Here is a 104,855-nt window from a genome sequence, read left to right on the forward strand (position 1 = left end):
CGGCAGGCCTAATACGCGCGGAAAGAAGAATAGAAGATCGAGACGACATCTACGCCAGCGCCAAAATTATTGTTACGATTAGATTAATTCTCTGTCAACGGTGTTTTTATAATTGGTATATAAGGGGCTGAAATAGGCCTCATTAATACACACTATTTTCCACCGAGTTTCCTGTCTGGTGTCCTTTATTTCGGTATCGTATTTTGGTTGCATTTTCTCACTTGTATTGTCTGTTGCTGTTCGCCGTCTTGTTGCTGTCGTGTGGTTGCCGCCTTGCTGCCTTGCTGCCTTGCTGCCTTGTTGCCTTGCTGCCACCTTTCTCCACTCTTCAAGCCGTCTTCGATCTGCTAGCCGGCAACTCCAGGGGATCTTCCGAACGTCCGTATTTGAAGAACATCCAAGTCATTAGTAATTAATATATATATTCTCTACTTCTCTTCATCTTTGATTATTGCTGCTGTGTCGCGGCAATAAACCGCATTCCTTTTCCGTTCTTTACGGCAAACTCTTCCTTATACTGTCACCCGATAAGGTGACAGGTTGGCCAATAAATATACATATATACGCTGGCACTTCGGTGCTAGGCCTAGAAATACAAACAGAAAAAAACGCTGACACTCTGGTGTTAGGCCTAGAAAAGAAAAAAAGATTAAATATACAAAATACACTTAGATTTCTGAGTCGGCAGTCTCCGACATAAAGATTGAACGAATCTTTAAATGGTCCTTCGAGCCGGAGAACAACAGACAGGAACTTCCGATGCTAACAACCACGGGGAAAAACAACACCAAACCTTTAGTGGATTTCAGAGAGTTCTGGGCACTAGAGCATATGGGGATAACCCAGGAAGAACTGGAAGATCCCGGATTTCTAAAAACGTATCAGAATACGATTAAGAGAAATATAGACGGAAGATATGAAATCTTATTTCCGTTTAGAAACAACCGTAGATCGGTTGAGACGAACAAGAACATAGCCTCAATTAGGCTGACAAACCTTCTCAGGAAGATGACGAAAGAAGAGAAGGTTGAATACCACAAAATATTCGTCCAATACGAAAAGGATGGTTACATAGGAGAAGCAGACAATAGCTATGACGGGGCCTGCACCTATCTACCACATAGACCAGTCATTAAAACGGAAGCCAAAACTACGAAAATTAGACCCGTTTTTGACGGTTCCGCACATCAGCAGAATAAACCGAGTATCAACGACCTGCTAGAAACTGGACCAAACTTAAATCCAGAGATCCTGGCAGTATTGCTACGGTTCCGGCAGAACAAAATCGCCTGGACGGCAGATATAGCGCAAGCATTCCTACAGATAGGAATACAGGAAGAACACGAGCAGCTAATAAGGTTCCTATGGATCGAAGACCCCGATCAAGAGTCGGCCAGAGTTAAGGAGTACAGATGGAAACGAGTACCCTTTGGACTGTCATGTAGCCCCTTCATTTTAAGGGCTGTGATTTTGAAATGCCTAGACGAGCACCAGTCAGCGTTTCCAGAATTGACAAAGCAATTGGGACACCAGTTATACGTAGATGACTGGTTGGGGGAGCTGATAACATCAGCGAAGCTACCCTACTGATAAAGCAAGCGAAAGAAGTGTTCCAGTCAGCCAAGATGGAACTCAGGAAATGGACGACAAACAGCAGCGAGTTACAGAAGACTCTAGAACACGTCGTGAAATTCCAACAGGATATCGTCGGGATGGCAAACACAGACACTCCCATAAAGGCATTAGGGGTAACATGGGATCCCTTAACAGACAATCTACAATTCGATCCACAGAGAATGATGGAAGACGCTCAGAGTCTAAACAAGAGGCCAACGAAAAGGAAGCTATTTAGTCTCGCACTTAGGGTATTCGACCCACTAGGACTAATCTCACCAGTAACGCTGGTAGCATAAATCATCATGCAGAAGATCTGGATGGCGAAGACCGGATGGGATGAACCCATTCCGGCAAACATCATACCCCATTGGGAAACATTCGTTACGGGGCTATCAGAATTAACCCTAATCAAAGCGCCAAGATGGATAGGAGGAAATAGAAAACGATTACATCTATTTTGCGACGCAAGTGACGACGCATATAGTGTAGCAGCCTATATAGAACTAGGCGGAAAAGATAAAACTAGACTCCTATGTAGTAAAACAAGAGTCGCACCGGATCCGAAAAAATCCGTGTCCACACCAAGATTAGAACTGCTAAGCAACCTGCTAGCAGCCCGACTTGGAGAATACATTGAAAAAGCATTGGGGACAGAGTTTGAGAAAATTCTGTGGACAGATTCCGCCATAGCGCTATGGTGGATCAAAGGAGAAGCAGGGAGGTGGAAACAATTTGTGCAAAATCTACCAAAAACAACATCTCTTGAAATTCTCCAAAAATCACACGGAATAATCGTAATTGAACGCTGATTTAGATTTAGTAATTGGTTTACTCGTTAAACCAGCCGTTTCAAAAATTAACGAAACAGTGCTGTTAGCGCAACAACTTAATTTAGGGTTTTTAAGGATTAAATCAAAAACTATAAGACCAATAGGAAAATAAACCTGATTTCCGTGATTTTCATTCAATTTTGATTCGAATTCATGTATTTTAAGTAAAATTTGAAATTTGGCCAAAAATGAAAAAGTGGGAAGGGCCTTCCCACTTTTGTCAAAATCTACCAAAAACGACATCTCTTGAAATTCTCCAAAAATCACACGAAATAATCGAAATTGAACGCTGATTTTGATTTAGTTATTGGTTTTCTCGTTAAACCAGCCGTTTCAAAAATTAACGAAACAGTGCTGTTAGCGCAACAACTTAATTTAGGGTTTTTAAGGATTAAATCAAAAACTATAAGACCAATAGGAAAATAAACCTGATTTCCGTGATTTTCATTCAATTTTGATTCGAATTCATGTATTTTAAGCAAAATTTGAAATTTGGCCAAAAATGAAAAAGTGGGAAGGGTATAGCCTTCCCACATTTGTCAAAATCTACCAAAAACGACATCTCTTGAAATTCTCCAAAAATCACACGGAATAATCGTAATTGAACGCTGATTTCGATTTAGTAATTGGTTTACTCGTTAAACCAGCCGTTTCAAAAATTAACGAAACAGTGCTGTTAGCGCAACAACTTAATTTAGGGTTTTTAAGGATTAAATCAAAAACTATAAGACCAATAGGAAAATAAACCTGATTTTCGTGATTTTCATTCAATTTTGATTCGAATTCATGTATTTTAAGCAAAATTTGAAATTTGGCCAAAAATGAAAAAGTGGGAAGGGTATAGCCTTCCCACTTTTGTCAAAATCTACCAAAAACGACATCTCTTGAAATTCTCCAAAAATCACACGGAATAATCGAAATTGAACGCTGATTTTGATTTAGTTATTGGTTTTCTCGTTAAACCAGCCGTTTCAAAAATTAACGAAACAGTGCTGTTAGCGCAACAACTTAATTTAGGGTTTTTAAGGATTAAATCAAAAACTATAAGACCAATAGGAAAATAAACCTGATTTTCGTGATTTTCATTCAATTTTGACTTGAATTCATGTATTTTAAGCAAAATTTGAAATTTGGCCAAAAAATGAAAAAGTGGGAAGGGTATAGCCTTCCCACTTTTGTCAAAATCTACAAACCAAAAATGACATCTCTCCTGAAATTCTCCAAAAATCACACGGAATAATCGAAATTGAACGCTGATTTCGATTTAGTAATTGGTTTACTCGTTAAACCAGCCGTTTCAAAAATTAACGAAACAGTGCTGTTAGCGCAACAACTTAATTTAGGGTTTTTAAGGATTAAATCAAAAACTATAAGACCAATAGGAAAATAAACCTGATTTTCGTGATTTTCATTCAATTTTGATTCGAATTCATGTATTTTAAGCAAAATTTGAAATTTGGCCAAAAATGAAAAAGTGGGAAGGGTATAGCCTTCCCACTTTTGTCAAAATCTACCAAAAACGACATCTCTTGAAATTCTCCAAAAATCACACGGAATAATCGAAATTGAACGCTGATTTTGATTTAGTTATTGGTTTTCTCGTTAAACCAGCCGTTTCAAAAATTAACGAAACAGTGCTGTTAGCGCAACAACTTAATTTAGGGTTTTTATAGATTAAATCAAAAACTATAAGACCAATAGGAAAATAAACCTGATTTTCGTGATTTTCATTCAATTTTGATTCGAATTCATGTATTTTAAGCAAAATTTGAAATTTGGCCAAAAATGAAAAAGTGGGAATAGCCTTCCCACTTTTGTCAAAATCTACCAAAAAACGACATCCTTTGAAATTCTCCAAAAATCACACGGAATAATCGAAATTGAACGCTGATTTCGATTTAGTTATTGGTTTTCTCGTTAAACCAGCCGTTTCAAATATTAACGAAACAGTGCTGTTAGCGCAACAACTTAATTTAGGGTTTTTAAGGATTAAATCAAAAACTATAGGACCAATAGGAAAATAAACCTGATTTTCGTGATTTTCATTCAATTTTGATTCGAATTCATGTATTTTAAGCAAAATTTGAAATTTGGCCAAAAATGAAAAAGTGGGAAGGGTATTGTTAGAAATTCCAGAACCCGAACCTGATGGTTCAGGGACGGACAATTAGGAAGGAAGTCAAACGGAGAAGTAATGAGATAGATCGGCGTAACAAGAAGACAGAAGACCGTAGAAAGTAAAAGTAAGATGAAGAATAAAAGAATAAAACCATAGAAACGTTATGCAACTCTAATGCAAAAACAGGAAAAAATAGAATAGTAAGAGAAGTCGTCGTTAGATGGCGCCACACGGAACCAATCAGAGATTAGTTCCTGAAACCATCAACAGATGGCGCCACATGAGACCAGTCAGAAATTAGTTACTCTAACCATCGCTAGATGGCGCCACATGGAACTTAAGTTCAGAAATAGTTCGGAGGACTATCGTTAGATGGCGCCACTTGGAGCTGGGTATTTGGTTCAAAGATTCAGCACTAGATGGCGCCACTAACGTCCTATCTAAGTGTCTTTTAGTGTACTAAATGAGCACTAGATGGCGCCACTAGCGTCCTGCCAAAGTGCCTTTTAGTTTACTAAATGAGCGCTAGATGGCGCCACTAACGTCCTGTCAAAACACCTTTTAGTTTACTAAATGAGCGCTAGATGGCGCCACTAAGATCCTGCCGAGATGGCACATGATGTCAGAACTGACTACTAGATGGAGCTACCTCAACTAGTCCAGCAGTATCGACTAGTTGATACGTATCGACTAGTGATAGACTCATAGAGATGACCAACCTAGACTGGACCATAAGTATCGGCTAGCTGATAAGGATCGACGACAAGATAGTGGCATCTAGTTCGAGACCACCGGACTAGAATTATCGGAAGATCAGCCACAAGATGGCGTCACCAGTAATTGTTAGCAAAGAAATAGAGATCGGCAACTATGATTAACCGGTTATTCCGTTGTCATGGTTACAAGGTTAACCGGTTAACTTGTTCCTCAGTTCATTCACCTTACAAGTTCACGCGCGGAAAGAAGAATAGAAGATCGAGACGACATCTACGCCAGCGCCAAAATTATTGTTACGATTAGATTAATTCTCTGTCAACGGTGTTTTTATAATTGGTATATAAGGGGCTGAAATAGGCCTCATTAATACACACTATTTTCCACCGAGTTTCCTGTCTGGTGTCCTTTATTTCGGTATCGTATTTTGGTTGCATTTTCTCACTTGTATTGTCTGTTGCTGTTCGCCGTCTTGTTGCTGTCGTGTGGTTGCCGCCTTGCTGCCTTGCTGCCTTGCTGCCTTGTTGCCTTGCTGCCACCTTTCTCCACTCTTCAAGCCGTCTTCGATCTGCTAGCCGGCAACTCCAGGGGATCTTCCGAACGTCCGTATTTGAAGAACATCCAAGTCATTAGTAATTAATATATATATTCTCTACTTCTCTTCATCTTTGATTATTGCTGCTGTGTCGCGGCAATAAACCGCATTCCTTTTCCGTTCTTTACGGCAAACTCTTCCTTATACTGTCACCCGATAAGGTGACAGGTTGGCCAATAAATATACATATATACGCTGGCACTTCGGTGCTAGGCCTAGAAATACAAACAGAAAAAACGCTGACACTCTGGTGTTAGGCCTAGAAAAGAAAAAAGATTAAATATACAAAATACACTTAGATTTCTGAGTCGGCAGTCTCCGACATAAAGATTGAACGAATCTTTAAATGGTCCTTCGAGCCGGAGAACAACAGACAGGAACTTCCGTGCTAACAACCACGGGGAAAAACAACACCAAACCTTTAGTGGATTTCAGAGAGTTCTGGGCACTAGAGCATATGGGGATAACCCAGGAAGAACTGGAAGATCCCGGATTTCTAAAAACGTATCAGAATACGATTAAGAGAAATATAGACGGAAGATATGAAATCTTATTTCCGTTTAGAAACAACCGTAGATCGGTTGAGACGAACAAGAACATAGCCTCAATTAGGCTGACAAACCTTCTCAGGAAGATGACGAAAGAAGAGAAGGTTGAATACCACAAAATATTCGTCCAATACGAAAAGGATGGTTACATAGGAGAAGCAGACAATAGCTATGACGGGGTCTGCACCTATCTACCACATAGACCAGTCATTAAAACGGAAGCCAAAACTACGAAAATTAGACCCGTTTTTGACGGTTCCGCACATCAGCAGAATAAACCGAGTATCAACGACCTGCTAGAAACTGGACCAAACTTAAATCCAGAGATCCTGGCAGTATTGCTACGGTTCCGGCAGAACAAAATCGCCTGGACGGCAGATATAGCGCAAGCATTCCTACAGATAGGAATACAGGAAGAACACGAGCAGCTAATAAGGTTCCTATGGATCGAAGACCCCGATCAAGAGTCGGCCAGAGTTAAGGAGTACAGATGGAAACGAGTACCCTTTGGACTGTCATGTAGCCCCTTCATTTTAAGGGCTGTGATTTTGAAATGCCTAGACGAGCACCAGTCAGCGTTTCCAGAATTGACAAAGCAATTGGGACACCAGTTATACGTAGATGACTGGTTGGGGGAGCTGATAACATCAGCGAAGCTACCCTACTGATAAAGCAAGCGAAAGAAGTGTTCCAGTCAGCCAAGATGGAACTCAGGAAATGGACGACAAACAGCAGCGAGTTACAGAAGACTCTAGAACACGTCGTGAAATTCCAACAGGATATCGTCGGGATGGCAAACACAGACACTCCCATAAAGGCATTAGGGGTAACATGGGATCCCTTAACAGACAATCTACAATTCGATCCACAGAGAATGATGGAAGACGCTCAGAGTCTAAACAAGAGGCCAACGAAAAGGAAGCTATTTAGTCTCGCACTTAGGGTATTCGACCCACTAGGACTAATCTCACCAGTAACGCTGGTAGCATAAATCATCATGCAGAAGATCTGGATGGCGAAGACCGGATGGGATGAACCCATTCCGGCAAACATCATACCCCATTGGGAAACATTCGTTACGGGGCTATCAGAATTAACCCTAATCAAAGCGCCAAGATGGATAGGAGGAAATAGAAAACGATTACATCTATTTTGCGACGCAAGTGACGACGCATATAGTGTAGCAGCCTATATAGAACTAGGCGGAAAAGATAAAACTAGACTCCTATGTAGTAAAACAAGAGTCGCACCGGATCCGAAAAAATCCGTGTCCACACCAAGATTAGAACTGCTAAGCAACCTGCTAGCAGCCCGACTTGGAGAATACATTGAAAAAGCATTGGGGACAGAGTTTGAGAAAATTCTGTGGACAGATTCCGCCATAGCGCTATGGTGGATCAAAGGAGAAGCAGGGAGGTGGAAACAATTTGTGCAAAATCTACCAAAAACGACATCTCTTGAAATTCTCCAAAAATCACACGGAATAATCGAAATTGAACGCTGATTTCGATTTAGTAATTGGTTTACTCGTTAAACCAGCCGTTTCAAAAATTAACGAAACAGTGCTGTTAGCGCAACAACTTAATTTAGGGTTTTTAAGGATTAAATCAAAAACTATAAGACCAATAGGAAAATAAACCTGATTTTCGTGATTTTCATTCAATTTTGATTCGAATTCATGTATTTTAAGCAAAATTTGAAATTTGGCCAAAAATGAAAAAGTGGGAAGGGTATAGCCTTCCCACTTTTGTCAAAATCTACCAAAAACGACATCTCTTGAAATTCTCCAAAAATCACACGGAATAATCGAAATTGAACGCTGATTTTGATTTAGTTATTGGTTTTCTCGTTAAACCAGCCGTTTCAAAAATTAACGAAACAGTGCTGTTAGCGCAACAACTTCATTTAGGGTTTTTAAGGATTAAATCAAAAACTATAAGACCAATAGGAAAATAAGCCTGATTTCTGTGATTTTCATTCAATTTTGATTCGAATTCATGTATTTTAAGCAAAATTTGAAATTTGGCCAAAAATGAAAAAGTGGGAAGGGTATAGCCTTCCCACTTTTGTCAAAATCTACCAAAAACGACATCTCTTGAAATTCTCCAAAAATCACACGGAATAATCGAAATTGAACGCTGATTTTGATTTAGTTATTGGTTTTCTCGTTAAACCAGCCGTTTCAAAAATTAACGAAACAGTGCTGTTAGCGCAACAACTTAATTTAGGGTTTTTAAGGATTAAATCAAAAACTATAAGACCAATAGGAAAATAAACCTGATTTCCGTGATTTTCATTCAATTTTGATTCGAATTCATGTATTTTAAGCAAAATTTGAAATTTGGCCAAAAATGAAAAAGTGGGAAGGGTATAGCCTTCCCACTTTTGTCAAAATCTACCAAAAACGACATCTCTTGAAATTCTCCAAAAATCACACGGAATAATCGTAATTGAACGCTGATTTCGATTTAGTAATTGGTTTACTCGTTAAACCAGCCGTTTCAAAAATTAACGAAATAGTGCTGTTAGCGCAACAACTTAATTTAGGGTTTTTAAGGATTAAAACAAAAACTATAAGACCAATAGGAAAATAAACCTGATTTTCGTGATTTTAATTCAATTTTGATTCGAATTCATGTATTTTAAGCAAAATTTGAAATTTGGCCAAAAATGAAAAAGTGGGAAGGGTATAGCCTTCCCACTTTTGTCAAAATCTACCAAAAACGACCTCTCTTGAAATTCTCCAAAAATCACACGGAATAATCGAAATTGAACGCTGATTTTGATTTAGTTATTGGTTTTCTCGTTAAACCAGCCGTTTCAAAAATTAACGAAACAGTGCTGTTAGCGAAACAACTTAATTTAGGGTTTTTAAAGATTTAATCAAAAACTATAAGACCAATAGGAAAATAAACCTGATTTCCGTGATTTTCATTCAATTTTGATTCGAATTCATGTATTTTAAGCAAAATTTGAAATTTGGCCAAAAATGAAAAAGTGGGAAGGGTATAGCCTTCCCACTTTTGTCAAAATCTACCAAAAACGACATCTCTTGAAATTCTCCAAAAATCACACGGAATAATCGTAATTGAACGCTGATTTCGATTTAGTAATTGGTTTACTCGTTAAACCAGCCGTTTCAAAAATTAACGAAATAGTGCTGTTAGCGCAACAACTTAAATTAGGGTTTTTAAGGATTAAAACAAAAACTATAAGACCAATAGGAAAATAAACCTGATTTTCGTGATTTTAATTCAATTTTGATTCGAATTCATGTATTTTAAGCAAAATTTGAAATTTGGCCAAAAATGAAAAAGTGGGAAGGGTATAGCCTTCCCACTTTTGTCAAAATCTACCAAAAACGACATCTCTTGAAATTCTCCAAAAATCACACGGAATAATCGAAATTGAACGCTGATTTTGATTTAGTTATTGGTTTTCTCGTTAAACCAGCCGTTTCAAAAATTAACGAAACAGTGCTGTTAGCGCAACAACTTAATTTAGGGTTTTTAAGGATTAAATAAAAAACTATAAGACCAATAGGAAAATAAACCTGATTTTCGTGATTTTCATTCAATTTTGATTCGAATTCATGTATTTTAAGCAAAATTTGAAATTTGGCCAAAAATGAAAAAGTGGGAAGGGTATAGCCTTCCCGCTTTTGTCAAAATCTACCAAAAACGACATCTCTTGAAATTCTCCAAAAATCACACGGAATAATCGAAATTGAACGCTGATTTTGATTTAGTTATTGGTTTTCTCGTTAAACCAGCCGTTTCAAAAATTAACGAAACAGTGCTGTTAGCGCAACAACTTAATTTAGGGTTTTTAAGGATTAAAACAAAAACTATAAGACCAATAGGAAAATAAACCTGATTTCCGTGATTTTCATTCAATTTTGATTCGAATTCATGTATTTTAAGCAAAATTTGAAATTTGGCCAAAAATGAAAAAGTGGGAAGGGTATAGCCTTCCCACATTTGTCAAAATCTACCAAAAACGACATCTCTTGAAATTCTCCAAAAATCACACGGAATAATCGTAATTGAACGCTGATTTCGATTTAGTTATTGGTTTACTCGTTAAACCAGCCGTTTCAAAAATTAACGAAACAGTGCTGTTAGCGCAACAACTTAATTTAGGGTTTTTAAGGATTAAATCAAAAACTATAAGACCAATAGGAAAATAAACCTGATTTTCGTGATTTTCATTCAATTTTGATTCGAATTCTACATGATTCGATTTTGAAAATTAATTTTAAGCAAAATTTGAAATTTGGCAAAAATTAAAAAGTGGGAAGGGTATAGCCTTCCCACTTTTGTCAAAATCTACCAAAAACGACATCTCTTGAAATTCTCCAAAAATCACACGGAATAATCGAAATTGAACGCTGATTTTGATTTAGTTATTGGTTTTCTCGTTAAACCAGCCGTTTCAAAAATTAACGAAACAGTGCTGTTAGCGCAACAACTTAATTTAGGGTTTTTAAGGATTAAATCAAAAACTATAAGACCAATAGGAAAATAAGCCTGATTTCCGTGATTTTCATTCAATTTTGATTCGAATTCATGTATTTTAAGCAAAATTTGAAATTTGGCCAAAAATGAAAAAGTGGGAAGGGTATAGCCTTCCCACTTTTGTCAAAATCTACCAAAAACGACATCTCTTGAAATTCTCCAAAAATCACACGGAATAATCGAAATTGAACGCTGATTTTGATTTAGCTATTGGTTTTCTCGTTAAACCAGCCGTTTCAAAAATTAACGAAACAGTGCTGTTAGCGCAACAACTTAATTTAGGGTTTTTAAAAATTAAATAAAAAACTATAAGACCAATAGGAAAATAAGCCTGATTTCCGTGATTTTCATTCAATTTTGATTCGAATTCATGTATTTTAAGCAAAATTTGAAATTTGGCCAAAAATGAAAAAGTGGGAAGGGTATAGCCTTCCCACTTTTGTCAAAATCTACCAAAAACGACATCTCTTGAAATTCTCCAAAAATCACACGGAATAATCGTAATTGAACGCTGATTTCGATTTAGTTATTGGTTTACTCGTTAAACCAGCCGTTTCAAAAATTAACGAAACAGTGCTGTTAGCGCAACAACTTAATTTAGGGTTTTTAAGGATTAAATCAAAAACTATAAGACCAATAGGAAAATAAACCTGATTTTCGTGATTTTCATTCAATTTTGATTCGAATTCTACATGAATTCGAATCAAAATTGAATGAAAAATTAATTTTAAGCAAAATTTGAAATTTGGCAAAAAATGAAAAAGTGGGAAGGGTATAGCCTTCCCACTTTTGTCAAAATCTACCAAAAACGACATCTCTTGAAATTCTCCAAAAATCACACGGAATAATCGAAATTGAACGCTGATTTTGATTTAGTTATTGGTTTTCTCGTTAAACCAGCCGTTTCAAAAATTAACGAAACAGTGCTGTTAGCGCAACAACTTAATTTAGGGTTTTTAAGGATTAAATCAAAAACTATAAGACCAATAGGAAAATAAGCCTGATTTCCGTGATTTTCATTCAATTTTGATTCGAATTCATGTATTTTAAGCAAAATTTGAAATTTGGCCAAAAATGAAAAAGTGGGAAGGGTATAGCCTTCCCACTTTTGTCAAAATCTACCAAAAACGACATCTCTTGAAATTCTCCAAAAATCACACGGAATAATCGAAATTGAACGCTGATTTTGATTTAGTTATTGGTTTTCTCGTTAAACCAGCCGTTTCAAAAATTAACGAAACAGTGCTGTTAGCGCAACAACTTAATTTAGGGTTTTTAAGGATTAAATAAAAAACTATAAGACCAATAGGAAAATAAGCCTGATTTCCGTGATTTTCATTCAATTTTGATTCGAATTCATGTATTTTAAGCAAAATTTGAAATTTGGCCAAAAATGAAAAAGTGGGAAGGGTATAGCCTTCCCACTTTTGTCAAAATCTACCAAAAACGACATCTCTTGAAATTCTCCAAAAATCACACGGAATAATCGTAATTGAACGCTGATTTCGATTTAGTAATTGGTTTACTCGTTAAACCAGCCGTTTCAAAAATTAACGAAATAGTGCTGTTAGCGCAACAACTTAATTTAGGGTTTTTAAGGATTAAAACAAAAACTATAAGACCAATAGGAAAATAAACCTGATTTTCGTGATTTTCATTCAATTTTGACTTGAATTCATGTATTTTAAGCAAAATTTGAAATTTGGCCAAAAATGAAAAAGTGGGAAGGGTATAGCCTTCCCACTTTTGTCAAAATCTACCAAAAATGACATCTCTTGAAATTCTCCAAAAATCACACGGAATAATCGAAATTGAAAACTGATTTCGATTTAGTAATTGGTTTACTCGTTAAACCAGCCGTTTCAAAAATTAACGAAACAGTGCTGTTAGCGCAACAACTTAATTTAGGGTTTTTAAGGATTAAATCAAAAACTATAAGACCAATAGGAAAATAAACCTGATTTTCGTGATTTTCATTCAATTTTGATTCGAATTCATGTATTTTAAGCAAAATTTGAAATTTGGCAAAAAATGAAAAAGTGGGAAGGGTATAGCCTTCCCACATTTGTCAAAATCTACCAAAAACGACATCTCTTGAAATTCTCCAAAAATCACACGGAATAATCGTAATTGAACGCTGATTTCGATTTAGTAATTGGTTTACTCTTAAACCACCCGTTTCAAAAATTAACGAAACAGTGCTGTTAGCGCAACAACTTAATTTAGGGTTTTTAAGGATTAAATCAAAAACTATAAGACCAATAGGAAAATAAACCTGATTTCCGTGATTTTCATTCAATTTTGATTCGAATTCATGTATTTTAAGCAAAATTTGAAATTTGGCCAAAAATGAAAAAGTGGGAAGGGTATAGCCTTCCCACTTTTGTCAAAATCTACCAAAAACGACATCTCTTGAAATTCTCCAAAAATCACACGGAATAATCGAAATTGAACGCTGATTTTGATTTAGTTATTGGTTTTCTCATTAAACCAGCCATTTCAAAAATTAACGAAACAGTGCTGTTAGCGCAACAACTTAATTTAGGGTTTTTAAGGATTAAATCAAAAACTATAAGACCAATAGGAAAATAAACCTGATTTTCGTGATTTTCATTCAATTTTGATTCGAATTCATGTATTTTAAGCAAAATTTGAAATTTGGCAAAAAATGAAAAAGTGGGAAGGGTATAGCCTTCCCACTTTTGTCAAAATCTACCAAAAACGACATCTCTTGAAATTCTCCAAAAATCACACGGAATAATCTAAATTGAACGCTGATTTTGATTTAGTTATTGGTTTTCTCGTTAAACCAGCCGTTTCAAAAATTAACGAAACAGTGCTGTTAGCGCAACAACTTAATTTAGGGTTTTTAAGGATTAAATCAAAAACTATAAGACCAATAGGAAAATAAACCTGATTTTCGTGATTTTCATTCAATTTTGACTTGAATTCATGTATTTTAAGCAAAATTTGAAATTTGGTCAAAAATGAAAAAGTGGGAAGGGTATAGCCTTCCCACTTTTGTCAAAATCTACCAAAAATGACATCTCTTGAAATTCTCCAAAAATCACACGGAATAATCGAAATTGAACGCTGATTTCGATTTAGTAATTGGTTTACTCGTTAAACCAGCCGTTTCAAAAATTAACGAAACAGTGCTGTTAGCGCAACAACTTAATTTAGGGTTTTTAAGGATTAAATCAAAAACTATAAGACCAATAGGAAAATAAACCTGATTTTCGTGATTTTCATTCAATTTTGATTCGAATTCATGTATTTTAAGCAAAATTTGAAATTTGGCAAAAAATGAAAAAGTGGGAAGGGTATAGCCTTCCCACTTTTGTCAAAATCTACCAAAAACGACATCTCTTGAAATTCTCCAAAAATCACACGGAATAATCGAAATTGAACGCTGATTTTGATTTAGTTATTGGTTTTCTCGTTAAACCAGCCGTTTCAAAAATTAACGAAACAGTGCTGTTAGCGCAACAACTTAATTTAGGGTTTTTAAGGATTAAATCAAAAACTATAAGACCAATAGGAAAATAAACCTGATTTCCGTGATTTTCATTCAATTTTGATTCGAATTCATGTATTTTAAGCAAAATTTGGAATTTGGCCAAAAATGAAAAAGTGGGAAGGGTATAGCCTTCCCACATTTGTCAAAATCTACCAAAAACGACATCTCTTGAAATTCTCCAAAAATCACACGGAATAATCGTAATTGAACGCTGATTTCGATTTAGTAATTGGTAATTAACGAAACAGTGCTGTTAGCGCAACAACTTAATTTAGAATTTTTAAGGATTAAATCAAAAACTATAAGACCAATAGGAAAATAAACCTGATTTCCGTGATTTTCATTCAATTTTGATTCGAATTCATGTATTTTAAGCAAAATTTGAAATTTGGCCAAAAATGAAAAAGTGGGAAGGGTATAGCCTTCCCACTTTTGTCAAAATCTACCAAAAACGACATCTCTTGAAATTCTCCAAAAATCACACGGAATAATCGAAATTGAACGCTGATTTTGATTTAGTTATTGGTTTTCTCATTAAACCAGCCATTTCAAAAATTAACGAAACAGTGCTGTTAGCGCAACAACTTAATTTAGGGTTTTTAAGGATTAAATCAAAAACTATAAGACCAATAGGAAAATAAACCTGATTTCCGTGATTTTCATTCAATTTTGATTCGAATTCATGTATTTTAAGCAAAATTTGAAATTTGGCCAAAAATGAAAAAGTGGGAAGGGTATAGCCTTCCCACTTTTGTCAAAATCTACCAAAAACGACATCTCTTGAAATTCTCCAAAAATCACACGGAATAATCGAAATTGAACGCTGATTTTGATTTAGTTATTGGTTTTCTCGTTAAACCAGCCGTTTCAAAAATTAACGAAACAGTGCTGTTAGCGCAACAACTTAATTTAGGGTTTTTAAGGATTAAATCAAAAACTATAAGACCAATAGGAAAATAAACCTGATTTCCGTGATTTTCATTCAATTTTGATTCGAATTCATGTATTTTAAGCAAAATTTGGAATTTGGCCAAAAATGAAAAAGTGGGAAGGGTATAGCCTTCCCACATTTGTCAAAATCTACCAAAAACGACATCTCTTGAAATTCTCCAAAAATCACACGGAATAATCGTAATTGAACGCTGATTTCGATTTAGTAATTGGTTTTCAATTAAAATTAACGAAAAAGTGCTGTTAGCGCAACAACTTAATTTAGGGTTTTTAAGGATTAAATCAAAAACTATAAGACCAATAGGAAAATAAACCTGATTTCCGTGATTTTCATTCAATTTTGATTCGAATTCATGTATTTTAAGCAAAATTTGAAATTTGGCCAAAAATGAAAAAGTGGGAAGGGTATAGCCTTCCCACTTTTGTCAAAATCTACCAAAAACGACATCTCTTGAAATTCTCCAAAAATCACACGGAATAATCGAAATTGAACGCTGATTTTGATTTAGTTATTGGTTTTCTCGTTAAACCAGCCATTTCAAAAATTAACGAAACAGTGCTGTTAGCGCAACAACTTAATTTAGGGTTTTTAAGGATTAAATCAAAAACTATAAGACCAATAGGAAAATAAACCTGATTTTCGTGATTTTCATTCAATTTTGATTCGAATTCATGTATTTTAAGCAAAATTTGAAATTTGGCAAAAAATGAAAAAGTGGGAAGGGTATAGCCTTCCCACTTTTGTCAAAATCTACCAAAAACGACATCTCTTGAAATTCTCCAAAAATCACACGGAATAATCGAAATTGAACGCTGATTTTGATTTAGTTATTGGTTTTCTCGTTAAACCAGCCGTTTCAAAAATTAACGAAACAGTGCTGTTAGCGCACCAACTTAATTTAGGGTTTTTAAGGATTAAATCAAAAACTATAAGACCAATAGGAAAATAAACCTGATTTCCGTGATTTTCATTCAATTTTGATTCGAATTCATGTATTTTAAGCAAAATTTGGAATTTGGCCAAAAATGAAAAAGTGGGAAGGGTATAGCCTTCCCACATTTGTCAAAATCTACCAAAAACGACATCTCTTGAAATTCTCCAAAAATCACACGGAATAATCGTAATTGAACGCTGATTTCGATTTAGTAATTGGTAATTAACGAAACAGTGCTGTTAGCGCAACAACTTAATTTAGGGTTTTTAAGGATTAAATCAAAAACTATAAGACCAATAGGAAAATAAACCTGATTTCCGTGATTTTCATTCAATTTTGATTCGAATTCATGTATTTTAAGCAAAATTTGAAATTTGGCCAAAAATGAAAAAGTGGGAAGGGTATAGCCTTCCCACTTTTGTCAAAATCTACCAAAAACGACATCTCTTGAAATTCTCCAAAAATCACACGGAATAATCGAAATTGAACGCTGATTTTGATTTAGTTATTGGTTTTCTCGTTAAACCAGCCATTTCAAAAATTAACGAAACAGTGCTGTTAGCGCAACAACTTAATTTAGGGTTTTTAAGGATTAAATCAAAAACTATAAGACCAATAGGAAAATAAACCTGATTTTCGTGATTTTCATTCAATTTTGATTCGAATTCATGTATTTTAAGCAAAATTTGAAATTTGGCAAAAATGAAAAAGTGGGAAGGGTATAGCCTTCCCACTTTTGTCAAAATCTACCAAAAACGACATCTCTTGAAATTCTCCAAAAATCACACGGAATAATCTAAATTGAACGCTGATTTTGATTTAGTTATTGGTTTTCTCGTTAAACCAGCCATTTCAAAAATTAACGAAACAGTGCTGTTAGCGCAACAACTTAATTTAGGGTTTTTAAGGATTAAATCAAAAACTATAAGACCAATAGGAAAATAAACCTGATTTTCGTGATTTTCATTCAATTTTGACTTGAATTCATGTATTTTAAGCAAAATTTGAAATTTGGCCAAAAATGAAAAAGTGGGAAGGGTATAGCCTTCCCACTTTTGTCAAAATCTACCAAAAATGACATCTCTTGAAATTCTCCAAAAATCACACGGAATAATCGAAATTGAACGCTGATTTCGATTTAGTAATTGGTTTACTCGTTAAACCAGCCGTTTCAAAAATTAACGAAACAGTGCTGTTAGCGCAACAACTTAATTTAGGGTTTTTAAGGATTAAATCAAAAACTATAAGACCAATAGGAAAATAAACCTGATTTCCGTGATTTTCATTCAATTTTGATTCGAATTCATGTATTTTAAGCAAAATTTGGAATTTGGCCAAAAATGAAAAAGTGGGAAGGGTATAGCCTTCCCACATTTGTCAAAATCTACCAAAAACGACATCTCTTGAAATTCTCCAAAAATCACACGGAATAATCGTAATTGAACGCTGATTTCGATTTAGTAATTGGTAATTAACGAAACAGTGCTGTTAGCGCAACAACTTAATTTAGGGTTTTTAAGGATTAAATCAAAAACTATAAGACCAATAGGAAAATAAACCTGATTTCCGTGATTTTCATTCAATTTTGATTCGAATTCATGTATTTTAAGCAAAATTTGAAATTTGGCCAAAAATGAAAAAGTGGGAAGGGTATAGCCTTCCCACTTTTGTCAAAATCTACCAAAAACGACATCTCTTGAAATTCTCCAAAAATCACACGGAATAATCGAAATTGAACGCTGATTTTGATTTAGTTATTGGTTTTCTCGTTAAACCAGCCATTTCAAAAATTAACGAAACAGTGCTGTTAGCGCAACAACTTAATTTAGGGTTTTTAAGGATTAAATCAAAAACTATAAGACCAATAGGAAAATAAACCTGATTTTCGTGATTTTCATTCAATTTTGATTCGAATTCATGTATTTTAAGCAAAATTTGAAATTTGGCAAAAAATGAAAAAGTGGGAAGGGTATAGCCTTCCCACTTTTGTCAAAATCTACCAAAAACGACATCTCTTGAAATTCTCCAAAAATCACACGGAATAATCTAAATTGAACGCTGATTTTGATTTAGTTATTGGTTTTCTCGTTAAACCAGCCATTTCAAAAATTAACGAAACAGTGCTGTTAGCGCAACAACTTAATTTAGGGTTTTTAAGGATTAAATCAAAAACTATAAGACCAATAGGAAAATAAACCTGATTTTCGTGATTTTCATTCAATTTTGATTCGAATTCATGTATTTTAAGCAAAATTTGAAATTTGGCAAAAAATGAAAAAGTGGGAAGGGTATAGCCTTCCCACATTTGTCAAAATCTACCAAAAACGACATCTCTTGAAATTCTCCAAAAATCACACGGAATAATCGTAATTGAACGCTGATTTCGATTTAGTAATTGGTTTACTCGTTAAACCAGCCGTTTCAAAAATTAACGAAACAGTGCTGTTAGCGCAACAACTTAATTTAGGGTTTTTAAGGATTAAATCAAAAACTATAAGACCAATAGGAAAATAAACCTGATTTTCGTGATTTTCATTCAATTTTGATTCGAATTCATGTATTTTAAGCAAAATTTGAAATTTGGCAAAAAATGAAAAAGTGGGAAGGGCATAGCCTTCCCACTTTTGTCAAAATCTACCAAAAACGACATCTCTTGAAATTCTCCAAAAATCACACGGAATAATCGAAATTGAACGCTGATTTTGATTTAGTTATTGGTTTTCTCGTTAAACCAGCCATTTCAAAAATTAACGAAACAGTGCTGTTAGCGCAACAACTTAATTTAGGGTTTTTAAGGATTAAATCAAAAACTATAAGACCAATAGGAAAATAAACCTGATTTTCGTGATTTTCATTCAATTTTGATTCGAATTCATGTATTTTAAGCAAAATTTGAAATTTGGCAAAAAATGAAAAAGTGGGAAGGGTATTGTTAGAAATTCCAGAACCCGAACCTGATGGTTCAGGGACGGACAATTAGGAAGGAAGTCAAACGGAGAAGTAATGAGATAGATCGGCGTAACAAGAAGACAGAAGACCGTAGAAAGTAAAAGTAAGATGAAGAATAAAAGAATAAAACCATAGAAACGTTATGCAACTCTAATGCAAAAACAGAAAAAAATAGAATAGTAAGAGAAGTCGTCGTTAGATGGCGCCACACGGAACCAATCAGAGATTAGTTCCTGAAACCATCAACAGATGGCGCCACATGAGACCAGTCAGAAATTAGTTACTCTAACCATCGCTAGATGGCGCCACATGGAACTTAAGTTCAGAAATAGTTCGGAGGACTATCGCTAGATGACGCCACTTGGAGCTGGGTATTTGGTTCATAGATTCAGCACTAGATGGCGCCACTAACGTCCTGTCTAAGTGTCTTTTAGTGTACTAAATGAGCACTAGATGGCGCCACTAGCGTCCTGCCAAAGTGCCTTTTAGTTTACTAAATGAGCGCTAGATGGCGCCACTAACGTCCTGTCAAAACACCTTTTAGTTTACTAAATGAGCGCTAGATGGCGCCACTAAGATCCTGCCGAGATGGCACATGATGTCAGAACTGACTACTAGATGGAGCTACCTCAACTAGTCCAGCAGTATCGACTAGTTGATACGTATCGACTAGTGATAGACTCATAGAGATGACCAACCTAGACTGGACCATAAGTATCGGCTAGCTGATAAGGATCGACGACAAGATAGTGGCATCTAGTTCGAGACCACCGGACTAGAATTATCGGAAGATCAGCCACAAGATGGCGTCACCAGTAATTGTTAGCAAAGAAATAGAGATCGGCAACTATGATTAACCGGTTATTCCGTTGTCATGGTTACAAGGTTAACCGGTTAACTTGTTCCTCAGTTCATTCACCTTACAAGTTCACGCGCGGAAAGAAGAATAGAAGATCGAGACGACATCTACGCCAGCGCCAAAATTATTGTTACGATTAGATTAATTCTCTGTCAACGGTGTTTTTATAATTGGTATATAAGGGGCTGAAATAGGCCTCATTAATACACACTATTTTCCACCGAGTTTCCTGTCTGGTGTCCTTTATTTCGGTATCGTATTTTGGTTGCATTTTCTCACTTGTATTGTCTGTTGCTGTTCGCCGTCTTGTTGCTGTCGTGTGGTTGCCGCCTTGCTGCCTTGCTGCCTTGCTGCCTTGTTGCCTTGCTGCCACCTTTCTCCACTCTTCAAGCCGTCTTCGATCTGCTAGCCGGCAACTCCAGGGGATCTTCCGAACGTCCGTATTTGAAGAACATCCAAGTCATTAGTAATTAATATATATATTCTCTACTTCTCTTCATCTTTGATTATTGCTGCTGTGTCGCGGCAATAAACCGCATTCCTTTTCCGTTCTTTACGGCAAACTCTTCCTTATACTGTCACCCGATAAGGTGACAGGTTGGCCAATAAATATACATATATACGCTGGCACTTCGGTGCTAGGCCTAGAAATACAAACAGAAAAAACGCTGACACTCCGGTGTTAGGCCTAGAAAAGAAAAAAGATTAAATATACAAAATACACTTAGATTTCTGAGTCGGCAGTCTCCGACATAAAGATTGAACGAATCTTTAAATGGTCCTTCGAGCCGGAGAACAACAGACAGGAACTTCCGTGCTAACAACCACGGGGAAAAACAACACCAAACCTTTAGTGGATTTCAGAGAGTTCTGGGCACTAGAGCATATGGGGATAACCCAGGAAGAACTGGAAGATCCCGGATTTCTAAAAACGTATCAGAATACGATTAAGAGAAATATAGACGGAAGATATGAAATCTTATTTCCGTTTAGAAACAACCGTAGATCGGTTGAGACGAACAAGAACATAGCCTCAATTAGGCTGACAAACCTTCTCAGGAAGATGACGAAAGAAGAGAAGGTTGAATACCACAAAATATTCGTCCAATACGAAAAGGATGGTTACATAGGAGAAGCAGACAATAGCTATGACGGGGTCTGCACCTATCTACCACATAGACCAGTCATTAAAACGGAAGCCAAAACTACGAAAATTAGACCCGTTTTTGACGGTTCCGCACATCAGCAGAATAAACCGAGTATCAACGACCTGCTAGAAACTGGACCAAACTTAAATCCAGAGATCCTGGCAGTATTGCTACGGTTCCGGCAGAACAAAATCGCCTGGACGGCAGATATAGCGCAAGCATTCCTACAGATAGGAATACAGGAAGAACACGAGCAGCTAATAAGGTTCCTATGGATCGAAGACCCCGATCAAGAGTCGGCCAGAGTTAAGGAGTACAGATGGAAACGAGTACCCTTTGGACTGTCATGTAGCCCCTTCATTTTAAGGGCTGTGATTTTGAAATGCCTAGACGAGCACCAGTCAGCGTTTCCAGAATTGACAAAGCAATTGGGACACCAGTTATACGTAGATGACTGGTTGGGGGGAGCTGATAACATCAGCGAAGCTACCCTACTGATAAAGCAAGCGAAAGAAGTGTTCCAGTCAGCCAAGATGGAACTCAGGAAATGGTCGACAAACAGCAGCGAGTTACAGAAGACTCTAGAACACGTCGTGAAATTCCAACAGGATATTGTCGGGATGGCAAACACAGACACTCCCATAAAGGCATTAGGGGTAACATGGGATCCCTTAACAGACAATCTACAATTCGATCCACAGAGAATGATGGAAGACGCTCAGAGTCTAAACAAGAGGCCAACGAAAAGGAAGCTATTTAGTCTCGCACTTAGGGTATTCGACCCACTAGGACTAATCTCACCAGTAACGCTGGTAGCATAAATCATCATGCAGAAGATCTGGATGGCGAAGACCGGATGGGATGAACCCATTCCGGCAAACATCATACCCCATTGGGAAACATTCGTTACGGGGCTATCAGAATTAACCCTAATCAAAGCGCCAAGATGGATAGGAGGAAATAGAAAACGATTACATCTATTTTGCGACGCAAGTGACGACGCATATAGTGTAGCAGCCTATATAGAACTAGGCGGAAAAGATAAAACTAGACTCCTATGTAGTAAAACAAGAGTCGCACCGGATCCGAAAAAATCCGTGTCCACACCAAGATTAGAACTGCTAAGCAACCTGCTAGCAGCCCGACTTGGAGAATACATTGAAAAAGCATTGGGGACAGAGTTTGAGAAAATTCTGTGGACAGATTCCGCCATAGCGCTATGGTGGATCAAAGGAGAAGCAGGGAGGTGGAAACAATTTGTGCAAAATCTACCAAAAACGACATCTCTTGAAATTCTCCAAAAATCACACGGAATAATCGTAATTGAACGCTGATTTCGATTTAGTAATTGGTTTACTCGTTAAACCAGCCGTTTCAAAAATTAACGAAACAGTGCTGTTAGCGCAACAACTTAATTTAGGGTTTTTAAGGATTAAATCAAAAACTATAAGACCAATAGGAAAATAAACCTGATTTCCGTGATTTTCATTCAATTTTGATTCGAATTCATGTATTTTAAGCAAAATTTGAAATTTGGCCAAAAATGAAAAAGTGGGAAGGGTATAGCCTTCCCACATTTGTCAAAATCTACCAAAAACGACATCTCTTGAAATTCTCCAAAAATCACACGGAATAATCGTAATTGAACGCTGATTTCGATTTAGTAATTGGTTTACTCGTTAAACCAGCCGTTTCAAAAATTAACGAAACAGTGCTGTTAGCGCAACAACTTAATTTAGGGTTTTTAAGGATTAAATCAAAAACTATAAGACCAATAGGAAAATAAACCTGATTTTCGTGATTTTCATTCAATTTTGACTTGAATTCATGTATTTTAAGCAAAATTTGAAATTTGGCCAAAAATGAAAAAGTGGGAAGGGTATAGCCTTCCCACTTTTGTCAAAATCTACCAAAAATGACATCTCTTGAAATTCTCCAAAAATCACACGGAATAATCGAAATTGAACGCTGATTTTGATTTAGTTATTGGTTTTCTCGTTAAACCAGCCGTTTCAAAAATTAACGAAACAGTGCTGTTAGCGCAACAACTTAATTTAGGGTTTTTAAGGATTAAATCAAAAACTATAAGACCAATAGGAAAATAAACCTGATTTTCGTGATTTTCATTCAATTTTGACTTGAATTCATGTATTTTAAGCAAAATTTGAAATTTGGCCAAAAATGACATCTCTTGAAATTCTCCAAAAATCACACGGAATAATCGAAATTGAACGCTGATTTCGATTTAGTAATTGGTTTTCTTGTTAAACCAGCCGTTTCAAAAATTAACGAAACAGTGCTGTTAGCGCAACAACTTAATTTAGGGTTTTTAAGGATTAAAACAAAAACTATAAGACCAATAGGAAAATAAACCTGATTTTCGTGATTTTAATTCAATTTTGATTCGAATTCATGTATTTTAAGCAAAATTTGAAATTTGGCCAAAAATGAAAAAGTGGGAAGGGTATAGCCTTCCCGCTTTTGTCAAAATCTACCAAAAACGACATCTCTTGAAATTCTCCAAAAATCACACGGAATAATCGAAATTGAACGCTGATTTCGATTTAGTTATTGGTTTACTCGTTAAACCAGCCGTTTCAAAAATTAACGAAACAGTGCTGTTAGCGCAACAACTTAATTTAGGGTTTTTAAGGATTAAATCAAAAACTATAAGACCAATAGGAAAATAAACCTGATTTCCGTGATTTTCATTCAATTTTGATTCGAATTCATGTATTTTAAGCAAAATTTGAAATTTGGCCAAAAATGAAAAAGTGGGAAGGGTATAGCCTTCCCACTTTTGTCAAAATCTACCAAAAACGACATCTCTTGAAATTCTCCAAAAATCACACGGAATAATCGTAATTGAACGCTGATTTCGATTTAGTAATTGGTTTACTCGTTAAACCAGCCGTTTCAAAAATTAACGAAACAGTGCTGTTAGCGCAACAACTTAATTTAGGGTTTTTAAGGATTAAATCAAAAACTATAAGACCAATAGGAAAATAAACCTGATTTTCGTGATTTTCATTCAATTTTGATTCGAATTCATGTATTTTAAGCCAAATTTGAAATTTGGCCAAAAATGAAAAAGTGGGAAGGGTATAGCCTTCCCACTTTTGTCAAAATCCACCAAAAACGACATCTCTTGAAATTCTACAAAAATCACACGGAATAATCGTAATTGAACGCTGATTTCGATTTAGTCATTGGTTTTCTCTTTAGACTAGCCGTTTAAAAAATTAACGAAAACAGTTCTGTTAGCGCACTAACTTCATTTATGGTTTTTAACATGTAAATGAAAAACTACAAGACCAATAGAAAAATAAACCTGATTTACGTGATTTTCATTCAATTCTGAATCTAAATCATGTATTTTAAGCCAAATTTGAAATTTGGCCAAAAATGAAAATGTGGGAAGGGTAGGGAAGACTGGAGTAAGCCAGGAGCGTTTTCGTATTCCCCCTATATCTCCCAAACTAATCATTAAATTAATTTATTATTTTGTTTTTATGTATTCCATACGGTAATGTTTAAAGTTTACTGCAACTTTATGTTGGAGACTGCCGACTCAGGTAATTTCTCAACGTATATTTTTATCTAATTTTGTTTTCTTTTAGGCCTAACACCGGAGTGTCAGCGTTTTATGTATATTTTTTCTGGCCTAGCACCGAAGTGCCAGCGTATGTATATTTATGTATTGGCCAACCTGTCACCCTATAGGGTGACAGTATAACGAAGAAGTTTGCCGTAAAGGACGGAAAAGAATGGCGGTTATTGCCGCGACACAGCAGCAATAATTATAGATCAAGAAAAGTTTAGAATATTATTATTATTACTTTTGAAGTCTTGAATTGAAGTCTTGAATTGCAGGATCGGCGGAGGTGGCAGTGTGGAAACAAGTCGTGGATGGAGCCGGAAGAGCAGCAACGGCGTTAACGAGTGACAACAACAATGGCGATAACCACACAGCAACAGCCGGGACGAGTGCGACAAAAAACCAACAATGAAAAGACAATCAAAAACAACAATACCAATGAAGTAGACGAAACCGGGAAAATCGGTGGAAAAATAGCGTGTATTAATGAGGCCTATTTCAGCCCCTTATATACCAATTATAAAAACACCGTTGACAGAGAATTAATCTGAACGTAACAATAATTTTGGCGCTGGCGTAGATGTCGTCTCGATCTTCTATTTTTCTTTCCGCGCGTGACCTTGTGAGGTGAATGAACTGAGAAACGAATTAACCGGTTAACCTTGTAACCATGGTAACGGAATAACAGGTTAATTATAGTTGCCGATCTCTATTTATTTGTTAATAATTACTGGTGGCGCCATCTTGTGGCGGGTCTTCTGATAATTCTAGTTTGGTGGTCTTGAACTGGATGCCACTATCTTGTTGTCGAATCTTATCATCTAGCCGATACTTATGGACCAGTCCTAGTTGGTTATCTAGCTGAGTCTATCACTAGTTGATGCGTATCAACTAGTTGATACTGATGGACTAGTTGAAGCGACTCCATCAAGTAGTCAGCTCCGATACCAGGTGCCCTCTCGGAAGGATCTTAGTGGCGCCATCTAGCGCAGATTTAGTAAACTAAAAGATATTTTGGCGGGACGTTAGTGGCGCCATCTAGCGCTGGATTTCTGAATCAAATACCTAGTGGCGCCATCTACCGCTGGATTTCTGAATCAAATACCCAGCTCCTAGTGGCGCCATCTAGCGATAGCTTCCCAAAACTATTTCGTAACTTAAGTTCCGTGTGGCGCCATCTAGTGATGATTAAAGTAAGTAATTTCTGACTAGCTCCATGTGGCGCCATCTGTCGACGATTTCAGGAACTGATCGCTGATTGGTTCCGTGTGGCGCCATCTAGTGACAACTTCTCTTACTATTCTATTTTTTCCTGTTTTTGTATTTGAAACGTTGTTATGATCTTAACTCTTTTATCCCTCATCTCACATCTCATTTCTACGGTCTTTTGTCTTCTTGTTACGCCGATCTATCTCATTACTTCTCCGTTTGACTTCCTTTCTAATTGTCCGTCCCTGAACCATCAGGTTCGGGTTCTGGAATTTCTAACATAATGTACCCCCCATATTTTTTATATAATTTAATATTAAACCATTTTCCCATATAATTACTTTAAAGTTTTCTTAGATTTGTGGGAGGAGCCTATTTTGAGGGGTAAGTGAGGACACTAGGGTGGGTGGTGAGGGACGTCCTCCGTTTTCGCCTAAAAATTCATTAAAAAAATTTGTTAAAATTGAAATAGCGTCCCACTGCATAGACTCTATAAGTTAATAAATGTTTCAATTTGATTATTGTGTTAATAAAATTTTTTTCTTATATGATAAAAACCATTATTACTAGGGGCCCTCACTCCGTTCAGGAAGTTCCCGATAGGGTCCGGCCTGGTCGCCAATTCGCCATAGAATCTCGGAAACCATTTGTCCTTACGGCAAAACTGACAACGTATCCATGTAGGATGAAGACGAAGTGTGAAGTAATCATCCCCGCTTCACCCCGCCTCCCCATTTTTGTCAAAATCGGCCAAAAACGACATCTCTTGAAATTATCCAAAATCCCACGGCATAATCGAAATTGAACGCTGATTTCGAATTTGTCATTGGTTTTCTCGTTAAACAAGCCGTTTCAAAAATTAACGAAAACAGTGCTGTTAGCGCAACAACTTAATTTAGGGTTTTAACGTTTTAATAAAAAACTATAAAACCAATAGAAAAATAAACCTGATTTTCGTGATTTTCATTCAATTTTGAATCGAATTCATGTATTTTAAGCAAAATTTGAAATTTGGCCAAAAATGAAAAAGTGGGAAGGGTATAGCCCTCCCACTTTTGTCAAAATCGGCCAAAAACGACATCTCTTGAAATTATCCAAAAATCATACGGTATAATCGAAATTAAACGCTGATTTTGATTTTGTGATTGGTTTTCTCATTATACCAGCCGTTAAAAAAATTAACGAAAACAGTGCTGTTAGCGCAACAACTTCATTTATGGTTTTTAACATGTAAATGAAAAACTATAAGACTAATAGAAAAATAAACCTGATTTCCGTGATTTTCATTCAATTCTGAATCTAAATCATGTATTTTAAGCCAAATTTGAAATTTGGTCAAAAATGAAAAAGTGGGAAGGGTATAGCCTTTCCACTTTTGTCAAAATCGGCCAAAAATGACATCTCTTGAAATTCTCCAGAAATCAGACGGTATAATCGAAATTGAACGCTGATTTCGATTTAGTCATTGGTTTTCTCTTTAGACTAGCCGTTTAAAAAATTAACGAAACTGTTAGCGCACCAACTTCATTTGTGGTTTTTAACATGTAAATGAAAAACTATAAGACCAATAGAAAAATAAACCTGATTTCCGTGATTTTCATTCAATTCTGAATCTAAATCATGTATTTTAAGCCAAATTTGAAATTTGGTCAAAAATGAAAAAGTGGGAAGGGTAGGGGAGACTGGAGTAAGCCAGGACGGTTTTCGTTTTCCCCCTATATCTCCCAAACTAATCATTAAATTAATTTATTATTTTGTTTTTATGTATTCCATACGGTAATGTTTAAAGTTTACTGAAACTTTATGTTGGAGACTGCCGACTCAGGTAATTTCTCAACGTATATTTTTATCTAATTTTGTTTTCTTTTAGGCCTAACACCGGAGTGTCAGCGTTTTATGTATATTTTTTCTGGCCTAGCACCGAAGTGCCAGCGTATGTATATTTATGTATTGGCCAACCTGTCACCTTATAGGGTGACAGTATAACGAAGAAGTTTGCCGTAAAGGACGGAAAAGAATGGCGGTTATTGCCGCGACACAGCAGCAATAATTATAGATCAAGAAAAGTTTAGAATATTATTATTATTACTTTTGAAGTCTTGAATTGAAGTCTTGAATTGCAGGATCGGCGGAGGTGGCAGCGTGGAAACAAGTCGTGGATGGAGCCGGAAGAGCAGCAACGGCGTTAACGAGTGACAACAACAATGGCGATAACCACACAGAAACAGCCGGGACGAGTGCGACAAAAAACCAACAATGAAAAGACAATCAAAAACAACACTACCAATGAAGTAGACGAAGCCGGGAAAATCGGTGGAAAAATAGTGTGTATTAATGAGGCCTATTTCAGCCCCTTATATACCAATTATAAAAACACCGTTGATAGAGAATTAATCTAAACGTAACAATAATTTTGGCGCTGGCGTAGATGTCGTCTCGATCTTCTATTCTTCTTTCCGCGCGTGACCTTGTGAGGTGAATGAACTGAGAAACGAATTAACCGGTTAACCTTGTAACCATGGTAACGGAATAACCGGTTAATCATAGTTGCCGATCTCTATTTATTTGTTAACAATTACTGGTGGCGCCATCTTGTTGCGGATCTTCTGATAATTCTAGTTTGGTGGTCTTGAACTGGATGCCACTATCTTGTTGTCGAATCTTATCATCTAGCCGATACTTATGGACCAGTCCTAGTTGGTTATCTAGCTGAGTCTATCACTAGTTGATGCGTATCAACTAGTTGATACTGATGGACTAGTTGAAGCAACTCCATCTAGTAGTCAGCTCCGATACCAGGTGCCCTCTCGGCAGGCTCTTAGTGGCGCCATCTAGCGCTGATTTAGTAAACTAAAAGATATTTTGGCAGGACGTTAGTGGCGCCATCTAGCACTGGATTTCTGAATAAATACCCAGCTACTAGTGGCGCCATCTAGCGTTAGATTTCTGAATCAAATACCCAGCTCCTAGTGGCGCCATCTAGCGATAGCAACCCAAGCTATTTCTGAACTTAAGTTCCGTGTGTCGCCATCTAGTGATGATTACAGTAACTAATTTCTGGCTTTCATGTGGCGCCATCTATCGACGATTTCAGGAACTGATCGCTGATTGGTTCCGTGTGGCGCCATCTAGTGACAACTTCTCTTACTATTCTATTTTTTCCTGTTTTTGTATTTGAAACGTTGTTATGATCTCAACTCTTTTATCCCTCATCTCACATCTAATTTCTACGGTCTTTTGTCTTCTTGTTAAGCCGATCTATCTCATTACTTCTCCGTTTGACTTCCTTTCTAATTGTCCGTCCCTGAACCATCAGGTTCGGGTTCTGGAATGTCTAACATAATGTACCCCCCATATTTTTTATATAATTTAATAATAAACCATTTTCCCATATAATAACTTTAAAGTTTTCTTAGATTTGTGGGAGGAGCCTATTTTGAGGGGTAAGTGAGGACACTAGGGTGGGTGGTGAGGGACATCCTCCGTTTTCGCCTAAACATTCATTAAAAAATTTTGTAAAAATTGAAATAGCGTCCCACTGCATAGACTCTATAAGTTAATGAATGTTTCAATTTGATTATTGTGTTAATAAAATTTTTTTCTTATATGATAAAAACCCTTATTACAAGATAGGTGGGGGTTGGGCTTATTGTAATCGATTAATATGCTGAATAATCGATTGCTTGTGATCATCGTAAGCAACAGTAATGGCGTCATGAGGTCGGTGATGATTGATGAGCTTGAAGGCCAAACCCGCCCACTAAAGTCCCATATACTCAAAAACAGCTGTCCCGATTTCCCGATAAACACTATTTTTTTAAAACGTTAATATTATCTACAGTAATTGATCAAAAATTATAATTTTTGTTTTTAACAATAAAGAAATGATAAAGCTTCATTTCCATATTAAATTTACATGCCATTTAAGAATATTTTTTTCTAGAAACATTAAATGGCGGAGACAAAATTAACTAAAAAAAAACCGTTTTTTAGTTTTGTTAATAACTGATACAGTTATTGACAAAACTCAACCAAATTTCATGCCAAAGTAGATTGTATGTATCTAAATAACATACTAAAAAAATTTTTGATTTTATACAAATCTACTATTTTTCCCCCTACTGTCCCTCTTGACCCGGTGTCCCGGCATACTCCAGTCTCCCCTATAGCCTTCCCACTTTTGTCAAAATGGGCCAAAAATGACATCTCTTTAAATTCTCCAAAAATCAGACGGCATAATGGAAATTAAACGCTGATTTCAATTTAGTCATTGGTTTTCTCTTTAGACTAACCGTTTAAATCACTAGTCTAGCCATCAAAATTTACTAAAAAAAACATTTTTTTTTGTTTTGTTAATAACTGATACAGTTATTGACAAAACTCAACCAAATTTCATGCCAAAGTAGATTGTATGTATTTAAATAACATACTAAAAAATTTGTTGATTTTATACAAATCTACTATTTTTCCCCCTACTGTCCCTCTTGACCCGGTGTCCCGGCATACTCCAGTCTCCCCTATAGCCTTCCCACTTTTGTCAAAATCGGCCAAAAATGACATCTCTTGAAATTATCAAAAAATCAGACGGTATAATCGAAATTGAACGCTGATTTCGATTTAGTCATTGGTTTTCTCTTTAGACTACCCGTTTAAAAAATTAACGAAAACAGTTCTGTTAGCGCACCAACTTCATTTATGTTTTTTAACATGTAAATTAAAAACTATAAGACCAATAGAAAAATAAACCTGATTTCCGTGATTCTCATTCAATTCTGAATCTAAATCATGTATTTTAAGCTAAATTTGAAATTTGGCCAAAAATGAAAAAGTGGGAAGGGTATAGCCTTTTCACTTTTGTCAAAATCGGCCAAAAATGACATCTCTTGAAATTCTCCAAAAATCAGACGGCATAATGGAAATTGAACGCTGATTTCAATTTAGTCATTGGTTTTCTCTTTAGACTAGCCGTTAAAAAAATTAACGAAAAACAGTTTTGTTAGCGCACCAACTTCATTTATGGTTTTTAACATGTAAATGAAAAACTTTAAGAGCAATAGAAAAATAAACCTGATTTCCGTGATTTTCATTCAATTTTGAATCTAAATCATGTATTTTAAGCCAAATTTGAAATTTGGCCAAAAATGAAAAAGTGGGAAGGGTATAGCCTTCCCACTTTTTAGAATGTGTTGTTTACCGCTGACTAATTATATTGTTGCAATTGCACTGTTTGTTTGTCTCGAGTCACATGTAACTCATTCCACGGTTGGAGATGCAAGATTAATTGTTGAAGGAAAAAATACTGCTAAAATAAAACAAAATCAAATTATTGAACATGTAAAACTAAACATTAAAACTTCCATGACTTTTACCTGTATGACGATGCTCGGCGATTCCTTCTTGAGGCACTCAAGGACTTCACCTAGCTGCCAACAAAGTGAGACATTATGGCATGACTAATTGGATAATGCCTTAAATACCTTAATTAATCAATAAGCTCACCAACGGAGCTTTGTTATTGTGCAACGCTCATCGAGGTGCAAACACGCGTACACTTCCAACGTGCGTGTCAAGATCTCGTCAAGTTGTCATTCATTAACTATACAATGCTGATCGAAATCGGCCTAACAATCGATCGATAAATTCAATATGTTGTAGACTCCTCCTCCCTTGAAGGCGTCGTCTATCGAAATCGCTACATGGCAGTACAAGTTTTTTATTTATTTGCTAAATAAACGGACAACTATCGAAAAAGAGTTGTCTATTAAAAAGTGGATCAAACGGCGTTCCGTAGTTGCCCCTTTTTATGTAGACGACCATGATCGAAACAATGGAGCTCACACGGCCTGTGAATAACGCGCCATCTAGTAGTAAGACAAAGAAGCTTTTAACTCTTACGCTAGTTACGAGTCAACAAAGCAGAATAGCTTAAAAACATAGCAATCTACAGTAACGGTCAGGAATCGGGGTAGCTCTCTGCGTCAGAGTTGCCGCGATCGATGGAAATGATCGAGATCGAAGGATCGATCGATCAATTTTCCCTGATCGAGGCGATCGAATTGATCACAGCAGGTTATCGAGATCGAGATCGAAAGGGTCACATGATCGAGATATTTCTCGATCAAGACGAATTTTGCGCCACCTAGGTTGATAATTTTTTTTTAAATTTGTCTGCTTTTTCAGACGACGTGAATTTATGCAACTTCACGTGTTGCAGCTTGTAGACTTGCAGTAACATTCAGTTTATTCTAGATTCTAGACATAGCACATAGTCAAATCTTTTAATACTGCATAAGTAACGAATTTAACGATTGTGAGATGAGTGTGGACGTGGAGCCTTCAAAGTCAAAAGATGATAGACGTAGGCCTACGCCTACCATTGATTTGTAAGTAATGAAATATTGTATCCTAAAGAAAATATTGTCGCACGAGTTGTATTTGGACAGGAATAAACGAATACAACAAGTGATGACTTAAATTCTAGACAATGGATTAACTCAAACAAAAGGGATAACCATTACCAAAAGTTGGAGAAGCGTCTGAAGAACTCTAGGGAAACCAGGGAGCTCCTCTTACGGAGCCCAGCTCCGGGAGCTCACCCGATGGAGACTCATCTAACGCAGATTCGGGGCAGCGTTTTATACCGTCGCGCGAATTACTCCCCTTCCGGACTGCATATCTGCGTATCTTTCTTGGAGCGGACTTCTCCCGATAATTTCTTCACCACGATCGCAGCTTTGTCCAAGGAGCGGATGACTCATCTCTGCGAAGAGATAACCAATATCCCTTTTCACCCGCGACAGGTCCCCCTTCTTCAAGACAGGCGACCCGACTGTACTAATCTTCTGCGATCCACGAAGGTTGATGAGACTAAAAATCAGCTTGCGTCCTCTTGGCAAATAAGGGACTTTTACTCCTTCGTTTTTCTTCTTTCCGGTTGCGCTTACTTGTTTAAATGTTTCTTGTATTTCCCGGATAGTCTTAGGAATTTTCCTTTTTTTTTTTTTTTTTTTTCTTCTTTAAACCGCCTGCCTTCGGCCACGGAAGAGGCGCTGCAATCGCATATCTTCCGGCCGTTTGAGATTTACCATCCACTCGTTCGGGAGCCTTGTACACTTGAACCAGCTCCTGGCGGCATCATCAAAATACTTTTCAAAATTATTTTTTTTTTTTTTCCAATATCACCCCATCTGTTGTGGGTAGAATGTTATTCAAAGCACTCCATCCATTGGTGCGCATCTTCTTCTGAATTTTTTCAGAAGATTGGCGGGCTAATAAATTTTCTGACAATTTCCATAGCTTGTCTTTGTGGCTGCTCAATATGCCCTGGTGGCACTATAAATTGTTGTCCACTGACTGGAACAACTGGACTTGCAGCTCTCAAAACGATCTCGGTTTCTGAATCCGAGTCTGAATCTCTTCCATTCTCGACTGATTCACCCTGACTGTCAGCTTCTTCGGTCAAATGGTCCTTTGGAATAGGACCTTCAAAATTTAGGGCTTCACCAACAAAGGAAGTTCAACTCTCCAATGATGAGGTTGGGGTAGGTGAAGTTTCTACCGGAACGCTTGACAGTTCTCGAAGCGGATGTAATCGTCGGCTGGGGTCTCTTGGGCAACTAGGTAGCCGTGGGTTTGTCCTCTTCGGCATCGGGGGTAACGGGCTGCTTCTCCAACAATTGTCACTTAAAGCACGATTTTGTTACTCACGGGTAACGGACTGTATCTCCACCAATTGTCGCACGAGTTGTATTTGGACAGGAATAAACGAATACAACAAGTGATGACTTAAATTCTAGACAATGGATTAACTCAAACAAAAGGGATAACCATTACCAAAAGTTGGAGAAGCGTCTGAAGAACTCTAGGGAAACCAGGGAGCTCCTCTTACGGAGCCCAGCTCCGGGAGCTCACCCGATGGAGACTCATCTAACGCAGATTCGGGGCAGCGTTTTATACCGTCGCGCGAATTACTCCCCTTCCGGACTGCATATCTGCGTATCTTTCTTGGAGCGGACTTCTCCCGATAATTTCTTCACCACGATCGCAGCTTTGTCCAAGGAGCGGATGACTCATCTCTGCGAAGAGATAACCAATATCCCTTTTCACCCGCGACAATATATTACATTTTCAATTTCCACTTCAGAACTGAGAGTCAACCTGCACTGGCAGAAAAGAAGAAATATGTAGTATTTGTCCCACCACTAACAATGTTTCACTTTGTGTATTTGGTTTACTCTTTCATACCAAAATACAAGAGGAAAAATTCAGACGATCGATTTGATCGACGTCGATCATCAATCGATCACTTTTTCATTCACTGCTCGATGCGATCGATTGATCAGTTTTTTTAAGAGATCGAGATCGAGATCGTTCGATCACCAAATGGTGATCGAACGGCAACTCTGCTCTGCGTACTTGGGAACTTAGGTCCTCCCACCAAGTCACCAACCCACAGGCGCCTCGGGACGTTTGTCTCAATATAGTGCTGCGACTGGTCACCAATTTTCAAAACAATTTTTCCACTTTCCACAATTTCTACACAATTTTTACACAATTCTATGCCAAACAAAATCACATATAGTTTTGAACTGCTGGAGACTATGCTAAAATGCTATGCTTTCCTACTTCAAGTTCTAGCTCATTGTAAAAAAATTTAAAGATATTGTGGATAGTGGAAAAAATCGTTTTGAAAATTGGCCACCATTCGCAGAAAACGTCCAAATGTACCTAAATCCTGTCAATCAGGCGATGCTATTGGCAAAAAAAGAAGTTTTCCAAATATAAACGTTGTAATGGTTGAGTCTGATGACGAGACTGAAAAGAAGAGAAGAAAAGTGAATTTGACCCGATAATTACGCGGGACATGACCCGACCCGGGTTGTTTTTTCTGACCCACGGGTCAAGCGGGACGGGACATTTTTTTTGCATCGTTTACCCGGTTCAAAACCCTTTATGGAAAAAAACCCGTCCCATTTGGTCCGGGCCACAGCCCTAATCGGCCCTGACCCTAATCGGGGCGCATTTTGCCAATCGGGTTTCGAAATTCGGAGATCGGGGTGAAAATGTTTGAACCCCGATCTCAATCGGGGTTGTATCGGGGTGCCTAATCGGGGATGAAACCCCGATTGCAATCAATCAATCGTCGTAAAAACATAATCGATCGAGTCGAAATCCATCATTATGATGAAAATCGGGGAGTTCGCCCCGGTTGCCCCTAAAATAACCCGACCCAAATTCGAAGTTTGAATTCAGTCACCATTTTTGCAAATGGCGTCGGGGCAAGCGGGTTAACCAAGATTTTTGCCAAGCCCCGCCCTGGCTGACGAAATGGTAACAAGATTCAGCCCCGATTGACTTTTACCGGGGCGGGGCGGTTAACCCGATTATGGCTAATCGGGGCCGATCCCTATTTGTGTTCAAGTTGGTCTTAGGGCTCGGCCCCGCACCGATCGGGTAGCTTTTTTGGAAATCGGGTAGATAATTCTGACTTTCGGTGCGGATTGTGACAGATCGCAGATCGTCCATTTTCTTACCCGTGGGTGAACAGATCCAAACCGGTTCCAAACAAAAAAGGGACCCAGATCCTAGAACCAGTTCCTGGACTCGGTTCTAAAAACCCGGTTACACTGGTGTTTTACCCGTTTACCCGGACTATTTACCCGATTTCTAGCCAAAAATATGACCATTGCTATAACCTAGTTTGGCACTTATTAATTTTAAATTTTTAAAAAGTAAGAATCAAAATGGTAATGCAAAAATTCAAACTTATCTTTTAAAAAACTGTCAAATTTTTTTTAATTTGCTTTTTTAAGAATGACAGATGTAGAGAATAAAGGCTATGGTACTAGAATTCACAGCCAACGTTGCCATAACCTAAACATATTTTAATTTGTAGTTTTAAAAAATACGCGAAAAGTATTAAACTCGAATATTAAATGTTTCCTAACTTTAAAAAGGTGCAAAAATGCTAAATTCATTAATGTTAGTAGTTAATTTCATAAGTAGTTTTTAAGCCACCATCTTAAAAAATGGCGGCCAATCCAACAGATCCCACCGAAGAACCGCACCGAAACCGATCTGTTTCTGAACCCGAAATGATAGCAACAGATCATCCATTTATCGGGTAGGTAACTTAACATCCTACACCGCCATCGAACGGAACAGGAAAAAAAAGCGTTAACTAAACGATTCTTTCTTCAAAAAAGCCCTTTACCGTTCGTGCGTTTCAATTTTTTTAACAAAATAAAGTTCAGTAAGTAGGTTGATACAAGTGCTGGCAGGCGACGTAGTCAAGCAGACGACGTTATCAAGCTGACAACCAACATTCGGAGGTAGAGCTCGGAGCCTCGGACCCGGTCTACACATGGGTTTGGCCTCGGTTTACCCATGGGTCTACCCATGGGCTGCCTGCCAATCCGCATTAAGCACAGCATTTAAAAAAAGTAAAAAGGTTTTTGCGGGTTTCGAATTGGGTCATGGCTCGATGATAAGCTGCCTGCATCCATGAACCTAGGGGTCGCTTCACGCTTTCGCTATGGCGGTGTCCCTAAGCCATGGGGAGTCTTACGAACAACCTACGGGCTACCAATTCTCTACCAAGTTACCGGGTTCGATCTTTATGGTGTAGTGAACGTACTACTAGATCGAGCATCGTGTGTAAGGTGTCTAGTTGTTGTGCTAGTGTCATACGTGTAGTTTTGTTATTGCGTGGTGGTGTCGTGTAATTATAGATGGCCTTTATTTATAGGCGGCTGCTTTAAGGCATATCTTGCGCTGGAACATTTGATGCATATCTTGCGCTGGAACAATTGAAGCATATCTTGCGCTGGAACATTTGAAGCATATCTTGAGCGTTGAGTTGCGATGCGATGAATCTTGAATATAGACACATACAGTCATACATGCATTAGGAGCAATGGGGAGAGCATGGAGGGCGAGAGAGAGCGCATGGAGGGCGAGCATGGAGGGCGAGAGAGAGAGAGCATGGAGGGCGGGGGGGAGAGCATGGAGGGCAGGGAAACTTGGAGGTGGCGGGAATCGAACACGGGGAAACTACATTACAAGGGAATGGCGATAGCCACTGTGCCAGGACCGCACATCCCAACTAAAACTTTCTTCGGTGGTCACCTGTTTAAATAGCTTAGGTATTACTATTGCTTGCAGTATAGCATGGCGCCGTGCTATAGTGCGCGACTCGTACGCGATTTACGAAAGTTCGAAACTTGTCACCCGGAAAATTTTTTATCAGCAATTATTTAATCTGGATTACGCACTTGCTTTAATAACAAGGTTTTGATTTTTTTGAAGCAAAACAAATAGGATAAAAGAGCGCCACTTATTAAAATCGTTTATGTGAACGTAAACTGAATCTAGGTTATACCGGATCGAAATTGTCGGTCATTTTCAAAGGATGAGAATCATACTTTATAACTATTGAATATATTTAATGGCTAAAATTAAAATAGGATATTCATATTCAAGGTTATTCTGTTAGAATACACATAGCTCTTTGGTTAAAATGGTAGAAATGCTGCAACAAACAGATACCGAAATATAGCACTGGCGTTTTTTATGGGCGAATTTTCTTTTTTCTATTATTCAAATACCAGAGCCCGAGATGACTGACCTTTACAAATAAACTTGCCTTTGAGTTCGGAGGTGGATCTAACTCCTACTCAATCATCTTTGGCGGATATAATAAGGACATTTTATTAAAGTAATAACGCATGGTCGAAATTGAACTTTCGCGAGAGAGGAAGCCGCCGAAAAGGCGGTACAGGTGGACAGTACATGGGGAAAAAGCAATAAATTTAATCAACTAGCGCGCCAGAATATGCAAAAAACCGGATCATACTGGCGCATCAGCTGAGACCAGGTCTTTTAAAGTCTTTTTAAATGACTGGCTGAATAGAACTTGAAAATTGATAGGTCTACTAAATTTTCCCGCTTAAAATTCATCCACTAGAAAAAATGCATCTAATTTAGCTTGGAAAAGTCTCCAAAGCTTGGGCGAACTTCTGGATGGCATACTGATCCAAACCAGGGCACTTGTCGGCAAACTGGTTAATCTGCCTAGCCAATTCAACTTCCGTCGCTCCGGCTCCGGGTACAAGACGACCATCTCTCGAGAGGACTTTAAAGTTGTTGATCCCGTCGTCAATAGCTCGCTCGATGTCGTCTAGGAAGTTGTCGGTTGTTCCACGAACAATGATAGTAGCGATACGCGACTCCTTCTCATCTTGACGAAAAATGACGACCGCGGTATCTCCGAACTCATCGGTGTAAATGTTGTCAGCATACCCCATTTCCTCAGGTGACGGTGGAGTCTAATAAACGATACCCACTACGTTAACCACAAATTAAATAACGAAAGTTGAATTTAAAATTTACCAAGCGCGGAAGGGCAGTTGCATTGATGGACTTGCACAGCCGACGCAGATCAAATTTGGATTGAAGACGGACACCCATAATACCGTACTTGTTGAGGTAATGCAAGCAGAGATCACCGATCTTGCCACCAGAGACGATAACTTTTACGCCAGTGGCTGCGATAGCAGCAATTTCTTTTTCCAGCATATTCTCTTCTCCGCGTGAGAAATCAATTAGCTCCTTCGAAGACTGAATCAAAACGGTTCCCTTTGTCTCAGTTTGTACCGAATCAATGGGGCAAGTGTAGACCGCGATTTTGGCTTTCTCAGCTCGCGTGATATCACCCTCAACTTGGCGCTTAAAGACCATCCCTTGAACGACTTGCGATTGGTACAAACTGCCACCCAGAATTTTTGAAACACGTACGTTGTCGACGTTGAAGGTCGTTTTCTTGTCTGGCAAGATGGCCACTGTTTTTAAATTTCGAAAAGGTTAGAACACTTCAAGGTTTAATTTTCTGTTTTCTACGCACCACAAGCTTCTGTGATCAGAGGAGTCAAGAATGACTCATTACCATACTGCTTGGACATAATAGCAGCTTTAATGGCTTTGGTAATGACGTCCGAGTCTTGAACATCCACAACAGTTTGGCAAACCAAATTAGGCAGAATTTCAAGCGCCTTCTCCAAAGCCTTTTCATAGCCTTCGGCAATTTCATTGGGAGTTAAGCCCATTCGGATAAGAGCTTCAGCTTGCTCTAACAGAGCCCCAGCCAAAATGATGACAAAATTTGTACCATCACCAACTTTTTGCTTTGGCAGCTGGATGTTCAACCTGAACAATTGTGAAATACTTTGTAATCAAAAGAATGTCAACGAATAGGATGAGAAAGTGTATACTTCGAGTTCCCTGATGATAGTTGCAGCATCATTTGTCACAAAGAGTTTTCCCAGATGATTGATTACCATTTTGTTCATCCCAATAGGACCATATGCTGTCTGCACAGTTTCCGCTAACTGCTTGCAAGCTCCAATGTTCCTGATAACTGCTTCTTCTAAACCTTGAAACATCTATTAAGAAAAATTATGTTACTTCAACTCATTATGTTTATTACCATTAAAACATTTATAGACATTCTTGAATCTTTGATTCTTTAAGGACACATTTTTTGAATTTTTTCTAAACCTTCCCCATAATAAGGGCTCGGCAGGACAAATGAAGGCGGCAATCCGCTAAAAATTTTATGAGCAGAGCAGAAAAATGTGGGAGCGGGAAGCAGAAAGCAACGATAGGAGGACTTATGGGTAGGGAGCGAGGGGAAGCCAATAGTAAAGCAGAAACAGTCCCACTGGGATGTACGGGTGACGGTCTCGACCCTTCAAGACCGTCTCGCGGAGTCGCGGATAGGGCTCGGCCCCGTGTCCAATGGGTAGGTATTTGGGTGAATGGGTAGGTCTTCTCGGCAAAAAAATTTGATCCGGTGGGTAACGGTTCCTAAGACTTTGTGCCCACTACCTACCCGGGTACCATGTGGGTAACACAATTTCGAAAACCGTTTCCATTACCCGGGTTCAAAACCCGGTTATCCCCGATTTCCTACCCGATTACCCGAGTTTATCCCTGAAATCAAGTGACGCCCTTTGAATTTCCCGCCAAAAAAAAATTTTTTTTGCTACCCTCCCTTTTAATTTAACTTGGGGCTTTGCAAGCCGCCATTTTCCAAGATGGCGGTGGGTATACCCGGTTTGCCCATCAAATCCGCCCAGCCTACCCACTTTGGCAAATAGACTACCCGGATCGCTCATGGGCGACTTTTTTTGGCGACGAACCGCGGGTAAACCGGGTTTTCAAGAACCGGGGCCGAGCCCTAGTCGCGGAGACCAAGTTGTGTTGTTCAACATGTAGTAGACTCCTCCTTCCTTGAAGGCGTGGTCTATTCAAATCCCTTCTTCGAGCGTCATTTTCGACCGATTGCAATGCAAGTTATCTATTTATTTGCGAAAAAAACGGCCAATTACGGAACAAAAGTTGCCTATAAAAAAGTTGGTCAAGTGTCGTTTAGGCACATGGGTTTGTTTCTGTGATGGCGCTACTGTAGAGGACAACAGTGGGGGGAAAATAAGAAAATCTCTTAGGGAATTGATGGGCAATCATCAAAGGAACCTCTTCAGTTCGTGTTTCACCTCGACTAGGAAAAGAACATTAAGAGTTAGTGCAATGTATTACGAAGTAGAAAAAATCATTGACAAAAAGTAAGTTTTTTTCATATACAGTCATGCTTGCAAGTTTCTTTAGCAGGCAAATGGGTCTATATCCTTTCATTTTGTTTGGAAGGAAGGGATACTATGGTGCCTACCATACCCTCGTTTTCTTTCCATTCTTCTCTTCCTCTACGTTTCAGTCAATTTTCCTACTTTTAATTTTGCACTTCTTTCGCGGGTTGCAAAGAAAGAGAAATAGGAATAGCATAAAGGGGTACGGTAGGCACCAAAGTATCCCCTCCATCAAAAAGAAATAGAAGGATATAGACCGATTAGCCTGCTAAAGAAACTTCCAAGCATGACTGTATATATTTTTTAAATTTTCAACAACATTATATTATATTTAATCTGCATTAGATTAGTTGCTGAGAAAAAGGGACAAAAACGCGTGTGGTATTTTGTTAAATTTAAAGGTTACCCCCCCGAAGCCAACGAATGGGTTTCGGCAAAACATTCCAGAATGGAAAGATTAGTCCGGGAGTTTCATGCAGCGCAAAAAGCTGCTACAGTGCTGTAAGTAGTTTTGCCATCACTAATTAATTATTAATTAAATTATTATTTAGCAGGATTATGTTATAAATTATTACGTTTTCTTAAACACCAGACAGAATTCTCCACCCCCTTCTTCCTCACCCTTGCCTGACCCCAACCTTCCAGCGAAGAAAAATAAGAAAAAAAGGAAGAAGCCTGAAAAAAATGTGCTTAGGCGTAGCAAATGCTATGTGGTAAGTCTTATTTCAGAAAATATTACATCTTTTTATAATTTAAAATTTAGATTTTTTTTACAGTGCAAACAGAAAGGACATCGGTCCTCCAAATTTTGTAGACAAATTGTTTAATTTTATTACTTTTTATGATATTTTACTTTTTTTGTTCAACCAAGATTTTCAAAAACAGTTTCCCGGTAGGTATTCTGTCTAGATTGAGATGATATTAGTTTCCCTATAAGTATTCTGTCTAGATTGAGAGGATATTAGTTTCCCAGAGGAATCTAGGGTGAGGCAAGTAATATTGTCGCGGGTGAAAAGGGATATTGGTTATCTCTTCGCAGAGATGAGTCATCCGCTCCTTGGACAAAGCTGCGATCGTGGTGAAGAAATTATCGGGAGAAGTCCGCTCCAAGAAAGATACGCAGATATGCAGTCCGGAAGGGGAGTAATTCGCGCGACGGTATAAAACGCTGCCCTGAATCTGCGTTAGATGAGTCTCCATCGGGTGAGCTCCCGGAGCTAGGCTCCGTAGGAGTAGTTCCCTGGAGTCTTCAGACGCTCTCCGAGTTTGGTATGGTCATCCCTTATTGTTATTAGTTAAAAGTGAATAATTGTCTAGATTTAAGGTCATCACTACTTGTATTGATTTATGTTCATGTGACACAATACAAAGCCAGTGTGACAATTGGTGGAGATACAGTCCGTTACCCGTGAGTAACAAATTTGTGCTGCTTTGTGGCAATTGTTGAAGACGCAGCTCGTTGCCTGAGAGTAAACGAAGTCATGCTGCAGTCATTGTTAGCCGATGCTGAAGAGGACCAACCCACGGCTACCTAGTTGCCCAAGAGACCCCAGCCGACGATTACATCCGCTTCGAGAACTGTCAAGCGTTCCGGACCATTTGACCGAAGAAGCTGACAGTCAGGGTGAATCAGTCGAGACTGCAAGAGGCTTAGACTCGGATCCAGAAACCGAGATCGATTTGAGAGCGGCGACGAGTCCAGTTGTTCCGGCCGTGGGACAACAATTTGTAGTGCCATCAAGGCATATTGAGCAGCCGCAAAGACAAGCTATGGAAGGTGTCAGAAAATTTATTAGCTCACTGATATTCCGAAAAAGTTCGGAAGAAGTTGCGCACCAATTGATGGAGCGCTTTGAAGAATATTCTACCCACAACAGATGGGGTGATATTGGAAAAAAAAAATAATAATTTTGAAAAGTATTTTGATGACGCCTCCAGGAGCTGGTTCAATTGTGCAAGGCTCCCGAACGAGTAAATGGTAAATCTCAAACGGCCGGAAGATATGCGATTGCAGCGCCTCTTTCATGGCCGAAGGCATTCGGTTAAAATTTAAAAAAAAAAAAAAAAAAAAAAAAAAAAAAAAAAAGAAAAGATCCTTAAGACTATCCGGGAAATACAAGAAACATTTAAACAAGTAAGCGCAACCGGAAAGAAGAAAAACGAAGGAGTAAAAGTCCCTTATTTGCCAAGAGGACGCAAGCTGATTTTTAGTCTCATCAACCTTCGTGGATCGCAGAAGATTAGTACAGTCGGGTCGCCTGTCTTGAAGAAGGGGGACCTGTCGCGGGTGAAAAGGGATATTGGTTATCTCTTCGCAGAGATGAGTCATCCGCTCCTTGGACAAAGCTGCGATCGTGGTGAAGAAATTATCGGGAGAAGTCCGCTCCAAGAAAGATACGCAGATATGCAGTCCGGAAGGGGAGTAATTCGCGCGACGGTATAAAACGCTGCCCTGAATCTGCGTTAGATGAGTCTCCATCGGGTGAGCTCCCGGAGCTAGGCTCCGTAGGAGTAGTTCCCTGGAGTCTTCAGACGCTCTCCGAGTTTGGTATGGTCATCCCTTATTGTTATTAGTTAAAAGTGAATAATTGTCTAGATTTAAGGTCATCACTACTTGTATTGATTTATGTTCATGTGACACAATACAAAGCCAGTGTGACAATATTTTCATAATCACATTTCACCATTACCACTAAATTTGTATCGGTATTGGTACGGTGGTTAAGGACTTTATCCAGAGATTTATGGATATGAGTATGTCGGTTCAAGTCTATTTTTTATGTCACGTTATCAATGTGAGTAAAATGTTATAAATTTTTTATTTTATCTCTAAGTGAATATGTTTAATCCGTTTATAGTTTTTTTTGCCTAAATGATTAATTCAATTAACTACAAGAACAAGAAGAAAATTTTTCATTAACATCATAATAAAACTTATATTTTTTTAACATACTACTTTTTTCTTTTTAACAACTCAATTGCCATATTGCTGTCAAACTAGCACACTTTTCATTTCAAAAACTTGATTTCCTTTTGTAAAGAATTGATTTCCTTTTATAAAGAAAACCCCGAGTGCATTGCCCGAGTTTTAATCTTTTTTTGTTTACCCGTCACCCCGTTTGGACACACTAAAGCTCGGGGAAAATGGCGACCCCCGAGTCCATTCCCCGAGTTTTTGTCCCCCGAGCCCCGACCCCCGAGTTTTAGTTACACCCTGGGGCTGCCGCTTTGATTTTGTTTGTTTCTTTCGTGTATTTTTATTATTTACATTTATTGTTTGTTCTTTATTAAGTTTTACAAATACAATATGTTTACTTACATTAATAGTTTTTTTCATTTTATATAATAGATTGAATTAAGTACCGGTGTTTTCTTAAATTGGTGTAAATTGTCATCCCATGGGCCTTTGGTTGGCGGTTCCAAAACCCGATCTTGTAATGATCGGGGAAACTATAAGTCCAAAACTTTAAAAAGTTATAGGAATGGATATATCTTGATAAGATATGTCCATTTCTGCAAAAATATTGCTTAAAAAGTACTTATTGGAAGAGTAACCCCAATTTGCCATTTTCCCAGTAGGTCGGTGCGGTTTAGCAGGTATCCGGTAATCCCCACCCCCCAATAATAGGTAATATTTAAATACTTTTTTGCGGGAAAACTATAAGACCAAAATTAATAAATTTTACAGAAATGGATAGCTCTTGATGAGGGCTATCCATTTCGGTAAAATAATTAAGGCAATTTTCATCAACAAAAAAATTTTGGACAAGAAGTTTTTTGTAGTTTTTGCGCTCATTATTTATATTCGATCCTATGGCCGAGCGGTCTAAGGCGCCAGACTCAAGCGAACAGCTTACCTGTAAATGAAGGTATTAAGCATTCTGATCTGCGATAGAAGGCGTGGGTTCAAATCCCACTTCTGACATATCTTTTTTCTGATCTTTTTCCAACTGATTGAATTTTAACACGCAACACACATTTGCAACAAGGTTCAGTTAAAGTTTTCCTTGATCTTCACTAGTTTAAAAAAAAAAAGACTTGTCTATTGGAAGACTTCCCAAATAGCCTTCCACAAGATTATATATCTTGTCGTTCGCCCAACTTACATTCTTGTTACATAAAATATTTGCTTAGATGACGTTAGTGTATGGGCTAATTCCAGCCATCCAAAAAAGTTGGCGAATTTAAACTAATTGCATTTTGAAGTATTTTCAACACCGATGAAGGCCAGTTTGATCCTTTCTTACTGAAAACAAGCGTTCAGTAAATTCATTCATAAGTTCAAAAACAACTAGTTTTTATGAATGTACTTCGCGAACAAAGCTGGACAAAAAAGTGTGGTTAGTGTTCAAAGAGATAGCAATGCAACTGTGGAACTCAGCGAATGCGAGAAAGAAAAAAAAAAGCGTAATGTTCAAACAGCGTTTTAATCGTCATCGGCATCTTGTGCGCCAGCATCACGAGGTTTCGGCCCACCCGCCCTCTTGGCCATGATGATCTGATCCACACGAAGAACGGTACAAGCTGCTGCGGTTGCGTACTTCATGCCCCAATATTTAGCCGCAAACAGGTCGAGCACTCCGATTTCGACAGCATCAATCAAGCCTCCTTGATCCTAACAAATAAACAAAATCACGTATACAACCGGTTTGTTTTCTAAAATATGTGAATAATTAAAACTAACGTCAACGCAGATGCCAGCATTAGCTTTTCCTTCCTGGTGTGCCGCTAGCAAATCGGCCACTGTCTCCGTCGTCTTGAGTCCAGCATTGTCAGACAAGATTCGGGGAAAAGTCTCCAAAGCTTGGGCGAACTTCTGGATGGCATACTGATCCAAACCAGGGCACTTGTCGGCAAACTGGTTAATCTGCCTAGCCAATTCAACTTCCGTCGCTCCGGCTCCGGGTACAAGACGACCATCTCTCGAGAGGACTTTAAAGTTGTTGATCCCGTCGTCAATAGCTCGCTCGATGTCGTCTAGGAAGTTGTCGGTAGCTCCACGAACAATGATAGTAGCGATACGCGACTCCTTCTCATCTTGACGAAAAATGACGACCGCGGTATCTCCGAACTCATCGGTGTAAATGTTGTCAGCATATCCCATTTCCTCAGGTGACGGTGGAGTCTAATAAACGATACCCACTACGTTAACCACAAATTAAATAACGAAAGTTGAATTTAAAATTTACCAAGCGCGGAAGGGCAGTTGCATTGATGGACTTGCACAGCCGACGCAGATCAAATTTGGATTGAAGACGGACACCCATAATACCGTACTTGTTGAGGTAATGCAAGCAGAGATCACCGATCTTGCCACCAGAGACGATAACTTTTACGCCAGTGGCTGCGATAGCAGCAATTTCCTTTTCCAGCATATTCTCTTCTCCGCGTGAGAAATCAATTAGCTCCTTCGAAGACTGAATCAAAACGGTTCCCTTTGTCTCAGTTTGTACCGAATCAATGGGGCAAGTGTAGACCGCGATTTTGGCTTTCTCAGCCCGCGTGATATCACCCTCAACTTGGCGCTTAAAGACCATCCCTTGAACGACTTGCGATTGGTACAAACTGCCACCCAGAATTTTTGAAACACGTACGTTGTCGACGTTGAAGGTCGTTTTCTTGTCTGGCAAGATGGCCACTGTTTTTAAATTCCGAAAAGGTTAGAACACTTCAAGGTTTAATTTTCTGTTTTCTACGCACCACAAGCTTCTGTGATCAGAGGAGTTACCATGTGATCAAGCAGATTACCATACTGCTTGGACATAATAGCAGCTTTAATGGCTTTGGTAATGACGTCCGAGTCTTGAACATCCACAACAGTTTGGCAAACCAAATTAGGCAGAATTTCAAGCGCCTTCTCCAAAGCCTTTTCATAGCCTTCGGCAATTTCATTGGGAGTTAAGCCCATTCGGATAAGAGCTTCAGCTTGCTCTAACAGAGCCCCAGCCAAAATGATGACAAAATTTGTACCATCACCAACTTTTTGCTTTGGCAGCTGGATGTTCAACCTGAACAATTGTGAAATACTTTGTAATCAAAAGAATGTCAACGAATAGGATGAGAAAGTGTATACTTCGAGTTCCCTGATGATAGTTGCAGCATCATTTGTCACAAAGAGTTTTCCCAGATGATTGATTACCATTTTGTTCATCCCAATAGGACCATATGCTGTCTGCACAGTTTCCGCTAACTGCTTGCAAGCTCCAATGTTCCTGATAACTGCTTCTTCTAAACCTTGAAACATCTATTAAGAAAAATTATGTTACTTCAACTCATTATGTTTATTACCATTAAAACATTTATAGACATTCTTGAATCTTTGATTCTTTAAGGACACATTTTTTGAATTTTTTCTAAACCTTCCCCATAATAAGGGCTCGGCAGGACAAATGAAGGCGGCAATCCGCTAAAAATTTTATGAGCAGAGCAGAAAAATGTGGGAGCGGGAAGCAGAAAGCAACGATAGGAGGACTTATGGGTAGGGAGCGAGGGGAAGCCAATAGTAAAGCAGAAACAGTCCCACTGGGATGTACGGGTGACGGTCTCGACCCTTCAAGACCGTCTCGCGGAGACCAAGTTGTGTTGTTCAACATGTAGTAGACTCCTCCTTCCTTGAAGGCGTGGTCTATTCAAATCCCTTCTTCGAGCGTCATTTTCGACCGATTGCAATGCAAGTTATCTATTTATTTGCGAAAAAAACGGCCAATTACGGAACAAAAGTTGCCTATAAAAAAGTAGGTCAAGTGTCGTTTAGGCCCATGGGTTTGTTTCTGTGATGGCGCTACTGTAGAGGACAACAGTGGGGGGAAAATAAGAAAATCTCTTAGGGAATTGATGGGCAATCATCAAAGGAACCTCTTCAGTTCGTGTTTCACCTCGACTAGGAAAAGAACATTAAGAGTTAGTGCAATGTATTACGAAGTAGAAAAAATCATTGACAAAAAGTAAGTTTTTTTCCTATACAGTCATGCTTGCAAGTTTCTTTAGCAGGCAAATGGGTCTATATTCTTTCATTTTGTTTGGACGGAAGGGATACTATGGTGCCTACCATACCCTCGTTTTCTTTCCATTCTTCTCTTCCTCTACGTTTCAGTCAATTTTCCTACTTTTAATTTTGCACTTTTTTCGCGGGTTGCAAAGAAAGAGAAATAGAAATAGCATAAAGGGGTACGGTAGGCACCAAAAAGTATCCCCTCCATCAAAAAGAAATAGAAGGATATAGACCGATTAGCCTGCTAAAGAAACTTCCAAGCATGACTGTATATATTTTTTAAATTTTCAACAACATTATATTATATTTAATCTGCATTAGATTAGTTGCTGAGAAAAAGGGACAAAAACGCGTCTGGTATTTTGTTAAATTTAAAGGTTACCCCCCCGAAGCCAACGAATGGGTTTCGGCAAAACATTCCAGAATGGAAAGATTAGTCCGGGAGTTTCATGCAGCGCAAAAAGCTGCTACAGTGCTGTAAGTAGTTTTGCCATCACTAATTAATTATTAATTAAATTATTATTTAGCAGGATTATGTTATAAATTATTACGTTTTCTTAAACACCAGACAGAATTCTCCACCCCCTTCTTCCTCACCCTTGCCTGACCCCAACCTTCCAGCGAAGAAAAACAAGAAAAAAGGAAGAAGCCTGAAAAAAATGTGCTTAGGCGTAGCAAATGCTATGTGGTAAGTCTTATTTCAGAAAATATTACATCTTTTTATAATTTAAAATTTAGATTTTTTTTACAGTGCAAACAGAAAGGACATCGGTCCTCCAAATTTTGTAGACAAATTGTTTAATTTTATTACTTTTTATGATATTTTACTTTTTTTGTTCAACCAAGATTTTTAAAAACAGTTTCACGATAGGTATTCTGTCTAGATTGAGATGATATTAGTTTCCCTATAAGTATTCTGTCTAGATTGAGAGGATATTAGTTTCCCAGAGGAATCTAGGGTGAGGCAAGTAATATTTTCATAATCACATTTCACTAACTAATTAATTATTAATTAAATTATTATTAAGCAGGATTATGTTATAAATTATTATGTTTTCTTAAACACCAGACAGAATTCTCCACCCCCTTCTTCCTCACCCTTGCCTAACCCCATCCTTCCAGCGAAGAAAAACAAGAAAAAAAGGAAGAAGCCTGAAAAAAATGTGCTTAGGCGTAGCAAATGCTATGTGGTAAGTCTTATTTCAGAAAATATTACATCTTTTTATAATTTAAAATTTAGATTTTTTTACAGTGCAAACAGAAAGGACATCGGTCCTCCAAATTTTGTAGACAAATTGTTTAATTTTATTACTTTTTATGATATTTTACTTTTTTTGTTCAACCAAGATTTTCAAAAACAGTTTCCCGATAGGTATTCTGTCTAGATTGAGATGATATTAGTTTCCCTATAAGTATTCTGTCTAGATTGAGAGGATATTAGTTTCCCGGAGGAATCTAGGGTGAGGCAAGTAATATTTTCATAATCACATTTCACTAACTAATTAATTATTAATTAAATTATTATTTAGCAGGATTATGTTATAAATTATTATGTTTTCTTAAACACCAGACAGAATTCTCCACCCCCTTCTTCCTCACCCTTGCCTAATTCCATCCTTCCAGCGAAGAAAAACAAGAAAAAAAGGAAGAAGCCTGAAAAAAATGTGCTTAGGCGTAGCAAATGCTATGTGGTAAGTCTTATTTCAGAAAATATTTCATCTTTTTATAATTTAAAATTTAGATTTTTTTTACAGTGCAAACAGAAAGGACATCGGTCCTCCAAATTTTGTAGACAAATTGTTTAATTTTATTACTTTTTATGATATTTTACTTTTTTTGTTCAACCAACATTTTCAAATACACTTTCCCGATAGGTATTCTGTCTAGATTGAGATGATATTAGTTTCCCTATAAGTATTTTGTCTAGATTGAGAGGATATTAGTTTCCCGGAGGAATCTAGGGTGAGGCAAGTAAAATTTTCATAATTTCATTTCACCATTACCACTAAATTTGTATCGGTATTGGTAGGGGAGAACGGGGTCAAACTGGACAAAAAATTTCTTTCCTCTTTATTTAGATGTCTATGTTCTTTTTTTAATATTTATTTTTAGTTAATGGTGCAGTACCTTCTTGGGTAACTCCACAATTTTTTTGTAATTTTTAAGTCTTAAAATAAACGAGCTATAAGGATTTTAATGAAGTCGTTTTTTTTTAGTTTTTATTTAAACGGCGGGGCGAAACTGGACAGGGACGGTGTGAGATTGGACACTGCCAGTTTTCCTCATAAGGAGATATAAAATAAATTTAAAAAAATATGGGTAGACTGCTTATTCAATATTTTATTCATTCATATTGAAATATTTGCAATAGAAATGAAAAATAGAGAGTTATGTCATTTTTACGAGATAGGGGGCTGAAATGGACAATTTGTAGGCGGGTAGAGTAAAATGGGAGGGCTTAACAGAGTATCGAGTATCGATTTGTCAAACGGGCGTATATGGCTTCTCCACAAGCACCTCCCACTCCAATATCGAAGTTGTCCGATATGACCCCAAAACTGTGTGTCCAAAATGACCCAACCCGGTGCTATTTAGTATTTCGTTAATAACTTAACACTGGAAAGGCATTAAAATTTAAGTTTTTTATCAATCATTAAAGAAATGAATTGGCTATTTCACATATCATTATTTTATTCATTTGTAGTGTTTTTCACTTTAAAAATGCTTACAGTAATAGGGAAGAATATTACATCAAACAGGGCCATTTTTTAAATTCTGTGATAACAAGAACAATAATGATTCGATTTTAATCAATATTTTTTCTAGAACGTTAAACATTGCAGTCTATACAAAAATTAAAAAAAAAAAAAAATTTTTTCTATAACATGTAGCACTTAGGGTCTTTGTCCAATATGACCCGTGTCCAAGTTGACCCCGTTCTCCCCTACGTTGGTTAAGGACTACATCCAGAGATTTATGGATATGAGTATGTCGGTTCAAGTCTATATTTTATGTCACGTTATCAATGTGAGTAAAATGTTATAAATTTTTTATTTTATCTCTAAGTGAATATGTTTAATCCGTTTATAGTTTTTTTGCCTAAATGATTAATTCAATTAACTACAAGAACAAGAAGAAAATTTTTCATTAACATCATAATAAAACTTATATTTTTTTAACATACTACTTTTTTCTTTTTAACAACTCAATTGCCATATTGCTGTCAAACTAGCACACTTTTCATTTCAAAAACTTGATTTCCTTTAATAAAGAATTGATTTCCTTTTATAAAGAAAACCCCGAGTGCATTGCCCGAGTTTTAATCTTTTTTTGTTTACCCGTCACCCCGTTTGGACACACTAAAGCTCGGGGAAAATGGCGACCCCCGAGTCCATTCCCCGAGTTTTTGTCCCCCGAGCCCCGACCCCCGAGTTTTAGTTACACCCTGGGGCTGCCGCTTTGATTTTGTTTGTTTCTTTCGTGTATTTTTATTATTTACATTTATTGTTTGTTCTTTATTAAGTTTTACAAATACAATATTTTTACTTACATTAATAGTTTTTTTCATTTTATATAATAGATTGAATTAAGTACCGGTGTGTTTTCTTAAATTAGTGTAGATTGTCATCCCATGGGCCTTTGGTTGGCGCCTTGGCGGTTCCAAAACCCGATCTTGTAATGATCGGGGAAACTATAAGTCCAAAACTTTAAAAAGTTATAGGAATGGATATACCTTGAAAAGATATGTCCATTTCTGCAAAAATATTGCTTAAAAAGTACTTATTGGAAGAGTAACCCCAATTTTCCATTTTCCCAGTAGGTCGGTGCGGTTTAGCAGGTATCCGGTAATCCCCACCCCCCAATAATAGGTAATATTTAAATACTTTTTTGCGGGAAAACTATAAGACCAAAATTAATAAATTTTACAGAAATGGATAGCTCTTAATAAGGGCTATCCATTTCGGTAAAATAATTAGGACAATTTTCATCAACAAAAAAATTTTGGACAAGAAGTTTTTTGTAGTTTTTGCGCTCATTATTTATATTCGATCCTATGGCCGAGCGGTCTAAGGCGCCAGACTCAAGCGAACAGCTTACCTGTAAATGAAGGGATTAAGCATTCTGATCTTCGATAGAAGGCGTGGGTTCAAATCCCACTTCTGACATATCTTTTTCAGATCTTTTTCCAACTGATTGAATTTTAACACGCAACACACATTTGCAACAAGGTTCAGTTAAAGTTTTCCTTTATCTTCACTAGTTCAAAAAAAAAAGACTTGTCTATTGGAAGACTTCCCAAATAGCCGTCCACAAGATTATACAGTCATGCTTGCAAGTTTCTTTAGCAGGCAAATGGGTCTATATTCTTTCATTTTGTTTGGACGGAAGGGATACTATGGTGCCTACCATACCCTCGTTTTCTTTCCATTCTTCTCTTCCTCTACGTTTCAGTCAATTTTCCTACTTTTAATTTTGCACTTTTTTCGCGGGTTGCAAAGAAAGAGAAATAGAAATAGCATAAAGGGGTACGGTAGGCACCAAAAAGTATCCCCTCCATCAAAAAGAAATAGAAGGATATAGACCGATTAGCCTGCTAAAGAAACTTCCAAGCATGACTGTATATATTTTTTAAATTTTCAACAACATTATATTATATTTAATCTGCATTAGATTAGTTGCTGAGAAAAAGGGACAAAAACGCGTCTGGTATTTTGTTAAATTTAAAGGTTACCCCCCCGAAGCCAACGAATGGGTTTCGGCAAAACATTCCAGAATGGAAAGATTAGTCCGGGAGTTTCATGCAGCGCAAAAAGCTGCTACAGTGCTGTAAGTAGTTTTGCCATCACTAATTAATTATTAATTAAATTATTATTTAGCAGGATTATGTTATAAATTATTACGTTTTCTTAAACACCAGACAGAATTCTCCACCCCCTTCTTCCTCACCCTTGCCTGACCCCAACCTTCCAGCGAAGAAAAACAAGAAAAAAAGGAAGAAGCCTGAAAAAAATGTGCTTAGGCGTAGCAAATGCTATGTGGTAAGTCTTATTTCAGAAAATATTACATCTTTTTATAATTTAAAATTTAGATTTTTTTTACAGTGCAAACAGAAAGGACATCGGTCCTCCAAATTTTGTAGACAAATTGTTTAATTTTATTACTTTTTATGATATTTTACTTTTTTTGTTCAACCAAGATTTTTAAAAACAGTTTCACGATAGGTATTCTGTCTAGATTGAGATGATATTAGTTTCCCTATAAGTATTCTGTCTAGATTGAGAGGATATTAGTTTCCCAGAGGAATCTAGGGTGAGGCAAGTAATATTTTCATAATCACATTTCACTAACTAATTAATTATTAATTAAATTATTATTAAGCAGGATTATGTTATAAATTATTATGTTTTCTTAAACACCAGACAGAATTCTCCACCCCCTTCTTCCTCACCCTTGCCTAACCCCATCCTTCCAGCGAAGAAAAACAAGAAAAAAAGGAAGAAGCCTGAAAAAAATGTGCTTAGGCGTAGCAAATGCTATGTGGTAAGTCTTATTTCAGAAAATATTACATCTTTTTATAATTTAAAATTTAGATTTTTTTTACAGTGCAAACAGAAAGGACATCGGTCCTCCAAATTTTGTAGACAAATTGTTTAATTTTATTACTTTTTATGATATTTTACTTGTTTTGTTCAACCAAGATTTTCAAAAACAGTTTCCCGATAGGTATTCTGTCTAGATTGAGATGATATTAGTTTCCCTATAAGTATTCTGTCTAGATTGAGAGGATATTAGTTTCCCGGAGGAATCTAGGGTGAGGCAAGTAATATTTTCATAATCACATTTCACTAACTAATAGAGGGAATTCACATCGCGGTTTCGCGTGTCAATTGTTTCGATGTCCGCCATTTTCTCTGGTTGTTTATGTCATGTTTTGCGTTGTCTGTATTGGCTGAAAGTGTTATTTCCCAATACAAAGTGGATTTTGTGAATCAGTGTTTATTTTTTTTCAATTTTTTTTGTGTCAGTTAATTGCTACGTATCTTAGTTAGTATGTGTAGCAATTTCTGTTTCCAGATTACATTTCTTGTATTTTTAAAAAAATCTTTTCTGTAGGGCTGTCAGAAGATAAACGTAAGTATGCAGCAAAACTATTAATAGTAGGTTGTGATTGCCCCTATACAATTCACGAAGAGTATTGGTGCAATGGACTTAGCATCGCAGGAAAAATGCCACTGGTAACCAATCTTGATTTGGTAAATTTCCTGCTATGTTTCAAGTCTCCATACACGCATGAAGATTTAAAGGCTTACAAGGGCCTTGAGACCTACAAGAGATTTATCGATGGGGGAATTGGATCATTTTGTGCAATCAGTCTTTTAAACAAAAATTTTTTGATGAAAGCGAAGGTTATTACTCTTCATTTGTTTATTTGTAACATTACTATAACATATAACTTTTTGTTGTCATAACATATGAATAAATTATACTTCATAATTTGTATTACCTCTTGAACATTTAAAATTACTCTTCTTGACTCTCTATCAGTGTATCGTATTTGAAAAAAAACGAGTATTTTAAAAATACAAATACTATATTTTAAAATACTCGTCCTTCAAAATACATTTTTTCTCCCAAAACCTCAAATACCAAATAAAATAAAATACAAATACAAATACAAATACAAAATACTTTTTTCCTTTATGGAGCAGTTGGACATCCTACGTTGCGCATTCTCCGCAAATACGCAAATCAAATTTGTGTCCAATCTGTGTTACGCTGTCTACAGCGTCTTATGGGAAAACCATTCATTTCACTTTAAAAATATTGTTTTCTTCTCTATAACTATGTTTTACCTCACTGTTGTACCTAACAGTGGATTCGCTATTCATTTGGTGATAATTCACCAATTTAAGTTAAATTTTTAAGTTTTCCTAAAAACCTCCCACGCTTTCCTTCGCAAATTCTGGAGTTGTTGTACTTCGTTTGAACAGTGAATTTTCTTTTTAGGAAAACTTAAAAATTTAGCTCCATCTTTGTGATTCTTTTCACAGTTTCGTACGCAACACTTCATCTTGTTAAACTTACAAGTTTGACGTTTATAGAGTGAACAACAATACACCAGCTAGCTAAAGAATTCGGGTTCTTCTGCTAGCCGGGTCGATCACAAAAAAGGACTCTTAAACAAAAATTAACTACAAATAAATTAGACCTAAAAGGAGATGGAGGGAAAAATTTGGTTATCCAAATATATAATACGTTAAAGAAACTTGTGGTTTAATGAAAACACACACGAGACAAACAGACGACGAAAAATGCAATTGAAAGTTTTGAAACTAGAAAAAGCTATTGCAAAACGTTTTGCAGGTGCAATAACGCTGCCAAAATGAAGTTACTTTCGATTCATACACTGTTGCCAATTTACAAACTTCAAATCTTTGAAAAAAAAGTATTTTGTATTTGTATTTGTATTTTATTCACTTTCAGCGTAAACGAACAATACAAATACAAATACTTTAAATAAGAAACAGCCCAAATACAAATACCGAATAAAATACGTATTTTAAGTATTTTATTTTAAAATAATTTTATTTTAATACCCAAATACGATACACTGCTCTCTATCCATGGCTGACTTAGCGTTAACATACACTTTGTCAAGATTCAGGGATGGGGCCCAGTCTGGGTGTGTTTCTCCAGTGTACTAAAAAGGTTTTCCTGTGTGATTTCAAATAGAAGAATTAGATAGACACATTCACTATTAATAAATTTGTCGAGACTTACCTAGAACAAAATGTGCATTACAAACTGTAATGTTATTTGTTTTTGCAACCCGGGGCACAACAATATTGAAAACCCATGACAGCCCTACAGAAAAGATTTTTTAAAAAATACAAGAAATGTGATCTGGAAACAGAAATTGCTGCACATACTAACCAAGATACGTAGCAATTAACTGACACAAAAAAAAATTAAAAAAAATTAATAACTGATTCACAAAATCCACTTTGTATTGGGAAATAACACTTTCAGCCAATACAGACAACGCAAAACATGACATAAACAACCAGAGAAAATGGCGGACATCGAAACAATTGACACGCGAAACCGCGATGTGAATTGCCTCTATTAATTATTAATTAAATTATTATTTAGCAGGATTATGTTATAAATTATTATGTTTTCTTAAACACCAGACAGAATTCTCCACCCCCTTCTTCCTCACCCTTGCCTAACCCCATCCTTCCAGCGAAGAAAAACAAGAAAAAAAGGAAGAAGCCTGAAAAAAATGTGCTTAGGCGTGTCAAATGCTATGTGGTAAGTCTTATTTCAGAAAATATTACAGCTTTTTATAATTTAAAATTTAGATTTTTTTTACAGTGCAAACAGAAAGGACATCGGTCCTCCAAATTTTGTAGACAAATTGTTTAATTTTATTACTTTTTATGATATTTTACTTGTTTTGTTCAACCAAGATTTTCAAAAACAGTTTCCCGATAGGTATTCTGTCTAGATTGAGATGATATTAGTTTCCCTATAAGTATTCTGTCTAGATTGAGAGGATATTAGTTTCCCGGAGGAATCTAGGGTGAGGCAAGTAATATTTTCATAATCACATTTCACTAACTAGTTAATTATTAATTAAATTATTATTTAGCAGGATTATGTTATAAATTATTATGTTTTCTTAAACACCAGACAGAATTCTCCACCCCCTTCTTCCTCACCCTTGCCTAACCCCATCCTTCCAGCGAAGAAAAACAAGAAAAAAAGGAAGAAGCCTGAAAAAAATGTGCTTAGGCGTAGCAAATGCTATGTGGTAAGTCTTATTTCAGAAAATATTACATCTTTTTATAATTTAAAATTTAGATTTTTTTACAGTGCAAACAGAAAGGACATCGGTCCTCCAAATTTTGTAGACAAATTGTTTAATTTTATTACTTTTTATGATATTTTACTTTTTTTGTTCAACCAAGATTTTCAAAAACAGTTTCCCGATAGGTATTCTGTCTAGATTGAGATGATATTAGTTTCCCTATAAGTATTCTGTCTAGATTGAGAGGATATTAGTTTCCCGGAGGAATCTAGGGTGAGGCAAGTAATATTTTCATAATCACATTTCACTAACTAATTAATTATTAATTAAATTATTATTTAGCAGGATTATGTTATAAATTATTATGTTTTCTTAAACACCAGACAGAATTCTCCACCCCCTTCTTCCTCACCCTTGCCTAATTCCATCCTTCCAGCGAAGAAAAACAAGAAAAAAGGAAGAAGCCTGAAAAAAATGTGCTTAGGCGTAGCAAATGCTATGTGGTAAGTCTTATTTCAGAAAATATTTCATCTTTTTATAATTTAAAATTTAGATTTTTTTTACAGTGCAAACAGAAAGGACATCGGTCCTCCAAATTTTGTAGACAAATTGTTTAATTTTATTACTTTTTATGATATTTTACTTTTTTGTTCAACCAACATTTTCAAATACACTTTCCCGATAGGTATTCTGTCTAGATTGAGATGATATTAGTTTCCCTATAAGTATTTTGTCTAGATTGAGAGGATATTAGTTTCCCGGAGGAATCTAGGGTGAGGCAAGTAAAATTTTCATAATTTCATTTCACCATTACCACTAAATTTGTATCGGTATTGGTAGGGGAGAACGGGGTCAAACTGGACAAAAAATTTCTTTCCTCTTTATTTAGATGTCTATGTTCTTTTTTTAATATTTATTTTTAGTTAATGGTGCAGTACCTTCTTGGGTAACTCCACAATTTTTTTGTAATTTTTAAGTCTTAAAATAAACGAGCTATAAGGATTTTAATGAAGTCGTTTTTTTTTAGTTTTTATTTAAACGGCGGGGCGAAACTGGACAGGGACGGTGTGAGATTGGACACTGCCAGTTTTCCTCATAAGGAGATATAAAATAAATTTAAAAAAATATGGGTAGACTGCTTATTCAATATTTTATTCATTCATATTGAAATATTTGCAATAGAAATGAAAAATAGAGAGTTATGTCATTTTTACGAGATAGGGGGCTGAAATGGACAATTTGTAGGCGGGTAGAGTAAAATGGGAGGGCTTAACAGAGTATCGAGTATCGATTTGTCAAACGGGCGTATATGGCTTCTCCACAAGCACCTCCCACTCCAATATCGAAGTTGTCCGATATGACCCCAAAACTGTGTGTCCAAAATGACCCAACCCGGTGCTATTTAGTATTTCGTTAATAACTTAACACTGGAAAGGCATTAAAATTTAAGTTTTTTATCAATCATTAAAGAAATGAATTGGCTATTTCACATATCATTATTTTATTCATTTGTAGTGTTTTTCACTTTAAAAATGCTTACAGTAATAGGGAAGAATATTACATCAAACAGGGCCATTTTTTAAATTCTGTGATAACAAGAACAATAATGATTCGATTTTAATCAATATTTTTTCTAGAACGTTAAACATTGCAGTCTATACAAAAATTAAAAAAAAAAAATTTTTTCTATAACATGTAGCACTTAGGGTCTTTGTCCAATATGACCCGTGTCCAAGTTGACCCCGTTCTCCCCTACGTTGGTTAAGGACTACATCCAGAGATTTATGGATATGAGTATGTCGGTTCAAGTCTATATTTTATGTCACGTTATCAATGTGAGTAAAATGTTATAAATTTTTTATTTTATCTCTAAGTGAATATGTTTAATCCGTTTATAGTTTTTTTGCCTAAATGATTAATTCAATTAACTACAAGAACAAGAAGAAAATTTTTCATTAACATCATAATAAAACTTATATTTTTTTAACATACTACTTTTTTCTTTTTAACAACTCAATTGCCATATTGCTGTCAAACTAGCACACTTTTCATTTCAAAAACTTGATTTCCTTTAATAAAGAATTGATTTCCTTTTATAAAGAAAACCCCGAGTGCATTGCCCGAGTTTTAATCTTTTTTGTTTACCCGTCACCCCGTTTGGACACACTAAAGCTCGGGGAAAATGGCGACCCCCGAGTCCATTCCCCGAGTTTTTGTCCCCCGAGCCCCGACCCCCGAGTTTTAGTTACACCCTGGGGCTGCCGCTTTGATTTTGTTTGTTTCTTTCGTGTATTTTTATTATTTACATTTATTGTTTGTTCTTTATTAAGTTTTACAAATACAATATTTTTACTTACATTAATAGTTTTTTTCATTTTATATAATAGATTGAATTAAGTACCGGTGTGTTTTCTTAAATTAGTGTAGATTGTCATCCCATGGGCCTTTGGTTGGCGCCTTGGCAGTTCCAAAACCCGATCTTGTAATGATCGGGGAAACTATAAGTCCAAAACTTTAAAAAGTTATAGGAATGGATATATCTTGAAAAGATATGTCCATTTCTGCAAAAATATTGCTTAAAAAGTACTTATTGGAAGAGTAACCCCAATTTTCCATTTTCCCAGTAGGTCGGTGCGGTTTAGCAGGTATCCGGTAATCCCCACCCCCCAATAATAGGTAATATTTAAATACTTTTTTGCGGGAAAACTATAAGACCAAAATTAATAAATTTTACAGAAATGGATAGCTCTTAATAAGGGCTATCCATTTCGGTAAAATAATTAGGACAATTTTCATCAACAAAAAATTTTGGACAAGAAGTTTTTGTAGTTTTTGCGCTCATTATTTATATTCGATCCTATGGCCGAGCGGTCTAAGGCGCCAGACTCAAGCGAACAGCTTACCTGTAAATGAAGGGATTAAGCATTCTGATCTTCGATAGAAGGCGTGGGTTCAAATCCCACTTCTGACATATCTTTTTCAGATCTTTTTCCAACTGATTGAATTTTAACACGCAACACACATTTGCAACAAGGTTCAGTTAAAGTTTTCCTTTATCTTCACTAGTTCAAAAAAAAAAGACTTGTCTATTGGAAGACTTCCCAAATAGCCGTCCACAAGATTATATATCTTGTCGTTCGCCCAACTTACATTCTTGTTACATAAAATGTTTGCTTAGATGACGTTAGTGTATGGGCTAATTCCAGCCATCCAAAAAAGTTGGCGAATTTAAACTAATTGAATTTTGAAATATTTTCAACACCGATGAAGGCCAGTTTGATCCTTTCTTACTGAAAACAAGCGTTCAGTAAATTCATTCATAAGTTCAAAAACAACTAGTTTTTATGAATGTACTTCGCGAACAAAGCTGGACAAAAAAGTGTGGTTAGTGTTCAAAGAGATAGCAATGCAACTGTGGAACTCAGCGAATGCGAGAAAGAAAAAAAAAAGCGTAATGTTCAAACAGCGTTTTAATCGTCATCGGCATCTTGTGCGCCAGCATCACGAGGTTTCGGCCCACCCGCCCTCTTGGCCATGATGATCTGATCCACACGAAGAACGGTACAAGCTGCTGCGGTTGCGTACTTCATGCCCCAATATTTAGCCGCAAACAGGTCGAGCACTCCGATTTCGACAGCATCAATCAAGCCTCCTTGATCCTAACAAATAAACAAAATCACGTATACAACCGGTTTGTTTTCTAAAATATGTGAATAATTAAAACTAACGTCAACGCAGATGCCAGCATTAGCTTTTCCTTCCTGGTGTGCCGCTAGCAAATCGGCCACTGTCTCCGTCGTCTTGAGTCCAGCATTGTCAGACAAGATTCGGGGAAAAGTCTCCAAAGCTTGGGCGAACTTCTGGATGGCATACTGATCCAAACCAGGGCACTTGTCGGCAAACTGGTTAATCTGCCTAGCCAATTCAACTTCCGTCGCTCCGGCTCCGGGTACAAGACGACCATCTCTCGAGAGGACTTTAAAGTTGTTGATCCCGTCGTCAATAGCTCGCTCGATGTCGTCTAGGAAGTTGTCGGTAGCTCCACGAACAATGATAGTAGCGATACGCGACTCCTTCTCATCTTGACGAAAAATGACGACCGCGGTATCTCCGAACTCATCGGTGTAAATGTTGTCAGCATATCCCATTTCCTCAGGTGACGGTGGAGTCTAATAAACGATACCCACTACGTTAACCACAAATTAAATAACGAAAGTTGAATTTAAAATTTACCAAGCGCGGAAGGGCAGTTGCATTGATGGACTTGCACAGCCGACGCAGATCAAATTTGGATTGAAGACGGACACCCATAATACCGTACTTGTTGAGGTAATGCAAGCAGAGATCACCGATCTTGCCACCAGAGACGATAACTTTTACGCCAGTGGCTGCGATAGCAGCAATTTCCTTTTCCAGCATATTCTCTTCTCCGCGTGAGAAATCAATTAGCTCCTTCGAAGACTGAATCAAAACGGTTCCCTTTGTCTCAGTTTGTACCGAATCAATGGGGCAAGTGTAGACCGCGATTTTGGCTTTCTCAGCCCGCGTGATATCACCCTCAACTTGGCGCTTAAAGACCATCCCTTGAACGACTTGCGATTGGTACAAACTGCCACCCAGAATTTTTGAAACACGTACGTTGTCGACGTTGAAGGTCGTTTTCTTGTCTGGCAAGATGGCCACTGTTTTTAAATTCCGAAAAGGTTAGAACACTTCAAGGTTTAATTTTCTGTTTTCTACGCACCACAAGCTTCTGTGATCAGAGGAGTCAAGAATGACTCATTACCATACTGCTTGGACATAATAGCAGCTTTAATGGCTTTGGTAATGACGTCCGAGTCTTGAACATCCACAACAGTTTGGCAAACCAAATTAGGCAGAATTTCAAGCGCCTTCTCCAAAGCCTTTTCATAGCCTTCGGCAATTTCATTGGGAGTTAAGCCCATTCGGATAAGAGCTTCAGCTTGCTCTAACAGAGCCCCAGCCAAAATGATGACAAAATTTGTACCATCACCAACTTTTTGCTTTGGCAGCTGGATGTTCAACCTGAACAATTGTGAAATACTTTGTAATCAAAAGAATGTCAACGAATAGGATGAGAAAGTGTATACTTCGAGTTCCCTGATGATAGTTGCAGCATCATTTGTCACAAAGAGTTTTCCCAGATGATTGATTACCATTTTGTTCATCCCAATAGGACCATATGCTGTCTGCACAGTTTCCGCTAACTGCTTGCAAGCTCCAATGTTCCTGATAACTGCTTCTTCTAAACCTTGAAACATCTATTAAGAAAAATTATGTTACTTCAACTCATTATGTTTATTACCATTAAAACATTTATAGACATTCTTGAATCTTTGATTCTTTAAGGACACATTTTTTGAATTTTTTCTAAACCTTTCCCCATAATAAGGGCTCGGCAGGACAAATGAAGGCGGCAATCCGCTAAAAATTTTATGAGCAGAGCAGAAAAATGTGGGAGCGGGAAGCAGAAAGCAACGATAGGAGGACTTATGGGTAGGGAGCGAGGGGAAGCCAATAGTAAAGCAGAAACAGTCCCACTGGGATGTACGGGTGACGGTCTCGACCCTTCAAGACCGTCTCGCGGAGACCAAGTTGTGTTGTTCAACATGTAGTAGACTCCTCCTTCCTTGAAGGCGTGGTCTATTCAAATCCCTTCTTCGAGCGTCATTTTCGACCGATTGCAATGCAAGTTATCTATTTATTTGCGAAAAAAACGGCCAATTACGGAACAAAAGTTGCCTATAAAAAAGTAGGTCAAGTGTCGTTTAGGCACATGGGTTTGTTTCTGTGATGGCGCTACTGTAGAGGACAACAGTGGGGGGAAAATAAGAAAATCTCTTAGGGAATTGATGGGCAATCATCAAAGGACCCTCTTCAGTTCGTGTTTCACCTCGACTAGGAAAAGAACATTAAGAGTTAGTGCAATGTATTACGAAGTAGAAAAAATCATTGACAAAAAGTAAGTTTTTTTTCATATATATTTTTATTAAATTTTCAACAACATTATATTATATTTAATCTGCATTAGATTAGTTGCTGAGAAAAAGGGACAAAAACGCGTCTGGTATTTTGTTAAATTTAAAGGTTACCCCCCCGAAGCCAACGAATGGGTTTCGGCAAAACATTCCAGAATGGAAAGATTAGTCCGGGAGTTTCATGCAGCGCAAAAAGCTGCTACAGTGCTGTAAGTAGTTTTGCCTTCACTAATTAATTATTAATTAAATTATTATTTAGCAGGATATGTTATAAATTATTACGTTTTCTTAAACACCAGACAGAATTCTCCACCCCCTTCTTCCTCACCCTTGCCTGACCCCAACCTTCCAGGGAAGAAAAATAAGAAAAAAAGGAAGAAGCCGGAAAAAAATGTGCTTAGGCGTGGCAAATGCTATGTGGTAAGTCTTATTTCAGAAAATATTACATCTTTTTATAATTTAAAAATTATATTTTTTTTACAGTGCAAACAGAAAGGACATCGGTCCAAATTTTGTCAACAAATTGTTTAATTTTTTTACTTTTTATTATATTTTTTTATGATACTTTTTTTGTTCAACCAAGATTTTAAAATATACAGTTTCCCGATATGTATTCTGTCTAGATTGAAATGATATTAATTTCCCGATAGGTATTCTGTCTAGATTGAGAGGATATTAGTTTCCCGAAGGAATCTAGGGTGAGGCAAGTAAAATTTTCATAATTACATTTCACCATTACCACTTAATTTGTATCGGTATTGGTACGGTGGTTAAGTACTACATCTAGAGATTCATGGATATGAGTATGTCGGTTCAAGTCTATTTTTTATGTCATGTTATCAATGTGAGTAAAATGTTATAATTTTTTTATTTTATCTCTAAGTGAATATGTTTAATCCGTTTATAGTTTGTTTTGCCTAAATGATTAATTCAATTAACTACAAGAACAAGAAGAAAATTTTTCATTAACATCATAATAAAACTTATATTTTTTTAACATACTACTTTTTTCTTTTTAACAACTCAATTGCCATATTGCTGTCAAACTAGCACACTTTTCATTTCAAAAACTTGATTTCCTTTTGTAAAGAATTGATTTCCTTTTATAAAGAAAACCCCGAGTGCATTGCCCGAGTTTTAATCTTTTTTTGTTTACCCGTCACCCCGTTTGGACACACTAAAGCTCGGGGAAAATGGCGACCCCCGAGTCCATTCCCCGAGTTTTTGTCCCCCGAGCCCCGACCCCCGAGTTTTAGTTACACCCTGGGGCTGCCGCTTTGATTTTGTTTGTTTCTTTCGTGTATTTTTATTATTTACATTTATTGTTTGTTCTTTATTAAGTTTTACAAATACAATATTTTTACTTACATTAATAGTTTTTTTCATTTTATATAATAGATTGAATTAAGTACCGGTGTGTTTTCTTAAATTAGTGTAAATTGTCATCCCATGGGCCTTTGGTTGGCGGTTCCAAAACCCGATCTTGTAATGATCGGGGAAACTATAAGTCCAAAACTTTAAAAAGTTATAGGAATGGATATATCTTGATAAGATATGCCCATTTCTGCAAAAATATTGCTTAAAAATTACTTATTGGAAGAGTAACCCCAATTTGCCATTTTCCCAGTAGGTCGGTGCGGTTTAGCAGGTATCCGGTAATCCCCACCCCCCAATAATAGGTAATATTTAAATACTTTTTTGCGGGAAAACTATAAGACCAAAATTAATAAATTTTACAGAAATGGATAGCTCTTGATAAGGGCTATCCATTTCGGTAAAATAATTAAGACAATTTTCATCAACAAAAAAATTTTGGACAAGAAGTTTTTTGTAGTTTTTGCGCTCATAAATTTTATTCGATCCTATGGCCGAGCAGTCTAAGGCGCCAGACTCAAGCGAACAGCTTACCTGTAAATGAAGGGATTAAGCATTCTGATCTTCGATAGAAGACGTGGGTTCAAATCCCACTTCTGACATGTCTTTTTTCTGATCTTTTTCCAACTGATTGAATTTTAACACGCAACACACATTTGCAACAAGGTTCAGTTAAAGTTTTCCTCGATCTTCACTAGTTCAAAAAAAAAAAAAAGACTTGTCTATTGGAAGACTTCCCAAATAGCCGTCCACAAGATTATATATCTTGTCGTTCGCCCAACTTACATTCTTGTTACATAAAATATTTGCTTAGATGACGTTAGTGTATGGGCTAATTTCAGCCATCCAAAAAAGTTGGCGAATTTAAACTAATTGAATTTTGAAATATTTTCAACACCGATGAAGGCCAGTTTGATCCTTTCTTACTGAAAACAAGCGTTCAGTAAATTCATTCATAAGTTCAAAAACAACTAGTTTTTATGAATGTACTTCGCGAACAAAGCTGGACAAAAAAGTGTGGTTAGTGTTCAAAGAGATAGCAATGCAACTGTGGAACTCAGCGAATGCGAGAAAGAAAAAAAAAAGCGTAATGTTCAAACAGCGTTTTAATCGTCATCGGCATCTTGTGCGCCAGCATCACGAGGTTTCGGCCCACCCGCCCTCTTGGCCATGATGATCTGATCCACACGAAGAACGGTACAAGCTGCTGCGGTTGCGTACTTCATGCCCCAATATTTAGCCGCAAACAGGTCGAGCACTCCGATTTCGACAGCATCAATCAAGCCTCCTTGATCCTAACAAATAAACAAAATCACGTATACAACCGGTTTGTTTTCTAAAATATGTGAATAATTAAAACTAACGTCAACGCAGATGCCAGCATTAGCTTTTCCTTCCTGGTGTGCCGCTAGCAAATCGGCCACTGTCTCCGTCGTCTTGAGTCCAGCATTGTCAGACAAGATTCGGGGAAAAGTCTCCAAAGCTTGGGCGAACTTCTGGATGGCATACTGATCCAAACCAGGGCACTTGTCGGCAAACTGGTTAATCTGCCTAGCCAATTCAACTTCCGTCGCTCCGGCTCCGGGTACAAGACGACCATCTCTCGAGAGGACTTTAAAGTTGTTGATCCCGTCGTCAATAGCTCGCTCGATGTCGTCTAGGAAGTTGTCGGTAGCTCCACGAACAATGATAGTAGCGATACGCGACTCCTTCTCATCTTGACGAAAAATGACGACCGCGGTATCTCCGAACTCATCGGTGTAAATGTTGTCAGCATATCCCATTTCCTCAGGTGACGGTGGAGTCTAATAAACGATACCCACTACGTTAACCACAAATTAAATAACGAAAGTTGAATTTAAAATTTACCAAGCGCGGAAGGGCAGTTGCATTGATGGACTTGCACAGCCGACGCAGATCAAATTTGGATTGAAGACGGACACCCATAATACCGTACTTGTTGAGGTAATGCAAGCAGAGATCACCGATCTTGCCACCAGAGACGATAACTTTTACGCCAGTGGCTGCGATAGCAGCAATTTCCTTTTCCAGCATATTCTCTTCTCCGCGTGAGAAATCAATTAGCTCCTTCGAAGACTGAATCAAAACGGTTCCCTTTGTCTCAGTTTGTACCGAATCAATGGGGCAAGTGTAGACCGCGATTTTGGCTTTCTCAGCCCGCGTGATATCACCCTCAACTTGGCGCTTAAAGACCATCCCTTGAACGACTTGCGATTGGTACAAACTGCCACCCAGAATTTTTGAAACACGTACGTTGTCGACGTTGAAGGTCGTTTTCTTGTCTGGCAAGATGGCCACTGTTTTTAAATTCCGAAAAGGTTAGAACACTTCAAGGTTTAATTTTCTGTTTTCTACGCACCACAAGCTTCTGTGATCAGAGGAGTCAAGAATGACTCATTACCATACTGCTTGGACATAATAGCAGCTTTAATGGCTTTGGTAATGACGTCCGAGTCTTGAACATCCACAACAGTTTGGCAAACCAAATTAGGCAGAATTTCAAGCGCCTTCTCCAAAGCCTTTTCATAGCCTTCGGCAATTTCATTGGGAGTTAAGCCCATTCGGATAAGAGCTTCAGCTTGCTCTAACAGAGCCCCAGCCAAAATGATGACAAAATTTGTACCATCACCAACTTCTTGCTCTTGCATTTGGGAACCCAGGATCATCATCTTGGCAGCTGGATGTTCAACCTGAACAATTTTGAAATACTTTGTAATCAAAAGAATGTCAACGAATAGGATGAGAAAGTGTATACTTCAAGTTCCCTGATGATAGTTGCAGCATCATTTGTCACAAAGAGTTTTCCCAAATGATTGATTACCATTTTGTTCATCCCAATAGGACCATATGCTGTCTGCACAGTTTCCGCTAACTGCTTGCAAGCTCCAATGTTCCTGATAACTGCTTCTTCTAAACCTTGAAACATCTATTAAGAAAAATTATGTTACTTCAACACATTATGTTTATTATCATTAAAACATTTATGGACATTCTTGAATCTTTGACTCTTTAAGGACACATTTTTTTGAATTTTTTCTAAACCTTCCCCATAATAAGGGCCCGGCAGGACAAGAAGGACTAATTTCCCATTTCATTTTAGGTTTCGAAAAATTGTGCAAACGTCATGCAACCCAGACGGTCAGTCTTGAATAGTGTCAGTTGGATCGATAGTTTCAGAGATTATTCTTACCCGCGAACCCTCCTTCATCATTTGCTGGAAGCCGGGTGGTTTGGGTACGTGCATCGCCATTTTACTGAGAAATTTAGGAACGACTTGATTAAATGGAAACACTGGACAAAAAGACGTTGAAAATAGGAGTTGCCCTGTCGAAGCAACGTGCAGATTCTACCGGGTGACAATGGCTTCGTCTGTCTTAACAGCGTTGACTAATAGTATAGTCATGATTACGACATTATAATTTTAAAAAGTAAGTTTTGGTATCTTGTCAGGGGGTTCTTTAATAATAAGGTATAATTTTTTTCGTCAGTTTTTCCTTCCTTCTAATTCACTTAAGTTTGATCTTTGATCACGATTTTTCTAAACAACACGTGACAGACAGACAGCTGACAGTTAAGGAAAATTCGAGAAATCTTGCCTAGCAGAAAGTAGAAAACATCTTAGTTACCAGCTAATAGGAGAAATAAAATCACAAGACACAAACGTTTCGGTGTTTTCATTATTGTCACACTGAAGATTGATTAGAGAAAGAAATCTGGGGTATTTCCCAGTATTAAAGAATAGTGATTATAAGGGTAAACCTGGAAATTCACAGTACTTTTCTAAATCTTAATTAACAGGCAGGAAACTACGTAATTTTGCAATCAAGGAAATATGACGGAAAGTAACCCTTTTCTCGCGTTATTTAGCAATGAAGCTGCTAATGCTGGACCTGCACATCCTTCAATTGGATTAACACAAGATAAAGAGCGGGGTGCTGACAATGGAGATAGTAGCTCCTTCGATAAATTGGCAGAAAATGTTTTCATGCTCACCCTTAAGCCCAATCGGAAGAAGGATTGTCCTTTATACTACATGCAAGATTTGGCAGGTGCATTAAAGCTAGAGTGTTTTGATCAAACAGCATTGGATCAGGCTGTATTGGAGTATGCTGTGGGACTTCAAGATTCTCTAGTCAATTATCTATTTCAGTGTTTTGAGCGTTACCATAGTATTGGCAACAAGTCAAGGGTCAGTGGTGTACATAAAACCATTTTTGTCAACCTGGATTTGGCATTATCTCAACCAGAGCTGTTTCCTAAACAAAATTTGCATGAAGATTTCATTCAACTTTTGGCCTTCCCGATTGAAGAGACTACCTCCAAATTCTTAGAAGATTTCATCAAACATATTCTAGAACAAGAAAATTCCAGTTCTGTAGCAGAAGTTTTTGAACCAGTACTTCTCTGCTTAAAAACCAAGCTTGCCAGCATGCACCTGCTAGTTGGAAATCAGAATGGGTTGGACGCCATGTTGGTGATGAGCAAAAATCCAGCGCTCGCGAAGGCTATTGTGTTGTCTTCGATATTGGACGAGAGTTCAGTTAAAGTAGGAAGGCAGTGCGAAGATACTTTGCTGGGTTCGCTCTTTTTGTGCTCATGCATTCCGCGCGTTCCTGGAACCACTTCAGATTTTTTCGATCGGCCCTCGCGATCACCGCCGTCTGTCCATGTTACTACGGAAGGAAACATCTGGGCAGCATCGGAACGGATCATGGACAAGACGTACAAAATATTTTATAATTTATTTAAATCTTCACCGGAAGTTCAAGATCTCACCCGAAAGTGGCTAGGTATTTATTATTCAGAAACGAACAACAGAAGCAAGCAAATAACTACCCCTTTTTTCCTAATGGTGATTTCCAGGTCAGGTATTGGCACTGAATAAGGCACGCGGGCAAATGTGGGCCCAACATGATACGACAGCCCTGGTAGACTGTGCTTCAGACGGATTTATGACCAATTTGGGGGCTGTACTCCTTCAGCTATGCAGGCCATTCTGTTCCCAGGATGACCCAAAAGCATACGACCGGTTGAGTAAAATTGATGCCTCGTTTTGTGCTGCTAAGGTGACAGATGGCAATGGCGTTCATATTGCTGATCTGCATAAGGAAACTTGCCTCATCACGCAAGAGAATCGACCCATGGCTAGGACGCTACCGTATTCATTCTCAACTGAATTGTTTTTCCTGACTCACCGAGCGCTCGAGTTGGGTGCCAAGGCTGTTCATAGTCAGATGCTACAAATGAGCCAGAATTTCAGTCGCTTACAAAGGGCGTATCAAGACGCCGAACAAAGTGGTCAAACACCTGTAGTGCAGCAGATCCAAGAAAGAATGGATGTTATGATGTCCAGTTACCTTTGTTTTAAGGTACATAGAGTTGACGTGCAAAAATACCGTCTCCTGGTTTTATTAACGTAAAATGTCTACAGGCAGTTTTATTAGTACCCGAATGGTTAAAGTTGCATTTCGAATTCATCTTGGCTACTTCGAAATGGTTGTGTGCATCGGCATTGGGCACCCATCCGTCAAATGTCACCTCGTCGGAGCTCAGCTCCAACAAGGAACAAACGTCCGAATTGCTGAGCTGCATTCCGGAATTTTGTTTATCAAACGTCATGGACTTTGTGGTGTTTGCTAACCGTTTCTCTCCTACGACGCTTGATCGAAGCAAACTGGACGATTTGCTGACTCTGGTTTTGGTTTTCATGGGCTCCCCGAATCGCCTTAAAAATCCGCACATGAGAGCCGCAATGGCGGAGATGCTGGACGGATTAATGCCACCGGATCGAGGACAAGCTTCTCCTCCTAGTTCAAGAACGAAGCTGTTTGTCGAGCATCCTCGTTCAAAGGATGTTGTTCGTACTCTTTTGCACGTTTTTGCCAGTATTGAAATGACTGGTCAAGGAGTTGCTTTTGAGCAGAAATTCAACTACAGACGGCCAATGTACGCAGCTATGAAATTTCTATGGAGTTTAAAGTTTCATCGACGACAATTCAAGTAATGTTTCACATATCTTTTTCAATAATTTTACCGAACTAAATGTACATTTACTGTTAAAGACTACTAGCCGCGGAAGCAGAAGCCAACATGGAAGCTGCCCAACCTCCCTTGTTCCTCCAGTTTGTTAACCTTCTCATCAACGACGCTATTTATTTACTGGACGAGGGTCTTTCTTATATGGCCCAGCTTAAAGAACAACAAATCCAGAGGAGTGATGGGTCGTGGCCTAACGTCGCTGCCGGTCCCCAGCGCCATCAAAGAGAAGCCACTTACCAGCATATAACCATGTTGGCCCGATTCCACAACTTGATGGGTCGAGAAACTATCCGCATCCTCGATATGATGACCACTGAAGTTAAAGGAGTCTTCGTTCATTCAGCCATGGTAGACCGAGTGGCTTCAATGCTGAATTATTTCCTTCTCCATTTGGTGGGGCCTAAGAAACGAGATTTTAAGGTGATAATAATAATCTTTAAATCCTTTTGTAAGTGACATTCTTCATATGTTTTGTTTAATAGGTAAAGGATTTTGGTGATTACGAATTTGATCCAGCTGAATTAGTTTCGTGCATTTGCCAAATTTATTGTCATTTGAGCGATGCCGATGAGTTTTGCACGGCTGTTTCGCAAGATGGTCGTTCTTATAGCTCGCAACTATTCGAATTGGCCGAAGATGTACTCAGCCGGATTGGACGAGGTGCTCTTATCGGCGACCTGCGTTTAGTAGCTGAAAAGGTGGCCAAACTAGCAACTGCCCAGGCGTCTGACGAAGATTTAATCAGCGCCGCGCCGGATGAATTCCTTGATCCCATCATGTCATCCGTCATGATGAATCCGGTCATTCTTCCTTCTTCACGAGTTACCGTCGATCGCTCCACAATAGCGAGACATTTGCTGAGCGATCAAAGTGATCCCTTTAACCGTTCACCATTGACTATGGAAGAAATCTTACCAGATGATGAACTTAGAAAAAAAATTCATCAGTGGATATCAGAAGTCAAGAAAAAGGCGGTATTACGTGACGATCGTCCAACTTAGAAAAAAAAATAAAATCCCCATAACGGTTTGCTTCCAGGTTCCATTGGGCTCATATCTTGTTACTCCTCCTGTTACTTTGTAAATATTTAAAAAATCAATTATATCAGAGCCAATTTATTTTTTGTTGAGCAGATCGCTAAATATTTCAAGCACGGAATGAGGGAAAGGGAAACGATGCATACATTATCGTAGTATAAAAAGGGCAGTTTGTCAAACAGTGGGAAATAAGTACTCAGCATTTATGGAGGAGATAGCGTCCCAGCTCACTCATCTTGTCTTTGTACTCACGAGGCTTAATCGAGGTTGTAAGCTGACCGGCAAGGGCATGGCGGAATTGTGCAAAATCCAGTTGTGAACCCAGTGAGGCATTGAGCAAAGCTGTGGTTAGATCACGCCACAGAAAATTATGTCCCCTGTACAACAAATAACGAAAGTTAACAGCTATGCTATTAGCTCTACGGTAGAATTGCGGAAAATTTTATTATACCGTTTGAGGGTGGGAACTCTCCATTGAGCATCAGTGTAAAGTATTTTGCAGTGTACACCCATCAGCATGGTGTAAATAGTGGTGGCCAGACCATAATAGTCCAACTGCAAAATAATGGAAAGACATGTACTATGCGAAGAGAAAAAGAAGTAAGCGCTAATTTACCTGGTAGCTCCAAGGCTTGCCGTCTCTCATTTCAGGAGATTTGTCATCTTGAAAGCAATGCATGAAAGCGGTTCTGTCTGGATATAGAGCCAAATCAATGCTCCGTCCAAAATCGATGAGTTTCAAGGTAGGTTTATTTCGAGCTAAAATTTCTTCGACCGTCCAATTCTCCGGCAACTGCAGGAAGTCCGTCACCGGATTTTGGAGCAGAATATTATCTGGTTTGATGTCGGCATGGAGGATGCCACATTCGTGCAGATCACTCACGATGGCAAGGAGCTCCAAGCTAAAGTGATACACTAGTGCTTCTGGCATACTAGTATTCTACCAATACCAAAATAATTAATTCTTCCGTGGGCGTAAATGACACCAGACAATCTTATTATACCTTCAGCTTGTAGCTATTAATGAGATCCAGTAATGTTCCGTGAGTTAAATACTCATTGACCAGAATGCTACCGCCATCGTAAAAGTAGCCACAGTTCACAGACATTAGTGAGCAAGCCTAAAATATGAAATTCGAGTTTTAAGTTATAAGAAATTGGAATTTAAAAAGAAAAACAAAACAAAACAAAAAGAGGTAATGAGAAACGTACAGTTGGTGAATCAGCTAGTCGGCGCTGCAACTCAGATGTGATGTAAAACTCCCAAATGCCGTCCGTTTCTTGAACCTTGAGAACAACTGGACCGCCTTCTGCAATGGCTTCGTATACTTTTGCATAAGCACCTTGACCTATGAGTTGCTTGACGATGTACTGATTCCCTCCCAGCTGGACGCTTGAATTGCTCCGCAACCATGGCAGTCGACCGCTAATCGAGTGGAATCCGTTGCGCTCATAAAGTGGGATAGCTAATTGAGTGATTTAAGGAAAGCACCAATGTTGCGATTAGTTGATGATTATTTGATTTTTGACTACCGATTCGACTAAGTGTTGATGCGTTTGGACTAGGACAGACCAAGTCTACTCGTAATTACGCATCGACACGTGCAAGATTTGTTGTAATCTAAATTGGAACGATACCCAAAGTATGATTGCTACGAGGAAAAATGGAGGGGAGTTCTCTTCATCGCACTTTCGTTCAGACTTTGGTATCGCACGTGTCAAGTTGAATTACCACAACTTTCGCTTGACAGAATTGACTATACATTTGCAAGTAATTTTCAAAAAAGCATACCTTTGGTTATCAGCATTTGCCGATGTTCCATGTCAAACGGATCAAAATGCGGTGGAAAGATGCGAGCAACGTCGGTAGTAGAGTGTAGACTCCGACCGACACTTAACCGACTGTGAGCCAATCCAGTGGTGCCAGCGCTGCTGCCGGAAGAAGAAAAATACTCTCTGGACCTTTCGTCAATTGGGCTCAACCCGCGCAATGTCTTGGATGAAGCTGTTGCAGCAGATATCGGGACACTGTTTGTAACTTGTAGAGCTCGATCACGAGGCAAATTGAATGTAGCTTCATCTGTGACTGCCGAAGCCAAAGGTTGTTGATGGCGGGTATGCAGTAAGGGGGTGCTTTGAATGCGCAAGTTATTGGCAAAAGCCATTGCAGAGGGAACTGTGAAATCGACATCTTCGTTCAATGGGACGCAGTAATAGCGCGTTTGTTCCTCCTCCTCCTCCTCCTCGCTCGCAAAAAGAGCTCGACTGACATTCGGATGAGCAATAGGAGCGATGACTCCTTGTTCTTCCTCCTCTGTGTTCATGTCGTCTTCAACCAATCCGACGGGATCACAAGGTATATCGATGGAAGGTACCAAAATACCACTCAGCTGTCTTTTGGCTATTTCTTGGACATGAGTAGATGGAGGGACGTTCTCTTTGAAATCATCCTGAACTTTTTCTTCCTCTGCTTCTTGGCACGGTGGCAACGGAACAATAGCTGATAGAGGCTTCCGCATCTTCGGCATGGATGGAGCGGATGATGCGACATTCTCTTGATTAGCTGGAGCGTTTTCGTCCATAACGGCGATTCGCTTGGTTTGCAGCGGAGCAGCGGCCATTATCTCCGGTTCGACGAACACGGTAAAAGGTTTTGGCACCACCGGCGGGACATGGCTGCTTTCGTCGGGAACGTCGACCACGGATGGATCTTTGAAGATCGAGAAGAGAGACTTTTTGATTGGTTTAGGCTCAGCTTTGGTTTCTGGCAACAGAACACTAGCGTTAAACCAACTTTTCACACTTGAAAGGGCTTGTTTGGTGTTGACAGTTGGTGATGACCCACTGACACCCACACCGCTGTTTTGTTCCGATACTTGACGAGGGGACGGCGTTTTAGACACTACTTGTCTTGGGACCAGCTGAATGTCAAAATCTAATCCAAACAAATCCGTCTGAACGGCGACTTCGCATGTCGTTGGTTCACGTTTCTGCGAAGGAACTGTAGCAGTTGGCTCCGATAAACTCAACGAGGCAATTTTTAATTCAACAGGTGGGTTTTTTTCTGATAGGCTGGGAGGTGTTGGTTCAACCGGCCTCACCGGGACTCTAGCAGCATAATACTGCGCACGTAACTGTTCAAAGCTCCATTCCTTACCATCTTCGTACATCGCGTTGATGTCACATTGCCATTTTTCGTTGGGTTTGAGAGGAGGTGGCGGTCCAATCTTTTTCGGAGTTTTGGCTTTTTGGATCACGACTTCCGCAACATCTGACGGAGTTCGATTTTTTAAGCCCTTTTCTTTAGAACGGACGTTCAGAAGAGCGGTTGCAGAGACCGGAGTAACTGGTGTTTCCGTTGGCGCAGTTTTGTTAGAATAACGTCCAGAACGCTCATAGCATTGACGTCGAATCTCTTCAAAACTAAATTCTCTGTGACCAACCATCATCTTGTTCAGGTCACACATTAGACGCACTTTAGGATTCTCCCGCTCGAAGAGCGTTTGGGGATTTAACTTGGTTGGAATCACAGCTTTATCTTTCAGTGCTCCACTGAAACCATCTGCCGCTTTACGCTGACTAGACGGCAATGGAACCCCATCATCCAAATGCACCTAGGAAGAAAAAAAAAACAAAAAAAAAAAAACGTTACAACACAAGCGATCAACTACCAAGTAACGAGAGGAAACCACCTGAAAACTGGGCTGGGTTGGAATAGGTGCCACAACCTCATTGACTACGGCATGGGCTTCAGTCCACTTGGTCGCTTTGAGGGAGTTTTCTGCCTTCATCACCGATTGAATGGGAAGGGCTACTTTAGAGCTGATGAGCGTTGATTGAGTCCCACCAGTATTGTTTTCATCATCCAGTATAAAGATTGGCTTGTTGTTGCCTTTCAAGATCGTCGAAGGTGGTAGAAGTCGATTATTCTGAAATTTGCGCACACTTGTTCCTGAACGAACGGTCGGAGCCTTGCTATCTGTTTCAAGTTCACCAAAAGCATTTCGGCTTGGTTCATTGTTTTCGTCCGACAATATTGGATTGGTCATGCTTTTAAAAAGGGCACTAGCCACTCTGGCCTGAAATATAGCATCAGGTTTCTTAAAGAAAATGGTTCAAATAAGTACCAAAATAAAAAAGATTTACCTGGTAATGTTTGTAGCTTTCCTCCAACTTGTTGATTGGCTCAGCACCATTTTGCAAACCCAGCTTGTAAATACGAGTTCCTTCTTTAAAATTGGAGCATGCTTCCAATGTCTCAGCCCAATGAATGTAAAAACTGGACAGTTTATGAAAATAACCTGCTCCATAAAGTTGGTTGAACCATTCTGCATTGTTTTCAGTTAGATCAAGGTAGCGTAAATATATGTCAAGCAAGCGCGGGTCGGATTGATACTGAGAAGAGTCCCTTAGCTTTTCAAGACATTGTTCCAGCACTATGAGCAAATCACTCTCTTTGCCACCCTGCGGATAATTTTCCTCAACCCATTGGATGTACCGGCTCCATAATTCAAGAGGATCTGGGCCATCATAAGCCATGATGTCCAGTTCCATAGCCCTATACAATTTATTGAGGTTAAAAACTTTGAAAATAGGTACAACATTTACCGATGTCAATACTTTCGCTGTTCATTTCGCTGATGCTTGGCATGATCTTCACTGACTGTTCCAAGTGCTGTCACCAGACTGCTGATGTTTCTCCCATGCCTCAAAGGTTGAATGTTTTCTTTACTAAGTTCCCATTCATAATTGTCCCCCATTTTTGATAAAATCAATCTTGTGATCTAACTAAATAAAATTTGTCCATGGGTAAAATAAACCCGAAACACTTTGTTCGTCCCTGTGGCCTAACCGCCTTTGGAAAATTGTTGAAAGAAAATTTCGAATCAAGCTTGTGCAAAGTTGCCATTTTGTATTATTCAATTTATTCAAAAAAATACGATTTAGATACAGATTGCTCTTATTTTCGTCGCTTGCTTTATTTAAAAAAAAATTATTTAGAAGATTCAATATTTTAAAAATTTTATATCCCAAAAACCACGTGTTAAATAAACCTGTTGAAACTTGGCATCTAGACATTTTTGGCCTAAGTTCGTTGTCTGCAAGTGTTTTGATTCCAATTCGTTTTTCGTAATGGTAGAGGTTAAGCACGTTTCTCAAAATGTTACGATCAAAACGGAAATATAGTCTAGTTGATCGTCTTATAGCACGTCATCTTATGGGACATGAAATTAATGATAACCTGTTTTCTGATTGGTGTGGTAAATCCCATTCGCTGTACAGACGAGATTTGTTAGCTCATTTCGGTTGCGTTAACGCAGTCGAGTTCTCTGAAGACGGAACCATCTTCGCATCTGGTTTTGAATAATATCTTTGTATTAGAAAAATAGGACAATTCCTTCAACAGTGTGCTTTTGCTTAGGTGGTGATGACAGGAGAGTGTTGCTGTGGTCTATTTCGGAAACTTTGGACAATCATTCACAAAACAAGCCAGTAGCAATGGAAGCTGAACATGGATCAAATGTGTTTTGTTTAGCTATAAGTTTGGATAATGAAAGGATATTTTCTGGTGGAAATGATTTACAAACCATTATACACGACACTAAATCGTAAGTTTTTCTGTTTCATATTTGTCACATTAATCAATGAAGATTCACACTGCTTTTGTGTTTCAGATCAAAACCTGTTGATTACTTTTTGCATGAAAATCCAGTCTATGGCGTATCATTACAACCAAGCAGTCAAAGTGTATTCGCCACAGCATGTGATGACGGAAAATTAAGAGTCTTTGATATGCGATGCAGCGTATCAGCAGAGATAGTGCTTGCCTCTAAACGATCGCCTTTTCACTCCATCATGTTCCACCCAATTGAAGGAAGGATTGTTGCCAGCGCAAGCGCCAAAGACGGGCCGGAATTGTGGGATCTTCGTAATCCATTAATGTAAATTTTTACTATACATTTTTTTCCCCCACACCTTTAATTGAATAAAATACAAATACATCTACGTTCAACGAATAGGTGCCTTCGCCGATATCCGTACGAGAAAGGAGCAATGAGTGTCCGATTCAATTCATTGGGCGACAAACTACTTTGCATCCGTAGAAGGGAACCACCAAAAGTATATCATCTTTACCGAGATGAAGATATTCAACTGCGTGCCGATGGCTACAGCAACGCATGTACGATGAAGAGCTGTTGCTTCGCAGGCGATAGAGATGAATTTGCCATTGCGGGCTCAGATGACCACAACATCTACATCTGGAGAATTCCCGCAACCGGAGAGGATGATCCTGATCGCATCGTTCATAATGCTCATATGGTGTTGAAAGGACATCGTTCGATAGTCAACCACGTCCGCTATAACTCAGTTACGTGTTCTTTAGCTTCGTGTGGAGTCGAAAAAATGATTAAGGTACTCGTGTAGCTAAACAAGTAAGAGTAGATCCATGCTGGACAATAGTTTCATTATTCCGTTTATCGAATAGATTTGGTCTCCGTTTTCCTTCCCCGGATCATCAGGAGGCCTCGATCGGTTAGCTGCGGATGAGATAAAACCTAGGAAAAGGTTGAGCCGATTATCGCGGGATTGCAATGTGAGTTGTTTTCCATGTCCTCTTTCGATAGGTGCAATCATGTTCTCTTGTTCTGTTTCCTCCTCTCGCTCTCTGTAGATGATCATTGCTCCAAGTCCAAATTTCAGAACAACGGACGAAGATAAAAAGATGTTGGCCTTTTTCGACCTACTTGTGGATCGTTCCTCTTGGATCAGTTCAGGCGAAGATGAAACAAGTGATTCACCGGAAGATGACGACATAGACGATGATGATGATCAGGAGTACAGCACTTCGCATTCAAGTTCTCTAGCAAGTTCAGAAAATGAGGAATCATTTGAAATAAACTCACTGTCAACGCCATCGACTTCTTCGAGTGATGACGAGGAACCCGTCGCCGGACCTAGTGGAACAAGAGTCAATAGCCGCAGTGAAAGTGAATCACTGAAACTAGAATTACCGCTAGAGTTTAATGTTCGCCGACGTGTGCCACTAAGACTTTCTGAACTAACTTCGTCTTCAGACAATGATGAAACATATTCGCCAGTTGAGAAGAGGAATCAAGATCCAGTTGTGTTCCGGTCGTCCTACTCGAGAAATAGGCAATTTCGTCAAAGAATCAGCAGCTCGAGTTCGTCTTCTTCTTGAAAGGAATGATCGATGAAAAAATTCAGAAATTGTTTCAAAGTTTCCGTTTCTTGTGTTCTATGCGTCTTTTCCAATTGTTTGGCGGTACGATTGTGATGCAGTTGTGATTGGTATTGTTGAATACAAGTGTTCATGTTTTGCAAAAAAATCTACATAAAATACGGAAAGCTTATAGAAATGCTAACTCAATAGTTTCTTTTTCTTCTCGATTTTTTTCTTTTCATTTTCTGTAACATTTCGTGTAACTGGAGCAAGTTACGAGAAAATTATGCGGCCGATTTTAAATTTCAATTTAATTTCGTCGTTGAGTTTACCGTCTACTGGGCGAAACCTACCATTTGATAAGTCCAAAAGATAAAAGTAAACAGCCTTGACAGCAGCTCACGTGATTAGAAAGCCTTTTGCATCTATTTGCTCGCATTATCTCTATCGAGTGCAACGTCCGAAAAAACTTTGACATGTTCGATCAGCAGTTCAGTGCAAAGGTGTAGCGGTATGAAATGTTCTCCAAGTAAATAAAAATCACCTGATGTGACTTACATTTTGAATGATAATTGTATTTGAATTGGCAGGGTTATGTTGAATCATGGCGGTTTACAATCGAACCTTACGCAACGATTGGAGTGCCTCGGCAAAGATTGGTGCCAGATATTTAGCAGCCTCTTTGTTAATTTTTGGGGAGGTCACATCTAGTTTGCCTCGTAGTTTGTCTTTCAAGAATACGGGAGCTTTTTCTTTGGTTGCAGGCAGATCCCATCCAATGAATTCGCCATTTTTCGCATTCTCGGCCTCCAACCACACTCTCAATGGCTCAAAGTAATTAAGAAGAGGAGTAGCAAGGACGTCACGTTGGCCGGTCATGGCTTCCATGGCATCTTGCCAGGGTTTCGAAGCTCCCAGTCTCAACATTTCCCTATTTCAAAAATATTTCAGCATTATCCCAGTTCAGATGAAAATGAATGGCAGAAAGATTTTGATTTTACGCAAGAGCATCTCCAGCCGCGGTCGAATTGTAAAAATCGCATTTGTAAAGAGGCCCGACATGACCAGCTGCTTCACAAAGCACTTCATTGAATTGGTATTGGAAGAAGGTGCGCATAAAATAACGGATCATGTCGTAATCGTTGCAGACGTGGAAAAGGGCTGTAATATCCAGATCGCTAGCTGGATCACGTCCCACGGGTGGCGCCACTCCTACTACGCGAGCTCTATTATTATCAATCATATCGTCATTTTAAGAATGGTGTGAGAATTCATTCATCTTGATGGATGTCTTACTTTTCGGCCCAATACTGATCGTTAAGTTCTGCATCCGGGATATCACCGCGGAACATACTCCAGCGCCAAGTGTCTTGAATCAAATGGAATGGCAAAGTCGAGATGGTGTTCAAGGCTTGGAAAAGCAAAAAGTTCATATCCACCTCTGTATCAGAAAACGTTAAAATTAAATTTCGCTTTCATCTCTCTCGCAAATGTCTTGATTTTTCACCAGGATCATCGGGGACGTTAAGTAGACCAAGAGTATTGAGATGTTTGGTAGTTGAAAAGCTCATAGACATTAGCTCTCCGACCGCCTCATGGAATCCGTCATTGGCTCCATCCCTGTGAGATTGAGACAAGAATGAGTTGTTTACTGCCAGAATGTCGGCTAGCCATCTGTCACTTGCTGTAAAATTTCATTTAACAAATCCAGACAGCAAACATGTCCACAAAACAGTGATGCTTATCTCCACCAAATATATATACGTAGATTACGCCATCAAAACGTTGTTTGGTTAACGTCAGACAAGGTACAAGAAGCAGATTAACAAATACTGTGTGTAACCAACCTGTAGTTGAGTGGCTGAAATGCGTATTGCTAAAATACATAATTTAAAGTGATTAATATACAATTTAGCAACCAAGCTAGTGATATAAGCCATAATATACCATAAAATACTGAATGTGGCCCAATTCGTGATGTACGGTTTGAAAATCTTCAAAGACAACTCGTGCGCACATGCGAATTCTGAAATCTTTGCCATCGTAAAAGTCCCACGCAGTGGCATGACAGGCAACTTCACGCCCGTCTGTGGGCTTTTCCAACATGGACAAATTCCAGAACGTGTCGGGGACGGGTAACAAACCCATGGAAGTGTAGAAATCATTTCCAGTGCGGAACATGCGTTCAACTGTGTAATTTTGACGAATCATTTCCGGTGAAGGATCAGTCGAAGGTTTTTCAGGATAGGGGATAGCAATAGGGTTCAAATTGACCCAGAAGCGACCCCACATGTCGCCCAAAAGATGTGCAGGTAAAGGTCCACGCAGGTTAATCTTGTCCGCTCCGTAGGCGTTGTAGAGTTTGCGACGGATGTAAGCGTGTAGTTGTTTATACAACGGCTCAACTTGGCTGTAAAGGTCCTGGACAATAGTCTCCATTTCGGTTGTTTCGTATTTTTGACGCCATTGGTCTCCGTAATCAGCGTAACCGTTGAGCCTTGCTTGTTTGTTGGAGAGCTCGACATAACGCAAGTACAGCGGACGTAACTGCCGACCGACCCCATTGTGCCAAGCTTCCCAAGCCCACAAATGATCGTCATAATTGCCAACTTCAGCCATTAGTTCTGTTAGTTCGGGTTCGATGTACATGCATTCGTTAACTCCCGTCGTGGGATTCGACCTGCACGCCTGCAAATTGAAATCAAATAATATAGCGTTTCCATAATTTGCATTCAACATTTTGTTACATTTTACCTGGTAACTGGCGTAAATTGACCCCATTTCACTGAGTATGTTGTACAGCTCTTCCGACTCAGCATCATCCAGACTGACGGAATCCAAGTAAGACAATTGGCGTTTAGTGTCTTCGGAGAAATTGGTCGTGTCAAATGTGGCAGCAGTGGCACTGGCCTCCGCATAATAGGCTCCCGCTACGGCTCCAGCTTCACCCTTTTTTCATTGAAATCAAAGCTAGTATGAAGACCAGTCATAAGAAATGAATGAGTAACGATTGATACAACACGTACAACAGCAGCTGCGTTTTCATCAGTCAAATTGGTTTCATAATTCCAGGAAGCAATAACATATTGGTTAAGAATTGGACCATACTCGCTATTGTACTGGTCTAGGAATGCAATGGCGTCTGCCTCATTTGAATTCAATCGCCTGCTCATAAAAATGTAGTCATTGTAGGTAGCACAAGCCAAACATAAAAAAAAAAAAGAACACAATTCTATTTCTTCAGCTCAATATAATTTTCAAAAAGAAGAAAACAAGAAACATTATGTTATGGGTCAATGCTAGTAAAACTTCCACTCCATTGTTGATGTAAACTATGAGAAACCTTACCCCTTCGATTTGATGTTAACGGCTAAAGCCGAACAGCAAACAAGAGCCAGAAAAAGAAGAGCCTTGACGTCTGCCATTTCGTGTTTCGATGAGCTCCCACCGACAACTACACTGTAGAACAGGGTTAATTGAACATTTGTCTCTCTTTCGATGATTGCAACTTGACGAAACGTGTAATCATCCGTTATCTTGCACGAAGATACATTTTATCGATAACACATAAAGTAGATCATAAGGATCTCTATTGACACCAGGCAAAGAAATATAAAAAAGACCTATGTGTCAAAACATCCTTCAAGATATCTGATAAACAAAAAATGTTATGTTCTTTTATTTTATTTTTTTCATTTTTTTTACTATTTATTGAAAACACTTGAAATCTACCCGCCTCTGCAGATACCACACAGATCAAGTTATCCACGTGTTGTTAAGGGCGGAAAATAAGCTTCCCCTTACGCCCGCTAGAGGTCCTTCCCGTAAAGGTGCTACTGCAGCTGATGACGCATTATTGTTAGGGCCAGGATAAAATGCGGACGCGGACCGCGGACTGCGGACAGGAGAAACTGCGGACTTTCACCTGCGGACTGGCCCAAAATTTTTTACAGTAGTCCGCAGTTTCTCCACAGGATAGCTGTCCGCAGTCCGCGTATTATACGGGGATACAGCATTCCATATAGACATGTCTAATTGTCTATGCGTTGGTAAGGCAGAAAATTCGTAAGTAAAGTCTTCATTTCATAATAGTATTTAACATTAAAATTTCATAATATATATAGCAGCAAAATTTGACTTGTTTTTACAGGACAAGACAGATCAACCTTATTTTTGTCATGCATTGGCTGTTGTTCGATAACTGTTGCTTTTTAAAAATATGTATGCATGCAACAATTTCAATGAATAAAAATTAAAATGCGCACAGCTCTTAGCAGCTGACTATTTTATTTATTTTTTTCCTATAGGCCAAATCCATTATATTCTATTTTCTTTTATGCACAACTAAGAATTTGAATTAGACAACCGTAGCGCAGTTAAGTCGTCCTTCAGAAGGCGGCAACGTGGTACCAAACTTTGCAAAGAATGGTACCATAAGGAATGTCTTCAAAAAGAACAGCATTATGCCTTTCAGGAGTTTTTAAAAACCCCTTGGAAATACCCCAAATCCTTTTACGTTTATTACATGTTTTATTTGCATTATTGTACCAAGAGTTTACCGAGTTAAGAAGTAACCATGTTATATAAACTGTCCTTTACTTTCATATTTTGAATAATGCATATGTTGATTTTTAAATACTATTTTTAGTTTGAAATTTAATATCAGATATGGGCATGGAGTCCGCAGATACCAGTCCGCAGTTTATCCTGTCCGGTCCGCACTTTCAATCGCTCCATGTACGAAACGGTCCGCATTTTATCCCTAAGTCCACGAAAAATCTGTCAAAAAATTTTGGGCCAGTCCGCAGGTGAAAGTCCGCAGTTTCTCCTGTCCGCAGTCCGCGGTCCGCGTCCGCATTTTATCCTGGCCCTTTTTGTTATTCCCACAAAGCTGTAGCTTTCACCTGTATAGTAAAGTAGAAGCCTTCGGTGTGGTGTCGCCTGTCAGGTTGGCCCCATACGAGTTGTGACGCAGGCAGTTCGCCGAAATCTGTGCAATAGTCACACGGCCACCCATTGATTTCAGTAGTCCCGTTTCTTGTTCGACAGAATTAATGAGTTTTCCAGCATAAAGGAGTCAGCCTAGCCAAGTCCTACCGGGGAAAACAAAATGGTTCTGGAAGATATGCGGGATCTTCTGTTGGCTAGTGATTCCCCCGATCAGTTCTTCAAACCTATTCGGACATTGCCTATCGTCCTCTTCTTACTGGCATCTGATGTAAGTCACCTTTCATTTCACATACCCATGATGGATTTAAAACATATTTGTAAATATTGCAGGTTACAGTCCTTATCACATCATTTGTTTTGCCCCAGTATTACAACTCATTAGATTATTCCAGGCATCCCAGCCTCTATGCCACTTTACTCTACTTGCAGATTACTCTCTGGATTTTGACAGTTGTAAGTCATTAATGATTCATGAGCTCACAAACCATGTCAAGTTCAATGTCTGATCTAGATTGCAGATCAGCTGATAACAAGAAAGCATCAGAAATCTCAACTCAGTGGATTTTTGGAATTTAATCGGAAGATCTTACCTTGCATGAGAGCTTTCCTCATTACAGTCACTAGCTGTAAATTTCATTCATTTTTTGGCTTATACTCTGGAAAAAGGTTCATTTGTTTGTTTTTCCATATATCTAGGCAGTATCTTGTTACTCACTAGTGCTGCAGTAGCTTGGGATTACTGTCCCAGGGAAGGAACATGTTCCCAATTTGTACCGCTCACTCCAGCTCACTATGTGCAGATCATCTTGAGCTTACAAACCAGCATTCTCCTACCAGTTTGTCTTGCCTATTCTGGTATACTTCATGTTAGAGGATTGATAGCAATGATCTTTAAGGTTTTAACCTTTTTAATTTTTGTTCTACAGTGAGAATACATCAATTCAATACCAGCCACCCTTTACCTGACATATTGGAAGGTCAGATGGTATACTCTCTCTCAAGAAGTCTTCCGGCTTTTGAGGACGTCGGCGTCAGGTAGTGTTGCTATTAAAATCATGTTTTAAAAGCTGAGGATTAAAAATCGTATATTCTAATTCTTGAAATTTTTAGAGAAACGACGGACGACACTTTACTGGAAAAGCAAGCTGAAGCTATTCATTTTTTAAAAGAGCATAACGCTAGATTAAGTCGGAAAATTTTGTCACTAACGGATCAGCTAGGCAGATACTCTGACGCGAACGTCTAAATATGTTATTCGTTTTTCCCTCGTTTAGTTTTTCATGTTACGGTGTTGCATTTGCAATTCTAGGTAAATATGAAAACCAAAAACAGTTTAAGTTAAATGTCTTGTTGCAATGGCTCAAAGATAATTTTACCGAAACGCCTATTTATCCTGACACCCTTTAGGATCTGCTTCCCAGCCAGTGACAGTTTGGATGTGTTTATGTCTCTTGACACGTTCAGCATAGACGCTTTTCTTTTGCCTATAGACGTTGTCGCTGCTGGAATTTGGGAAACATTGTTTTGGAGGTTTTCTTTAACCCTGGCCACTACTCGTTGCTTTTCGTTGACCACTTGACCCTTAGCCGTAAAAACGGGCTTTTGTAAACCTATGAAGGACGATGTAAAGGAAATACATTACTGCGATTTCAATTTTGAAATTCTTGTGTAATTATTGTCATACCTGAAACAAAGTTAAATTTTATATCTTTGGCCACGGGCGTTGTGCTAATGTCCTGCATTGCAGCTTTGCTCTTGGGAGGCGCTATAGCTTGTGGAGTAACAGTGTTGTTAAGCACGGACTTGGCGCGAACAATTTTAACGCTTGCAGCCATAGTTTCAGTCCTGTTGCGCTTCTTTTCAACATATTCGTCAACCGACTGCATTTTCAAAAAGTTTTTCTGGTGGATTTCGGCAAAGTTGGGTGCAGCTTTGGGTTTGCCGAGTTTCGGTGTGTGGGTTGTTTCACTGCTGGCCGTAAACACCTTTTTAGCGCTGCCAGTTGACGTCACGGTTATTTTGGCCGGAGTGCTAGAAATTGTAGTTGGTTTTCGGTTTCTCACTGGATGACTTGATGTCCTCAGTAGTACAGCCTTTTTCCCGGTGACGACTGAAGGGGTTGACACTGGAACTTTCGTTTCTGAAGAAACAACAAAACTTGTCGTAAGTCTGTCATTGCATTCTGTTTCGTTCTGGGCTACTGGTTCAAGTAACTGCGACTCGTCGTCGTTTGCAACATTCAGCATCATCACTGTTTGCTCAGTGGACTCAGCTTTACTAGAACCCCTTGTTCTGTTTGCAGGCACCTGCTCGGCCTCTGATTCTTCGCTGAGATATCGAACTGCAGCGCTTGCTGACTTTTTCAGCTTCCCTTTCGAAATTTTTTTAGGCTCTAATTCATGTGCTGGTGATTTCAAGACTGAATCCCCGTTGGCGGATGAATGAATTTTTTCCATCATGCTCTTTTCACCGTCTGAATTAGCAAAGGTTTGGTTCTTTGGATCAACCTTTCCTGATTTCTTCAACTTCCTTGTAGAAACCTTCTCGTTTTCTGATTCATTAGCTGATGTTTCTTCTGTCAAATAAACTTTTTTCCTTCCTCTCAAAGTTCTGAAAATGGTTTCTTGTGGTTCCTTAATCAAAGTTGAATCTACAACATTTTTGGCATTCTGATATCCATTTTCCTCTTCATCTACTGAAAATGTAGAATTTAATGCATGTTCAACTGACCCTTTCTTTGCTTTCTTGGTAACAGGTAATGTTTTTTTCTGTTCTTCATTCTGCTGTTTGCCACGTTTCCTACCCCGTCTTGGGGCTGATTCTTGCAACACTTCAGAGTCTACAGTGGAATTGTCTGTACTCTCATCAGCTGATATGAAACGTTCATCTAAAAGATGATTCTCGTGCTGTTGGAGCAATTTCTTAATAAGTTTTTCCTATAATCAAACTTTTTTAATTCAAGAACATGCTTGCAAAACGTTAACGCAAACCTTTGACATACGGCGGGTGATGTTGAACTTTTTCTTAGCGATCTTCCACAAATCTCCGTATTTCATTAAATTTAATTCTTCCGATTTCATCCTCCACCTGGTTGTACACACGGTAATATCGGAAAACTAAAGGAACAGGTAACGTTGTAATGTGTTTTCGTTTGAAAACTGAAAAACAGACGCTCCGTCAACGGCAAGTTCTACTTTTGAAGATTTGAAATACCAGCGTTGCCAGAAAATGCCAAACTTAAGTATTTTATTTTTATTTAATTGTTTTCTTTTATATTTTGTCAATTAGCTGAGAGCTGACTCTGGTTCTGGTGAAAGCAAGAAAACTTTTGCTTATTTTTTACTATTTTTTATTTCCCCTACCTTATTTTAAAATCATTTAAATATCATGGCATGGTAGGGCTCGGCCCCGATCACATTCTAATCGGGGACACCGCTAAGCTTCCCCGATTAAAATAAATCGGGGAAGCTCGGTGCGGGGATTTCTTTTTTCGGTGCGAACGGTGCTATAATCGGTGCTGCACCGATAGCACCGCTTCAGCCACAGGGGATTAGTCTTACCAGTGACCTTGAGTTCTGATAGGCTAACGAGAATCACGTGACTAGGGTCACATTTTGTTTTTGTTGGCCGCAGGGCAACTGCCAATTTACATCACTATTTATTGATAATCGGGGAAGGTACCGATCACCGATATCACCGCACCGAGATCTCTTCCCCGATTAAGATTATCCCCGCACCTGATCGACTAAAAAACTCACCGATTAGCGCGGGGCCGAGCGTTAGTCATCTAGGGCTCGGCCCCGGTTCTTGAAAACCCGGGTTACCCGCGGATCGTCACCAAAAATAGTCGCCCATGTGCGAACCAGGGAGCATATTTGCCAAAGTGGGTAGGCTGGACGGATTTGATGGGCAAACCGGGTATACCCACCGCCATCTTGGAAAAAGGTGGCTTTCAAAGCCCCAAGTTAAATTAAAAGGGAGGGTAGCAAAAAAAAAATTTTTTGTGGCGGGAAATTCCAAGGGCGTCACTTGATTTCAGGGGAAAACTCGGGTAATCGGGTAGGAAATCAGGGATAACCGGGTTTTGAACCCGAATAATGGAAACGGTTTTCGAAATTGTGTTACCCACATGGTACCCGGGTAGGTAGTGGGCACAAAGTCTTAGGAACCGTTCCCCACCGGATCCAATTTTTTTGCCGAGAAGACCTACCCATTCGCCCAAATACCTATCCATGGGACACGGGGCCGAGCCCTAGTAATAGAACCTATGACTCATCAGTCTCATCAGTCATAGTTCTATGACTCTGCCTTTAGTAATTCCATTTTGTCGTATTATTAACTTGGTTCAATGTTTGAATTCTTAAAATGAGGATTAAGTGTTGTGTTTTTTTTTTTGTAACAGTAACATCTATAGACCAAGATCGGATGCTGAGTTGCCAAGGCTGAATTCCGACCTGGGGTATTTTTCCTCTCGGGCCCTATAGGAGGGAAATGAAAAATAATATATTTAATTAAGTTGTAGTTAGTTTTATTACAAAATCTTTTGGAATCGTGTACTATACCTCTGTGCTGATATAATACACAAAATTTTATCTCCAAAAAAGCTGTTATTTTTCCAGGAAACTTTTTGAAAGGTACTTGTTTACAATGTACCGTAGCAGACGTAAAGTGATTGACTGTGACGTAGTGACTGTAGTGTCAAACTGTTTTCGTTTTTTATGTCATGAGTAGTGTAGTTTGTGATGTCAGTAATGAGTTATTTGACACAATTAGTCTTTTTAAGTTATCTGATTATGCTAAAGGATTTATTCATAAGGAAAAAGAAATTTACTTAGAAAAACGTCTGCTTCTTGTTCTACAGTTGTAATACGGGGAGGGGGGGGGGGTGTTGTGGAAAGGTAAACAAGTACCTTTCAAAAAGTTTCCTGGAAAAATAACAGCTTTTTTGGAGATAAAATTTTTTGTATTATATCAGCACAGAGGTATAGTACACGATTCCAAAAGATTTTGTAATAAAACTAACTACAACTTAATTAAATATATTATTTTTCATTTCCCTCCTATAGGGCCCGAGAGGAAAAATACCCCAGGTCGGAATTCAGCCTTGGCAACTCAGCATCCGATCTTGGTCTATGGGAAAAACAAACCAAAACTTTTTTTTTCATGGCCAAAACATAGACAACGAAGTGGAAGACCGCTAACGCCTATATCCCTCTGTAGCGATGCGCGTGAGATGCCGCATAGTGGCGCTGAGTCCGCTAAGATAATAATTTTGGGTTTCCCTACTGATCCAATGCTTCACACACCGTAATTTTTAATTAAATCATGCACGGTATCACTTTGGTACGCACATGTAAATTAAGCACAAAAATTCAGCATATCGTGTGAATTATTTCATATTTTTAGTGGTTGGGTAACCTACGTCCATAAAATGTTTTATTTTCCCCCATTTTCCCTATCTCGAAAATTCGAAAAAAAAAAAAATTTTGTCTCGGGAAATGGGGAAAAATAAAACATTTTATGAAAGTAGGTTACCCAACCACTAAAAATATAAAATAATTCACACGATATGCTGAATTTTTGTGCTTAATTTACATGTGCATACCAAAGTGATACCGTGCATGATTTAATTAAAAATTACGGTGTGTGAATTTGGATCAGTAGGGAAACCCCAAAATTATTATCTTAGCGGACTCAGCGCCACTATGCGGCATCTCACGCGCATCGCTACCTACCGTCCTCTCAGCCTTATGGCCCCCTTCGTGGTCTTCCACTTCGTTGTCTATGGCCAAAAGACGAGAATTCATTGAGCCACAGCTCAATGATATGCTCAATGATCCAACAGTTCTGTAACTGGATTTTCGAAGCATTTTAAGCTACTTAAATGTTTACGAATTCGTAGGTTACATTTGGAAAAGAGATAAGTAAATGAAAAAAAAAAAACTTTTTCAAAACACTGCGCCTACCATATTTGAAGTTGCTAAAAATGTAAGTATTTTTTAGAAATAGTAACATGTCATGAAATACTTCATTCACATCTTGTAATTGATCATTTTTTACTTCTTAGAAAACTGTGTTAGATAATCAGTCAAACAACACATTGTTCTTTTATTTGAATGGACAATCAAGATCTCAACAACTAGAGCCTGTCAACTCTAATCGTACTCATACTCCAACTACATACACTGTAAGTGCAGTCTTATCTATATGTAATGCTATTCACTAATTCATCTTTTTTAGGCAAGTAACTTGAGTACATAGTCATCCAACTCACCTTTCTCTGATGTCAATGGAAAATCAAGATCTCAACATCCACTGACTTTCACCATTGCTAATTGTACTGATACTCCAACATCCACTGTAAGCGCAGTACTATTTATATGTAATGCTGTTTACTGATTCATTTTGTTTAGGCAAGAAACTTGAGTACACAGTCCACCAAACCACCATTCTCAAATGGGACTGGACAATCAAGATGTCAACAACTAGAGCTTATCACCATCTCTCATTGTACTTATCCTCCAACATCCACTGTAAGCACAATAATGTTAAGTTGTTAAGTAAAATGCATGTTCATTAGTTTGTGCTTCTGTTTTAATTGGGTTATTGACAATACAGTGGGCTTTTACTATAAACAAGATATATGTTCCAATTATCGATCTTCATCGCCTGCAAGCAACCTTAGTGGTTATTTTGAACCATCGATATTCTCCGTAATCATTGATAGCATCACTAACATTTAGTTAGATTATCAAAACTTTGCTTTACTAACTGTAAACGATATAAATTGTTTAACAAAGATTGTTCATAAGCGAGAACTGCACTGACGCAGGGCATTTCGCAACATTGAAGTAGTTGACAAATTGCTTGCGTAAATACTATAATATTTGAAATTGATGAAATTAATTGAATACCTTTATAACAACTAAGCTGCTGAACTGCATACATACCTGCTTTGTTCTGTACTTTAGAAACCAAGTCACTAGAGGAGCATTTATCCACATGTTCTCTCTCTTCACTTAACAAAATTAATGGAATTTTTGCTAATGTCTGAAATCAATAAACCATTTGCAAAACATTAAGAAAAAAGTAGTCTCTTAACTGGTCTACACATCTATACTTTGATTTCACGCCCTGCGGCAGATTCCGGGGGAGAAATACTCAGCACAATTTCTCGACTTCTCAAAACACCGTCAATATTTACTGCTTGGAAGCAAATCAGTGAAGAATTGGCAAACTATGAAAACAGTGTGTTAGAATATAAAATCTTTGTTTTAGGTCCAACCAAAATATGATGATTGATGAAACACTTGCCTTTTCATTATTTTCTTGTTGAAAAACTGATAATATTAATCCTACAAAGTCAGGATCCTAATACCAAACACAAGTTTGTCAATTAAATGCAAATGCAAAAAGTAAATAAATTCATAAATGCATTAAGGGATTGTTTTTAGAAATGAGATGCCCTTACCATGGCTTGGTAATTGGACTGTGTTTGCATATCTAGAAAGTACAGAGGTTAATATTTAGTTTCAAGCTACAAAAGTTCAAGCAACACCTTCCTACCAACATGTGATGGCTGAACAGTAATATGTGGATGTGAGTGGTACCATCCAAGTACCCTAATTGGTTTACCAAGCTCAATTGATAGTTTTTCAGCTTCTTGAGCAGCTGCAGACAATTGCAAGGGAGATATTTCAACTCGATCAGCTTGACTGATAATCACAGAAAAATTTTAAAGCATATTCTTCGTTTAGGCCTATTTCATTATGCATACCGGACACTTCTTTGAAGAATGATTACATTTTCAATAAATGATTGTCCATACGAACCACCCGCTTGAACTGATAAATCGAGACGTTGATCTACGTGACCTAAAACAGTTTTTTATATTACACCAAAGTTTTGCTACTCTGTAGGTATTCTTGGGTCAGCTGTATCTTTCTTGACAACCTACCTAACAGCAGTCCCATAACCTCTTCTTTCTCTGTGGATAGGGCATGACTTAAACAAGTAAGGTACACATCTGTTTCTACAAAAACTTCTTTAATTGGCATTTTGACTATCTCCTGTTCTCTAGTTGAAAACACGTTTTTTTTGTTTGTTTTTTTGTATTTAGGTGTCACTGGCGGGCCATGATAAAATGCGGACGCGGACTGCGGACAGGAGAAACTGCGAACTTTCACCTACGGACTGGCCAAAAATTTTTGACAGCAGTCCGCAGTTTCTCCACAGGGTAGCTGTCCGCAGTCCGCGTATTATACGGGGTTACAGCATTCCATATAGACATGTCTATGCGTTGGTAAGGCAGAAAATCGGTAATTATAGTCTTCATTTCATAATAGTATTTAACATTAAAATGTCATAATATATATAGCAGCAAAATTTGACTTGTTTTTACAGGCATTGAATTTACTCTAGTCAAGACAGATCAACCTTATTTTTGCAATGCATTGGCTGTTGTTCGATAACTGTTGCTTTAAAAAAATATGTATGCATGCAACAATTCCAATGAATAAAAATAAAAATGCGCACAGCTCTTAGCAGCTGACTATTTTATTTATTTATTTCCTATAGGCCAAATCCATTATAGAGCAAGAGCGAAGCGCGTAGCCCCTTTGTTTTACGAACGCACCATATGGTTTTAAGATAGCTTTTGTGGCTAGAAGCCATGTTTGTATCGAGATACAAACATGGCCGCCAGCCGCAATTTCTCTCTTAAAATAGTAAGGTGCGCTCGTAAAACAGTAGGGGGTACGCGCTTCGCCCTTGCTCTATATTCTATTTTCTTTGATGCACAACTAAGAATTTGAATTAGACAACCGTAGCGCAGTTAAATCGTCCTTCAGAAGGCGGCAATGTGGTACCAAACTTTGCAAAGACTGGTACCACAAGGAATGTCTTCCAAAAGAAGAGCATTATGCCTTTCAGGAGTTTTTAAAAACCCCTTGGAAATACCCCAAATCCTTTTAAGTTTATTACATGTTTTATTTGCATTGTTGTACCAAGAGTTTACCTAGTTAAGAAGTAACCATGTTATATAAACTGTCCTTTACTTTCATATTTTGAATAATGCATATGTTGACTTTCAAATACTATTTTTAGTTTGAAATTTAATATCAGATATGGGCATGGAGTCCGCAGATACCAGTCCGCAGTTTATCCTGTCCGGTCCGCACTTTCAATCGCTTCATGTACGAAACGGTCCGCATTTTATCCCTAAGTCCACGAAAAATCTGTCAAAAAATTTTGGGTCAGTCCGCAGGAGAAAGTCCGCAGTTTCTCCTGTCCGCGTCCGCATTTTATCGTGGCCCGTCACTGGCCATAGCTGTTTGCCACTGGTTGCAGTTTACGGGCCATCTGGTGGAGCCCTTACACACCACTGTTTCTGTTTATTTACATTTACGTTTTTTCAAACAAAATTTGGGATAATAGGAGGGTGGGTGTGTTTTTGTGTTTTTTTTGTGCTTATCAGAGGATTTAGATTCTTTCAATTAATTGTATTTCTATGAGGAAGGTAAATAGCTGTTTAGCTATTAATCCTTGTGTGTGTTTAGGGATGTTGAAGTTGCAGCCCATCAGTGTTGGTATAGGGGCAGGGAAACGTTTTTTTTCCAACGCGTTCGTCAGTTTCAATTCTTCCACTTTTAGGGTTTTTACCGCATTTGAGGGTTTTTTTTAACAATTTTTTTACAACTTGAGGGTTCAAACAGTTTGGGATTTTCCAACATTTAAGGGTGTTTTATAAGGTTTTTAAAAATAATCTTTAAAAAAATGATTGGCCGCTCTGGCGCTGCCTGTCTATACAAACACAAAAAACGCAGACTGACAGACGACAAAAGATCTAACAGTCGAGTCGAGTCGAAAGCCCTAGCCAAACGGTTTTTAGTGTGCTATTGGGTGCTTTCTAATAAATATTTAATAATATTAATTATTAAGTAAATACCTACCATTTTAAAGCATAATATGCCTCGCTAATTTTACAAAAATCATCGACATCCCGTCATTGCTACAGTTTCATTCGTTCTTTCTTTCCTTTCCATAAAAGCTTTTCTTTATAAATTAAGATAATCTCATCGGCATGAAACTATAAATGTTTTACCTGCTTCCTTTTCCAACAACTAAATGTTGGTAGCTTTATTAACGTAACCAGCTATGCCAGTGATTCATTAAGTAAATTAATAGTACTATTATTGATTAGGGCTTTTGACTGGACTCGACTGTTTAATTTTTTGTCGTCTGTAAGTCTACGTGCGTTTGTGTTTATGTAGACAGGAAGCACCAGAGCGGCCAATCATTTTTTTACAAATTATTTTAAAAACCTTATAAAAAACCCTTAAATGTTGGAAAATCAAAAATGTTTTTGAACCCTCAAGTTGTAAAAAATTAATAAAAAAACCCCACAAATGGGGTAAAAACCCTAAAAGTTTAAGAACTGAAACCAGTGTTCTGTCGAATAAAACTTTCGAATAAAATTTCGAATAGAATAACGCAAAAATTCGAAATTTTATTCACTATTCGTCGAACAAAAAATTTCCTTATTCGTATTCGTTATCCTTATTCGTTGTAACTTCAAGTTGTATAATTTCGAATACAATTTCGAATAAGTAATTTTATTTTTGTTTGGCCAAAAATCTCATTTTGATTGATGTTAAGTACAAATATTTTCTATTTTTAGTAGCCTAAATTCCATTTTTATTCGAAAATTTATTCGTTATTCGAATATTATTCGTATTCGCGAATAAAAAGTCGTTTTTATTCGTTATTCGCAAACAGAAGAATTTTTTTTCGTTATTCGACACAACACTGCAAATAGAAAAGCAGCATAGAACAGCTAGCCTGTTCTTGTTTCTTGTTTGTTTGTCTGATTGTGTCACAGTGTCAAGTGCTCGAGTTTCCTGTCTGTGTCTATTATAATATACGATTTAATTTCATGAAGTAATTAAAATATTAGTGATTCCCTTGATTTCTTACACCACACTCTTCTTTATCTTTATTTTTCAGCATTCGAAGATGAGCCGAGAGTGTTAATTATTTTGAGAAAAAGGGTGTTATCTCAAAAACTCGATGGCAAGCCAAGAGATCCCAATTGCAGCTTTTGTATTTCTTTTCTTTTCTCGATGCCATTCAGCAATGCAACTGCTGAAAGATAATTTAGTGCGTTTAAACTAATCAAAACGGATCACCGTAATTCGCTCAATAATGTGACTGTTACGTCTCTTATGCGAATTAAGCATTGGGGCGTAAACGAAGATCATTTCGCTTCTAATGTTGTCATAAAAAAATACTTATCGATAAAGTAAAGTTTGTAAAGGCCAGTTTATCCATCCCAGATGGAACACAGGATTTGTAATGTATAATTTTTGCCGTAATTGTTAATACCAAAATAAGTTATTCAGAAATGTGTGTTTTTGGACGTTAAATTTTCTTGTTAATAAAAATAAAATTCGGAAATCAGATTTTACTATGGCTGTCGGTTTATTTTTGGATGAGAAATAATATAAGTTCAACTTCTACAGCGTTTTTCAATTACTTTTTCTGGCTTTTTTGCAGGTTTTTTTCGGGGTAACCTTTTGGGGAATGGGGAGTCAGAGGATTAACTCCCGAGGCAAATGCTTGGAACGCTTTTAATATGTTTTGCATAAAACATCTTAAAGTGTAGTAAGATCTTAATCTAATCTTAAATATCTGAAAACCATGAAGCCATTAACGGCATCTTGAAGAAATTGTAGTGCATGTGAAAGATCCATTTTTCTTAAGACTTACCCATGTAAATTCAATGCCATGAATTTTTCTAGGAACAAAACAAGAAAAAAAGAAAAATTTACGAGAAAACATTTTAAATTTCTCTTCCTGTTTGTTGGGACAAACTTTCATTACATGGCCCTTTTTTAAGCACTGCAAAAAAAAATATTTAATTTAGCTATAAAAAATCTTAGTATTAAAAATACTTACGTGATTTCATTTTCGATAAAATGTTCTTTTTTTTCACCCTCTTCTTCCATATCATTTTCATGGTGGAGGATCCACCAGAAGGCACAGGAATGGACGGCGGAGGCAGCGGAGTAATGGATTGAGGAGGCACCTTTTGAGGAGTCTCGGTCAGCACTGCCTCACCAGCCGGCTTAGCCTCCCCGGCCGGCTCAGCCTTTCCAGCCATATCAGCCTTCCCGGGCGGATCAGCCTCGTCAGCCAGCAAAACTTCACAATACAGCAAAGCTTGGCCGTCCAACTCAGCGTCAACGACCGGTTCAATCTCCATGGCCGGCTCCGCATGACCAGCAGGATTAGCCTCACCAGCCAGCCCAGCCTCAACGTTTGTTTCTTGTCTACGACGATCCCTATTAACAATACATTGATTATCGTTTTTTTTAAATAATCATTAGTAAATAAAATGAATTTACCTTAAGTAACTGAGAATTAAACTTCTACAATTACCACAATTGGCCCAGTCGGTCCATTCTGGCTCTTCATAACCTACGTAATGCAATAGGTACTGGACCGACTGGCGTCCATTTGGGTACCTTAAATCTCTAAAATAATTTAAAAAAACATTAATTAGAACCGAATTTGCAATGAATTTGCAATAAAAGTAATCTAAAAAACTTAACTCCTTCCTAAAACTAAATCCACTTCAAAATCTGCGTATTCGTCACTGTCAGTATTTTCTTCGACGTTCTGAATGTACCGTGGCATTGTGAAGTCCAACCGTTACTAAGAGCATTACGTTGCAAAGTTGCAAAATATTTCATTCTGTGGAGAATTGTTAATATAAATTTTGTTTTACATTTTGAAAAATGTTCTTTCGAGTTTTCTTTGTGTTCATTTCTGACTTCCACACTTTATTACTTTTAGGAATGGACTCTTAACACTGCTGAGATGGACACTGATATTCAGTTTACAACAATAACATTCTACTTTTATAATTTGAATTAAATATTTTAAATACCGACTCTTTCGACCCACCCGTTAAGGCTGGCGATGTCATTTTTCGCTTCGTCTAATGCTACTTCTTGTAACGAGAATCGATCTTCAGACACCTCCGTGACCACTGCCGCTCGTGTTTTGCCTGATCTCGATTCCGTCATTTTCTTTTATCCTTTTCTTTTACCGAAGAATAGAGTCAGTTAAGACGCGATAAATCGGTTGAAAATTATTTTATTTGCGTTCAACAACAAAAAGTAATAACAGCGAGTGTACAGAGTTGCTAGACCGAATACGGGCTAGTGGGGGATTTGAACACCGCCTCCTTGTCATCAGAGGTGTTGATCCCGTGTTTCTTAAACTGCTTTGCAAGCACCTTCTCCGACGAGGACGTCCTGCCTCGGCCCTCCTTGCTGGTTTTAGGTGTCTCCCCGGGCGCCTCCGTCCTCGACCGTGACGAGCTACTGCGTGATTTGGAAGACGTCTTTGTCGTCCCACATGAGACCGAGTTTTCTCAACTCATGTGGGACCTCTGTTTTCCCAGCTTTAAAGCTCTTCACCACTGCTCCGTAGTGAGTCGCCTGGGCTTCTTTGTAAAGCTCGAGCGTTGCCTCTCGAGTTTCATCTGTGGTCTACACGGGGAACTTCAACTTTCTCCCCCGGTGTCTGACCGTTGCAACCGGGCTTTCCGGACTTTTCTTTCTTTCTTCTCTCCAATCTTTTATTTATTTTTTCAGCAAGGACGATCCTGCTATAGCGTCGTCTAGGAGTTGAGGCGACTGAACGGACCTCTACTGGCAGAGGTTTAGGGATTGTCTGCGCCCGAATTTCTTGGTTAATTTTCTCCAGTAGGGTGGGCCTTTGTTTGGATGTCCCTGGTTGTGGCTCTGATGGGGTTTGAACCATTGACTTCTTGGTCGCCGCAGCTAGAGCTTCTTCTCTTAGTCGCAGCTTTTCACGCTCTTTTCTGATCAAGGAGGCCTCTAGGATGTTTTTGGCTTTTCTCTCTGCCTCCTGGGCGGATGCCTGGGCTGCAGCGATCACTGCTGCCTGGGTTGTTCGGGTGGTAGTCAACTCCTCCAGGAGCTTTTTCTCTTCCGGGCTTAGCAACGGTACGGCGTCCTGCGGGTCTGGCGCCGGCCTCGAGTATGGATTTGGCCGTTTGTTGTCCGGTTTCCGTTGCTCGCGGAAGGGTTCCGGCAACCGTAGCTTTCTGAATACCCCTTTAGGCAGCGTTTTCTCGAGCTCCTTCCAGAGCGTGTAACTTCTGACGTCTGTGTCGAGTAAGTTCTGGAAGAAGTTGTATACTGATTTTTGGCTCTGTTCTGCCACTAAAGAAAAAATAAATTCGTTCGAAGGACCATTTAAAGATTACTATTGTTAATATAAATTTTGTTTTACATTTTGAAAAATGTTCTTTCGAGTTTTCTTTGTGTTCATTTCTGACTTCCACACTTTATTACTTTTAGGAATGGACTCTTAACACTGCTGAGATGGACACTGATATTCAGTTTACAACAATAACATTCTACTTTTATAATTTGAATTAAATATTTTAAATACCGACTCTTTCGACCCACCCGTTAAGGCTGGCGATGTCATTTTTCGCTTCGTCTAATGCTACTTCTTGTAACGAGAATCGATCTTCAGACACCTCCGTGACCACTGCCGCTTGGGTTTTGCCTGATCTCGATTCCGTCATTTTCTTTTATCCTTTTCTTTTACCGAAGAATAGAGTCAGTTAAGACGCGATAAATCGGTTGAAAAATATTTTATTTGCGTTCAACAACAAAAAGTAATAACAGCGAGTGTACAGAGTTGCTAGGCCGAATACGGGCTAGTGGCGGATTTGAACACCGCCTCCTCGTCATCAGAGGTGTTGATCCCGTGTTTCTTAAACTGCTTTGCAAGCACCTTCTCCGACGAGGACGTCCTGCCTCGGCCCTCCTTGCTGGTTTTAGGTGTCTCCCCGGGCGCCTCCGTCCTCGACCGTGACGAGCTACTGCGCGATTTGGAAGACGTCTTTGTCGTCCCACATGAGACCGAGTTTTCTCAACTCATGTGGGACCTCTGTTTTCCCAGCTTTAAAGCTCTTCACCACTGCTCCGTAGTGAGTCGCCTGGGCTTCTTTGTAAAGCTCGAGCGTTGCCTCTCGAGTTTCATCTGTGGTCTACACGGGGAACTTCAACTTGCTCCCCCGGTGTCTGACCGTTGCAACCGGGCTTTCTGGACTTTTCTTTCTTTCTTCTCTCCAATCTTTTATTGATTTTTTCAGCTGGGACGATCCTGCTATAGCGTCGTCTAGGAGTTGAGGCGATTGAACGGACCTCTACTGGCAGAGGTTTAGGGATTGTCTGCGCCCGAATTTCTTGGTTAATTTTCTCCAGTAGGGTGGGCCTTTGTTTGGATGTCCCTGGTTGTGGCTCTGATGGGGTTTGAACCATTGACTTCTTGGTCGCCGCAGCTAGAGCTTCTTCTCTTAGTCGCAGCTTTTCACGCTCTTTTCTGATCAAGGAGGCTTTCAGGATTGTTTATCCCGCAGGGCCAGTTTACTGCTGGCGCAGAAGGTCAGTTGGGACTTACGGGGGTGAGCCTGCCAGACTCTATACCTTTCCTTTGGGTAACTTTTATCTAGTGCCGTAACACTTGTTTTAACGACCACAACGTTCGCCTTTATCGGGCTTGCGTCGATGAGTCCTGCGATGGCTAGTTCGCCTTGTCGGGCTAGTAGCACGGTCGCTCCTGTTAAGCCTTATCGGACTTAACAGCGTTCACTGCCGCTGAGTATTACTCTTTCGCGGTTGGAGGAGAAGTCTCGAGGGCTGCTTCTTTCGCGGGCTGGCACGTCTGAGGCGGCGGCTGGCAAGCTTGAGGAAGGTGGCGGCGAGGGATCTGAAAACCTTACAAGACAAATTACTGGAGCAGGAAACAAAGACTGCACACAAGTAATTCGGTGAGAAAGTGAGTGTATTAGCATGGCACGACGGCCCCTTATATACACAGAAAAACTACACCGTTGTCTAATTTGTTGGGTCGTCCGATCCAGGAATAGAGGGCACCGCTGCTGATGATTGCCGGCTATCGATCAGTAAACTTCTCGATAACCCTGCGGGAACTTTAACCTATATTCTGGCGGGATGAACTCTGCAGGCTCCGCCTCAATGAGTTCAACCCTCGTCGTTCCTTTCACCCTCAACAGGTGTCTCCATATATATGGAAAAGCACTCAGCTAATTCCAATATCACTGTCTCGAGCTCCAGCCTCCATACTACGGCTCTTGCGAGCCGTAGGCCGTCTTAAGTGACTTGCTTCCGCTAATGGACTTCCTTACCCTCGGTAGCGCGGCACTCCACCGAGGGTGACTCGTCTGAGTCTAGCCTTCTTCGGCCAAAGGGTTGGTACCCGGACGATGGCTGTGAGCTTCGTCCGTCGGAATTTCCGACACTCCCCCCGTTGGACCTTGGTCTAACTGAGTTGACGAAAGCTCACTGTCTTCGTAGGGTCCTGTGTTCCGATGGTCATCGTCTATCTGGCCCGCGTGGAGCTCCAACGGATATAAACTCTTTGGGTCTCTCGTTATCATGGTCGACCCTTTTCCTCTGAATTTATCTGCGATCAAGACGTTCACACGCCTGGTCTTTCCATCATTGCCGGGGATTAGTTTAACTACTCTCCCGGACTTCCATCTCGTTCTTTTGGCTGACTCGTCGTGAATTAACACGACTTGTCCCAGCTCAATTTCTTTCGTATGACCTGGAGTTGGACAGTGAAACTGCTCCAGATCCATCACATATTCCGTGTAGAAATCTTTCCACCATTGAGCGACTAGGTTTCTCCTGAGCCTCTCTCTCTTTGTCAGTGTCACCCGGTCCGAGTATTCTCTCTCCTCGTCATTGACCGGGTGATGCTGCTGTTGTCGGTAGCCTGTGACCAATTGCTTGGGTGTTAGCGGCTCCGTATCGTCTTCTGCCACGTATGTCAACGGTCTGGTGTTGATGGTATCTTCGATCTCCGTCAACACCGTTTGGAATAGATCGTATTCCATACAATCACTTCCGTATGTTTTATATAGCAGCCGTTTAACGGTCTGCACCATCCTCTCCCAGAATCCGCCCCACCAAGGGGCCAAACTCGGCGAGAACCTCCACTTTATGTTGAGATCAACCAGGGTGTTAAACACTCTGCTGTCTCTGTACGCTGCTCTGAGGTACTTAGCGGCCAGCGTAAACGTTCCTGCGTTATCGGAGTAGAGCGTCCTTGGGTACTCTCTCCGTGCAAAGAATCGTCTTAGCGCGAAGATAAACGTGGAGATCTCCTGGTCGGTCGTAACTTCGAGATGAACGGCTCTAGTTACGGCGCAGGTGAAGAGACACACGTATACTTTCGTCTTGTGACCGCTATTTGCCGGCGACTCTACTGGGAACGGGCCTGCGAAATCTACCCCCGTTATCGTGAACGGATTCGACATTTGCAGGCGGTCCAACGGTAGGGGCGCCGGTATTTCATCGAAGTGTCTCGAGTCCATTCTCTGGCATCTCGTGCACTTGTTTGTCTCTTTTTTGATGGTCTGCCGCATCTTCGGAATCCAGAAATCCGTTCTGAGTGCCCCCATCATGGTTTTCACTCCGGTATGTTTCAACCGAAGATGCGTTTGATCAATTAGTCTCCTTGTTATGATGTGTTCGGCCGGTAGCAGAATGAGCGCTGCTTTTTTATTGTATTCCATCCAATTTAGATGCCGGCCTCGACACCTGATTAACCCGTCTTTGCTGTCCCACACGAGGCCGAGTTTCCTCAACTCATGTGGGACTTCTGTTTTCCCAGCTTTAAAGCTCTTCACCACTGCTCCGTAGTGAGTCGCCTGGGCTTCTTTGTAGAGCTCGATCGTTGCCTCTCGAGTCTCTTCTGTTGTCAACACGGGGAATTTAAACCTTCTTCCCCGATGTCTGACCGTTGCAGCCGGGCTTTCCGGACTATCTTGGCCTTTGAATTTTTCTTATCGCCCTTAGCATCGTGGCCAAGACTCTTACCATGACTCGCATGGAGCTGAATCTTTCGTACCACTTTGCTTCGATTGATATCGCGCATTGCGTTACTTCGACTGTCTTTTCTTCGACCGAGACCTCCTGTAATTGGAGCTCGGTCGCTGAGCTTGGTGACTGGGGCCACTCCTTCTCTTTCCCCATCCAAGATGGGCCAGTCCACCAACTCTTTTGTGCGTTTAACTGCGCGGCCGTAGCTCCTCTGGATGCTACGACCGCCGGGTTTTGTAACCCTGGGCAGTGCCTGATTTCTTCAGTTTCCACTGTCTGTCTTATCTCTGTCACCCTATTGTAAACAAACTGCTTCCACCGACCAGCCTCGCCCTTCATCCACCAGAAGGCTATCGCCGAGTCGGTCCACAGAAGTTTTCTCTTGATGACTGTTTCCGTCGCTTTCTCGACGTAGCTCCCGAGCCTCGCAGCCAGTAACCCACTCAGAAGCTCCAGCCTCGGGATCGAGACTGATTTCTTAGGGTCCGGCGCTACTCTCGTTTTGCTGCACAGCATCACTGGGTCTTCCCCATCGATTCTCTGCAAGTACGCCACCACACTGTAGGCGTCGTTACTTGCGTCGCAGAAAAGATGGAGTCTCCCTTCATGATCTCCCGACCATCGGGGTTGACAGGTATTCCTCAGCTCTGTTATTCCATCAATGAATGTTTTCCAATGAGGTATCACCTCGATTGGAATGGGCTCATCCCATCCTGAGCCCGCCAACCACACCTTTTGCATGATGAGTTTCCCCACCAACGTCACCGGAGCGATGAGACCCAAAGGGTCAAAGATCTTCAGTGCCAGGCTGAAAAGCTTCCGTTTGGTGGGTCTGTCACCAATTTCGCGGGCTTCTCTGAGTACCTGCGCCGGATCAAACCTGAATTTGTCCGACGCGGGATCCCAGATCACCCCTAAGGCTTTCGTGGCTGACTTGCCCTCAGCTGTCACGTTTGTGACCGTCTCTTTGAATTGGACCTCCGGCAGTCTCTTAATCAACTCTGCACTATTGGAGGTCCATTTGCACAACTCCATCTTTGCGGCTTTGAAGATCGTAATCGCTTCGCGAATACGCTTCTCCGCTTCATCCACATTTGTCTCCCCCCCTAGCCAGTCGTCAACGTACAACTGCTGTTGTAGCTGCCGCACTGTCTCGGGGTATATTCCTTCAAACCCTTTCAGGTGTTTGAGGATAACAGCCTTGAGAATGAACGGGCTGCATGACAGCCCGAACGGTACTCTTTTCCATCGATACTCGATGAATTTAGGCTGGGATTTGTTAGGATCATCGACCCAGATGAACCTTATCGATTGCCCGTGCTCCGGGCGGATCTCGACTTGGAGAAACGCCTGAGTTATATCGGCGGTCTAGGCTATCCGATTCTGTCGGAAACGCAACAAGACCGCCAACACTTCCGGGTTTAGATTCGGCCCAATTTCTAAAGCATCGTTGATGCTAGGTCTTTCCTTCATATGTGCTGATCCATCGAACACCGGCCGAATTTTCGTGGTTTCCGCGCTATTTTTAATCACCGGTCGGTGAGGTAAGTATGTGCAGTCACCGTTGAATCCTCGGTCGGCTTCTTCGATGAATCCGTCCCTGATATATTGCTGAAATATCTCGTGGTATTTCAGCTTATCTTCCGGTTGGGTCTTGCCCAGCAGCCCTTGCAGCCGTATCATTGCGATGTTCCGGTTGGATTCAATTCTGCGATGGCCGATCTTGATGGGGAACAACACTTTGTAACGCCCATCGTCTGCCCGCAGAATCGTCTCCTGATAGGCCTCCAAGAATGCGGGTTCTGCTTTACTTGTGGGGTTATCCCCATATGTTCAAGACTCCAAAATTCTTTGAAGTCCGTCATCGGTTTTTTCACGTCTATTGCTGCGGTTAAAACTTGTTCTTCCGCCTTACTTTTTTCATCTATCGTACCGAAGATCAGCCAGCCGACTTTGCTTGCACATGCGACCAGCCCATTTGCGCCTGGGATGGTCTTGTGCTGCATTATCGACCAGATGAAATCGCAGCCGACGATGAGATCAAACTGATTGCCTTGCTGACCGGTGATGTACCGGTCATCGGCTAAGTCCTTCCCCTGGCCTATCAGGCCTTTCGAGAAATCCGTCGGGGTGACTTTCTTTGCGTTTGCGAGAAACTTCCTCGCAATCTCTTCGATCTTTATATCTGGTGCATCCTGGCTAAGTCCCGCGAGTCTGAGTCCGAACACCGCATGGTTTTTACTCGCCTTGTTCTGGTCTCCGAACCCGTTGACCGCCAGGTATTCAGCCCTTATTTTTTCCGCTCCGACTCTGGTCGCCGTGTCCTGGCGGACGAACGTTCTCTCGCTCCCAGAGTCAATTAATCCGACTATCTTTACCCGGTCTCCGGCTTTCCCTTTAAGGTAGGCCGTGAAGGTGGGCAGTACTCCCGTCTTCGATCTTGTGGAAATCGTCAACGTGGTGGTGTCTATTGTCACCACCTTTGGAGCTCTTTGAGGGGAGAATCCTCTGTTTCCTGCGGGAGCTGGCGCATAACCGCCGCCTCGTGGTCTAGCCACGCATACAACAGGGCTATGTTCCGTGCTTCCGCAGTGTCGGCACGGAATTCGCGATATGCAATGTTCCGTCCGATGTGATCGGGCCAGACACTTCAGGCACCGACCTTCTTTTTCTGCCGTCGCTCTTCTCTGAGCTGACGACCCTTGGTTGCAGTTATGATGCAAATGTATCCTTTGGCAGAATAGGCATGCCAGGCCTCTGTTTCCATTATTTGCCGTGGTAGCGGCCGACTCTAGCACGGGCTTCCCGCTACCACTTGTCGCCGACGTCTCGTCTTCTTCCCTAAGTCTTATTTCCCTTTGCAGGGCCTTCAAGATCTTCGAGAACGTCGGCTCATCGTCCTCCCACCTGTCTCTCCACCGGCTAACCAGCGCCCTTGGAAAGGCCGCCAGTAGGTCCGGGACGAGATAGGATTGGTGAGTCCTTGTATCTACTCCAAGGCTGTTAAGCGCCGCGACGCTATTAGCCAGCCCGTCATGGAGTTTTTGCCACTGCGACAGAGCGGAAGTCTCGCTCAGTCGAGTGTTTGCCATCGCTTTAAGTTCCGCCAAGTAGTGCTTTTTCAGCCTCTCTTGGTCTCCAAATCTTTCCGTCAACAATTCCATGGCCTTGCGATATTGATTCGCCCCGTATTGCAGGTACGAAATCGCATCGGCCGCCTTTCCTTTCAAACAGCCCCGAAGGTACTGATATTTCTGCTCATTTGTCAGCGTGTTGTCGTCGTCGTAAGTCGCCCAGGCGGCTTGCCAACTCCCCCACGCTGCAATATCTCCGCTAAACACCGGAAGGGGTAGCGCTGGACGGTTCACGAGTGTCGTGGTTGTTGGTGGGGAGTCTCTTTTAGGAGACTCCGCCAACTGTTCCAGCACCGCTATTTCACCCAGCGCCACGTCTAGCTGCTCGCGGTCACTTGTCCTCTCTTCCGCCGTCGAGATTCCAGCTAGCTTCCGTGTCAGTTCCGCCACTCTGTCATATCTTGACTTTGCCTTGAGTGTATTCACTCGGCGTTCTTTCTTGTCTTTCGACGTCCTCACAATATGTCCGGCACCCATCAGCTCTCCCATCAGGGTGTCTCTTTCCTGCGTCAAATCGTCCCTGGTATCACAGGAGACGTTTACTATCGATGCGCCACTTGTGTGGCGACTTCTCACTTTCACCGTCTCCGTCGAGGAGTGTCCC

At 39.2% G+C, this 104,855-nt stretch overlaps 16 protein-coding genes, 5 long non-coding RNA genes and 1 pseudogene across 27 annotated transcripts; 11 read left to right on the forward strand and 11 right to left on the reverse strand.

The window, feature by feature from the left end:
• Window positions 1–6,221: 6,221 nt before the first annotated feature.
• Window positions 6,222–7,091, forward strand: LOC123475584. The gene has a single exon (XM_045178459.1). It carries the CDS (start codon window positions 6,222–6,224, stop codon window positions 7,089–7,091), a length of 870 nt encoding a protein of 289 aa, XP_045034394.1.
• A 13,838-nt stretch (window positions 7,092–20,929) lies between these two features.
• On the forward strand, window positions 20,930–22,123 carry LOC123475585. The gene has a single exon (XM_045178460.1). The coding sequence runs from the start codon at window positions 20,930–20,932 to the stop codon at window positions 22,121–22,123; it is 1,194 nt and encodes a 397-aa protein (XP_045034395.1).
• Window positions 22,124–31,290: 9,167 nt separating this feature from the next.
• Window positions 31,291–31,841, reverse strand: LOC123475293. 2 transcript variants are annotated; one of them, XR_006650304.1, is made up of 3 exons: window positions 31,609–31,841; window positions 31,479–31,532; window positions 31,291–31,408 (listed from the first exon to the last, which is right to left on the reverse strand). It is a non-coding gene; the product is annotated as an uncharacterized LOC123475293 (long non-coding RNA). The 2 variants fall into 2 exon arrangements; XR_006650303.1 differs by having other exon boundaries at window positions 31,299–31,411.
• Window positions 31,842–32,309: 468 nt separating this feature from the next.
• On the forward strand, window positions 32,310–34,407 carry LOC123475312. The gene is made up of 2 exons (XR_006650350.1): window positions 32,310–32,492; window positions 34,253–34,407. It is a non-coding gene; the product is annotated as an uncharacterized LOC123475312 (long non-coding RNA).
• A 3,122-nt stretch (window positions 34,408–37,529) lies between these two features.
• On the reverse strand, window positions 37,530–39,585 carry LOC116936347 (T-complex protein 1 subunit theta-like). The gene is given in 5 exon segments (XM_045178074.1): window positions 37,530–38,435; window positions 38,500–38,948; window positions 39,011–39,291; window positions 39,293–39,312; window positions 39,378–39,585. Coding segments are annotated over 5 exon segments (1,266 nt in total). The 5' UTR covers window positions 39,549–39,585; the 3' UTR covers window positions 37,530–38,090.
• Window positions 39,586–41,130: 1,545 nt separating this feature from the next.
• On the forward strand, window positions 41,131–41,406 carry LOC123475435. The gene is made up of 2 exons (XR_006650478.1): window positions 41,131–41,252; window positions 41,344–41,406. It is a non-coding gene; the product is annotated as an uncharacterized LOC123475435 (long non-coding RNA).
• Window positions 41,407–45,043: 3,637 nt separating this feature from the next.
• On the reverse strand, window positions 45,044–47,032 carry LOC116934343 (T-complex protein 1 subunit theta). Its single transcript, XM_032941899.2, is given in 6 exon segments — window positions 45,044–45,366; window positions 45,436–45,876; window positions 45,941–46,389; window positions 46,452–46,738; window positions 46,740–46,759; window positions 46,825–47,032. Coding segments are annotated over 6 exon segments (1,557 nt in total). The 5' UTR covers window positions 46,996–47,032; the 3' UTR covers window positions 45,044–45,177.
• Window positions 47,033–47,275: 243 nt separating this feature from the next.
• LOC116928384 lies at window positions 47,276–49,603 on the forward strand. Of its 2 annotated transcripts, XR_006650477.1 has the most exons (5): window positions 47,276–47,695; window positions 48,064–48,219; window positions 48,311–48,932; window positions 48,995–49,433; window positions 49,497–49,603. XR_006650477.1 is itself a non-coding variant. In XM_045178076.1 (3 exons), the coding sequence occupies exons 1-3, from the start codon at window positions 47,586–47,588 to the stop codon at window positions 48,432–48,434; spliced, it is 390 nt and encodes a 129-aa protein (XP_045034011.1). In that variant the 5' UTR covers window positions 47,276–47,585; the 3' UTR covers window positions 48,435–48,946. The 2 variants fall into 2 exon arrangements, 1 of the variants encoding a protein (XP_045034011.1); XM_045178076.1 differs by lacking the exons at window positions 48,995–49,433; window positions 49,497–49,603 and having other exon boundaries at window positions 48,311–48,946.
• Window positions 49,604–52,419: 2,816 nt separating this feature from the next.
• Window positions 52,420–53,649, forward strand: LOC123475436. The gene is made up of 3 exons (XR_006650479.1): window positions 52,420–52,569; window positions 52,661–52,781; window positions 52,845–53,649. It is a non-coding gene; the product is annotated as an uncharacterized LOC123475436 (long non-coding RNA).
• Window positions 53,650–59,893: 6,244 nt separating this feature from the next.
• On the reverse strand, window positions 59,894–61,876 carry LOC123475437 (annotated as a pseudogene).
• A 244-nt stretch (window positions 61,877–62,120) lies between these two features.
• LOC116928381 lies at window positions 62,121–63,169 on the forward strand. 2 transcript variants are annotated; one of them, XM_045178079.1, is made up of 4 exons: window positions 62,121–62,540; window positions 62,610–62,765; window positions 62,856–62,976; window positions 63,040–63,169. In XM_045178079.1, exons 1-4 carry the CDS (start codon window positions 62,431–62,433, stop codon window positions 63,085–63,087), a joined length of 435 nt encoding a protein of 144 aa, XP_045034014.1. In that variant the 5' UTR covers window positions 62,121–62,430; the 3' UTR covers window positions 63,088–63,169. The 2 variants fall into 2 exon arrangements, with proteins under 2 accessions (XP_045034014.1, XP_045034013.1); XM_045178078.1 differs by having other exon boundaries at window positions 62,860–62,976.
• Window positions 63,170–64,902: 1,733 nt separating this feature from the next.
• On the reverse strand, window positions 64,903–67,319 carry LOC116928365 (T-complex protein 1 subunit theta). The gene is made up of 6 exons (XM_032935440.2): window positions 67,142–67,319; window positions 66,707–66,877; window positions 66,311–66,641; window positions 65,800–66,248; window positions 65,295–65,735; window positions 64,903–65,225 (listed from the first exon to the last, which is right to left on the reverse strand). Exons 1-6 carry the CDS (start codon window positions 67,199–67,201, stop codon window positions 65,037–65,039), a joined length of 1,641 nt encoding a protein of 546 aa, XP_032791331.2. The 5' UTR covers window positions 67,202–67,319; the 3' UTR covers window positions 64,903–65,036.
• Window positions 67,320–67,500: 181 nt separating this feature from the next.
• Window positions 67,501–71,108, forward strand: LOC116928361 (ubiquitin conjugation factor E4 A). 3 transcript variants are annotated; one of them, XM_032935433.2, is made up of 6 exons: window positions 67,501–67,749; window positions 67,819–68,741; window positions 68,815–69,320; window positions 69,383–69,951; window positions 70,014–70,410; window positions 70,473–71,108. In XM_032935433.2, the coding sequence occupies exons 2-6, from the start codon at window positions 67,937–67,939 to the stop codon at window positions 70,989–70,991; spliced, it is 2,796 nt and encodes a 931-aa protein (XP_032791324.1). In that variant the 5' UTR covers window positions 67,501–67,749; window positions 67,819–67,936; the 3' UTR covers window positions 70,992–71,108. The 3 variants fall into 3 exon arrangements, with proteins under 3 accessions (XP_032791324.1, XP_045034012.1, XP_032791323.1); XM_045178077.1 differs by having other exon boundaries at window positions 67,501–67,704; XM_032935432.2 differs by having other exon boundaries at window positions 67,501–68,741.
• LOC116928359 lies at window positions 71,090–75,905 on the reverse strand. Its single transcript, XM_032935430.2, has 9 exons — window positions 75,648–75,905; window positions 75,174–75,585; window positions 74,720–75,106; window positions 72,820–74,641; window positions 72,240–72,493; window positions 72,032–72,148; window positions 71,644–71,967; window positions 71,479–71,582; window positions 71,090–71,404 (listed from the first exon to the last, which is right to left on the reverse strand). The coding sequence occupies exons 1-9, from the start codon at window positions 75,785–75,787 to the stop codon at window positions 71,224–71,226; spliced, it is 3,741 nt and encodes a 1,246-aa protein (XP_032791321.2). The 5' UTR covers window positions 75,788–75,905; the 3' UTR covers window positions 71,090–71,223.
• A 207-nt stretch (window positions 75,906–76,112) lies between these two features.
• On the forward strand, window positions 76,113–78,400 carry LOC116928366 (DDB1- and CUL4-associated factor 5). The gene is made up of 6 exons (XM_032935441.2): window positions 76,113–76,384; window positions 76,450–76,636; window positions 76,703–76,969; window positions 77,048–77,441; window positions 77,515–77,622; window positions 77,701–78,400. Exons 1-6 carry the CDS (start codon window positions 76,189–76,191, stop codon window positions 78,226–78,228), a joined length of 1,680 nt encoding a protein of 559 aa, XP_032791332.2. The 5' UTR covers window positions 76,113–76,188; the 3' UTR covers window positions 78,229–78,400.
• Window positions 78,401–78,764: 364 nt separating this feature from the next.
• On the reverse strand, window positions 78,765–81,718 carry LOC116928362 (angiotensin-converting enzyme). Its single transcript, XM_032935435.2, has 9 exons — window positions 81,559–81,718; window positions 81,237–81,375; window positions 80,965–81,159; window positions 80,158–80,898; window positions 80,058–80,086; window positions 79,718–79,830; window positions 79,507–79,651; window positions 79,212–79,436; window positions 78,765–79,141 (listed from the first exon to the last, which is right to left on the reverse strand). The coding sequence occupies exons 1-9, from the start codon at window positions 81,633–81,635 to the stop codon at window positions 78,823–78,825; spliced, it is 1,983 nt and encodes a 660-aa protein (XP_032791326.2). The 5' UTR covers window positions 81,636–81,718; the 3' UTR covers window positions 78,765–78,822.
• Window positions 81,719–83,099: 1,381 nt separating this feature from the next.
• LOC116928375 (transmembrane protein 192) lies at window positions 83,100–84,821 on the forward strand. The gene is made up of 7 exons (XM_032935458.2): window positions 83,100–83,428; window positions 83,491–83,613; window positions 83,672–83,786; window positions 83,857–84,015; window positions 84,087–84,195; window positions 84,271–84,469; window positions 84,568–84,821. Exons 1-6 carry the CDS (start codon window positions 83,321–83,323, stop codon window positions 84,404–84,406), a joined length of 750 nt encoding a protein of 249 aa, XP_032791349.1. The 5' UTR covers window positions 83,100–83,320; the 3' UTR covers window positions 84,407–84,469; window positions 84,568–84,821.
• LOC116928367 lies at window positions 84,229–86,365 on the reverse strand. The gene is made up of 4 exons (XM_032935443.2): window positions 86,151–86,365; window positions 84,845–86,096; window positions 84,537–84,770; window positions 84,229–84,465 (listed from the first exon to the last, which is right to left on the reverse strand). The coding sequence occupies exons 1-4, from the start codon at window positions 86,238–86,240 to the stop codon at window positions 84,431–84,433; spliced, it is 1,611 nt and encodes a 536-aa protein (XP_032791334.2). The 5' UTR covers window positions 86,241–86,365; the 3' UTR covers window positions 84,229–84,430.
• A 2,519-nt stretch (window positions 86,366–88,884) lies between these two features.
• Window positions 88,885–89,795, forward strand: LOC123475439. Its single transcript, XR_006650480.1, has 4 exons — window positions 88,885–89,148; window positions 89,228–89,347; window positions 89,401–89,520; window positions 89,574–89,795. It is a non-coding gene; the product is annotated as an uncharacterized LOC123475439 (long non-coding RNA).
• LOC123475438 (lys-63-specific deubiquitinase BRCC36-like) lies at window positions 89,737–91,328 on the reverse strand. 2 transcript variants are annotated; one of them, XM_045178081.1, is made up of 8 exons: window positions 91,118–91,325; window positions 90,938–91,034; window positions 90,727–90,875; window positions 90,632–90,663; window positions 90,475–90,531; window positions 90,281–90,397; window positions 90,111–90,210; window positions 89,737–90,038 (listed from the first exon to the last, which is right to left on the reverse strand). In XM_045178081.1, exons 1-8 carry the CDS (start codon window positions 91,215–91,217, stop codon window positions 89,893–89,895), a joined length of 798 nt encoding a protein of 265 aa, XP_045034016.1. In that variant the 5' UTR covers window positions 91,218–91,325; the 3' UTR covers window positions 89,737–89,892. The 2 variants fall into 2 exon arrangements, with proteins under 2 accessions (XP_045034016.1, XP_045034015.1); XM_045178080.1 differs by having other exon boundaries at window positions 89,737–90,210; window positions 91,118–91,328.
• Window positions 91,329–99,457: 8,129 nt separating this feature from the next.
• On the reverse strand, window positions 99,458–100,696 carry LOC123475586. Its single transcript, XM_045178461.1, has one exon. It carries the CDS (start codon window positions 100,694–100,696, stop codon window positions 99,458–99,460), a length of 1,239 nt encoding a protein of 412 aa, XP_045034396.1.
• Window positions 100,697–101,057: 361 nt separating this feature from the next.
• LOC116936267 lies at window positions 101,058–102,152 on the reverse strand. Its single transcript, XM_032943430.2, has one exon. The coding sequence runs from the start codon at window positions 102,150–102,152 to the stop codon at window positions 101,058–101,060; it is 1,095 nt and encodes a 364-aa protein (XP_032799321.2).
• Window positions 102,153–104,855: the final 2,703 nt, after the last annotated feature.

This window comes from Daphnia magna, linkage group LG8 (assembly GCF_020631705.1).
Source record: "Daphnia magna isolate NIES linkage group LG8, ASM2063170v1.1, whole genome shotgun sequence".
In the NCBI taxonomy this organism is placed as follows: Eukaryota; Metazoa; Arthropoda; class Branchiopoda; order Diplostraca; family Daphniidae; genus Daphnia; species Daphnia magna.

Coding starts and splice junctions, on each gene's coding strand:
- LOC123475584 (XM_045178459.1), top strand. CDS start 6,222: ATGGTCCTTCGAGCCGGAGAACAACAGACAGGAACTTCCGTGCTAACA.
- LOC123475585 (XM_045178460.1), top strand. CDS start 20,930: ATGGTCCTTCGAGCCGGAGAACAACAGACAGGAACTTCCGTGCTAACA.
- LOC116928384 (XM_045178076.1), top strand. CDS start 47,586: ATGGGCAATCATCAAAGGAACCTCTTCAGTTCGTGTTTCACCTCGACT. Junction 47,696..48,063: donor GAAAAAATCATTGACAAAAA/GTAAGTTTTTTT, acceptor AATCTGCATTAG/ATTAGTTGCTGAGAAAAAGG. Junction 48,220..48,310: donor CAAAAAGCTGCTACAGTGCT/GTAAGTAGTTTT, acceptor CTTAAACACCAG/ACAGAATTCTCCACCCCCTT.
- LOC116928381 (XM_045178078.1), top strand. CDS start 62,431: ATGGGCAATCATCAAAGGACCCTCTTCAGTTCGTGTTTCACCTCGACT. Junction 62,541..62,609: donor GAAAAAATCATTGACAAAAA/GTAAGTTTTTTT, acceptor AATCTGCATTAG/ATTAGTTGCTGAGAAAAAGG. Junction 62,766..62,859: donor CAAAAAGCTGCTACAGTGCT/GTAAGTAGTTTT, acceptor AACACCAGACAG/AATTCTCCACCCCCTTCTTC.
- LOC116928365 (XM_032935440.2), bottom strand. CDS start 67,201: ATGGCGATGCACGTACCCAAACCACCCGGCTTCCAGCAAATGATGAAG. Junction 66,878..67,141: donor TGATGAAGGAGGGTTCGCGG/GTAAGAATAATC, acceptor TTTTCTTAATAG/ATGTTTCAAGGTTTAGAAGA. Junction 66,249..66,310: donor TCTGATCACAGAAGCTTGTG/GTGCGTAGAAAA, acceptor ATTTAAAAACAG/TGGCCATCTTGCCAGACAAG.
- LOC116928361 (XM_032935432.2), top strand. CDS start 67,784: ATGACGGAAAGTAACCCTTTTCTCGCGTTATTTAGCAATGAAGCTGCT. Junction 68,742..68,814: donor TCTCACCCGAAAGTGGCTAG/GTATTTATTATT, acceptor GGTGATTTCCAG/GTCAGGTATTGGCACTGAAT. Junction 69,952..70,013: donor TTTCATCGACGACAATTCAA/GTAATGTTTCAC, acceptor TTACTGTTAAAG/ACTACTAGCCGCGGAAGCAG.
- LOC116928359 (XM_032935430.2), bottom strand. CDS start 75,787: ATGGGGGACAATTATGAATGGGAACTTAGTAAAGAAAACATTCAACCT. Junction 71,583..71,643: donor GCAAGCCTTGGAGCTACCAG/GTAAATTAGCGC, acceptor ATTATTTTGCAG/TTGGACTATTATGGTCTGGC. Junction 71,405..71,478: donor AGAGTTCCCACCCTCAAACG/GTATAATAAAAT, acceptor TTTGTTGTACAG/GGGACATAATTTTCTGTGGC.
- LOC116928366 (XM_032935441.2), top strand. CDS start 76,189: ATGTTACGATCAAAACGGAAATATAGTCTAGTTGATCGTCTTATAGCA. Junction 76,385..76,449: donor CGGAACCATCTTCGCATCTG/GTTTTGAATAAT, acceptor GCTTTTGCTTAG/GTGGTGATGACAGGAGAGTG. Junction 77,442..77,514: donor GAGTCGAAAAAATGATTAAG/GTACTCGTGTAG, acceptor TTTATCGAATAG/ATTTGGTCTCCGTTTTCCTT.
- LOC116928362 (XM_032935435.2), bottom strand. CDS start 81,635: ATGGCAGACGTCAAGGCTCTTCTTTTTCTGGCTCTTGTTTGCTGTTCG. Junction 81,376..81,558: donor GTTAACATCAAATCGAAGGG/GTAAGGTTTCTC, acceptor TTTTATGAGCAG/GCGATTGAATTCAAATGAGG. Junction 79,652..79,717: donor TAACGTCCCCGATGATCCTG/GTGAAAAATCAA, acceptor TTTCTGATACAG/AGGTGGATATGAACTTTTTG.
- LOC116928375 (XM_032935458.2), top strand. CDS start 83,321: ATGGTTCTGGAAGATATGCGGGATCTTCTGTTGGCTAGTGATTCCCCC. Junction 83,429..83,490: donor TCTTCTTACTGGCATCTGAT/GTAAGTCACCTT, acceptor TAAATATTGCAG/GTTACAGTCCTTATCACATC. Junction 83,614..83,671: donor CTCTCTGGATTTTGACAGTT/GTAAGTCATTAA, acceptor TGTCTGATCTAG/ATTGCAGATCAGCTGATAAC.
- LOC116928367 (XM_032935443.2), bottom strand. CDS start 86,240: ATGAAATCGGAAGAATTAAATTTAATGAAATACGGAGATTTGTGGAAG. Junction 86,097..86,150: donor TCACCCGCCGTATGTCAAAG/GTTTGCGTTAAC, acceptor GTTTGATTATAG/GAAAAACTTATTAAGAAATT. Junction 84,771..84,844: donor AAAATTTAACTTTGTTTCAG/GTATGACAATAA, acceptor CGTCCTTCATAG/GTTTACAAAAGCCCGTTTTT.
- LOC123475438 (XM_045178080.1), bottom strand. CDS start 91,217: ATGCCAATTAAAGAAGTTTTTGTAGAAACAGATGTGTACCTTACTTGT. Junction 90,664..90,726: donor TGTTCAGCCATCACATGTTG/GTAGGAAGGTGT, acceptor TGTACTTTCTAG/ATATGCAAACACAGTCCAAT. Junction 90,211..90,280: donor CCGCAGGGCGTGAAATCAAA/GTATAGATGTGT, acceptor TATTGATTTCAG/ACATTAGCAAAAATTCCATT.
- LOC123475586 (XM_045178461.1), bottom strand. CDS start 100,696: ATGGGGGCACTCAGAACGGATTTCTGGATTCCGAAGATGCGGCAGACC.
- LOC116936267 (XM_032943430.2), bottom strand. CDS start 102,152: ATGGAGTTGTGCAAATGGACCTCCAATAGTGCAGAGTTGATTAAGAGA.